At 39.6% G+C, this 117070-nt stretch overlaps 3 protein-coding genes across 3 annotated transcripts; 2 read left to right on the plus strand and 1 right to left on the minus strand.

Annotated features, from left to right (window-relative positions):
- Positions 1-75: 75 nt before the first annotated feature.
- hlcs (holocarboxylase synthetase (biotin-(proprionyl-CoA-carboxylase (ATP-hydrolysing)) ligase)) lies at positions 76-42203 on the plus strand (the record flags this gene model as incomplete). The annotated part of the gene is made up of 9 exons (XM_071530161.1): positions 76-238; positions 1179-2227; positions 2354-2533; positions 16921-17201; positions 35358-35425; positions 35719-35879; positions 37048-37162; positions 38963-39176; positions 40912-42203. Coding segments are annotated over 9 exons (2403 nt in total), but the record flags the coding sequence as incomplete, so codon positions are not given.
- Positions 42204-51717: 9514 nt separating this feature from the next.
- LOC139653187 (single-minded homolog 2-like) lies at positions 51718-83148 on the minus strand. The gene is given in 13 exon segments (XM_071530162.1): positions 51718-52457; positions 53467-53830; positions 57630-57783; positions 57875-58022; positions 59516-59622; positions 61963-62162; positions 66443-66528; positions 70609-70629; positions 70632-70691; positions 70694-70715; positions 73357-73446; positions 75337-75419; positions 82974-83148. Coding segments are annotated over 13 exon segments (2250 nt in total).
- Positions 83149-102439: 19291 nt separating this feature from the next.
- LOC139653188 (uncharacterized) lies at positions 102440-105313 on the plus strand. Its single transcript, XM_071530163.1, has 2 exons — positions 102440-102683; positions 103655-105313. Exons 1-2 carry the CDS (start codon positions 102449-102451, stop codon positions 104362-104364), a joined length of 945 nt encoding a protein of 314 aa, XP_071386264.1. The 5' UTR covers positions 102440-102448; the 3' UTR covers positions 104365-105313.
- Positions 105314-117070: the final 11757 nt, after the last annotated feature.

Consider the following 117070-nt stretch of genomic DNA (forward strand, 5'->3'; position numbering starts at 1 on the left):
CTCTCACATCTATAAACTTTACATATACTGTTTAGTACAGAGTGTGTGCTAATGAGTCGTCTCTGCTGTGTTCAGGTGCTGAAGTGGTCTGACTACTGTCTTCCTCTGGCCTGTAGCCCTGGCCAGCCCTTCAGGGCGGTGGCTCAGGCCAGTGTGGATAACTTCAGTCGCCTGGGGGTGGCCTTTATTGAAGATCGGCTTCAACTGGACAATGGACTTATGCCTTCAAAGATAGTCCGTATGGCCTCAAATTAATTCTCATCACCATATAGCCTAGGGCTGGGCGATAGGGTTGAAATCAATATCACGATAATTGTAAGGATTTTTCTCGATATCAGTATATATCACGATATGGTTCATGTATGCAAAATCACGTTAAATAATCAAAGTAATGTTCATCTCATTGAACCGAATGGTAATGTTAGGTGTGATGTCAAACAAAACAGAAATATTCAAATAATATTTCTATCATACCTCATTTTATGAGTTTTTAAGTAAAATGTGCTTGTCATCATCAATTTAGACAGCAGACATGTGATATGATTCCACTGAAAGACGATAAACGATAATATTGAATTATCGCCCAGCCCTTATATAGCCTATTTATATTCAATTGTATTTTTATATCACTAATTTATACCACTTTTACATATGTCTTCATTTCTCAATTTGCATCAGGTCTGGCGCTTAATTGCTTGTTTTCCTTATTTCCCCATTTTAATTGTCAGGAATACACATGTACAAGAGAAAATTGATTTGAGACAAATAGCAGGCACATTTTGCCTCTCATTGATGGCTTAAAATTTTCAATTTTGTAACATTAATCTAGCCAAAGTAATCAATTTATTAACACGTGGGAGGGATCATTCAAAAGTGTAAACCAATGGGATTTCAGTTAGGAAGAGAAACACAATTATATTTGATGGGATGGACAGAGGGGCGAGAAAGTAATGAGATTTTGATATAATAATACAATCTGTCATTTTTCTTTGGCATAAATTGGCAAGTAGGTATGTGGTATGATGTTTAGAATGAGCTAAAAAGTCATTTTTAGGTCACTCTATGGGTCACATTGTTTCGTCTTTTTGATGTTTGTTCCATGCACCTGCAACAACACTGAATCATCAGAGTGCAATGACGTTCTTTTACATTTTTGTGCTTTTGTGACATTCCCTTAGCTGTCCTCCTCCAAGAATCTGCCCTCAAAGAGCTGCTGGAGAAGCAACATCCAGAGACCCCAAAGAATTTGACTTCCCTCCTGCTCAGCAGCACCCAGACTGAGATCGTTCTCTCTGAGCCTTCGTCTTCGCCTTGTCACTGGCCGGCTGACCTCCAGCACATACAGTGCCGTAAAGGCAGCCTTCTCCTCGCCCCGGAGGTCAGGAGGAGGTTAGAGGAGCGAAGAGGCTCAGAGCCCCTCCGCGGCACCCAGGATCTGGGACCAGTCGGTGACTTGGAGGAGCACTCCTTGGGGAACCATCACCACATGGAGGGCCATGGCCACCACCTCCATCTGTCCAGCTGCCATGAATGTTTGGAGCTGGAGAACAGCACCATCCTCTCGGTCAAATATGCCTCAGCTGAGAACATTCCTGACCTTCCCGACGATAATTCCACTGGCCTGGATAGCGGGGATGAGACTCTAGATGAATTTGAGGATGATGCCAAAGGGTTTCTCGGTCAAAGTGGTAGAGTTGACTGCAGTGGCAAACCGCCCAATGTGCTGGTGTACACGGGCGGTTGCCAGGAGCGTTTCCAAGCAATCCGTCAGCTGCTAACAGAGTGCATCAACATGGAGAACTATATAGTTTACCCCCTGCAGCCACAGCAGGCTCTGAGCGAGCCCTGGATGGACAACACCAGGCTCCTGGTGCTAGCAGAGGAAGAAGCCCTGACCCCCCAGCTTCAGACACAGTTCCTCACCTACTTGGGCCAGGGCGGCAGGGTCCTGGGCCTGGCCTCCACACTGTGCCCCGCGGGGCTATCTCTGGAGGTCAGGGAGAGCCGATGCAGGCAGGTCAGCAGGCTGTGTTTCACCAGGGAGGACAGCACAGAGCTGGAGCTGAGCGTGTTGGCCACAGGGAAGGTCTTCGTCAGGGACACCCGAGGAGGAGGGGAGGTGGAGCTGTGGGGGGAGCTGAAGGGGGAAGTGTCCCATCGGGAGAGGGATATGGTCGTCGTCAGGGTGACCCATGGAGAGGACGAAGGGGAAGCTGTCCTGTGTCAGGTAAAGACATGGGACATGATTGAGAGATGATTCTTCTAATATGACCACATGGATTTCCTTTAGAGTCCTGCCATATAAGTCAATGTTTCAAAGTCTGTGTCTTAGACATAATTTACCTACCTGCAGGTACATCTGGAAATGGTTCCCGACTCGCAGAACGTGACATCAGACGGTTTTGATGAACTGAAAGTTAGCAATGCACGGCGTTACGAGGTCTTGACAGAGATCCTTACCTCTCTGGGCCTTAGCTGTGAACTAAACCAGGCCCCAGCCCCCAGTCCAGTCTACCTACTATCCACCTCTCAGGTAAGGCCTACAGTACTCATCTGTCAATACTCAGCTTTGTTAGGCCAGAGAAATGAGAGAAGGAGGCAATGAAGATAAGTGAAACTAGCTGACTGCGAGTTACATTCTTCTCAGCATCTTGGCAAGTCATATAATAGATGTGATTTCTATGACTGTCATGGATCCAGACAACAGCTCTAATCTTTTAGCAACACCTTTTATTTTTTATAAGGGTTTGGAGCAGAAACATGTTAGGTTATTAGTTCACCGTCTTTCAAATCTAACCATAGGATGCTACTTTTAACTTGTGACTATACCTATCTCTTGAAGAACAAGGACACCTCATCAGACTGTCGACCAAATGTGCTTACAGTCCCCTAAATCTACAAAATCCATAACGCATGCACACTCAAGTACAGCTACTAGGCATGAGTGTCAAGCCAGCAGGAATAAAAAATAGGGTCACAACCTTCAAAATACAACTCTTATTGACAAACGTATTTCAACATTTTTATGCTTTTATTTTGAAGGCAAAATCCACTCTTGTTCTAGCTATCTTGACAGAACTTCAGTAGCCAGTCCCAAGGAGTTTCTCAACATAACACTACCCATAATACAATACAAACATCAAGTATATTGATTAAAGGTGACTCTAAAATAGAATTGAATAGAATAGAATAAAATGGCATCCAGAGATTGTACAATCCATTGTTATAGTTCTTTATTACCATCTTAACACAACATGATGATGAAAGTAATTCTCTACTCAAAGAGACATACACAAAAAATATCCTTTTCTATGCAGCTTTATGGGGAACCATTTCAGTGACTGTTTCAGTGACAACCAGCACCATCTGCAGGACAGTAGATTTTGCCACCGTAGGTTCAAGCACATGAAAGATAAACTATTCAAACAGGTCCATCTGCTGGCCTATAAAGCTTACTACCACAGGCAGTTCAGACATGCAGTTCAACATGGACTTCACCAAAATCCTACAGTCACTTAGCCACCAAACCAAGACCTACATGTTTGCCACCACTGCTGCCAAGGGCTGCCAAAAGAATGACAATTAAAATGCCAAGCAATAACACAACTGCATTGGATGACAGAAACAAAATGACAACAAAACACAACAAGGAGGACAACAGAAGAACAATAAGATTGCTTACATTTAGAATAACTGATGAAAGATAATGAAAAATTGAGTGAGGGATAAATGCAATTGGTTGCACAGTAGAAACAAGACCATGGAATCATGAGCTTCACTTGCAAGAATGCATTAGTCACAATCTAATTAGAAACTTGCCGCATGACATCTCAGGACAGCTTGTTGTATAGAGCAGTGATTCTCAACCTTTTTCATATCAAGGACCCTAATTTAGTCCACATTAGAGCCATGAACCCCCATTTGATAAATGAAAGATATGATTTTGTGCAGAATTCCTTGACTATCTGTAGAGATAACAGAGAAACTATGACCAAAACAGTCATTCATCTACATTCTCTAACTGTGTTCACTTCTTGTAAATGAAATAATGCTGAAGTTTAACAATTCATCAGTTTGCTGGGGACCCCCTGGAACCCCCTCAAGGACCCCTGGTGGTCCGCGGACCCCACATTGAGAACCACTGATATAGAGTAGCGTATAAATGCATATTAAATACATCAAATGTAAATCATGTTAAGTACTGTAAATGTATTCTTTGAATCAATTTTGGCTTCAGTTGTATTTAAATATATGGATTTACATTAAGTTTTTCAACAAATTTTTTCCTTTTCACTCAACCCACAGCTTTTGATCAGTTACAGTGTCCTTGTATGGACACACACGCACATTTAAATACTTTATTTGAACCACATAACAACACAGAATTCAAACATTTTAAGGTTGTACAGTTCTGGACACTTAAGGGTACAGGTGGCACCTCCAGCCGAGATGGATTAGTATCTTGCCAACAGCTTAGCTCTTGCTCCTGGAGGACCTGCAATCCTCAAGCCTCTGACAGCCAGCTTATGGACATGTCCAAGGCTACCAAAAATGAAAACCATGAACCTACACAGGAACCCAAATCAACATACAGTATATGTAAGGCTAATGGCCGATACAAAATGTTTGGGAAAAGGCCTGATATAGGTCAAGCAGGCTGCAGGCTATTTCCAGAATCAGGACTTCTCTTAGGCCTTTGTTTAGGAAAGCAAAATCAGGGATGAACATTGGAAACTACTATCATATGGAGTATCAAACCACAGCCATCACACAGGAGCGTTTATACCTTGTTACGGTACTTAACAGAACTTCTCTGACGTGTAGCAATTAAGTCAACAATACGGTCATATACCTTTTTACACATTAGGTCATATACCTTTTTACACATTACAGCCATTCACTATACGTGCGATTTAATTGTAATTCAGATTTTGGTTGTAAAGCAAAGAATGGGTGATTGTTTTCAGAAAACCATAGGGCTGGATTGTATTTAGTGGGTAACATCTGTCTCTATTATTCTCCACTAATATGCGCCTCTTGGTAACATTAATATTCATTTTCACTGTTATGCAGATGACACACAGACATACTGTATGTCAGTGATTCTCAACCTTTTTCATATCAAGGACCCCTAATTTAGTCCACATTAGAGCCACGGACCCCCATTTGATGAGATTTTGTCAAATCTGAGAATATTTTTATTGTTAGATATGATTTTGTCCAGAATTCCATGACTATCTGTATTGTAGGTAGAGAGATTACAGTGAAACTATGATCAGAATAGTCATTCTTCTACATCCTGTGATTGTGTTCACTTGATTTATCAATTTGTTGGGGACCCCTGGAACTCCCTCAAGGACCCCTGGTGGTCCCCGGACCCCACGTTGAGAACCACTGCTATAGCGCCTCCCAGAGGGAAGCTTGTCAAACTCATTAACACGAGGATATGAGGGATCGGCCAGAATTTGCTCAACTTTATCCCTGTTTCAGACCACATATATCTCTTACTCTTACTACATCTTTTATCTCTTACTGGCCATGCTCACGATCCTTGCCAGTTTGCTCCTATTCTTAACCCCAAGGTTGCCATACTAAGTTGAGATATTATAAGTCAAAACACTTTCAATGAGACTCCTATAAACCAACTCTAGAATGTTCCTGCTTACAGCAAAACTGTTTAACTTTCTCAAAAGATACAGACGCTGCATTGCCCTTTTAAAAATGTATTCTGTGTTTGCTGTAAGCTTAGAGTGTTATCCAAGAAAATACTAAGTATTTACCGACTGGCCGTTCATTTTAACTGGTTGTCTGGGGCCAGTTGCATAAAGATAGACCTAGCCTTAGACTTAAATGTGACCTTAAGTCAGACTTGCTATAGACACTTATATTTACCCGTTCCTACAACTTCTTGATTGTTGTAGATCTCTAATGTGTTGTTTCTGTCTCATTCTCTTCTTCAGGTCTTTCCAAAAAACAGAGATTTGCCATATTTTATGAAACAGCTTCAATATTTAAACTTCCCGCTCACAGTTAGGCTGACTTGTTGCCATAACAACAAAATTCTTAACTCAAGATTAGCCAGGGGGAAGGTGGCTATCTTTCCTACCTCAAAATAAGTCAGTCGTAATATTTAAGTAACAGACAGTCTTAGCTATAGTCCAACCTGAGAATCTAAGACCAGTCTAAGGCTTAGACTAGTCTTAAACTAGCTTTATGCAACTGGCCCCTGGGGTGGAGCAGGCTTACTGTTGCAGCTGATAACCAGCTGCTTTGGTGTTATTATTATTGATGACCAGTGCACCAGCTAGGCGCTGTGGGACTGTACAGCATCTGTACTCGGAATTTGATTTAGGCGAGGAGAGCTTGTGCTTGGTATTTTTCTTTGCTCTATGCACCGCCACCCCACTCCTTGTACGATGCACTCTTCCCAAAATACTTGTCCATTTCTCATCACATGGTATTTGCCTTTTTGTTGTGGTTACAGAAAAAATCTGAATTTGGTTTTTGATGTCTTCACTTCATCTATAGCATGCTATGGAAATATGGATTACTGTTTTTTTTTTCGATAAGTAAAAAAAAGAAGTTCTCAGAGCTTTTTTGGCAGCCCTTTTGAGTCCAATACTCTCCTCAAGATAAGATTAACTTTAATGATTTCTACAGGGAAACTGGGTGTTGTTAGCCTGCTGTGTAGTAGATGCTGTCGGTTGGGCAGTACTGACCTGCTGTCAGCTCACTGTGACAGCTGATCAAAGGCCGAGTCGCTACCTTCACATGTTTGGATTGGCCCTATACACATATAAACCCTCTCCTAGTCTGCTGCATATATTACACATACATTTGCATATATTAGGGATCCAAATTGTTTCCACATGTCCAAAACTATGCAGAGTATCTGTGCTGCAGCTCACACAATAAACAGTTCTACAAAAACATTATGACGCTAGGTGGGTGCACCTGTGTGTGTGTGTGTGTGTGTGTGTGTGTGAGCACATGTATTGCATGTGATTCTTATTCATACATATTTTGTATTTGAAACCTGCAACCCATTTCTATATGGAAGTTCTAAAGCAAAGCAAAAGACAGTAATATGCCATTAGTTTACTGTGAGTGTCAGATCCCAAACAGCAGCAGCCCCTAAAACAACTATCTCACGTTTCTTTTCTAAAGCTATGTTCAAACAGGCAGCTCAAATAAGATTTTTTTTTTTGTAACATCCAGTACGAGTCAGATATTTTTTCCTAAATCTGAACAGCAAAAAAACTCCACATGGAATCAGGTTTAAACCACATTCACGGACAAATGAAGAAGTTTCATGCCTCCAATCACTATACTGCGACTAGAAAATGCTGTTGTAGAAACGGCCAGAATAAGCAATGGCCAAACTTCAATGATACTAGCTGGTTGCTAGCAGTTGTTGAACAGAAAATGTACAGTACTGTGCAAAAGTCTTAGACACCCTAGATTTTTTATATAAATTTCTTAGAAGTCTTAGATGTTTATTTGTTTTCTGCATTAGTGTGTCAGTAGACTGCTGTTTATTGTACATTTTTGATATTCAGAAACTTTTCATTTCATTCGTTTTGAAAGCATCTTCGCTTTATGGATTTCTTTGACATATGCCTAAGACATTTGCACAATACTGTATGTGCATGACTGCATTGTTACTAGGACAACCATTGTCATAGTATGACAGAAAATGATTATACTGCCTAGACAACAAATCTGATAGTCAGATTTGAAAAAGAAATGGGATTTTCCTGGTGAATTTCCTGGTGTGAATGGAGTCTAATAGCCCTAGCTCTATAGCTCTATGTGGATGTGGGGAATTTACACTGGGACACAGACATCCTTTCCACCAGTCATTAATATGCATCTCATATCCAGATTGTGTCTAGATCTGGTTTAGCTGGATTACATTTACAGGTACCTGGCGTTAGAATGCCTCTCCGGAATACACACTGAAATCACATTTCTCTTTCCCTCCCCATAACACAGAATGCCGCACATGTCACTTCCCTCTCCCAGTATTTCCATCCTTTTATAATGAACAGTGCACATCTCGTCTCTACCAGTATCCTGACGATCCACTTTGGACAAGGATTCAGTATTTGTTGTTAATGTGGATCAGAGACGCATGCATTCACACCTAGTTCTCTGACCTCTGGAGCTGGTTTGGCTGATCAGGGGAGGGGGCGTGGGTGGGTGGGTGGGTGGGTGGCGGGGGGGGGGTCGGCCTCTGAGGAGTGGAAGTGGCATGACGCTGGACCACACAGTGAGGGAGTTTGGGTGGTAGTGGGTGGGACGTCTTCGCTGTAGCATTCACGCCCGATAGTAGAATCCTAAAGTCTTCCATATGAAGTCTACTCCCAGCTCACTTGACAATATTCCCACAAAGCCGCTCATGGAGGTCTTTGACAGCATTGGCCCCCGAATTATCAATAGCTCCAATAGTTCTTAAGAACCACTTCTTAAGAAACCCACCTTGGACCCCTCCGTACTAAACAACTATAGACCCATCCCAAAGTTGTCCAAGATTTTAGAAAAAGTGGTCTCAAATCAACTGCTATCTTACTTGAACAGTAATAATATATTTGAGGTGTTCCAATCCGGCTTTAGATCCTTTCACAGCACTGAAACTGCAGTTCTAAAGGTGCCAAATGTTCTTCTGCTTAATGCTGACGTAGGAAACTGTTCGATATTTGTCCTCCTGGATCTCAGTGCAGCTTTTGACACCGTGGACCACATGCACTTAATTTACTACTTCGGTGTCTGCGAGACTGGGTGTGTATAAGTGGGTCAGCACTAGACTGGTTCAGAGCTTATCTCCCAAACAGAACCTTCTAGCTCCTCATTCATACATTGTCGTGTTCCCTAAGCTTCTGTCCTGTGGCTTTCTGAAATCGGAAAAACCTGCATAGTGGCAGTGGCAGAGAAGCTCGGAAGGATTGTGCCGCATTGCTTTTGCTCTGTCTTAAGATATCAAGGGTGGTTTGATGATGGGTGTAGCATAGACCTACCGCTAGGGGGCATCAGAGTCCCAACCTGCTGTTGAGCGGGCTGCAGGACTGGCCTGAGCTGCAGCTTGTTTCTGGTTGGCAAGAAATTCATCTTCAGCAGCATGGAAGAATCCTTTGTTGATTTACAGCAAATATGGATTGAATAAAACAAAACCTGAGTAATGTTTCCACTCAGCTCTGCTCAGGTTCCCAAATCAGACCCTTCCACTGGCAAATAAAGACATCGTAACACCCCCCCACCTCCCGACCACATCCACCCCCACCCAGCAACTGTGACCAATGAAGTTATTGGCCCTATTTGGTCCCAGGTGGTGCTAGGGCTTTCCCTAACAATTCAAGACTGTATCAAATAGTTTTTATTATTATTTTATTGTTGTTGTCATTGTATATTTAGATTAGTCTGTGACCTTTGACCCTGCTGCCCCAGCCACTTTGTCCCAACAAACAGCAGGCTGACGGGAATGGGAGGCTGCAGGATTGTTTCCAGATTGTTGTGTAGGTGGAGGGGAGGGGGAGGTAGCGGCACACCTTGACTTGACTGGAGAAATGGAGTCTTTGCCTCCGTCCAGAAATAGTCTATTCTGATTTTTTTTTTTATTGGGCTTGTATTGGTTCTTTATAGTAGCCTCATATTCACTCCTAAGGTTTTATATTGTGTGTTTGGTTTTCAACAGGCCAGGTTTAATGTTGGGTTGTTTGTTTCCATCAGTGGTGGAAGAAGTACTCAGATCTTTTACTTAAGTAAAAGTAGAAATACCACAGTATAAAAATACTGTGGTATTGCATTCAAATTGTTACTTAAGTAAAAGTACAAAAGTATTAGCATCAAAATGTTCTTAAAGCAACAAAAGTAAAAGTACTCATTATGCAGAATTTCAGAATAATACAGTATATTATTGGATTATAATTATTGATGCATTCATGTGTAAGCATCACTTTAATGTTGCAGATGGAAAAGGTGGGGCTGATCTATAATCTAATCTATAATAATACATCACAATTTATTAGTTGATTATATTTTGTATTAATAATCTGAATCTGCAAAGTAACTAGTAACGTAAGTTATCAAATAAAGGTAGTGGAGTAAAAAGTATAATATTTCCCTCTGAAATGTAGTGGAGTGGAAGTATAAAGTAGCATAAAATGGTAATACTCAAGTAAAGTACAAGTACCTCAAAATTGTACTTAAGTACAGTATTCAAGTAAATGTACTTAGTTACTTTCCACCTCTGGTTTCCATGAGTACTTGGTCAACGGTCACTGTTACTCACTGTCTTATGGTATGTAGGCAGCTCTTTACCATACTCATTTCAATATGGAATTTTCATTGCATTCATTCAATGCATTCTCATTCAAATGCAGATGTTCTCTCTGCAACATCATCAAGAATTTTTTTCTTTAAAGTGACCTGCCTGGTAAAATAAAGGTTTAAAAAAAAAAAGACTAAAAAACAGCCCTAGCAATATGCTCGGTGCTCTCGTTTGGCCAGATTCGCGAGGTGTTGGGTTTTGGAAAAATTCGGAATAGCAGCAACGAGGAGAAATAATGAAATATGTTAATTAGAAAGCAACTCACTGCAACTAGGAAACAGCGTGGATAGCTGTCTGAATTTATTTGATAATGATATATGCTCAGTAAGTCATTCCTGGGTTACTTTTAAGTCTACGTAAGGTGGAGAAGTATTTGCCTACTAAACCATTTTCAAATTCAGAACACTGAAAGGCCTATTGATCGGCAATATGGAGACAAGTCCACTGTGTGTCATTTCCCATGATCCCTTTCTCTGCCCTGTGTGACATTGGCTGGCTCCTCAGAGGTCCTCTTGGCTAATTTATTATGGGAGTGCCGAATATTTACCCCGCAGTTCCTCCTTCAGTATGCCTGCTGCTCTCCACATGTAACCGCAGAAATATATAGACGCTCTGTAAAGCCCACAGACTAGATGGAAAAGCTGCTATTTATTCACCTCCCTCCACTGCATGCTAGGGTGTAGGATTTTCAAAAAAAAAATCTGTGTATTCCCTAAAATACACACCTCTCTCTAAAGACATGACACTTGCATCAGTTGGATTTTCCCTTCTCTAAATCCTAGATGTTGTGTTTTTTTTTGTTTTCAGAGATGTCAGTTTGGTTAACACCGGGCAGGGACCTCCTTCTCTAATCTGATTGCCATAAAGCCGATAATCAGCATGCAAATAGAGCAATCTAATTGATTAACTATCACTTTATCCCTAAATATGGATTTAGGCCTGTTGGCCCTGATCCTTGCCCCCTGCCCTCTTCAAGGTGCTAATCACATGATTTACATTGCAGATAGGGGTGAATGAGGGTTTGTTATTGCCATGTTCTTGATATAATTTGGATGGCTGGATGGATTTTCAACTACATAATAATATTATTATTAATAATAATAATAATCATAATAATAATAATGATAACGTAACATTATTTTAAACACTTCGTGTATTTACATTATTATTAAAAAAAAAAAATTAAGACCTGTAAACACATAGTTGCATCTTGACAACATGGTGCTCAAAATGCTCAAAATTTAAACCTTTTTTGCACGCAATGTTGAATTACAATTTCATTTTAAATGGAACTATTGTTGCTCTACAAAAAACACTATTTCTAAAAATAATATAAGTTATAAATGTGTGTAAAAATACACTGCCCATCAAAAGTTTGGACCCACCTGATTGAATGTACTGTGTTTTTCATCATCTTAAAGCCATTTTGATCTAAAGGCTTATGCTTTAAATGCTTGAATTTTGTTTCTTAGACAAATAGAAATAGTGAAGTCGATGCCTATGTATGAATTTCTTTCCAAAGCCTTTGCCTTTCCATCAAGGCAAAGGGCGGCTACTTTAAAGCATCTAAAATATGAGATAGTTTTGATTTGTTCAACACCTTTTTGGTCACCGCATAATTCCATTTGTGTTATTTCATAGTTTTGATGTCTTTACTACTACTCTAAAAAGATGAAATTAGTAAAAATAAAGAAAAATGTGGGGTGTCCAAACTTTTGACGGGTGGTGTATACCCACCCAAATATTTCATATTTCATAGACTTCATATATATATATATGTTGCAGTTAATATTTTCCATCCAAAATTGTTCTAAAAATTAAGATAATCTCCAACAAGGCTGACATCAAAAAGGCTAAAGAAAACGAGGCAGGAAACGTCATTATCCTGCCTTTGTTAATTGTTTTTTTAATTGATATCTCACTCTTATTTACTACTTGTTAGTCCGCAAGGCAACTGATCATGGCATCGAGCCTCCCTATGGTCAGTCCGGCTAAAGGGCCCTTAGCGGGGCATGAAAACCTTCTCCACTACATAACAGACTACCTAATTTATTCAGTGTGGTTCTGATCAGTAGGGCTGACTTCCATCACTGCCAAGGGACCTGCAGAGTGGGTGTTCCTGCTCATTGCCATGAGGCGGCAAATCATCTTTTTCCTCTGTTTTTTTTGTTGTTTTTTTTAAAGAAGTGGGTCGTTGAATGGATTCAAAAGCCATAGCAGAGGACTGGGATGGATTTGCCAAAGTTCTTTTTTTTTCTCTCTGTGGAATCCATTCAGAAAAGTGCTTGTCCGACGTTAAGGTTTTACCAAAGCTTAAAAACTTTATTATTCCCCTTCAGGAAAACTTGTGAGTCGCTCAGTGAGGCTTGTTGAAGTGTCCTTGTCAATTGATAGAAGTCGTTGGTAACACTTTACAATAAGGGTACATTAATTAAGGGTTAGTTAATGCTTAACTAACCCTTAATTAACAGTTAACTAATGTGTCTGGTGATAATTTACTAATGGTGTTGATGTTAACTAAGCCAGTGGTTCTCAAACTTTCACGTCAAGGACCCCTAAACTGACACAAATTAGACCACAGAACCCCATTTGATACGATTTTGTCCCAGGGTCCTCCATCTGATGCTTATTAAGCATTAACTAACCCTTAACTTAGTGACCCTTACTGTAAAGTGTTACCGTGTTACCTAATTATTTTGATTTTTAATTTATTAGACAATAATGAGTAGGAGAGAGACAAGAATAATGACAGAGAGAGGGGATGGCTTTCAATAAAGATGAATTTTCTCCTCACTCACTCACAGTATACACCTTATAACACAGCATAAACCTTAGTACACAGCAAAAAAAAAACAGTACACAGCATAAACTTGAGTGTTCTGAGAAACCAGGGCAATTTAACCTTCTCTATTATTAGTTAATGCTTATTAAGCATTAACTAACCCTTAACTTAGTGACCCTTATTGTAAAGTGTTACCAAGTCATTCTCCTCAGAAATGGCCAACCCTTAAGTCCAACTGTGTCCTTAAAGAATGGATGAATTGTTTCACCCTCAGCCAGCCCATTGGCTTTTTATTACCATAGCAGCAAATAGTAATAGGATACAGCAGGGAGAAAATGGACAGATATATAAACATAATAATCCAATATAAATAAGAACATAGGGGTTTTGAAACATATCGGTGCTGTCCAGTGGATTTGATTTGATTTGATTTGGATCTCTTTTAGCCCATTGGCTAATCTTCCAAGAGTCCACATTAAAAACATTTAAGCATACAATAATTCATAATAATACAACACATAATTGTTGACACACACATATCATATACATACATGCATACATACACACATATAACCTACATACATTGGCACATATCCTGTATGGACCTACATACACATATTCATCTACATGTGTTCACATATAATACCAATACTCTACAAACATACTGACAGTTACGACATTTTCACATGACAACAGCTATATTCAGCCAACAATTTCAACATATATTAAGTAGAGTGTATGGATGGGAATTATGGGGAAGTGTATGGATTACAGCATTGTTAGGGTGTGCAAAGTAACAGCCATGGGACTTATTGAGTCAAAGAAGAAACAAGTGCAGAATGTTTATGAAAAATATGTGAAAAATATACCATATGAATATGTTCAATATTGTGTGTTATTATTATGTGTTTTGGAAGTTTTTACACAGATTACACAGATTTTATCTTATTTTTTCAATCAAGATATTTAGTGGATGAGGTTATTTAGTTTGGATGGCTTCACTTGGAGCTGCCTTTACATAAGTTGCATTTTTTTTTTTTCACAACTTTGTTTATTGGAATTATTAGAAAATACAAAATGTGCAGTAGGTCATACAAAAATATAAATAGTATATAAGGCAGGTATGCATAGACTTACAACATCCATACACACCCACAGGCACTTGCATGCATAGTTGCATACCTACCTGAGAATATTATATATACATGCTCAACATATGTACATATATGTACCCAAATTTTATGTTTATAGAACAAACACAACAACTGAAACACAACATATAGCCTGGACGCCTAGTCAATTAGAGAAACACAGTTTGTATACTCATGATAAATAAATAAACAATATTATATAAACATAAGTTGCATTTAACACAGTACTTCTCAGCGTATATGTAAGACTTCCAAAGATGTTTCACACTGGCACCAATACAGTAGTACATGACTCGCTCAGACAATCCTTTGACCAGTTTTGACTGATCCAGACTGAGTTTAGGAACCATCTGTGCAATGTTCATAAAGTATCATATTCTCTACATATCATATCCAGTCATGTGTGTTTGTGAGGAGGGGATGACGTTAACAGCGGCATGTTTTGTGTCTGTTATAATGCAAAGACACAGGAGAGAAAGTGTCTGGCTGTGTGACCCTTTCTGATTAATGGGAAGTGACTGGAACAGAATAGACTGGGACTGCCGCCTAATTACACCATGTCATTGATTAGCCACAGACACTGATTAACTCATCCTGGACAGTTATTTAAAAGAGAAAATCCACCCTAAAACTCAATTGACACATATTCCATTATAACTATTATCTTGGGACAGTTACATTTTGGCTTCTGAGTATGGAAAAGTTTCTCCTAAAGCTTTGAACAAGAGGACAAAGTCAAATTTGCCCAAAATATATACACAGTCAAACACATCAGCTCACTGCAGCTTCATATTGTTGGTTATTTACACTCCATGCCAGATGGGGCGCATTAAGATTAAAGGATAATTTCGGCCATGGTAATTGTTAAGACCGTTTCCAGAGTACCGTCTCTCCCTTATGAAATTCTAAATTTTGAAACCGGTCTTGACCGGTTAAAAGTGATCGTGCGTCCTAATGTCGAAGAATACAAGCTGCTCACCTTATTCTAATCCATTTCACAGGAACTACTTTCAGTCAGAAAAACTCTGAAATGAGGCAGCATGCAGCCACTGGGCGATATGGTTGAAATCAATATCACGATAATCATAAGGATTTTTCTCGATATCAATATATATCACGATATGGTTCATGTATGCGAAATCACGTTAAATAATCAAATTAATGTTCATCTCATTGAACCGAATGGTAATGTTAGGTGTGATGTCAAACAAAAAAGAAATATTCACATAATATTCCTACCATACCTCATTTTATGAGAGTTTTTAAGTAAAATTTGCTTGTCATCATCATTTTAGACAGCAGAAATGTGTGTCATGATATTAAAATATCTTCATATCATCACAATATGATTCCACTGAAAGACGATAAACGATAATATTGGATTATCGCCCAGCCCTACTTCTGAATGCACACATTCATTCCAAAACTTTGAAATGTAGTAGGATAGGAACGACTTGTCATTCACAAAAGGATGTATTTTTTTTAGTTATAGTTATAGTTTTTAGTTTTATTAGGCGAGGCCTAACAAAAAGTTAGTAGACACACAGGATTCTGTTACAACGCTTAGTTTGCCATCTTAGAAATTTGGTTTTGATATCGATGAAGTAAATGGTGTCTACAAGTAGGGTAATAAGTCACATGATCACAGTTTCTCTGATAGTAGCATGTAAAGTTGCACAGGAATTGTTAGAAGGGAGAGAGGGTACGCTGAATGGGCTTCACATTCACTGTGGCCAAAATGATCCTTTTAACCGGAAATAGTGGTGACATACGCAACATCAGTAATGGCTTCAGTGAAAGAGGGACAAAAGCGGCTAAGGGAATGCCAGCAAGCCTGAACACTGCGGAGTCCAAAGTCAATGTGGCATTTCATTTTTTCCACAAATCTGTCTATTTGTTCATATGAACCCGCCAAACATTGTTTCTGCAGCAAGTATGCAGTAGCCTTAAGATTTCCTTTCTGAAGCCATCAAGAGACAAATCCTGGAACTTCTCAACTAACAGTGAATGAGTCACATTTTACAGGGGTCATTTTTACAGGGATATGGGCATGTTTACTGATTCATGACTGTTAGTGCCAGAATTAAATAAATCTTACTTGGGTATGAATGAGTCCACAGTTCCTTTTGAGTTCATTTCTCTGTGGTTAATGTTGATTGATCTGTCTTGGTTGATCAGGGGTAGGCGTTAATTCTGGGAAAATATGTCACAAACTTTTCTGAACACAGGGATCATTTTTAATTTAGCTAAATAGAAATGTCAAAGCATGTAGCTTTTAAAATGCTTTTTGAAATGTAACTTTTTTTAACAAAAATTTCTAAAAATGTGTTTTTGCTTTGTCGTTATGGGATATTGTGTGTACGTTGATGCCAAAAAATCGATTTCAGTCTATTTTAAATTAAGTTTATAACGCAACAAATTGTGGAAAAAGTGAAGTGGTCTGAATACATTCCGAAGCCACTGTATTTCAACAATTCCTCCATGCACATAGTGCTTGAAGCAGAGTATAAATTGAGGAGGAATCTTTACTTCCTCTGTAGGATTTTATTGTACATAAATAAACACGTCTGGTCTGATCAGGTGTGGCATATATAATTTGTCAGACCCATAGAGTCTATTGATGGTGCTATTGCCTCCTTGTCTCCTCTATCTCCCCACAGGAGGGCAAGGCCAGCTTCCTGAAGTGGCTGCACACCCGGGCAGACCAAGAGGGCCTTGTCAAGTTGTCCAAGGCCTCCCTCAGACTGGTGTCCAGCGCTGAGCTCCAGGATGGGCCTCCGCTGCCTGACGGGTCCCTGGCCCTGGTTACCGACTCTCTCGAGTCCCAGAGCTGGGACCAATTCAGCATGGAGACCTACAGCAAAAACCTGAAGACCAGCCTACTGGGGCATACCCTGCTCTACGCTGAGGTCACTACCACCACCATGGACCTACTGGAAGGGTAAGTACACTAGCCTCTCAGCTTTTGGAATATTGAATTCTGGACTAAGAATGAAGCAAGTGTGTGTTGGTAGGTGGATGGATGGAGGTCTTTCTTTTTCAGCATTTATCTTTGTCACATCTTCTTGAAACTTCTAAACCCCAATCTCTGAACCCATTGTCTATCGGTCTGACGACGATTAGACTCTATATTTCTATATCTATATCTATATATTTACTCTAAATCTATATCTATATATTTCGGGGTTTCCGGTGTAGCCAGCGGACATCCGGAAGACTTCCTCTTCCGTGTGCCATTCATTTTGTTTGTGTATTGTGTGGAGAACCGTTTGACTCTCGCGTCTCAAGTTGCTAATCGGACTGTAAACAATGACCGGCACACAGAAGAGGAAGTCTTGGCCCGGATGTCCGCTGGCTACACCGGAAACCCTGAAATATTGGCCGTCGCCCCCAGAGTCTAATCGACGTCAGACCGATAGACGATGGGTTCCGAGATTGTCTAAACCCTAACCCTAACCGTTGCCTGAGTTGAAATACTGAGAGATCCCCACCCCTCCCAACCAAACAGAGCTGTCTCGATCAGTAGGTCAAGACAGGAGGAAGAGCGGCTCAAACGGCCTCCAAACGGCACTGTCCTACATTTACATTTACTCGCATCTTGAGTTTGAACGCGACCCATTCAAAACCATCGGAGGAAATCTTGACCGCGTACCAGCCGATCAAAGACGGATTGTTTTACGCAATGGCTTCCTCCTTGCGTAAAACAAGCATGTGAAAAGCATATGCTCAAAAGTTCAATTTTGTTCTTAAAAATCAACTTACTACCCTACTCCACCGCACTGTTCTCCATGACCATGTGGCCTTTAGCATGGAAAGACCAAATTTAAAAATATGTGTGATACAGGGATCAAACAAACGCCAAATTTCATGTTTCTGCGATGTACCGGCTCATGACAATTTGCGCCACGGCAGAAGAACAATAACAATAAACCAGCACAAAAACAATAGGGTTTGAACCCCTAATAAAAAAAATAAAAATAAACAGAAAAAAGCAATTAACAAGAACAGAAACAGGCATAAAAGGGTCAAACTACATGCAAGATACAGTTAAAAGAGAAACCACTGAAATATTAATACAGAATAAATAGATCATTTGAGAAAAAAGAAGGTTATTATTAGAAGTTTTCCTACAGGTTTAAGAAGGTTATATGACACACCACTACTATTAGCGGCATGTAATATAGCCTGTGCTTGTGTTGGCCTGTTTCACATTATTCATCAACATTTTTTTTTCATTTTAGCTTAATAACGCCGTTTAGATAATAGTGCAAACAAAGAGTAAATTACAAACTGATTAATTGACGGGAGATAGCGACGTCTGACGTCGTCAAGGCAACGTGTGATGTCACAAAGTACTCAGATGATGTAAACTGGACAAGCACAGGAGGACACCACAGTTTTATGCAAATGTGTTTACCCAGCAGTTTGGATCATCACAAAGAAGAGAGCGATATGTTTCCATTTAGGCTGTATTTGACAGTGAGGCATTGATTTTTATGAACTCACTTTTCTAATGTATATCAGCAGTTCTTTGACATCATGGTAACCATATGAGTTCAAAACCACGGTGGTGAAATATTGCTTTTGTGAGCGGCATATAAGGCAAACACCTGCCTGCCTTAGTGGTATTACTGTTACTATTGCGGAAGCCCATTTGTAAACGAAGGTAGCTGTGGGCCCAGTGTCTCCGGCAGTGCCCTGCAGTCCAGGTAGACAGTGTTTGGACTTCTTGGTCTGCGCTTTTCCCCCTTCATTATGTCATCTGGCTCACTAAATATAACTCAGCTCCAATACCTGAAAGAATTTCAATGCAGTTTTGACCAATATAGCCCCTCTGTTTAAAGGAGACATCTCCATAAGGTCATTACGACAATCTGAAGGAAAACAGAGATGTAGAAATTGATTCTAGAAGGAATTTTGAATGAAGACTGACACATGATGACATCGCCTATTGATTATGAGGCAATGAATCTCTTCTGTAGCCGACAGATGAAAACGAAGTTGACACCAACTTGGTGAAGGTACAATGACAGGAGATGAAAAGGAAGCAATAGGGCAAAAAAAAAATCCTGCGTTGAATTGAGCATTTGGCAATTGAAGTGTGTGTGTGTGTGTGTGTGTGCGTGTGTGTGTGTGTGCGTGTGTGTGTTCTGGGGTGGGAGGGTAGCTGGGCTGGAACTAATTTAATGGCTGAGTGACCTCACTGCAGCAAAGGCAAGTTGCACCTAATAGACGTCTTTGTCTGCATCCACACATGTGAGTGGAAGTGGCCGGTGAGCAGGCAGATCCAGCAGCAGGTGGGAGCGATTAAAACTGTCATAAAGTTTGAAAAATGGATTGTGGAGCGGTGCTGAGTTGATTGGAACAGACAGTGTTGTCATTAAGGTTGTATAGGAACCAAAGCGGGGTGAACGGCTGGGCCATGCAGAGGGAAAAAATGTTTCTCCAGTTTGATTTCACCATTAATATTTGAATTTCCAGATGTCCCCCTGTAACAAGCTTGATTAAATGGTATTAAGGAAAGCCTCTTCTTTGTTTTATTTCCTTAAGCATTGGTGTTTATTGTCAGTGTGATGCATAATGTTTTCATAGAAGAAGAAAATGTGTTGGTACAATACGTGCTATTAAGCTGCTTCAGAAGGAGGCTAGTGTGAGCTGAATGGATTGAATGTTTTATGGATTCTCTAGATGTAATTCAGTGTGGCAGGAGAATTAACCAAATACTATCAAATAAGTAGATTTCATTTCAGATAAGTAGTGTCATTTCTTAAAGTTAAAGATTCAATACTTTATTGCCATATCAACAGAGTTGATTGGAATTTGTCTTAGTGAGCTCCACTTAGTGAGAACCACTCACAAAAAAAACACGTAATACATTTAAAAAAAAAAGAAAGTATAAAACCGATAGATAACATCCAAGCCATAAAATAATCATAAAAGCATTAAACAAATGGCTAGAATAAAATAAACTCCAACACTTAAGAACACCATGGGTAAAACACCAGCACCTGTTTTGAGGATAAAACTTAAAGTTTTAGTCACAATTGTGTATTAATTCTAATTTTGTTGTAAGTTGTATTCAGTATCTATTCCCCAGCATTTGTCTGAGGTAAAACTGAATAATATTTTAGCCTTACTTTGTTAATTTTTTTAGATATTGTTTTTTATTTATTGTCATTGTAAATTATGAGAGAAGTATAATCAAAATTATGAGTTTGACTTATAAATATCCAAAGGGTAATGAGTAAATTAGGTGGTAATACCAAGATCAGAATGCTGATTAACTTTTGAGAAAAATCAAATCCACTGAACAAAAATAGCTATTGTGGAGTCAAGTACACAAGTAGTCAAGAGTCACACCAGTGGGTTGTTTATTTAATTTGTAATATTTGTATTCAATAAATGTCTCCATTCAATTCAAGCTGTGTCTCCAGTGTAGGGAAAGAGTACAGCATGTGTCCTGAGAACAGAGAACAGATTTTTCTTTCTTAATCCGGAGGAATAGGGGAAGTAAAAATAGACTGAATAATATTATGTATATACAGTAATTGAACTGGCTTACAGCAGCGGTTAACTGCACATTCCTATGCAAATGCTTTATTGCAGTGGTGAATTGGTAAAATCTGGCAACTAAACAAAGTTTCTTGCTGTGAGCAAAATATACTGACTAGATGCGTTCTCAAGTTTTAGTGGTTTCTATTGAAAAGTGTTATATTGTGTCCTTTGTATGTGTTACTTTTTTGTGATTTTTAAAAGTGTAAAATAAAATTATTAGATTTTATAATTAAATTTAGCCTTTCCTGTAACAATACTTAAATAATATTGCATATTAGATTTGTCCACACCTCACACATTTATTCTTGGTACTTCTTACTGTGATATGTTGGCTTAAAATCTTAATCAAATCAGCATATCCCTCAAATAGATTTTGATTTAAAATCAATCAGTTATTAGAGTCCTTTGAATGCACAATGACAAAGGTTTTCTTATATTTTGAGGGTAAATAGAGCACGGAGGGAGAGCTTAATAAACAGTGAGGGAATTGGTTTGAAGCCAAAGTGCCTACAGGTCAATGCTTCTCCGGGGCCGAGGAGCTGATGAAAACTCAGCTCGACCCACAATTGAGTCCAGAGGCTCGAAGCTGAGGCTCAATGGCCTGCAGGCTGTGTGTTTGCCCAGGGTATTAGTGCTTTGTTTGGCAAGGAACAGCTAATAATAGCTAGTAGACAGACAGAGGATAGTGTTCTCACAAGGTCACACCAAACTGGAATCTCAATGCTCTCTACTGGGCAACTCCACACCTAACAGCCCTTTAGACACAATGATATTCCTATCGTATAGGCCACCACAAACATCAGAATAGGGTTTCCAATTTAAATTGTTTTATATACATTGTTAAACTACTGTACTAAATTATGCAAAAGTATAAGTAAGTAATTTATTGCAGTATTGTATCAGAGTCTTGGATTTAAAAGTGGATCGCAGTAGCATTTTATTATGACTCGCTATATATTTTTGAAAGTTATTTTAGATTATTTTGTCGTCTCCATATTTATACCTAAACTAAGAATGTAACCCAGTGTAGTCAAATAGATTCAACATCTGCTTCCTTGTCAAACCGGTTTGCACTGGGCTACACAATGAATCAGAAAGAAGAAAAAAAACATTGAAAACGCAATTTTTGACTATTGTAATTTTTAAATCACAAGAGGTTGCATTTTTGGGTGTGTAAAGCAGCATAATGAAAAAAGTATCGCAGCGCTGCCAGAGGCCAGACCTAATGTTACACATGTAAGAAAATCCTTTTTTCCACTTGTTTCTCCAAAATACTATTTTTTGGCGTTGTTCAAGTTCTATTATTAGAGCTATGTCCAGATATTGCAAATGAAACACTAAGAAGATAAAATTGTTCATGTGTATTTGCTTTGTGTTAGCGTTATGCAGCAACATTTTAAAATTATAGATGGTTCAAATGGATTCCAAATTTTCATCACATCTACATAAAACTTTAAACTTTGCATCTATTCACTTTGGAAGAGCAAATCAGTATTTCCACTTTATTAGAAATTTTAAATTAATAAATAATATGTTTGCGTTTTATATCTAATTGTATGGGGCATGGAGAGCGTTCCGTACCGTAGTCGTGTGTCTGAGGCTGTCAGCTCGCAACAGACGTCTAAACAGGCTGTTGGTGTTTTGTTAAGGACAATTGGCTTGCAGGCTGGTTGTTAACAGTGTGGAAGTGTTTATTTGTGAACAAGGTGGGATAAGAGACTATGGTTTTCTTTAATGCCACTTGGCCGGCGCAGAGAGCATAATGATTCTTTTCCTGCTCTGCTGAACCCGATCCCAGCGCCTGGAGCGACGTACTTCCTATTTGTCGGCTTTCTCTCCTAAGAGCTCCAGGCTCAGACAGAAAAACCCAAGGGCCCACTTTTAATTTTGTATCTTTTTTTTTTTTTTTTTTTTTTTGCTCCCCCTGGTTTTTTTCCCCTGAAAGAACAAGTTGCATACAGGAACAGAAATGGCGATGGATGTAAAGTTTAAATGAATATATATATTTTTATTTTTTTTTATTTTTTACAACTTTTTTTATTGGGGTTTTCAGAGTTAGACATACAGTCAAAAATAGGAAAAAGAATTTTCAATGCAGGTATAGAGAAAACATGAAAAAAAAATAAATAAATAAAAATAAAGACAAAACTAAATGATGAATATTTCTAATGCAGTCCATCTAATATAGTCAGACAAATTCTGCCTGTCTGCGCTTTTTCTGCTCCTGGATGCGGAAATCATTTTTTTTCTGCCGTTTACCGTGTTTTCCCTTAGAAGCGATCCTCGACTTTCATAATTACAAAATTACGACTCGTAAGCTTAGGAGTGTTGTAATTTATTTCAATAAAAACAGTCATAATTCTGAGCAGGGCACATAAACAGAATACTGTTCAGCTAATAGCAGTGTAACACCTTCCTACTCTGGAAGTCTGAATAGGACAAACAACCTGAACAAGGGACTCTTCTAGTGAAAGCTTTTCCAGTTGTTGGGCCAAAGCCCTGGCAATCAGTGTTTGTTTTGACAGGGAATCCAATATCCAAACTGACACTGTATGGAATTAGGGTCCTGTTTCCTGTGAAAAATACAAACCATCGGACAAAAAAAAAGGGATCTGGTAGAGAGAAAATGGACGCCTCATAACTCCTGCAACAGGTTTGTGCATAAAAATCAAATTGGTCCAATTGACCTTGCATGCTCTACCTGCAATTATATAAGATTGTAAGCAGATGCCTAAAAGTCCTCATTTCTTATTCTGGGGAACATATGGTGCAGTGTTGGGAGTTTAAGTTTTTTTTTTTTTTATGTCCAGTGAAAGGCATGCTAGACTCTGGAGCCCCGGGTCAGTCTAAGTCAGGGATGGAGGGCCGAGAGTATGCAGGTTTTCATTCCTACCAAACGCTACACCAGCCCGGATACTGAACTACTACATGCTACATACTCACTATGTACTGCATACTGTATACTCTAGTGGTAATTCAGTATAGTAATACCTAGGCTTGGGCCGATATTCAATATTATCAAATATCACGAGATTTCCCACCATATCGAATACCCTCCCCCCCCCACACACACACACAAAACCTTCCCCACCTCCTCCTGGCCATGCCACCCATATGTTGCTTAGATCACGGTTATACATTTTTTTTGAACGTATAAACCTAGAATGTACTAGTGGTAGGATATAAAAAAAAAAAAATAATAATCATACTTGAAGTGAAAAATGTGTCAGGCAGAAATGGCAGCGATGAGCAAATTACACCAAATGGCCCATTGTTTCCTCCAGTGCTTGAATAGTAAGATCAAATTTCCAGGCCGTTAATAATAATTCGTATTGCTCTAGCCTAGAAATTTGATGTCATTTGGAAGAAATAAAATAAAATACCGTATTTTACCACCAGCACCAATCACATTCTCGTCCGCTGCTGAAAGCGATGCACGGCCACAGAGGTTAGGAAGCAGCAGTGCATTATGGGACATCTCCGTATTTCTAGTATCATCGGGCCGCATACTCAAATTCTCGCCAATGTACTATACATCATATGCGTGTTATGTACCCATTTTTCACGTACATAAAATCAACATACTACTCATTTATTGTCACACACAGCATGTTAAAGGAATAGTTCACCCAAAAATGAAAATCCTGTCATCATCTACTCACCCTCATGCCAAATGAAACACAGGTGAAATTTGTTAGTCCATATAACACACAGGGAGGTTGCCAGCACAACTTGGTAGCAGCCTTCTCCAAAACAACTGAAGTCAATGGGGACCTGTTCTTTAGTTAAGTTTAGTAGAAAAACACACAACCCAAAGACCTAGAATAACATGGTATTTGGAGCATAAAATGAGACGAACACTGTTGACCTCATCAGAATATAACAAATTGTCATTGAAGCGTGTAGTTTCAAAGATAACGTTTTCCTCCGACACATTATTTCTTAAAGTCTCGGGCAGAGATGAAGCTGAAGAGAGACATCAGCAAGCTCAGTCTGAGTTCTGGTGATGAGTTGTTATCCAGAACCTCTGCCAGGCCAGGCCCGGCCCTCCTGTCCCAGACGAGCAGCAAAACAAGGTCATCCTCGGTTTGTGCCTCAGCTGCCCCTTAGTAATGGACCAAGCCTCTCTCATTGATCACTTCTAATAGTGCTATTTGGAAATGATAATTTCTGCTGTTCCCAAGTAAACAGGATTAGCTCAATTAATCACATTTACAGATTAGTTTGTCCTCTCCTATTGATCATCTCTTTGATGCCGGTGAATGATCAATGCAAACACGCTTATGCACAGCAAATCCTGTTTCGAAAATGAGCATCGACGGCAGAAATAATCTTTTAATTTGAGATATTTTGATCTTGTAGATTTAATAGGGATTGAAAGTGAGAGGATTTTTTTTTTTTTTTTTTTGAAATGGCTTTGTGGATAAATGGCTTTCCGTAAAATGATCCCTTAACTTTCCACTTGAAATACAGCTTCGTAAGATAAATTAATTTTTATATTTGAAATTTTTATGATGGAAATGTTCTAATAAATTCAATCAGTATCAGACTATTCATTGTAATATCAGATCTGTCTGTAAATTTGGCTTGCCTTTATTTGCCATCAATTGCATGTGACAGGGACCGTGCTTTTGGGAAATGTCTTTATCAGGTCTGTTTGATAAGAGCTAACAGATTCAAGCTTCATTTTCAACGGTGCTTTAAGCAGAAAATCCCCCTTTGTCTTGTTGGGTGCGACTCGCCTGCCTCACCCCCCCCCCCCCAAAACAAGGTGAGCGTCTGTCTTTGCCGTAATCTAAGTGTGGGAGAAAGACGGTCACATGCCCCCGGTTTGTGATCAGAGTTCCTCCTCTAGTCCTCTTCTCCCACAGATGACTTGGCTGGTGGGCGTTTATCCTCCTGACCCGCTGGATCTGGGACGGTGACCCCGTTGGCTTAGCTACCCCCCAAAACAAAGAGCCGTGAGCAGGAGTTTGGGGAGGGGTTCCCTACCCCACCCACCACAAAGGCCTGGCTTAAAAGGCCCTTGCTCTTCCTCTTGGGGCAATGCCTCCTCTCTTTCATCCTTCAGACATGCTACTTTGTATGTCTTTGTTCCGGCCTTGTTGTAATGAGCAGATGGACAATGGACTTGGAGTGATCAGTGGAGATGAAATGGATCTCAGTAGTGGGGGAGTTTCAGAGAAGCAGAGAGAGTTTCTCCATTCACAGCTTCTCTCTTTGGCTTTGGCTCTTGATTGCCTTCTCTTTCCTTATCCCAATTCCTGTCTTTGCATTCTATACCTGCTCTCTATTCCATCTCCTACGCTCTTCTAATCAAAGGTCTTCCTCGTCTAAGGTACAGTACGAAGATGACATTTTAGAACCACTCACTGTAGCCTGAAAAACCCTTCACTGCAGCCACGTTTTTTTTTGGTATCTGGTTTGAAATTCCCGTGGAAACTCTCTGGAGAGAGTCTGGCGTTCTCCTCCCACCTGTGAACTGGATGTGGAAAGGAATCCCAGGCACATGTGGCCGCTTTCCCCAATCAGACTGAGGAAACCAACCTGGGGGGCTGGGGCGGAGGGTAATGGTGGGGGGTCTGACCCATGCCTCGCTTCCATGATAGATTATAGGAAAGTGTGCACTCGAAGTTGAGCCTGCGCATATGCCGTTTGGGGCTTATTGTGTCGGAATTTCAGCTCGTACTGTAAGGAATTCTAGTCTTCTAATAGGCCTTTGTGAGTGAGACGAACAAAGGAAATAGAGCAATAAGTCAAGAATTACAATGACATACAATCATGAGCTCTTGGTCGGTGAGGAATGTGAATTGTATTAGTCCACACAACTTGAATTGGTCTGCTCTATTCTGTGTAGAATGCTGGAAAGGAACCGTACTCATCTGAAAGAGTGCGAACTGGGATCCCAATTTTCCCATAATTTTGCCTCACCTTCACTCGCTGTGTGTTTATCTTTTTGTTTCACTTTCACGGCCTTTGTATGGGTTTAATTGCTAATTGTGGCCTCTTTGCGTCCCTCTTTATGGACATTATTGAGAATTTTTCTAATACATTTAGGCTTTTCTTCCAAGCCAGCGGTGACCTCTGTAGCACTCAGTGGATGTGCTTTCAAAATGAGATTAACTTTCTAGAGGAATGCATTCACCCCCCAAGCCTTCCAGCCCCCTGAGCCGGTTGAGCCGGCCTATATAGAGATCACTTGAGTACACATGCACACATTAAGGCACACAACCACAGCACCCTACCACCTCCTTTTATTGACAACCTCCCATTGAGTGTGTAAGAGCATTAGCGTATTTAGGCTCGAGATGTGTGTGTGATCTGCGGCTGATCTCATATTTGAGTTCTAGAAATTAATTTGAGCTCCTTTGCATGTTGAGATGGGCAGGTCGGGGTGGGGGATTTTAGTTTTCTGAATGAGGCATCTTCCAACTCTGAAAGGATTAATTTTGGTTCCCAGACCCACTGCTGCTGCGGGTCCGGATTATGACCAGGACCAAATGACCAACGAGTAGCACTCTTTACCTCTTTCTCTCTCTTTCCACACAATGACTTTGTTATAGCTCTGAATAGTTTGATGGAAGGATGGACACCGAGTATGAATCGCTGGTTCTGTATATTTTTTTTCCAGCACCTAAAACACAAGTAGGAAGTGGAGAGATGCAACAGCAGTGCCAGTAATGATGACCGTCCTTTCACTGTCTATATGGGCTGACAGGCTTTTCAGGCCAATGTTTGTCTACCAGTTGGATAGCAGGCCTGCCAGCAGCTACTGAAGCACATGTCATTGGTGTCAGATATACTGCTTCATCCCACCCCACTGTCGCAACCAGTAATTCTGTTCAAATCAATGATTCTCAACCTTTTTCATACCAGGGACCCCTAATTTAGTCCACATTAGGGCCACGGACCCCCCATTTAATGAGATTTTGTCTCCCGAACTCAACTCTGAGTATATTTTTATTGTTAGATAAGATTTTGTCCAGAATTCCATGACTATCTGTATTGTAGGTAGAGAGATAACAGTGAAACTATGATCAAAACAGTCATTCTTCTACATTCTCTACTTCTTGTAAATGAAATAATGCTGAAGTTTAACAATTCATCAGTTTGCTGGGGACCCCATGGAACCCCCTCAAGGACCCCTGGTGGTCCCCGGACCCCACATTGAGAACCACTGGTTTAAATGACTTGACTTATTAATTCATGTTTGCAGTAAGGTGTACCGAAAACAGCGCAGAATTTGACATAAAAAAAACACTAAAATCGTAATTCATAAACATAAAAAGAGCACATTTGTACACATGAAACAAGACTAAGTACAAAAAATATAACATTTTAACATAGTAAAAAAGACAAAAGAAAACTGAAACATCAGACAAACAGACAATCTCTTAAAGGAATAGTTCACCCAAAAATGAAAATTCTGTCATCATCTACTCCCCCCTCACGCCAGTTGAAACACAGGTGAAGTTTGTCCATATAAGAAGGCTGCTACCAAGTTGTGCTGGCAACCTCCCTGTGTGTTATATGGACTAACAAATTTCACCTGTGTTTCATTTGGCATGAGTAGATGATGACAGAATATTCATTTTTTCCACTCTTCCTTTAATATACTAGCACCAGCACTGAATTTCTGTACGCCATCGATTTCAGATCTTTTATTTGTTATGCTACATTAATGTCAGGAGAGAGAAAAGTATATTTTTTTTTCATTTTTCATTTTCAGATTCATTTCCACACTTAGTTTATCATCCAAGTCACACTGTCTACAATGTTTCTTTGCTCGTGATCCATCGTCACTTCACTGCATGGTCTGTGGAGTACTTGCAGCGACTATTCAAAGACTACCGGTACATTTTCAGCCCACCGCCTATTCAGTCTCAATCACATCAGCCCTTTATCTTACCCCTTTGCAATAATCAACGTAGAAATTGATAACGCTCGCACATTTCAGACAGACACACAAATTGAGCAGGGAACTCGCACATCCCCCCCCAAATGCGGTTCCGGCTTCATCCCGTGCCCCCGCTCAGTGGAGACGGTACTGGCCTGGCGGAGGAGGTCAGCGGCGGACTTACTCGCCTTGTTAGGCCCCGCTATTCTTATTTAAAACTCATTTTCTGCGGCTCGAGGACTCCGGAGAGCCAGCTGGGCCCCCGGTCCTCTTCTCCGCGGAGGTTGATTGTCAGCGGAGAGGCCCCGGTCACGGAGCTGCCTGGTGCTCCGGTGGTCCTGCCAAACAGCGGCATCTCCCAATTACGGCCCCGGCGGGGGGGCGCGCCGCGTCCGGCCGCCACCTAACTGGCGCGGGCCCCAGCGAGGTCATGCTCCAGCTAATGTGGCTCACATTGAGCTCTCACACTTCTCGGCGCTAGACCCGACCATCCTCACACCCGGTGTTGCTTGTTTATCTATTCATAGTCTTCTTTTCAAATCAAATTGAAATATTTGCCGTTATTTTTACTGATTCGTATTCCAGCATAATCAAGTCTTATCACATAGAAAAAAAAAAAACACTTTCCCCCTTTTCTCATCTCATTCTCAGTTTTTATGCGTAAGTGCTAGAGCATTAATATTCAATTTTCAACATGTTTTCCTTCCATCCAGGGCTTAAAGGCAATGAGTGTTTGACAGCAGTCGCCCAGGGTTTTTGTTTTTAAGAGTTTTTCTGCGGTGAGCACATGATGGCAGGTTCTTGGCTGCGGAACCGCTATACAAAATGTCCATTGTAATTACCACCGGTTAAGTGGACAAATTCCTGTGGCTGTAAATCAGTTTTGGCTATTTTTGGACAGTTATTTTTCTACGTTTACTACATGGCTTCAACTGCTCTCACCTGACACATGTCTGGCTGACACGTTTGTATCGATTTAAGGGATTTGCAAGCAGTAATGTTATGAAACGACTGCACTATCATGTTAGCTCTAGTTTTATAGCTTTTCATAATCAGCAATACTAGTCCATACCCGGGGATGCACGCGCCACAACGCATAAACAGCGTAAATTTGGGAAAATGGAAAAATCAGCTTCGTCAGTCCCTGCCTATGCTAGTGCTCAATGCCCATGTGCAGTTTCAGATTGATTGGCCAACCCATCGAGGAGCAAAATGGATGCAGACAGACGGACAGAGTTTTCCTCATTTTATAGTAGGATTTTGTAGTTTATACTAACCATGTTTACTTTTAAATCTGCCTATGCAAAGTTTATGAACTGAAGTGTTCCCTAGTTGCTAGTTTGCTAGTTTGGCCTTAAGTGCCAAGTTTACAGCCTGGCCCATTAGCATTCCCCGAGCGTCCCCTCAGAACCTAGATTAAGCCATCCAGCGATCCCTTTGATAAACAGTTCTTAAACAAGGCCCTTACAAAGCACTATTTGGCCAGAGTCGGGGCAGATTAACACTGGGAATGAGCCTAAGCTGATTTACCAGTGATGGTCTCTGCATCATAATAGTCAAAAGTCCCTCCTCTCTTGCTTTGCCAGCTTCACAGTCTTTGTTCACAAGCCAGCAGAAGGCAGTTCTCTTGCTTTAAGTCACTGGATCAGTTTAATTTCATTTGGAGATGATAGAATCTGCAAATATTTCTCCTTTGGTTTCTTTGGCAGCAACGTTGCGCCCAACTGTCAATACAACGTAGATGAAACGATGCCTGACAGAATCTGCTTGTGATTAGGACCTTGTGGGGCGATCACAACATTAGAACTGCAAAGATATCACAGTGCTCCAGCCAAAGAGATTCCCTCGCCTGATAATGGACAGCGCATTTACCAATAATAAAAAAGTACACGCTCCCCTGAACCGCAGTAGATCTGGATCTTTGGCAAGGTATATTGTAGGGGCTTGTATGTGTTTAGGGTGAACACAAAGTTAACACCTTGGATAGCAAAGTAGTTGGTCTTTAACTTCAACTTCAAATGCAAGGCAACCATCTAGACCAGTGGTTCTCAACGTGGGGTCCGTGGACCGCCAGGGGTCCTTGAGGGTGTTCCAGGGGGAACATAAGCAAATTGATCAATTGTCAAACTTCAGCATTATTTTGTTTACAAGAAGCTAACACAATTAGAGAATGCAGAAGAATTACTATTTTGATCATAGTTTCACTGTTATCTCTCTAGATAGTCATGGAAATCTGGACCAAATCATATCTAACAATACAAATATTATCATATTTGGGTTTGAGAGACAAAATCTCATCAATTGGGGGTCCACGGCCCTAATGTGGACTAAATAAGTGGTCCTTGATATGAAAAAGGTTGAGAATCACTGATCTAGACTGACGGCGGGAACCTTCACTGCAGCCCTGCAGCCGAGCTACTTCAGAGAATGGAGGAAATGTGAAAATGGTTTATCAACAAGACTCTTCTTACAGTCTTTCACAAAATCTGTCTCTTCTGTGTGTTGTGTTAGTAAGCACACCTGGCAGATATTTATGTTCTGAGGATATAGCATTTCTCACAAAATAGTAGCTTAAGAGGTGAGTGAGACTAAAGCACTGTCTGCCACAGTTGACCCTGCTTATGCATGTGCACTTACTGCATGCTAACTGTACAGGATACATTTTGGGGGGCTATGATTTGACAGATTCCTCCAAACTAACACCCATGCTCTCAAAACACAGCCATCTAAACTTTTTCTAATTTTGTAAAACTAATTGTACATTTTCATTGCCATCTACATCTACAGTTTTCCTAAACATGACACACAGAACTCTTCACACAAAGGCTCATGCTCTTAAAATATTTAACACAGCTATCTAAACACTTGTCATGTAAAAGCTGTAGAGCATAACAATGGAGCATACTGAATAGGGCTGGGCGATATGGACAAAATCAAATATCACAATATTTTTGACCAAATACCTCGATATCGATATTGCGACAATATTGTAGGGATGACTATTGATGCTTTCACAAAATATTTACACAATGAGATTTTTGATAAATAATCATCAGTAATGTGGATATAATGACTAATTGGGTAAAGGGAAATAATAGAACAGTTAGAACAGTCTGGTAAGTTCAGAAAATCACATCACTTTACTGTAATGCAGCCTTTAAAAAGATGATATCTAGTCTCATATCACGATATCAATATAATATCAATATATTGCCCAGCCCTAATACTGAAGAGAGGGTTACAACAAGCAGAGTAAGGATGAGAGTAGGTAGAATAAATGGTAAAGGAACAGGAGATGGGAGAGGAAGAGGGGAGGCGAGAGGAGGGACAGATAGGGAAGGAAGAGTGAGATTTAGAGAAAGAGGCGGAGGGCAAAGAAGAAGGGTCTCAAATGACTTGAGAGCAACTCTAATTGCCCATGTCATCAATCATGGTCTTACCCTGAGAGAGACTGGAGCGAGTTCAGCTGAGTGTGAGCAGGTCTACAGTGGCTTCAATAACATTCAAGAGTGAAAACAGGCAACTGGGCATTGCACTTGTGAATCATCTGAGTGTATTGTAAATGACTGCATGTTGTGTACAATGCACAATGGTCATGTAAGCTTGCTGTACATCAGTTCACACTTTAGATTGTATTGAGGATTTAGGGTGCACATTGTTACTATTAAATTAATCGCTACTATTTTGATAATCGATTAATCGGTTTGAGTAATTTTTTTAAGAAAAATAAGTCAAAATTCTCTGATTCCAGCTTCTTAAATGTGAATATTTTCTGGTTTCTTTCCTCCTCTATGACAGTAAACTGAATATCTTTGGGTTGTGGACAAAACAAGACATTTGAGGACGTCATCTTGGGCTTTGGGAAACACTGATCCACATTTTTCACCATTTTCTGACATTTTATAGACCGAACAACTAATCGATTAATCGAGAAAATAATCGACAGATTAATCGACAATGAAAATAATCGTTAGTTGCAGCCCTAACTAAGAATTTACAGAAATAGGTAGTTTTCCGTCCAATTGTGCTGGGATTTCTTGTGTATTTTTCCCCTCTTCATTCTTAAGAGTGGAACACAGAGCACCTACAGGTGGATGGGCATTCTTCTCCCAGCAAGAAAAGGCTGCATTATAAAAGGCTGTGGACACACAGAACAGCACCATCCACCTCAAAGAAATACAACAAAGAATATCCCAGGACAGTCAAGTCTTCCATTACTGTATGTTCATGGCTGCAGTTTGGATGGGGCGCTGAAGAGTTCCTCTCGAAGAAGTTCTCAAAGAAGTTAATTACTTTATTTACTGTAATGGTATTAAAGTTCCATAATTACTAACCATGATGTTTGTTTTCATTAGAAAATTGTGGAGTTGGATGGCAGATGGCAATTATGAATACATCTATGTTGATGAAGCTGGCATCAATCTAGCCTGAAAGGGAGGAGAGGAAGGAATGTAATTGGTCAGTGTGCCATTGTCAGTAGTGGCGTTTCCATAAAGTCAGTTTATGCAAAAAGTTTTGAATGGGAGTAAGCTGAATGGAAACACCAAATTTTGAAAAAAAATCCCCAAATATCGCAAAAAAGTTTTTACGTTCACTCGAGGTGGATTTGTTTGTCTGTCTATAAAGAGGTTATTTGGAAAACAGCATTGGAAACGTATTTTGCGAATTAATAATGACTTAGAGTTACGTATTTCCGCTGTCACCCCGGATGTTGTGTGAATGGAGGAGCAATGGCGGACAATACGCGCTTTGTTTGGACTGATGAGGAAACATCCGTGAATGAAACGTGAAGGCAATTTTAGATAGTAAACAACAACGGAACGGCACCATTTACCAAGAATTACAAGATGAAATGGTTACTAAGGGGCTTGACAAACCTACTTATTCACGTAAAAGCCGTTAACGGAAACGCACGTGATTCGCATTTCAAGATTGCCGACTTCTTTGCCCTGATGAAGGTCTTGTGACCGAAAGCTTGGCACTTGATTTATTAAAGAAACTTGCATGGATCTAAGTGTGCAGAACCTTCTTCCTTAATACTGTTCTTCGGTCTTCTGGCACCTTAGCGCATTCAATAGTCGCGAGTGCGGTGATCTTCTCAAAGAAGATTACCGACTTCAAAAGTTCGATTAGAATTTGCGCGAAACGTTTGTCCCGTTCAACGCAAGGCAACATTACCATCTGTGCTGCCATCTCAAGGAATGGGTTTCTGGCCCACAATGTTGTTTTGGGTCCCTTCAACACAGCGTGACTCCTCAGTTTTCTGGATTCCCTCAATGACAACCTCATTCCCCAGGGGGAACAAGGCCTAGAGGGACCAGAACTGATGGAGTTTGTGATTGTTTGGAACGATGTCCGTTTCTACCTAACTGGTACACGAGCGGTTTGACACCCATCCACTCTTTATGATGGTGTTCCTTCCACCATACTCCCCGTTTCTAAATTCTTTTCCTCCTGGAGATGAAAGGCCTATGACCACAACCCATATGACAGAGTAACACTCTTCCAGTGGAGACAGAGGCAGACCTATACCAGGGATGAATACAGCACTCACGCAGTTTTTTCCCCCTCGGTGCATGGCTAGAGAAAGCATACAGTGTGATGTTGAAGTACTCTGGCCTGACAGAAATGAAAGTGTTGATGATGAATAAAGTCATTGGTTAAAACAGTGAACTGCCAACTGTATCGCGCATAGACAAATATGTAAATATGTCAGATATGACAATACCAAATTTGACAAACTTACCATGTGAAACGGAAATACTATTTCCAACGTTTTGAGGAACAGGAGTTACTTTAAAGGAAAACATTATCAACAAATTATGGATGCAGTTCCATACAATTCCAAAAAATACTGTGGAAAGGGATTGTAGAACTTTCTAATACATTCTTTTTTACCATTAGCTTTCCTGTATGGGTATAACTGACAGTATTATCTTATGAATAGATGATGTGTGTAGTTTTGATGTCAATATTTGCTTTCAACAAAGATCTTAGCTGAAAAGAAAGCAGCAAGTCTGTTTCGATGGCTATGTAAATTGTTTTGACAGCATGAACTTTAGTGTGTAGAAATGTGTCAAATTGGTTTACAATCTTTTTTTTTTGTAACCAAATTTTATTCAACAATCTGCACATATGATGAAACAGTATTACAGATTCATACTTTTCTTTTTAGACAGTAATATCCCCCCATTATCTCCCCTTAGCCCCCCAGCATTCACCTCCCTGCTCATAGAAACAAAATAATAATAAGTAAATATACAATAATACAATAATAACAACAATAATTATAATAATATAGTTGAATAATTTAAATAAATACAGATGACAAAATTATTGTTGGTTTACAATCTTAAAAAATATTTAAAAGGAGCAACACCAGGGAGGGGGAGATAAGGGGGGCAAGTAGCAACATCCTCTTTGCAACCGGAAGCAACAGGGTTTATGGGAAATGTGGTTTTAATTTTGAGAATTTGTTGTTGTTTTTGTTGTTATTATTAATGTTAACTACAGGTGTAATAAACAAGATCCCCTAACCAGGTGACCCTATAAAGTAATTGTAACTAGGTCTTAACATTTAGATGTCAGTCCTCTCCTTCTCCTTCTCCTTCATCGTTCTCTCTTTCTGCTTTCTTTTCTCCTCAGGCTGACACTGCACTTACCGAAGGAAATGGGGTTAATAGCTGTAGCTGCTCGACAAAGCAAGGGCAGAGGTCAGTGGTTCTTCAACACACTGTAGCACACACACACACTATTCATACACACCTCAAACGTATGAAGCAGTATTTGCAAAAGGAAAGGGCAAAATGAAAGTACTTGAAAGGTTGACAGTAATGCCAAAGTTTCAGGTAAAGTAGGTGTTTATTTGTCTTATTTGTCAGGAGTGGCTTCTGATTTCATAGCAATACCAGTATTTAATCTGGTTACTCCAGTCAAAACTCCAGATACTGGTTTGCATCCTGTTCCCCTTCCCTCTTCCTATACTTTGTGTTTGCTGATGCTCCAGGCCGTGGAGGGAATGCATGGCTGAGTCCTCTGGGCTGTGCCATGTTCACTCTGAGTGTCCAGGTGGGGCTAAACTCCAGGCTTGGCCAGAAGATTCCCTTCCTGCAGCACTTAGCTGCCCTGGCTGTAGTGGAGGCTGTTCGCACCCTGCCTGGATACCAGGTAACAACCTACATACTCTGAACTATACTGGCATTTTCAGCACTATGTTAAATACCATACTGTAGTACACATGTTCTGTGATTTGGTCCAGCAAATACACCCTAAAATGTTAAAATAGTTCGCTAGAGCAGCACTATATAAAAGTTGTTGATTCCATTCCCATTAGTAGCCTAAAATAAGCATTAAACTGATGAATTTATATTTCAGGTTGAATTCTGTCAAGCATACAGTACGTTTCAAGGGTTTAATGGGCAGTGTGAATCATTTATGTATATGGATCCAATGTCATTCTTTCCTTTTATAGGAGTTGATGCATGAGAGCATTGTTTGGCATGTTTTTTCATTACTGAGATTTCCATTGTACAGCTATAGGTTTCTAGCGTATTGCAAAATGTTACTTACACACTTGGAAAAGCCACAAGAAATCACCACATTTGGAGAAAAGGCCATGCTAACCTTTGAGAAATTGTGCTCTGTAAAGTAAAATTATCGAGTTACTTTTAAATGGATATGCCTCATATAAAAGCAGCCTCGCTTGTTGATTTCCTGGAAATAGCAGGCTCTTGGCCAGATTTATATTAACCAGATATTACCCCAAATGCCAAAATAATACTTAATGCCTTATGGATAGAAATATCTTGATCGGACAGGTATATTATGAGATTGTTTGCATACAGTGAAAGCTTGTGGATCTGCCCCCCCCCGCCCCCCCCCCCAACAATGGCAGTCAAAGATGTGGTTTGCCTGAAGGGGGAAAGTGCCAAAGGTTCGATGGATACATCAAACAATATTGGGGACAGGGGGCAACCCTGCCTTATTCCTATTATAATTATTTATACGATCAAATGCCTTGTGGGCATCTAAACAGATCAGGAACTCTGCTGTTGGTGACAGTTGGGAAAATAAAGAATATGAAATAAGCAAGATTTCCAAATAGCTGTCTCTGTGATGAAACTGGACTGGTCCAGGTGTATCTTTAGCATAACTGAGTCAAGTCTGATGGCCTTTGTTAAAGTCTTATAGTCGTTGCAGAGCAAACTGTTGTCTATCTTCACATTTTAACAGGTCCTTGCCCTGGAGTGTTACATAAATGAAGAGTAGTGTATGTTCTTTATAGCTTTGCTGTGCACTTACACATGATATTTTAATGTATTCCAATCTTTTTTAGGACATAGACCTGAGGTTGAAGTGGCCCAATGATATCTACTACAGTAACCTAATAAAGCTCGGAGGAGTACTAGTGACTTCCACAGTCATGGGACCAACCTTCCATCTCCTCATTGGTAAGGATCTCCACTTTATCCGAGGAAATTATCCAAGTGCGTAATACTACAGCATTCATTAATACTCAGGATCTGATGAAACTATCCTTTGTGCTTTTAAACTAAGGTGGGAATCTACATATACAACTGGTTTGGATGTTAAAGGAAAGGAGTTTTTCTAGGGTAAAACAGGTCTTTGGAATACCCCACTGTAATAGGGACCAATGCCCATGGTCAGTATTCGTCATTGCCAACTCAAACCTTCTCAACTCTCTAATCTCTTTGTAAAGAGAGCAAGGAGTGTCCACCGTCTTTCTGTAATTAAGCTGTAATATCAATAGAAAAGTTCTGCATAGTCAAGCAGCTGCAATATGAATAGATAATAAATACAGATTAATTAGCAGACTGTAAGCAAATGTATAGGCTATTGATTCAGTCTAGTCAGTTATTAACTGGATTTCCCTTTCATTGTTTTAAGTAAGGATATCTTTTGATTGAGTTGATGAAATTGAGTTGAGCTTGTTGCGGTCAAAAAACTTTTAAAAAATTGGCTTATGATGCGTTCATTAATCCAAGCTGAGTGATGGGCTGTCATGTCACAGGACAGAAATGAAAAAATTTTACGTCAGGGGCTCCCCACCAAAAAGCAACAAGGCATCCTCCCACAGATGATGCATTCCCATTCTCTGGACCATTCGTTAGCAAATATGAAATCTTGTTTTGACCTTTGATTGTAGCGCCCCCTTGGGCTAGCAGGTGTAATTTTGAATGGTGTCTGACAAATCGTGCATGACACATGGGCGAACAAATGATAGGAGACACATAGTCCTAGACCAATCAAGCATGACGAGGCCTTCATAACACGTGATAAAACAGAAGAAAATGTTAAAAATTGTAACATACTCTACTGTTGTCAGTCAGACTCGGTATAGTAGACCAAGATATATCCAGAGTGGCACCAGTGTAAACTAGCGAAAGTCATATTTACACTGTTGGTCAGTGTTTCTAGTTTTAGACTTGGGGCTATCTGGCTCTCGGCTGAAAGGTCAGTCGGTTAAAGCTGCAATAAATATGATTTTTCTGCCGTACATTTTTATTATTTTCATTTGTATTTCATGTGATTGGGTGGCTATTGAACTCGATATATATTTTACATTTTTATTATTATTTTTTTTACAATATTTTTATTATGCTTTTAAACACAAACACAGACAAATTCAACAATACACAGTGGCCACAAGAACTAAACATCTGACTTAGACCCCTGATACATGACACATATAGCGCGTGCATATATACTCGAAGAAATAATTCCACACAATCACATAAATATGTTGTGAAAAATGTCATAGCATCTATGTATGTATAAGTATAAGGAAACGCTCAGTCCATTACAATCGACAGTGATGCAACAACTAAATATTTGGAGAGAAAAAAGGAAAAAAAAAGAACAAATTATAATTAAAGTAAATAAATTAAAAGATTTAGAATGTTAAGAAAACTCAGAAAATATGCACAGAAATGAATAAATAAAAATCAATCAACAAATAAATAAATATACCACCTTATGACCCAAAAATGTCACTTTGCCAATTTTCAGTACTGCAATCTATCATTCCCTTTAATACAGTATTCATCAAGTCTTTTACCAGCATATTTAAAGAAGGATGTCCAAGTCTTAAAAAAATCGCCCATTTTACATTTAAATCTGTATGTTAGATATTCCATTGGTAATAGCTCACATATCATATTTTTCATTTTAAAAGGGACAGCTGGCTTGAGCCTGCTCAGAATAAGAGAAAATGACTTTGTGCCCCACAGGCTGTGGCTTCAACGTGAACAACAGCAACCCCACCATCTGCATCAATGACCTGGTGCTGCGGTACAACAGGCAGCACGGTGCCAGTCTGCAGCCGCTCAGCTCCGCCCAGCTCATTGGCAGAACGGTCACTTCCCTGGAGGGCCTCATCACTGCCTTCCAACAAGGCGGAGCAGACGCTGTCCTGCCCATCTATTACAAAAGATGGCTCCACGGGTAGGCACTGGAATCCATCCCTGCTAGAGTCTGTGATGCAAGCTTTGTGATCAATTCAATATATAATACTATTTTGATCAATGGCATGAAATGGAGTTTCTTCTGGTAACGCGTTATTTTCCGGGTCCGCAATTTCCTAATAATTTCCTAGAAAGGAATTGTTAATTTCTTAGGAAGTTTCCTGGAAAGAACCATGAAATGATGTACTAATTATAGGGAAAATAGAGAAAGGGTTCAATGGTAGTTGGTAGTTGGTAAGTTCCTCCAATTTCTTCTTTTGTTTCCAAGACAGAACCATGAAATTATGTAGTAGTTTTATGTAGTAAAATTAGAAATTATAACTACATGATATAATTAAATGTATAATGAGTTGGTTTACCTCTGCCTATTATTTTTCCGGTAACACTTTACAATAAGGGTACATTAATTAACAGTTATGTGTCTGGTAATCATTTACTAATGGTATTCATGTTAACTAAGGTATTAATTTATATATTTAATAGTCATCTTTATAAACTATTAAGTATTAACTATTAACTATTAACCTTAGTTAACATGAACGCCAATAGTAAATTACACATTAGTTAACTGTTAATTAAGGGTTAGTTAATGCTTATTAAGCATTAACTAACCCTTAATTAATGTACCGTTATTGTAAAGTGTTTTTTCCAGTAAATAGTTTATAGTTTTGCAGTTCTTTCCAGGAAACTCTTTTAGAAATTGACAGTATCTTATTGACTCCACCAGGCCGCTGACAGTTTCTATAGAACTACTGCATCATTTCATGGTTCTTTCTAGGAAACTTCCCAAGAAAGTAACAGCTCCTTTCTAGGAAACTGCTAGGAAATTGTGGACCCAGAAAATAAAGTGTTACCTTTCTTCTCATCATATGCCACAGACAAAGGATTTGATTTGATTAGATTTTTAACCAGCTTTGGTAGGACAGTGTTTAATTTGCAGGGGGGTAGACAGTTCCACAAACTGATACCAGAGAAGTAAAGAAAATCCTTTGAGCTTTTCACAGCAACCCAAACCCCCCTCGCATTCCTTTTTTTTTTTTCCCCAATACAATTATTGAATTTTAATACAATTACATTGACAGTTGAATCCCCATCGCCCTTTCCCCCACTCCCTCCCTCCCCTTCAAGCATATAGAACATCACCCCCCACCAACCCCAAACAATCCTTGGGTCTATATTGAAAATAATGTTAATAATGATATTAATAAACCAAACTAAATTCAAGTAGCTTACAGAGCATACATAGGACCAAATAGCCATTGGTAAAATGGACTAGTATTAATATAACAATTACAGAATGATAGATAAGAGATGTGAAATTAAAGAGATTAGTCAAAGCTCATACACAGGCTACTTATTAAGTTGCATACATGTAGGACACATCAACATTTAGCACATATACATATGCCAATATGGGAACAACAAACTAGCGGTAAGTAAACAAAATGACAAGGACTAAAAGGGACAAAACAAAAAATAAATGAATTAACAAATAAAATAAAATAGTACTAAAATAAATAAGTAAATAAAATAAATAAACAATAATAATAATTAAAAAAAATAAATTGCTTGGGATGAAAAGTAGTCCTTAGGATATTATACTAGTAAGAGAAGTAAGATAAGTAAGATAGCTATGGCTCCCCCTCGCATCCTTATTATGCCCGATGCTGTAAACACATTGTAGAAAACGTGACGGTCTGCTTCTCGACCCACAGCGGGACCCGGGTGCGTCTCTGGAGCGAGGACGGACCCGAGGCCGAGGTGGTGGGCCTGGACCCCAACGGCTTCCTGGAGGTCCACTGCAAGGAGCACGGCGTGGTCTCGGTGGAGCCGGACGGGAACTCCTTCGACATGCTGAAGAACCTGGTGGTCACCAAGCAGCGCTAGGACCGGGCCCTCCTCGAGGACCTGGATCCAGAATCATCAGCGTCTTCATCGCTTCGGAACTGAACATTTTAGGCGACCAATCTGACAACAAAATGTATTTGAATATATCCTTGTTTTCTAATTCATTAATATATCGGTCATAATTCTTGCTCTTGAATACCCCATTTTGACGAAGCACATCGGTTTAAAGTGGGACCTATGGCATCTGTCAGCTTTTGTAGATGTTAAACTTATGTAAGTATATTTTAATGAAGAGATAGTATTGGATAACTTGGTTTAAAGGCAGCTACATAACATCTGCATGAGTGATGGGTGACTTGCACATCCAGCCCCACATCCCTTCATTCCAGCCTCCACATCAGTTTTCTTAACATGTGCAGTAAAAAGGGACCATCGATTTAAACCATGATCTTGGCAAGCTTTAATATTTTAATACGCATATATTTAGGAATTTTGCAGAGAGGAACTTCTCATCCTTCATCTGAGCTTGATCTCATCCCTGTCATACGAGCAGGTCTTGCACTTAAATCTCTCTCAGCATCATCTTTATGAAAATAAAGGCTGCCACTGCATTTGTTGCATTTGCTGTTCACTTCTTTTAAAAGAGCCAGCTTCTGTTCGCTAGCTAATGGAAATGCCACAGAAATTAAAAAAAAAAAAAAAAAAAAAAAGGCAAAGTCCGAAAACACACCAGCAGGCCAGATTGGGAGTGTCTTGAAATTCCAATGGGTGGGGAGTTTTTGTTCCATAACAGTACAGGCTGGAAAGTGAGTTTGGAAAGCCAGAAATCTCAGCAGCTGGCCGTGTAATGGTTGAGTCATTGGTATTGATCAACAAGCCTGTCAACCCCCGAAGATATATTATGGTCATTTTGTGCTATGGGACAGTAAGAACCGTACTTAATAGCACTTTTAAGGTGTAGCTTCCGTGAGTTACTTCATGGAAACCCTAGTGGAGCTAAAACACTGTGGCAATGAAAGATACAATGGCTGAAAACATGCAGCAGCTTAATCTTAAAAAAAAAAGTGAATGTGAAATAATTCTGTTGAAAATATGTCAGCTCTATATTTACCTTCTGTGTTAGCTCTGAGAATATGAATTTCACTGCCATTTCAAAGGTCAACGGTAACACTTTACAATAAGGGTACATTAATTAAGGGTTAGTTAATGCTTAATAAGCATTAACAAGCATTAACTAACCCTTAATTAACAGTTAACTAATGTGTCTGGTAATCATTTACTAATGGTGTTCATGTTAACTAAGGTATTAATTTATACATTATATAATAGTCATCTTTATAAACTATTAAATAATGTATAAATTAATACCTTAGTAAACATGAACACCATTAGTAAATGATTACCAGACACATTAATTAAGGGTTAGTTAATTCTTATTAAGCATTAACTAACCCTTATTGTAAAGTGTTACCAGGTCAACTTATATACTCACTAGCTCACCAAAACCCATTTGAGGCCAGCCACGTCAAGCCATTTACATTTTATGAACTCCCTGAAATAATAAGCATTAAAAAAATGAATATTTACCTCTGCCAACAGGGTTGGACGAGGGTTATGTTTTTGCCCTGTTCTCTCTGTCTGTCTGCTAACAGGATAACTCCAAAAGTTATAAACATATTTGCATGAATCTTTGTGGAAATGTTGGTCATGGGACAAGGAAGAACTGATTAAATTTTGACACCGATTGGCCAAAGGAGGGCGTGGCAGTGGGTGTGGCTTCTCATAAAAAGGCATATAACTTCCGAACAGATTCACGTAACACCATCAAACTTTGTGGCCAATCAGCAGACAGAAGAAGAGGCAAACCCTCCACTATTGGCCCAATCAAACAACATGAGACATGTGACACTGGAGAGCTCCATTTCCAGCTTGGACATATCCACTCTGCCAAATTTTCCAAAACTTGATCCAGTGGTAGAAGGGCAGCTGTAATGGAAGCTGAACAGATATAGTGTTGATTGGTCATGTGGTGTTGTGATAATCGGCTGAAATGCTTAGAAGTGGCGAGAATTTGAACAGGCAGATCTCATGTCCCATATCAGGTCCAGTCATGAAAATGTGAAACAAGTTGCTAATGTGGCATGGCAGAAAAAAATAACTTTTGGTGAAAATCCGATATGGAATTGGCATATATTGACAATTGCATAGTGTTGGAAGAGGTATGAGCTGCTGTCTACTTTTAAATTTGTGACAGGTTTGGTTGGAGCATGATGTTAACATGTCAAAACAACCCCCTATAATAATGCACCTAATGTTCACAATATTAATTTTCTGAATAAGACTTAAATCAAAGTAACATAATTTGAGTTATTTATATGGCCCATGTCTTAAATGTGGTGCAATAGCGTTAATTGGCTGAAACATAAAGCTGTTGAACACATGCAAGGTCAAACTTTGATGCAGTTACACAGTGCACAGGACAGCTGAGACTCACTGATGTTTGCACATCACCGTGTTATGTTGTGGCATGAGATGATAGAAAAATATTTTCCTTAACCCTTAAAGGAATAGTTCACCCAAAAATGAAAATCCTGTCATCATCTCCTCACCCTCATGCCAGTTGAAACACAGGTGAAGTTTGTCCATATAACACACAGGGAGGCTGCCAGCACAACTCCATAGCAGCCTTCTCCAAAACAACTGAAGTCAGTGGGGACCAGTTCTTCAGAGTTCCAAAAAGACCTACAGTATATTTACACCATCATTTAGTGCAAATCTGAACTACAGCTGATTGATTTGCAACAAATAATGGTGTATAGGTCTTTCTATTCACAGTGTGATTGTTTGGCTGTTTTTGTTTTGGAACTCTAAAGAACAGGTCCCCATTGACATCAGTTGTTTTGGAGAAGGCTGCTACCAAGTTGTGCTGGCAACCTCCCTGTGTGTTATATGGACTAACAAATTTCACCTGTGTTTCATTTGGCAAGAGGGTGAGTAGATGATGACAGAACTTTCATTTTTGGGTGAACTATTCCTTTAATATTCCAATTGAAGAGGATGAATGGAAATGTATTGCATTTGAATCTTCATTATGTATGCTAGAGTTGTTTATTTTTAATCCTGCAGTGTTACTGAAGAGAGGCTGAATATGTGAAGGAATCTGAACATTCAAAAGATAAGAGTTTATATGTATTTTTTTCCACAATGTACACATTTAACTCTTGGATTGCATTGATGCAACACAGATTGTTTACGTGCGATGCTTACAGATTGTGCTTGAACTGAATTTTACGATGTAAAAACCGCTTTGTTTTCAGCGTCACTTCATTCATTTGTCATTCCAAGAACGGCTATTGTCATGTGGTGAACTTCCAAATAAGTGTGTTTGATTGATACGCAATTGCTAGCCAGTTTTATCAATGGCCGTTAGATGGTAGAAAAAAAAAGAGTCACGCCAAGTAAGCAGTTGCACTGTTGAAATGTAGCTGCCTTGCATCCAGAGAGAGCAGAGGGGAATGATAGACTTCATACACTCAGTAGGGGGGGGGGGGGTGATTAGGTGAATGAAAGCCCCGGCTGCAGGTTCACGCAATGTTTTCTGTGTGTGTGTGTGTGTGTGTGTGTGTGGGGTGGGGGGTTGGGGGGGGGGCGGGCGGAGGGGCATCTCTCTGGGGTCCATCCCGGGGCTGCCGGATGACACTTCATTTGTCTTAAGCACCTCAGCCTCCTGGCTCATCCTCCCTAGATGAGGTGAAAATATGAAAGGAAACACACGGGCCTTCTGAAATTGGATGCAGCCCCACTCGCCTCATTACGAGCTCATTCCTCCTCCGCCGCCTCCTCCCTCCCTCCCTCCCTCCCTCCCTCCGTATCTCGGGTTCGACTCGCCAATGTGGAAGCGATCACGGTGGCGCGGTGCGGGAAGTTCGTTCATGAGGTGAACGACAATCGCTGAGCGAGTACAGTATGGGCATGAATACGTCTGCAGGCAGAGGGGGCAGAAGTACACAGATTCCCTACTCAAGTGAAAGTGCAAATACTCATTTGAAAATATACTCCGGTAGAAGTTTAAGTACCGTTTCGAATCCTTTACTCAAGTCAAAGTATAAAAGTACCTGGACTTAAATTTACTTAATGTATAAAAGTAAAAGTCGTTCTCTAAAAAAGTCATTTCTAATGTTCTAAACTGGTTTTCTGTTGAGCGTTCCTCTGAATCCCAGATGAGAAAGAGTCTGCAGCTCAGATCACTAACCTGAACCCTAGCAGCTGAATTCACGATAATTATCTCTCTCTTGTTGCTTCTCTCTTCTTCGTGTTGCTTCTCTCTCTCTCCCTTTCCCTACTTTTTGGTGTCGCTTTGCCGAACGAGCTTGATCAGCTGCTTCCGGGATGGAAGCCGTCTGATGGTGAAAATACTTTTTTTTTTTTAGAAAATCAGTCGATGATTTCCCGAGAGTAACGAGTCTGTTTTGAACATGTAGTGAGTGGAAAGGACAGATTGTTCTTTTGGAATGTAGTGAGTAAAAGTAAAAAGTCTTCAGTGAAAGAAAAACTTGAGTAAAGTACAGATACTTGAATATGGAAGCCCATTTCCGCCAGTGTGATTAAAAAAAAAAAAGATCCTCATAGTCATTATAATGAGAAACCTTCTCAAAATAATTATTCATTATTTCAAATGACTAATAAATAATTTGTCATTATTTTGAGAAAGTTTCTCATTCTAATGACTTACAGGGTCGTTTTTTTCATCACACTGGCAGAAATGGGCTTCCATACTTGAAAATCCTGCTTAAGTACAGTAATGAAGTATTTTTACTTGGTTACATCCCTCCTCTGTCCAGTGCTCACAACCAAGAAGACGCTTCCTAAAAACGGCTGCCAAAGCCAAAAGCAGTGTTGCAGTTATTAAGCAAATGGCCGCCGCCGGATCCATAAGTGGCGTCCTCTCAACATCCTATTAGACAATTTGAGTGGGCAGGTCACCGGGGTCAAAAGGGATCTATCCCTTTTCATATTAGCCTCTTAATAGCACATCTCTAGCCTTCTCATAGACAGCAGAGCTCTTTGGCTCACCTTCAAATAGGATCTGCTCTAAGAGGAAACCAAGACTCTATTTTAAAGAGTTGGCAATACATAAATGTTATGTATTTACTATATCTGCTCTGACAGACGCTGTGATTAAAGGTCCATGCTGTGATAGGTTAGGCTTCTTGTGGGCGGATTTCAAATGGAAGGAAAAGAAAGGAAGAATTCCACCCAGCTGCAGCTGCTTGGTAATACAACAGGGTATTTCTACTCCTCCGTCCGATGAAGAATTTTGAAAAAAGAGAAGCTGACAGTGTCGAGGGGAAAAAAACAAATGCAGTCTATACTTCTGTTGCTTTCAGTGTGATTTTAAAATAGTAAAACGTAGGGGAGACCGGGGATGGTTGTAACATGGGGTTAGTTGTAACAGCACCATTTCCACCTAACAGGGATAAGCTAGAGTCACATGATCACTACTGTACACACCCACTTCCTTCCTGATTTTACATGTGCAGTTTCATGGCTGCAAAAATGCAGATTTTACAGCCAAAAAAATGATTTTGAGGTAAGAAAGTTTATATTTTGATTAGCACTGATATCGTTGAAGTTAAAAATTCTTCTTCTTCTTTACTTCTTTACTGTTGTTGTTGTTACGACTTACCCCAGCTAGTGTCACAACTCACCCTGGTATTGGGGTAGGTTGTAACAATGGCACTTCTTGTATTTGACATCAATTCATGAAGTCTGTGATATTATAATATATAATTTTGAGAGATCTAACACCAAAACACTCAGAGTTATAGGGACTGAGAAAAATGTGTTACAATCATCCCCGGTCTCCCCTACTTATGATAATCCCTGACAATCCACAAAATACTTACCTAGCCTCTAACCAGATCACACAGGCATTTTCTGCGGATGCGGTTCATGGCTGCCATCATAATATGTAATCATTCATTCAGGCTCACTAAATATGCTGTTATTCATATCATTATGATTCATCATGTGGTTCTTATTTATAGGGTGCATCTTGATTTAAATAGTGAACTTTTGGAACCAGAATTTTCTTGTTAAAATAGTTGCAGTTCCCGTTCATGAGTCGAGTAGAACAGTGGTTCTCAACGTGGGGTCCGGGGACCACCAGGGGTCCTTGAGGGGGTTCCAGGGGGTCCCCAGCAAACTGATGAATTGTTAAACTTCACCATTATTTCATTTACAAGAAGTTAACACAATTAGAGAATGTAGAAGAATGACTATTTTGATCATAGTTTATCTGTTATCTCTCTACCTACAATACAGATAGTCATGGAATTCTGGACAAAATCATATCTGACAATAAAAATATTCTCAGATTTGGATCTGAGAGACAAAATCTCATTAAATGGAGGTCCTTGATATGAAAAAGGTGGAGAATCACTGGAGTAGAAGTAATGCATTTTACACACTGTTCTAGGTCTAATATTATGGACAAGTACATGGCAGGTGGGCTTGTAAAAAAAAAAGCAGCATAGACTATGTGAAAAAAAATAGCTTTTCTCTTGTTATTAACACCGCTTCTCAGCTATATTAGAAATAACAAATATTACATGGGCTACTTTTAAAAGCTGGAATACTGAATACTGAAAGTGCCACGTAGAACTGCCTTTTCTGGAACTGCTGCTCAGACCTGATGAGATTTACAATGCGTCAACGATTTATACAACGATTTATTTATTCCCTATGAAGCTACTTGAATTCCGCTTGGTCATTCCGTTATATTCAACAGAACACAGCCGTTGCCAGGGAATCGGATACCGGCTCAGTGGTTAAGTCCAGACTCAAGACCCGTTTATTTAGGACAGCTTGCAATGTCCCGCAACTCCAACTCCACCAGCCGTATTTTTCCTTCCTTTCCTTCCCTGCTTAAAGGGCCTTTTAGCTCCTCTTGCCGGTAATTGACTCTATATATTCCTTCAGGATGAGATGGTGTTGCCCAGTGCTCTTATGCACACTCACTAATGCATTATGTGTTAGTTCTCTCCCTCGTTTTCATCCGTACATATGCCCTGATGTTGTGTAAAACACTTTGTGACAGACCCGATGGTTTATGAATACATTTGACTTGAGTGTGGCTGCCATTCCAGGCCAGTGTGTTATCATCCTCAGTCTGGGTTTCAGAATTTGCTATGGCAAAATTTGGTTTCTTAAGTGCACAAAAACTGAGAAAAGGCTGTATTATGGAAGCCTGTTTCCGCCACTTTTAAAAAAAAATCTGGCACATTTTTTTTTTTTTTCCATCAAGTGACATTTTTTTCTCAATAGTATGACTGCATCTCATAATTATGAGATGCTACGTCATATTTATGAGATCTTTATCTCATAATTATGAGATCCTAAGTCATAATTATGAGATGCTAAGTCATAATTATGAGATACGGAAGTCATAATTATGAGATATTAAGTCATAATTATGAGATACGGAAGTCATAATTATGAGAAACCATCTCGATTTTTTTTCTTCGGTGAATGCAATGGGCTTCCGAAGGATGAGATACTAAGTCATAATATTGAGAAATAATCTCACTTGATGATGGAAAAAAAAAGTTTTGTGCCGGATTTCTTTTTACAGGTGGCAGAAACGGGCTTCCATACTGTACTGACTAGTGAACTCTGAGGTAACTATGGCTGCAACTCTAATTCGACTGTAGAACACCTTGCTGCATACATTTACATATTAATGAGGAAAACCAGATTTTCTTGACACTACTATAACTCCTTTACGGTGGAAGCAGCAGCTACTTCTCAGTCCCGAAATGGGCTTTTTCTTTCGTTTTTGTTGTCATGAGTTGAGTAGAACAGTGGTTCTCAACGTGGGGTCCGGGGACCACCAGGGGTCCTTGAGGGAGTTCCAGGGGGTCCCCAGCAAATTGATGAATTGTTAAACTTCAGCATTATTTCATTTACAAGAAGTTAACACAGTTATAGAATGTAGAAGAATGACTATTTTGATCATAGTTTCTCTGTTATCTCTACACCTACAACACAGATAGTCATGGAATTCTGGACAAAATCTGATCTAACAATAAAAATATTCTCAGAGTTGACTTCGGGAGTCAAAATCTCATCAAATGGGGGTCCGGGGCCCAAATGTGGACTAAATTAGGGGTCCTTGATATGAAAAGGTTGAGAACCACTGCTTTAAGGCACTGAGCTCTCTTCCTTTCATCCTCCCTTTCCCTTCCCCAGAAGGCCATGCATGAATAGGACAAGGTTACTCTGCAGGTGAGAGCAACCGTTAAATTTGCTTTGCCAACCTTGTTTTGCTCAAATTTCTCTTACTAAAATAGTGGTCGCCTTTCCTGAGCCTTACAGTTGCTGAGGATTAGAGCAACCATTAAGTGTCCACTCATAGAATTGCAATGTCTTTAGTGCTGTTTAGGCCAATCCCAGTTGAGAAGGATTGTATAGCTTAGCCAGGCTGCCTCATATTTATTTTAGGTTGTAAGTAGAAAGTGGGATCAGGGCTCCGCTGGCACCAAGCCCTGATAAGCCAGCTAGGTAAGATGCTTCAGAGAATGAAGGTCACATATGTAACCAACAGTTTTATTCAGTTCATCACCAGCAACATAATTTGACATGTTGTGACACACTGCATGACTGATGGCAGTGGCAGAAGTTACCCATCTTTTCAAAATATTCAACCTATATTGTCAAAAAATCATTTTGACTTCAGTTACTATACAGTTGGTAAGTGACAACATTGGCTTTATAATATTGCCAATTGCTCTCCATTTATACTAAAATATGATATGAGCACGTTTTGCAGTTTTGATCCCAAATTCCATTATTCGCTGATAGTTTGCAATATCTGAGGTTCTGGTGAACTGAAGCCTCTAGAATGCTGACATGATGTGTATGAAACATCTTCATAGAGAAATGTGAAATATGTGTAATATTCCTAAATTCCTAAAAAATCATACTGCCTGACCAACTGAGCCAAATTTCAGGCATGATGATGTGATCATTTTGTAATAACTATAGTTGAAAATATAGAAATGTTAACAACTGTTGGAAATAATTAAAACCAACATCTTTCAAATTATGCAATACAAATGTATGCTTAAATAATAAATAGAGTGGGCTTGAAAATAACATTTGATAACACGTTTGGCAGGGAAAAGCTTATAAATCATTTATTGAAATTGAAAACAATCTATCCTGCTTGATATTCCATTTAATTTCCCCCAATGTTGTTGACTTTTTCCTCTAGTTTTTCATCATAAATAAGCAAGCTACAAGGTTTTGCACCAGAATAAATATATACATTCCAGCTCTGATCATTATTTATGGACTTTATACAGTCTACCTGGTGAAATCTTGCTGACTTGATGTCAGTTTGTCCATTGCAACCGTTTGTTTTTGCCTCTGACCTTTGGAGGAGGGCAAGTGAAAAGAAAACGTCCCTATGGAGATCAGTACAAACATACCAATATTTAACCTGTTTCACCTATTAAAATGTGGTCATAAGCAATATGTTTATATATATAGATGGATAGCTTTATTGTCTCACAAGGATCTACCTACGGTTACTGTCAATGTGATGTTTTGGACTCTGACATGAGTGAAGGAGAACACTGGGAACATCATATTTTGTAATGAATTGCACTCGTACTGCTTAAAATCATACTTTATCCAATATTAGTAAGTATATATCAAGTATGTCAAGGACTTTCATCATCACTGTTGCCATACATAGTAGGTCATTGACCCCAAAGCATCAGTTCTATGCCTTTAAATATTACAACATATTCCTTATGACCACAGATCTCCCTAAAGACAAGAAAAAGATACTTAATTGTTGAAATTTGACAGCATTCTCATTATGAATTCTGTTTCCCTGTTTAAATGTACAGGTTTGATTATGGCATGCTTACTACTTTCTCTGTACTCTTTTTGATTTAAACATAGGAGCATTGAAACATAATTATTTTTTAAGCTATTGTAGTGCACGTTAATAATTTTTACTCATGTTACATTCCGTGAAAGATGCGATTTCCAAAATTAGCCTCATGTTTTTTTGTCTCAGATATTCGCAGTAACATCACACACTCACATTTCCAATTTGCCAGTACTGAATATAAACGCTTCAGAAATTTTTTCCAAGTTTTTCCATACGAAAATGTTTTATCAGGGAAATATCACTTTAAATGTATAGCAAAATTATTTGGCATGAGTACAAAATGAGGCTCAAATTATAGGATATGAGGTCTGAGCCCGAAGTTTGGATTGGGTTGAATAATACAGCTTTTTTTTTTTTTTCTAAAAATGTACTGAATACTGCATATGCACAATTTCTGCAAAAGCCATATTACATAAATATAGCATTAGGATTTACATTGTATGGGTGAAAGATGTTTGACATCTTAGGAGAAGAAATAGCTGTCAACTGTAATGTCCCATTTAGTCATACTATATTGACTAAAGGAATAGATTGCGAAAATATAATATATTCAGAACTGAAATTATTGGCCTCTCTTTTGAGGAGTTTGGCATTCATTTTTATACAAACCAACAAATGTGAAGGTGAAAGTGTTCCACATGAAGCCGCTGTGTGTCTGGATTTGAGTCGGAGCTAAACAGTCTCTGAGGTTTCTAGCTCGAACCCTGGGTCACCTCTCGTTGGTGATGATGACAGATGTGCCGATGTAATGCGGGATCTCCCTGTGGCTTTCGGGGGAGGGGCTGGAGGCGGGGCTTTGGCTGTTACAGCTGTACGAGGCCATCTCGTTACCGTGGTAACCGTAGCTGTCCGTTAAATGGCTCAGCGCGGCGTACGGGGGGGCTTTGAGGGAACCGTGTTTGCCCAGGACTTGGTGAAAGTTCAGCGACACGTACGGGGCTTGGGCCGGCAGCCCCACCCCGACCCCCACCCCGACCCCCATGCCTATCCACATTTTCCTGTCCTCCTCCTCCGACTCGGGCTGTGGATATCCGGGGGCCGCGTGGCCGTAAGGAGCCTCCGTCATGCACAGCCTCCTCCTCTGCTCCAGCACCACCTGCATGGGGAGAGGCTGGTGCAGGGAGCCGGCCTGTTCGCCCTTACCCAGCACGAGGCCGCTGAGCAGGGGGCAGGCCGGGGCCTTGTCGCCCCGAGGCCCCTCGCCGCCTCTGACGGCCTTGTAGCGGACGTCCTGGCCGAACGGCAGCTTGCTGTCCTTGGCGGCCTGGGGGTGGGGGTGGGGGCGGGGGTGGGAGCGGGGGCAAGCGTCCGACGCCTTGCCGTGGACGAGCGTGTAATGTTCGTAGGGTTCCTCCTTGAACCTGCTGTTGGGGCACGGGGCGGCGCTGCTGGAGAAAACGTCGTGGTGGGGCTCATCGGGGGGCCGCCGGTTAGCTGCCAGCGCCGGGCCTGACGGAGAAAACAAACCTCACAGTGAGAATCTATAACACTACGTCAGAGCTAAGGCTAAAAACACCTGAGGTATAATCACATGAGTAGGGTTAAGATCAATATTTCTGATCGAACGCCAGTGAGGGAAAAGTACTGTCACAGCACTCACTAACCCTGTTCAACATGATGAGAATTTCGGAACATTGCTTTCTGAAATTACAATACAGCAGCCTACATGCACTTGATCTAAATATATTTATATATAACTGAAAATGGTTCTTCGGAGTGATGCCATAGAAGAAGCATTTCTGGTTCCACAAAGAACCTTTCAAGATCCATTTCTGCGCTCCTGCATTGTGTTTTTGTTTATCTGCCCTTGTATAGCCTCATTGGCAACACTTTACAATAAGGGTGCATTAATTAGCGTTAGTTAATGCTTAATAATAATGCTTAATGCTTAATAAGCATTAACTAACCCTTAATTAACAGTTAACTAATGTGTCTGGTAATCATTTACTAATGGTGTTCATGTTAACTAAGGTATTAATTTATACATTATTTAATAGTCATTTTTATAAACTTAAATAATGTATAAATACCTTAGTTAACATGAAAACCATTAGTAAATTACACATTAGTTAACTGTTAATTAAGGGTTAGTTAACTAACCCTTATTAAGCATTAACTAACCCATAACTTAGTGACCCTTATTGTAAAGTGTTACCGCCTCATTTGCAGCTGCACAATATTATGGAGGGGTTTGGTTATTTTCTACATTTATGCCATCACCTACCACAATAAATATGGTTATTTGGGGTATTAAAAGGTTCTTGAAAGGTTCTTTGTGAAACCAGTAATGGTTCTTCTATGGCATCACTCCGAAGAACCATTTTCGGTTCCAGTTCACACCTTTATTTTTCTGTGTATCTATACAAACTATCAACAAGCTACTATTCCAAGAGATTGGTAAGAGTGTTGTTTGATATTTAGCTGAAGCTAATCTATCTAGTAGCACCTTAAGTTAAACTCCTCCAGGGAAAGAGGCTACCTGTGTATGTGTCGGGTGCTGGGGGGCTGAGGGTGTCCTGGGTCTTGGGGCTGCTGATGCTCCAGCCAACAGGTCCTCTTCCCTGCAGGGAGCTGATGAGCTGCTGAGCCAGCTGAGAGGAGGCGGCCGAGCCGGGGAGCCTGGTCTGAGCTTCTAGATGCAGATGGCTGTAGGTGTAGGGGAAGGTCAGGCTGTAGGGGGCGCCGCAGGACACCTGGCCTGCCTCGGGGGTGGAGCTGGAGCTCTGCTCCCTGCAAGGGGTGACCGGATAGGGGGGGCTCTCCTTCCACAACCCCCTCTGTGGAGAGCAACTGGGCTTGTCTGGCTGGAATGAGCTGCTGGACTGCTGGTGTCCAAAAACAAAACAACAGTGATAATGATGGTTAAATGTGATGGTTAAATGATGGAAAAATATGAAGTGTAAATTAGGTGTGCTGAGGCCTCGTTAGGAAGCAACCAACACTGATACACAGTATCACACCTGAGTCTGTATCGCAAGCCTGCTTTGAGTTTAGAATTTCTTAAATTATGAAACTTTTAACAGATATTCCCACTGAGATGAAAAATCTGTTTCAAGAGAGACCTAGCCAAGAAAGCATTATCAATATTGTTTTTTTTTTTATTGTTTTATTCAGGATCCCCATTAGATATTACCGCAGTAGCAACTATTCTGGGGTCCACACAAAAGAACAAACTCTCACATTCATAATGTCACCTCAAGAGTAAATGGTTAAAGTAAATAATAGAATAAGTAAACGAGGTATATATCAGTATAACTGCCCAGTACTACTCATGCACAGTGAAGCATTACCTAAGTTAGCGCCACAAATATAGTCAACCCTTACATACAAAATATCATATGTAGACCCACGGCAGAGAAGATGGAGAGCGACTTCATGAAGCTTTTCAAAGCACATTAGACGTGCAACATATACTGGCTGGTTTCTCTAGCCAGCCTGTGCCTCAACCGGGTGCTGGGGGCTTGAGGAGAGTCACACATACGCAGATGGGCCTAATCTGGGCCCAAAATCACACTGTTTGATTATTATTTTTTGGATATATTAGTATTTCGTATGTCCATGGAGGAAGGCATCTTCTCACAATTGCACTTTGAACAGCTGCTCTTTGCCGCAGAGCATTGTTTCATGTTTTGTGATATAACTGCGAAGCCTCTATTATTGTTAGCTTGCTGATTGATAACATTTGTTTCAAGTTTGGATAGCCTGGATGTGCATGTGTGTGTATGTGTGCATGTGTGTGTGGGAGAGAGAGAGAGAGAGAGAGAGAGAGAGAGAGGGGCAGGGATAGTAGGGGAAAGCTGAGTTTGTTGTTGTCTTTGTTGTTTCCTGTAGTTTGTTCTCGCTTGAGTTAGTGAGCTAGTCTTGAGTCTAGACTGAGGACAGTCAGAATCAATCACCTTTAGTCTTGAGTCTAGACTGAGAAAAGTCAGAATCAATCACCTTTAGTCTTGAGTCTAGACTGAGAAAAGTCAGAATCAATCACCTTTAGTCTTGAGTCTAGACTGAAGACAGTAAGAATCAATCACCTTTAGTCTTGAGTCTAGACTAATGGACAGTCAGAATCAATCACCTTTAGTCTTGAGTCTAGACTGAAGACAGTCAGAATCAATCACCTTTAGTCTTGAGTCTAGACTAATGGACAGTCAGAATCAATCACCTTTAGTCTTAAGTCTAGACTAATGGACAGTCAGAATCAATCACCTTTAGTCTTGAGTCTAGACTGAGAAAAGTCAGAATCAATCACCTTTAGTCTTGAGTCTAGACTAATGGACAGTCAGAATCAATCACCTTTAGTCTTGAGTCTAGACTGAAGACAGTCAGAATCAATCACCTTTAGTCTTGAGTCTAGACTGAGAAAAGTCAGAATCAATCACCTTTAGTCTTGAGTCTAGACTGAAGACAGTAAGAATCAATCACCTTTAGTCTTGAGTCTAGACTGAAGACAGTCAGAATCAATCACATTTAGTCTTGAGTCTAGACTGAGAAAAGTCAGAATCAATCACCTTTAGTCTTGAGTCTAGACTGAAGACAGTAAGAATCAATCACATTTATTCTTGAGTCCAAAATACATTAAGGATGACCTTTTCTAGATCTGTGAAGAATAATGGGACAAATACACGGTCCGCACTTTCACAAGTGTGCTATTCATATTCAATGAGGAGGGCAGTGAGCGGAATTTCGCCAGCTTTGTCTAGGCGGAGTGAAGCTCGATCTCGTGGAACTGCAGGCCAGCGGGGAGTTTCACCAGAGTTGATCACCTCAACTTTTGAGTGTTCGCCGTGTTGTTGTCGCATGTGGTCCAGCTAATCCATGTGTGTAGTTATGACAGCATGACACCTGGTGACAGGTATCATGGTAAGTATCTAGTATCTAGGTAACCACCACTGATTGAAAGCAAACTTCGCTTCTCTCCTTTTGGAGAAGCAGAGAAATGTATTCCCCTGCACACAGGAGGCAAAGCGATTCTCAGATATTGGCCGCTTAATTGTATTTGTACCGTGTACGGAGCCCCCGAGGTGAAATTATGTTTTTTATTTTTTATTTTAACTCATGGCCACAGCTCACTAACTCGTGGGAAGGAGATCCTTATGATGTAGGAACGACTTAGTAAGGCGTGGGAATGAGATGATTATGTTTGGGACTGAGAAGCACCTACAAGTCAACGCTTCGCTATATATATTGTGAGCACATGAGCAGGTCTAATTTATGATCCGATATCTGCGTTATTATTTCCACATTACTGTACCATTTGGTGACATTATGTAAACCTGTTTACTCGCGCTAGAATAAAAATCTTGGGGAAAATGCTGGGAGAAAAAAGGATAAGGAGGAAGATGAGCTTGTTGGAGCTTTCGTAGCAGGAATAGGAAGGTGAAGTTATTCCAGACAGGACGTTCGATTAGTAAAATGGTCTTTGAACATACTGTCTATATAAATGAAGTTTACTAGTATTATTATTGAATTAAACAGCGCCCCCTCTTGCCCCCCATTTCTGTGTCTCACTCTTCAGGCCTTGTTCTCCAGACTTGTTTTCCGGTGGCTACTTCTCAGTCCCAAACATAATGATCTCGTTCCCACACGCTATGAAGCGCGCTAAGTTATTCCTACAACTTAAGGGTCTTGTTCCCGCAAGATAGTAAGTTGTGGCCATGAGATAGATCTCATTCCCACGGGTTAAAAAAAATAAACACCATTTCACCTAGTAAGAACTCCTTTTTCTAAAACTTTAGATAAAAATGGCAGTGTAGAGATGCCAGTACCTACTGTGTCAAAGACATGTTTGAGTAACTTTGTGGGAACAACACCAAGAAGACAGAGCACCTTTTGGGAGACAGTTTCCTTAAAGCAATAGGAAAATGGTTCAAAATACCTTTAAACGGAAGAATTTTTCAACATCATCTGGTCGAGTTTATTTTCTAACTTTTTGAGTACCAAGAACGCACACTTCTCTATAGAGGCTTCAATTGTGTAGCTGGGTTAATTATTAACAGCAGAGTCAATCACCTTGAATAGTACCTTTGAGTTCTGACAATTTTTAGGTATCAGATTGGAGAAGTATGTCACTCTTGCATCCTTAATCGCTTTCTGATATCTGAACATTTGGTCTTTCATAATATCATAAAAGTTTCGCAACTTGTTTTTCTTGTAAATGTGGACATCTTTCTATGCGTTTATGGTACGTTTATGCTGTAAAATGTCAACTTTAAAAGAAACATTGAAAACAGTACACTTATTACCAGAAATAAAGATATCCTGAATGCATAGAACATTTACGAGCATTTACATTGAATCTTAAAGACTTAATCAAGTGTTTGAATCAGACACATATTGGATGAACTTAGCCTTTATCTCTTTATGGGATTTCATAACAAGTCAGTTCTTAGTTTAAAACACTGATTGTACTCTGTCCTATGTTCCAGTTTTCTGTCGAAAAATTCTTAAAATCTGAATTGGATGTTTCAAATGTTCAAATGTTGCCAGGACTGTAAAATTGCATTTTCTGCAAAATTCTTAAGATATTCAAGAAATATCCTCTTTGGCGCATTTTCTGTCATTATTATGTGAAAACGTTCCCTATTGTTTACCTGGAAATACTATTTGCATACCAAATTAAAGTCCTACCTGAGGATAAGGAGCTGTTTTGAGTTTGGTCTTGATCTTCACTGCTTTGGTTTTAAGTTGTTTCCGGTGGTCCTGAGAGGAAGCCAGGCTGAGGCCAGGCTTTGTGGCTCGACTCTGCTCTTCAGACAGCTGCAACTCCTTGCACTCTATGTCACTGTACACACACACACACACAGAGTCTATCATTTAGCGATCCACACCTTTGGTTTTAATCAGCAGTGTCTGACAGGAGGGCGCTGACTCACGTGAGGACGTAGTTCACACTGACAATACAGTGAGGCCTGGAGGAGCGGCTGTTGTGGACGATGGTGGCGTAGCTCTGCACCCACACCCAACCTCCATGCTTCGATAACATGCGGTAGTACTTAGTGGTGACCTGCCCCTTCACTAGCACTACAGGGAATAGAAAGAACATGGTGAAAGAGGAAGAGAATGGGAAATATAAGAGTAGAAAGACAGGATGAAAGAAACAAGAAAAATCCACCCTAAAACACATGAACACTGTTAAAAGCAACTGCAATGTAATGCAGTGTACCTTGCATTTCTGGGCCCATTTTGTTGTTTGGTGGTGTCATTTTCTTATTCCCGTGGTATTTATTTCTGCGTAGATATGACATCTCATTGAAATATTTTCTTATTTTTAGATTATATTTTAATTGGAAATTTAATTTAAGTTCTTTTCTCTGTTTGTACAATTGCCCATTGTTTAAGATTGTTATGTCTGTCTAAAAACCAAATAAAGTGTTGATCATAAAAAAAGACTGAGAAATCTAGATGAAATATAATTTAATAAAAAGTTTAATAAAGTGTACAGGTGAGGTTGAAACCCAGTTTATTATACTGTAGGGCTTCATCAAAACAATGAAAGATAGGTGTACTTTCTGTAGCTCTTTATAGCCTTTCTCACATTTTCACAAACTACTTCTTGATAGTTTTCATATCATATAACTCATGTAATTGATTTAACATGTGCATTACTGTTATGGCTTTCTGAGTTCATCACTAGAATACAGTTTTAGAGGGGTTCTTTTGCATCGGAATGTTCTTACCCTAACGCTCACAAGGGATTAAGGCTTTGATGCTACAAACTGGCTCTCCCAATGTTGGTTTAGTCATTATTGAACTCTTCTATTTTGGGTTCAGAGGACCAAAAACAAAACATTAAAAACATTTGATATGATTCAGACCCTCCGGCGACATTTGAAAGTACTGTTTAAAACAGCTTCTGAGTGTAGGGCATACTTGGTGAGCGTTACCACACACGATATGCATGAGTTATATTCACAGAACTTGAAAGGATAGAACGGTCTTTCCCATTCAAATCAGCATTCCTGGATGGTCGGAGCGGCGGCCACTTTTATGTGTACCGTTGGGCTAGCTTCCGTATAAACCAGTGATTCTCAACCTTTTTCATATCAAGGACCCCTAATTTAGTCCACATCAGGGCCACGGACCTCCATTTGATGAGATTTTTTTGTCTTGGATCCAAATCTGAGGATATTTTTTGTGTTAGATATGATTTTGTCCAGAATTCCTTGACTATCTGTTTTGTAGGTAGAGAGATAACAGTGAAACTAGGATCAAAACAGTGATTCTTCTACATTCTCTAATTGCGTTAACTTCTTGTAAATGAAATTATGGTGAAGTTTAACAATTCATCAGTTTCCTGGGGACCCCCTGGAACCCCCTCAAGGACCCCTGGTGGTCCCTGGACCGCATGTTGAGAACCACTGGCATAAACCGTACCCGATTTACTGTCGCTGAGGTGAGAGGTTTTGCAGCAAGGACCAAAGCAGTGGAAAAACTGGCATTGCAGCTGAATTATACAGTTATACTCTTTGTTATACAGTTTGCTCTTTGTAACTGTGGTGTGGAGGGGGACTCACGTAAATGGTGAGCGTAGCGTAGATGGAACACATCACAGCCGTGGACGTGGTGGTACAGAGTCTTCTCTATCAGGTCCTGAGGCTCGTAGCCCGTCAGCTCCGCCACCCTGTCTCCCACACGGCGGCAAGAGGTGACAAGACTGACGTCAACAATTGGTTTTGACATCGGTGTGGTAAATTGCATCATAACACCCAGGATATTCAAGTCTGCTACTCACCTAATCCCACACACCCATCCATCCATCCATGATACGTTTCATAATGGTTCGGTAACACTTTACAATAAGGGTACATTAATTAAGGTAATGCTTAATAAGCATTAACTAACCCTTAATTAACAGTTAAATAATGTGTCTGGTAATAATTTACTAATGGTGTTCATGTTAACTAAGGTATTAATTTATACATTAATAGTTAATTTATACATTATTTAATAGTTTATAAAGATGACTATTAAATGTATGTACCCTATGTACCCTTATTGTAAAGTGTTACCAATGGTTCCACTATTTCATACTGTACATACAGTATATTGCATATTTTATAACATAACATAACATGTTTATACATGCTTATATTTATGGCACACATTTCATGTTTAGTAATCCATATTTAAGTAAGCATTCAAAACTGTAACCTGTCCCACCCTGCTGGTCCCACCGGTGGATCCATCATCATTATCATCATCATCATCATTACAACATCATGCACAATTGTTGTGCGGCCAAGCTTTGTTCAAATCCACAGGACTTCCCAATCCACAGAAGATCCCAATGATTCCAAATATGTACTGCTGAATTACAGGGAACTGTGTGTAAAATGATGCACAACACAGATTTCCTATTTGTTGTAATTGTGCAGCCATAAAAAAATGGCATCTTGGGTTTGAATATTTCATTCAATATATACATATATATAGCAGCTATAGCTTCAACGAAGCGTTAGAACAAGCAGATACAGAATATGTATGTGACATTGTCATACAGTATAGACATTTCTTTTTTCTAACTTTGAAGCTACTTAAGGGGAAATGTAAGGGGTTCAGAGGGTTAAATCCATACATGTCAGTAATCCATACTCTTTCCCCATACTCCCCATACTTCCCCATACCCCACACATACGGTCTACTCAGCGTGTTGGAATCGTCAGCCGCACGTGTTTATATAACTGCAAATTGTATATATTTTATTTTATCATTTTTCTTTTGTTTTTATTATTTTATTTACTATTTTTGGCTTATCTTCTATTTTTCTTTTTTCTCTGTTGAATTCTATTACTATTTTACTGCTGCAATGACCCAATTTCTAAAGTGGCAGGGACAGGCAATCTGCACTTCATAAATGAAATGCTCGCAACAAATAAAAAGCGCACTGCAACAAAGGAATACTATGCGCAACAAAAACAATGCACTGGAACAATGGAACACACTACATTAACCAAACGCGCAACAAAAACCCACAACGGAAATTACTTAAATTGCGATTTAATTTTTTTCCAATTCACCCGCATTTCATGCTTTCATGCTGACAGCAATATTACACTAAGGTTCCAAATTAGTGTTTGTTTCACTGCAATAAAGATGTAAGAACATAAAACACTATAGTTTAGCCTATTAAAACAGCCTTAAAGTTAGATTTGAATTTAATTTATTCAGGTTTTACTTCTAGATCAGAATGTTTTGCCCATTTTGCGGCAGACAGTTAGTGGAAGGTCAGTCTTACTGTCACAGCTGTGGTGGAGACTTAATGTTTGTAAAAAAAAAAACATGTCAAATAATGAGAAACTTTCTCAAAATAATGACTTAGTATCTCAAAATAATTAGAAACTTTCTCAAAATAATGACTTATTATCTCAAAATAATGATTTAGTATCTCAAAATAATGACTTAGCATCTCAAAATAATGAGAAACCTTCTCAAAATAATGACTTAGTATCTCAAAATAATGACTTAGTATCTCAAAATAATGACTTAATATCTCAAAATAATGAGAAACTTTCTCAAAATAATGACTTAATATCTCAAAATAATGAGAAACTTTCTCAAAATAATGACTTGGTATCTCAAAATAATGAGAAACTTTCTCAAAATAATGAGAAACTTTCTCAAAATGATGACTTGGTATCTCAAAATAATGAGAAACTTTCTCAAAATAATGACCTAGTATCTCAAAACAATGAAAAACTTTCTCAAGATAGAGTTAGTATCTTTGAGATACTAAGTCATTATTTTGAGATACTAAGTCATTATTTTGAGAAAGTCTCTCATTATAATGACTTACAGGACCGTTTTTTTCATCACACTGGCGGAAATGGGCTTCCATAATGTAGTGCCGATTGCTTGTCTCGGCCACCGTAAATTTCCCCACGGGGATCGTTAAGGTTTCATGCTATCTTATCCACCCAACCTTCTTCATCTGTCCACCCACCCACTCGTTAAGCCATCTCACCTGGAGTCCAAGAAGATGAGTTTGAAGTCGAGGCTGGCGCGGAACATGAACATGTTGCTGTGGAGCTTGATCTCGGTGATGCCACTGGGAGGCAGGGAGTGGCCGACCGCCACCAGACCCACGATCTGGTAGCACGAGTCGTACAGCGCCATGTCCATCATGTACTGACGGATCTTCAGGTAGCCGCTGCAGTGGATGACCTGGGGGAAACAACAGCACAGCAGGATTCTCAGCAAAACATTCACACATTCAAAGGAATTCAGAGGAAGTCTTGCACTTGATATTAATGCCCAGACCAAATGGTATCCGACCACATCTGACTGGACCTGAAGGTGTTGGGCTGAATAACTGGCTAAATTACTTACATTTTGGGTTCTGGTCAAGGTAGGCTACATCATGACATCAGACCTGAACATCAGACCTTTCATTTAGTCTAGACCAGTGGTTTTCAAGCATGGTCCACGGCAGAGGTGGGGACTCAAGTCAGACTCGACTCACAATTTTAACTGCTTGAGACTTGACTTGATGCATGAAGAGAAGACTTGAGACTTGACTTGACTTGGGTTCTGGTGACTTAGGACTTGACTTGTACTTTGATGACTTGAAAAGGTTTCTAAAGTCTTGACTTGAGATCTTGTGTTTGTGTAAATGACTTAGATTGAAAGTGATGAGATTTGTTCCAGCAGACAACTGAATTTAAATTCTGTTTTCTGAATTTGTATGGAATGATTGAATTTATTGAAGTTGAAACTGATTATAGAAATCAAACTCATGATGCTCTTACCAAGTTTTTATCCTATTAAAACCATATTGCATTGAAAAGTGCTAGATATTTAGTTTTCTTTAAGATATTAAATTGATACTGGACTCTTGATTTGTCCTGACTTGACTTGGTAATCTACATTTAGACTTGGGACTTGACTTGAGAGATTTGGGACTCAAGCAAAGTTGACTTGGTCACACCTCTGCTGCCAAATCATAGGGGTGCCTTGTGACTCCCTCCCTAACCAGGGGAGTCATTGGGCCGGAATGTACCTGAACACATTCCATGACTGACTGGTGCTTAAACAACTCGCTCGGTTCATTTTTACAAAGTTACAAAGTTACCAAAGTTTTGCCGGATGAGTGGTGTTTGTACCTTTGCGCCAATCACAGTACTTAAAAATGGAGAACTCCACCCAACTGGGAAGCCAGGCAACATTACAAAATACAAGAAGAACTAGACATTCTGTCTTATTTTCAACCCAATATGAATGATAAAACAATGTGTTCAAGTGAATTGAACTTTGTTGACAGATAGACATGTCATTGTCATTTTCACATGATCCATCTTTGTAACTCAAATTACTATAGTGTAAAGTCTGCTACCTAGCAAGGAGAGTGAAGGAATATGTAGTTATTTTTGTTTGATTAACTGTAAGCTTAATATGTTGCAGTACAATCTTTGAGTTAATCTGAATTAGTCATTTAAAAAGTTGCCTATAGACAGTCATCAGTCTTGTAACTTCTGAATACATGCACTACTCTATTAAACAGAGCCAGATGGAGGCAGGAGGATCAGCCTCAGATGAGTGGAGACAGGCTGCAGAGTTGAGGTGACTAGATGATATAGAAAGTTAATAAAGCTAAAATAAGTGTAGTCCTGTCTTTTCTAAAGATGTTGTTGATGCCATCATGTAAAAGTGATGCCCATCTCCTAACTGGTGTCCTTGTACACAATAATATTCAGTTTGTAAGCAAGACTCAACGTGGCGCATTAATTTAAAACAGCAAAAATGACTATTATGTCAGAGCCATGTGGTTATCTGAATGAATCAACACCCCTCCAGCCAAATATCCTCTCATTTCCTGATGCTTTGCAGACTCTTGGATCTTCATGGACCATGGTGGAGAACCACTGATCTAGATTTAGATTCAGAATATTTGCACATTCCCTTTCAGATACACTGTCTTTCACTTTGTCTTTGAGAGTCCTTTCCTGTCTCTCTCTACTGTGACTGTCCAATAAAGCAGAAATGCCCAAAAAACAAACAAATGTATCTTTAAAAACAAAACAAAACAAAAACATTATCACTTTCCAGTTTGATCCTATCGATCCATTCCTGGTCTTTCTTACTAACCTGCTTGTGTGTGGCTGCTTTTTGATGTTGTCATCATTAATGTCATGCCTGTAAATCAACCGTCACTCCTTCACAATACCAGTCGCTTCATGCCACCTCTCATTCATGACCATTTTAATTTTGCAGTATAGCCTAGAGCAGTGGTTCCCAACGTGGGGTCCGGGGACCACCAGGGGTCCTTGTGGGGGTTCCAGGAGGTCCCCAGCAAATTGATGAATTGTTAAACTTCTCCATTATTTCATTTACAAGAAGTTAAGACAGTTAGAGAATGTAGAAGAATGACTGTTTTGATCATAGTTCCACTGTTATCTCGACAGATAGTCATGGAATTCTAGACAAAATCATATCCAACAATAAAAATATTCTCAGATTTGGGTACGAGAGACAAAATCTCAATGGTAGACTGTCTGAAGGGGGGTCCGTGGCTCTAATGTGGACTAAATTAGGGGTCCTCGATATGAAAAAGGTTGAGAACCACTGGCCTAGAGGTTACAGAAGTGGCTTGTGACCTGAAAAGTTGCCACTTCAAATCCCCAGACTGGCTGGGAAAATGTGGGTGGTGAAAGTGAATGGGTAAGGCTCTCTCCTCCCTCAGTAACTACTGACAAGGCTCCCTTGAGCAAGGCACTGAACCCCCAACTGCTGCAGTGGAGCTTCTCAGTGGCCACCAGTAGAAGACTGTGGTCGTACTGCACAGCTCCCAGTAGCTGACAGCAGAAATCCAGCCCTGCTTCCCTTCCATTTCAGTCCTCCATGTGCCTCTATGATAATGACACTATTTATCTTCCTCATTTCCTGTATTGGTTTGGATGGCATGTGCCTTGCTGCTTTACAGCACTAATTTATTCTCTTCTATACATAACCCGTTAGCTTCTTGCCAAGTTACAACCCACCTTCATTTGGAAATGTAATGGGTGATTTATATCAGATGCGGAGAGACAGCAATATGAATGAAAAGGGGAGGGAGAAGGAGGAGAGGAAACCAGAGAACCAGAGAGGAGGCATATGGAGGCCTTGTTGAAGCACTGGTTTGAATTTAGTGACGTGGGTTAGCTAGCTAGCTGAGACTTTCAAAGATACACAGCTGTTTAAAGAAGACCTGTTAGTATGTCTCAGAGGATTAAACCTGCAATAAGCCATATCAGACCTTATAACCAATCCTGAATCGAACATGTGCTATTTGGAGATTTCATTGAGAAATAATGATGATGAGACATAATGATAACCAATGTCCAATGTCACAGCGGGCCAGCTGTGTTCCAGCTTTCACCTTTTTTCTAAAGCTTGTTGTCAAATTCTGCTCCTAAACAAAGCTCCTCCCGGTCCATTCAGTAGCTTTTCATTTTTTTTTAAAACGCTCTCCCCCTCCCATACTCGAATACTGTACTTAAGTACAATTTTGAGTTACTTCAGTATTACCATTTTACTTCTACACCACTACATTTCAGAGGGAAATATTGTACTTTTTACTCCACTACATTTATTTGATAACTTAAGTTACTAGTTACTTTGCAGATTCAGATTATTAATACAAAATATAATCAACTAATAAATTGTGATGTATTATTACAGATTACTGTAAGCTACCCAGCAGTATATAAAGTAGTGGAAATCAGCCCCACCTTTTCCAGCTGCAACATTAAAGCGATGCTTACACATTAATGCATCAATAATTATAATTCAATAATATAATATATACTGTATTATTCTGAAATGGGCCATTCTGCATAATGAGTACTTATGCTTTTGTTGCTTTAAGTACATTTTGATGCTAATACTTTTGTACTTTTACTTAAGTAACATTTGAATGCAGGACTTTTACTTGTAACAGACTATTTTTATACTGTGGTATTTCTACTTTTACTTAAGTAAAAGATCTGAGTACTTCTTCCACCACTGCTTACAATGGCAGAATTGATGAAGCAAGCGAGTAAACTTGTTCAACTGGTAAACTTGTTACCTAACCTTCAACTGGAGAAAAAATCTGTCAAAACAAGACTGGTAACTGGGGACACTTCTCAGTAGGTACGTTTAGTTTAGCTATTAGCCTTTATTCACGGTCCTTCGCTAGGTTTGTCTTTAGGGGCCTCTGTAGTCCAGCACCTTTGTTGTGCTTTATTTACAAATGTGTTGCAGTTTTTGTCACCCTCTAGTGGTCGGAAAATCGCTTATTGCAGCTTTAAAGAAGCTATCGCTGTGAATATAATGTTTACAGGCAAATCTGCTCATCTGATGATCCATAATGAGTTGCTTATGCGTCAGCCAACGAAAGGAAATCAGGTCTAGACCCCTGAATGAAGTGATAATGTGGCTAATGATAACAAAAGTGTGATAAATGATAATCCAGTGGCTGTACCCACCTTATATCCTCCACATGTCAGTCCTGCATTGCGTTTAGCCAGGACACACTTCATCCTCAGGAAGAAGGAGCGCTCCATTTCATACTCTGTCACACAAACACACATATTACATAGGCATTATTTCCATGTTGTATAATTATTAAAACAAAAAAATACTTGACTGCATATCATAAGGCAGTCCAGTAAAAACAATTATATTACAGCTAAATTGTGATAAAACATCACAGGATTGTTTGGAACAACAAATGTAAAAGCTTTCATGAACTGGATGCATGAATCACTATTGTATAATATCAATCAGAAATAGAGAGTGGCAAACCAAACATTTATTTATATGAAAAGTTGCAGATTATTACTTTAAATACTTTTTTTGCGACTTTATGGGGCAATCTACTGTATGTAACCCAGATAATCCAGTTCAGTTCAATTCAACCTTATTGTCATAACACCTTACACACATAAGTGAAATAAAATAAAAAGAAATGAAAGCTTGATGTGAATGAGTTTTCTCCTTACTAATTTTCCTAATGAACTCTAAAATTAGTGGGAAGATAAAAATGCTCAAGTCATTCATGCCAGTCTAGGAGCTCTGCACTAGGAGAAAGATGATTCAAAGCTGCTTTGATAACTTTGAACTAGTCGTGTGTGTGTGTGTGTGTGTGTGTGTGTGTGTGTGTGTGTGTGTGTGTGTGTGTGTACTGTATGTATCACTGTTAGTCTCCCTTAAATGGTTTTCACTTTCTGCCCAAGCCACAAACTCTGATATTGCAAAATCTTCAAAAATAAATAATGACAGAAATCCAGCTCTATTAATGGTTAGGGTTAGGCATAATTGAGCATAAACTCTGCAGTAACATAAAATTAAGGTTATATTAGTTTTATAATAAACTTTTTAGGTGACATTTCTGATTCGGTCTGGCTTTGCATCTTGGCCAGAAAGTAACATCCCGGCAGCAAAGAGGAAATTAAAGAAATCAGAGGAAATGAGTGACATAAATATAGTCTCAATATATAGAGACTAATATAATTTTACATTTTTTCTTGAAGTAATGTTTAATGATAATTGTAGATGAGGATAATGACACTGTATTGAATATAGTCTGTAAATTGAAATAAATGGTTTGACTGCTTATTCTGGTGGTTATGGAGGCAAAGAAATTCAAAAGTTGATCAAATTACATTAATGAAAGTTGTGATTCTAAACTCATTAAAGTTAATTTTGATAAAGTGTAGATGTAGTAATCATTTTGATTTTTAATTTATTCGACAATAATGAGTAGGAGAGACAGGAATTATGACAGAGAGAGGGGATGGCTTTCAATAAAGATGAATTTTCTCCTCACTGACTCACAGTATACACCTTATAACAGTGATTCTCAACGTGGGGTCCGTGGACCACCAGGGGTCCTTGAGGGGGTTCCAGGGGTCCCCAGTCAAATTGATGAATTGTTAAACTTCAGCATTATTTCATTTACAAGAAGTTAACACAGTTGGAGAATGTAGAAGAATGGCTGTTTTGATCATAGTTTCTGTTATCTCTCTACCTACAATACAGATAGTCATGGAATTCTGGACAAAATCATATCTAACATTAAAAATATTCACAGATTTGGGTCCAAGAGACAAAATCTCATCAAATGGGGGTCCGTGGCCCCGATGTGGACTAAATTACGGGGTCCTCGATATGAAAAAGGTTGAGAATCACCTGCCTTATAACACAGTATAAACCTCAGTACACAGCATAAACCTGAGTGTGCTGAGAAACCAGGGCAATCTGATCCTCTCCATCATCTCTCATGCATCCATTAGCAACCATGTTAATATAATATATTGCCGCCAGTTTGATGATTTCATTCCATTTCCATCCCATCAAACTGATTCTGGGGTATTCTGGTGGGTCAGCAAGATAAGACGCAAAACCATGTACTAGTGATGTTGTCAGTTTAAATCCAGCACATGGCCATTGTGGCATTTGTGTCTCTTTCCCATCTTTTTCTGTCACTCTCTACTGTCTGATCAAGCAGAAGTACCTGTAACTGATATAGAAAAAATGATTTCTACATGCTTCCATGAAAGCCATCTGAAAGAGATATCTAAAATGTCTAAATATATAAAAATCTTTTTCACTGAGTCAGTATGCATACCAAAGGCTCAGGATATATGAGATTATAATAATGCAGGTAAAATGAAAAATAAAGTGATTCAACTATTCCACCTGTGGGATGAATAAAACTCATGACAAGGTCCAAGCACTGCCTTATGAACCTTATGGCGTAAAATCAACTATTTTTTCCTCAGATTCCTTGGCTCCAGACAGATTTTTGTTGGATTTTTGTTTGGCCGTGACACGCAAACAAAGTTGATGGTGAAGACACGCAAACAGGAAGTGAGGCATAATGAAATAAACATGCTAGAGCATTCTTCATGTTTCATAGCGTCACCATCAGGCCGACCTTGCAATAGGACATATTTCTCCTACAAAGTTGATTCAAATTTTTTCACACAGCATATTTGAACTACCCACATCATGCCTATTTCACAGAATTTTGATATTTTGATATTTTGATACTAAGTTTTTGTCTATGATGTGCAAACAGGAAGGGAAGCATCATTACCTCCGCCAAAGAGGTTATGTTTTTGGTGCTGTTTGTTTGTTTGTCTGTTTGTCTGTTTGTTAGCAGGATTACGGAAAGACTGCTGGTCTGATTTTCATGAAACTCCATGGAAGGGTGTAGCATGGGCCAAGGAAGAACCCATAAAATTTTGGAGCGGATCCGGATCCGACTCACGAACAAGCAATAATAGCACGAACCTTGGCGGAGGTCTGTGCTCTCTGAGTGCAATTCTAGTTTCTAAATGTTTCATGCTAGAGCAATCAAATTTGGTGGAAAGGTTACATATATACCCAGGCAAAAAACATAACATACTCGTCAAAAATGCCAAACCTAAATCACTAACAATTTAACGTGACTTACCTTATCGGGAAACCAGGGAACTTGAAATGAACCTTCAACTAGCTAGCCAGATGCTTCCATAAGCAGTGTGAATTCTAGAGATCAATCTGTCATTGCAACTGCAGTGAAAACTAGCAGCAGCAAGAGCAGTAACTCCCAGTCCATCAACTGGCCTATAAAGGTTGAGATACTTGTACTTTACTTGAGTATTTCCATTTGATGCTACTTTATACTTCCACTCCACTACATTTCAGAGGGAAATATTGTACTTTCTACTCCACTACATTTATTTGACAGCTTTAGTTACTTTTCAGATGGAGATTTGACACAATGGATAATATAACAAGCTTTTAAAATACAACACATTGTTAAAGACTAAACCAGTGGTTTCCAACCTTTTTGGCTTTTGACGTCTTACAAAAAGCAGTGTGTAGTCGGGTCACATTTCAGATGTCTATGAGTTGTTAACAGCTCCACCAAATAGTGATTTTTCCCTCTAAACCTCACATGCTTTCATTTCAATAAATGTTCAAATGATCCAATATTTCAGCAAAAATCAAAGATTAGAGAAAAAGTCCAAAAACTGAAAACAGATTTGTGTATCAGAACTTTGTTTTTTCTTCTTTCCTCTCCCATTAATCATCTCACGACCCCTCAGATTTATCCGGTGACCCTTTGGAGGGGCCCGACCCCTAGGTTGGGAACCACCGGACTAAACTAGCTAACTGTATATAAAGTAGTTCAAACTAGCTCCACCTCCAGCAGCTACAACAGTAACATGCTGCTAACACACTGATGCTTCAGTATTAATAATCTAATGATGTCATATATAATAAAATATCAGTCAGAGGACCAAACCACTACTTTTACTTTAATACTTTAACTACATTTTTGCTGCCAATACTTACGTACTTTTACTTAAGTAGGATTTTTCATGCAGGACTTTTACTTGTAATGGAGTGTTTTTACATTGCTGTATTGGTACTTTTACTTAAGTAAAGGATCAGAGTACTTCTTCCACCACTGGTTACTACCACAGGCATTTCAGAAATGGCAGCTCAGCAAGGACCTAATGAAAATACAACAGTCTCTTAGACACATCAACACTCATGGAGATGCTGGCCCTTCTGGCAGGCAGAAAAAGAGGGATTAATATAAATATGCCATCGCAGGGGCATGGAGGGAGCCTGGTGAATGAGAGTGTTGAAGTACCTTGGGAGAAGTGATGGTGGGGGGCTGGTGGGTACTCAGCACCGCTGTCATCTCGTCGTGGTCGGACGGGTGGATGTACTCAATATGCTGTTCCCTGTCAGCTCCACCTGGAACACACACACACACACATTTCCAACAAGCCCTGTGACACACGCTCAGGCGCTATAGGCAAAACATAGTCACATGGAAGAAGTGACACATGCTCAGTCCACGCAGAACAGAACAGCCTTCCATCCAATCACTGACATGCTGGTATTTGGAGGTGTGTGTGTGAGGGAGAGAGAGAGAGAGAGCTAATAATCCCTTAAAATAACCTTGAATTAAGGGAGTTATTAATGGAGAAGATCCCATCAAAACCTCCTTAAACACCCCTTAATCTTGTCTCATGACAAGGCATGAGAAGTCCTTATTGTCTCTGTGAATCAAACCATGAATAAATCCCACCAACCTGTTATTTTTAATGGATAATTAATGTTTATGTAATGGAGAAATGAAGGACATTTCAGGGATAAAATGAAGGGGTTTGGTTTCGTAGTGGAGAGAGAGAGAGAAAGAGAGAGAGAGAGAGAGAAAGGAAGGAAGGAAGAAAGAAAGAACTAAAGAAAGAGTGTTAAAGAAACCATATCTATCAATCAAAAGGTTTCTATCAACAGGTTGTAGTGTCCAATGTAAGTTTTCGATTAAAAAGTCATAATGTTTTGAGCAAAAAACTATAATATTACGAGAATAAAATCTTAATTTAGAGAAATAAGTCATAATATTATAAGAACAAAGTCATAATTTCAAGAAAAAAGTCGTAATATTTTGACTTTTTTGTGAAAAAGATTTCTACCACAGTAGCCAGGAAGTAGCCTAATAATCTCCCTTGTTAACTGTTAATAATGAGGGTAGAGGACAGGTGTTGCTAATATATTATCAAAATATTACGACTTTTTCCTCGAAATATTATGACTTTATTCTTGTAATATTATGACTTTTTTCTCTAAATTACGTCTTTATTCTTGTAATATTATGACTTTTTTTCCTCAAAATTACGACTCTATTCTCGCAATATTATGACTTTATTCTTGTAATATTTTGACTTTTTTCTCGAAATTACGACTTTATTCTCATAATATTATGACTTTTTTCCCAAAATTACAACTTTATTCTTGTAATATGACATTTTTTTCTCTGAATTACAACTTTATTCTCGTAATGTAATTACTTTTTTCTCTAAATCTTACGTTTATATTTTTACAGTGTAAAAGGCCGTCGTACTGATCAACTCAAGGAGGTGTAGCTGCTCATCTTCTTCAGTGTCTTGTTCAATGTGATCATATGTGATTTATGAGGACATTTTTTAAGAGCCGGCTCCGTTGAGGCTGTATTCCATGTTCAGTGTTGTCATCTGTCTCTTCTGTTTGGCTCAGGTGAACTGGCAAAGGGAGCAGCATTTCTTTTGGCTTGCAAGCCCCCCCCCCCCCCTTCCCTCTCTCTCTCTATCCCTCTCTCTCCATGAGTGAATAATGGTCTTTCTGTTGTCTCCCATCCAGATGTCAGACTGATGGATATGAGCCAGTGATAACATTAAAAACAGAAAAAGAGAGTGGCTCAAAGGGAGTATTGTGTATTAAACAAATATGGATAGTGGGATTCCGCTCCTACAGCTGACATGTCTTTGTCTGTGGCTGTGAAACTCTACTTTATACTTACTACCTCCATCATACTCATAACGGCTAGCTGTTGATTATTCAGTTTTTCATGTGAATGTGAACCTTGGATACACCTCGGTACACTGATATATCGCTCCAATGCTTTTGAAAAATGAAATTGAAGAAATTACAGTCTGATACTTAAAGTGTGCGGCAAAACTGCCCTTCTTCAAAAATGACATTGATTTATCTACCTACTTGTAGAAGCAAAATAACAAAACCCAAGTGAAAAAAAAGATCTGTTCTGGTCATATTAATTCTGAATATACTAAGATTTTGCATGATCACTTACAAATGATAAAAAAGACTTTCTTGACTCAAAGTAGCTGAAACTCTAGTGCTGTTTGTGCACATAAACAAACCCTTAGAGCTTCAATATACAAACACAAAATGTCTTCTATCTTGTATTTTGGTTTGTGGTGGCAGAATATCCTTGATCATAGACATATGTCACTAGAGCTATGGAAAACTGCCTTTAGCTAATATGCAGCTTACAAATGGAAGTTGAAACTTCTGGAAACTATCCAGTTAGATGCATTCAGTCCTAATTTGGGTTGATGGATCATGCAAATCTTCTGCATAAATAACTGTGTTTTTGTGCATTGTTGCTGCACTCTGTACTCTGTATGACAATATTATTGGTTCTCTTAAAATTGGAATTTCATTGTATTTCTTTACCCAATATTGAATTAGCCATTACACCAATTAACCATTATGATGATGTGATATTTATATATTTTTTCCTTAGCACTGTTATTCCTTGGCTATCTAAATCCTGTCATGGTCACTTCAGCAGATATGGAGGAACATCCATATGATGGTGATGGGGGGAAGAAAATGTTCAGTGCATCAAGCTGTACATACAACGGTGCTTTTGCATAAATGTGAATCACTTGGCATGTACTGGACTATAATATTTGTATTTTGCACAAAGTCAGCTTTTGTTTTAGGATGTGTAATGGCTTTTTATGAGTGTCACAGCAGTGTTTGAGCAGGCAGGAGCATCCTCATTAACTTTGGTTGTACTGTATTCTGCTGTACTGTGTTCTCTTACCTGGGACAGGCCGAGATGGACTGATGCCGTCTCCGAGATGTACATGATTTTACCATCGGAGGCAACGACAAAGACGAAGCCATCCAAAGTCTGAGGGGGGAGGGGGGCAATTAAGTTATTGTTAAATATAAATTAGATGTTAGTGATTTTTTTAATTGAACAGTGTGTTGTCCTATACCCATACACATGCCCATAATATACAAATGGATGGTGCCTTTACTCTGTGGATATTTCAAAACAAGTTAAAATGTAAGTAAGTAATTAAGTAAAGCTTTATTTATATAGCACTATTTAAAACACACTGTTACAAAATCTACTGTACTAAGGCCTTATTGAAGGCAGGCATTGATGTGGAATAAATCACTGTGAAACTGTATGAGTTCACATATTATGTTATTACATGACACAACTGTCACACATCTACTCAAATGCAGCATTTCATTTAATCTAAATACCCTCCTCCTTGTCAATACTCATGTGAACCTCATTAGGCCTTCACTTGATGTTAAAGTTATGCAGAGATCACATTTTACTACAAGCAGTGTTTCAATTACCATTGCATGAAGGAGATATCTATGCTTTTCCTACTTTCATATTAGTGCTGCTCTTTGTTTATAGGATTCATTTCTTTATTTAAATGATTACATGTTGTATGCTACAAAGATCCATAGATGTGATCTCAAAATTAAAAAAAATATCAGCTAAAAGCAGAGGATAAGAACTTAATGTGAAAACTTTCAGTGAAGAATGAATCTGGGTTGTGGATCTCTATGGTAAAAGGGAGGCATGCCTTAAAAATATTTGGCAAATACTGCCAGAAACTTAATAATGAGATTCATTATTCATTCATTCATTATTATCATGGGATAAAAAAAAAGAAAAAAGATAGATATCAATAGCACTGCACAATTTCTGTATATTAGTTGTAGTAATATATCTTTTTGATTATATTTTCAACTAGTCATAGATAGATAAATAAACTGATCAGTAAAGTCAATCAATCAATAACCTTGCAATTACCTTGCCAAACTATGTTTAGTGTTGAGTGCCATGAATGACAAATGGTCCACAGTTCTAACCTCCATCTCTAATGCTCATGTCAGCAGTCAAAGCCATATTTTCCTCCATGCTGAATGTTACTGAATCACTAATATATATATAATATATATAATATATAATATATAACAAAGCACCCTGCCATCAAGGCAGGATGAACTCTTTAAGTAGAAAAACATCCTGTCTCTCGAAGGACTCCAGGACAGCTCCTATCTGAGTTAGGCAACTCGTCTTAGTCTTAGTCCTACTTCTAACTTTTCATTTAGTAAGCATCATAATTCATATTTAGTCCTATTTCTATTTAGTCTATTCTATTTCTATATTTGCATACATTCAGACTTCTCTTGAACCTAAGGGTATGCTATAGTATAGCGTAGCATAGTGTATCGTAGCATAACATAGCATAGCATAACATAGCATAGCATAACATAGCATAGCATAACATAGTCTAGTGCAGTGATTCTCAACCTTTTTCATATCAAGTTTATCAAATTTAGTCCACATTAGGGCCAGGGACCCCGATCAGATGAGATTTTGTTTCTCAAACCCAAATCTGAGAATATTTTTTACTGTTAGACATGATTTTGTCCAGAATTCCATGACTATCTGTACTGTAGGTAGAGAGATAACAGAGAAACTGTGATCGAAACAGTCATTCTTCTACATTCAATTCTGTTAATTCTGTGTAACAATTCATCAATTTGCTGGGGACCCCCTGGAACCCCCTCAAGGACCCCTGGTGGTCCCCAGACCCCACGTTGAGAACCACTGGTCTAGTGTAGCATAGTTTAGCATAGTATTATAGCATAGCATAGCATAGGCTAGTGTAGCGCAACATAGCATAGCATAATATAGCACAGTATACCATAGTAGAGAATAGAATAGCATAGTGCTAGAACATAGTATGTTGTTTCCTGTACTGACTTGTAAAAGGTGGGAGCCCAGTTCTTTAGCCATGCTGTCCAGAGGACTGAACCTGGATGACTGACCCCATCCATCACCTAGACCTACAGAGAGACAAACAGTCAGAGAGACAGACAGACACCCTGTCCATCACAAAGACCTGCAGAGCAACAGTCAAACACAGAAGTGGGGAAGATTCACGTGAGCGTGCGAGGTCAGGGTGCAAGCACAAATGTGTCAAGGACAACGGCTGTAGTGAGGATTTGTGTTAAATAATGGTGTAAATATCGGTCATTTCCACTCACGGTGCGATTGTTTGGCTTAATTATGACTTAATTATGCTGCACAAGCTGTATCGAGTGATTTTATGGTCATTTTTTTTTGCCTTTTTTGGAAATTACAAGACCTGATCAGGAATGACTTCAGTTGCTTTGGAGAGGCCTGCTATATGGAGTTATGCCAGCAACCTCCCTGTGTGTTATATGGACAAAGAACCTTCACCTGTGTTTCAACTGGTAAGAGGGTGAGTAGATAATGTCAGAATTCTCATTGGGTGAACCTTTAAGCATATAGAAAAGCTCTGGCGGGTTGATACCATTCCATTCCCGTGTGAAAAGGTGGTGACTCATTCCAGGACCAGGACCAGGACCATTATGGAACCCCTAACAAACTTCACCTGTGGTTCAGCTAGCATGAGGACGAGTAGATAATAACTGCATTTTCATTTTTGGGTGAACTGTTCCTTTAAGGGAATGTTTTACCGGGTCCACAGCCTCCCCGAGGACTGTCCCCTTCTATGCTTTGAATCGAGAAGACCCCCCAGCAGTGCACAAATGGCAGGTGCTCCCATTATTAGGTTCCAGAAGAGATGTGGACTCGAGTCATTGTGACTTGGACTCGAGTCGACTCGAGTCACTGTTTTGATGACTTGCAACTTGACTTGACAGAAAATAAATGACTTGAGACTCGACTTGGACTTGGAAGTTAAAGACTCGTGACTTAAATTGACTTGAGACATGATGACTCGAATGACTTGTTTGTGTTCATTTTATGTTTTCAGTTTAAATATTAAATATTAAATATTAAAATGTTCAACATTGAGAAGCACACGTTCGTCGTTACACCCTCCCGCTCTAGACTATTTCATATTTCTGGTGGTTACACACACACAGTATTGTGTGTGTACAGTATTGTTTGATTACATTGTAGCTGTCAGTATTTCACTGTTTAAAAGTGATGAGGAGGGAATATTTGTTTGAGAAGAAATTAAGAAATAAATAAGCTTTTATAAAGTTATTTGTTTGATTACATTTATTTCACTGAATATCAATAATTCTAATACAAATTCAAGTCATTGTCACAGGTTAGATAAATTGGCCAATAATATCATTATTAGACAGGTACTAATACCTTGTCTTTTCTCTTTGTAAAGACCAGATACTGCAGGTAAGACTGCAGTATCTTGGGGAAAAAAAAAAAAGTGACTTGACTTTGGACTTGACTTGCCTTAACTAAGGACTCGACTCGACTTGACTTGAAATAACCTGTGACTTGACTTGACTTGCCCAAGAAAAAATGACTTGGGACTTGCTTGAGACTTGGACCAAATGACTTAGGACTTGCTTGAGACTTGGACCAAATGACTTGAATCACATGTCTAGGTTCCAGAGGTACTTTTATGTAGATAACGCCTGCAGAATCTACCCCAGACGAAGCAAAGAGGCCAGTCGATTCTTCATTCTGTTCTTTATCTGTGGTACGTTCTGTGTTTTAGTGGCGATTTCCTGTTAACCTCATCAGAACTCGCCCTAGCCTATACCCTTCTTACGCCATTTCACGGGAATGCACAGAGGTTGCAATTGCGACCCATACCAGCTGGGAAAGTCCAACACTTTCGGATTTCATTCTTAAGTTTGGATTCACCACGTCGGCACGGCGGTTCAGTGGTTCGAACATCTCGGCCCTGGTCCTGTCTGTGTGGAGTTTTGCATGTTTGCATGAGTTTCCTTCGGGTGCTTCAGTTTCCTCCCACAGTCCAAAGACATGCTGTTCAGGTGGATTGGAGACTCTAAATTGCCCATAGGTGTGTTTGATGTATACGTAAAAAATTATATAGTAGCCTATATCAGTGATTCTCAACCTTTTTCATATCAAGGACCCCTAATTTAGTCCACATTAGGGCCACAAACCCCAATTTGATGAGATTTTGTCTTTCAAACCCAAATCTGAGAATATTTTTATTGTTAGATATGATTTTGTCCAGAATTCCATGACTATCTGTATTGTAGGTAGAGAGATAACAGTGAAACTATGATCAAAATAGTCATTCTTCTACATTCTTTAATAGTGTTAACTTCTTGTAAATGAAGTTTAACAATTCATCAATTTGCTGGGGACCCCCTGGAACATCCACAAGGACCCCTGGTGGTCCCTGGACCCCACGTTGAGAACCACTGGCCTGTATGATGCATATCTAGTATGTATAAGTAGGTATGTGGTACATAGTATATAGTGATGTAGTACGGTATATGACATGTATATGATATGGCATGTAAAGCACTTTGAGACATGCTTGTGATAAAGGGCTATATTCATAAACGTGACCACTTCCTATGGAATCTCAGTTTGGTGGGATGGGATGGGACGCTCTGTGTTGCAGCCCCACTGTGTGATTTAGGCTGACAAATCTGGCCTGGTGCAGCTTTAAATGTGAAATTGACAATGAGAAAATGTGTGTTTGAGGATGGGATATGTTGCTCCGGGGGGAATTTTACTCAATGTCAGTAGAGACAGGAATGAAAAGTTAGTGCTGGACACTCTTTTTTTCACCGTCCAAGCTAAAATGCTTCATTCAGAGGCCTGGCCTGTCTGTCTGCCCCGCAGGCCTGGTCACATGTCTGGCAACACAGCTAGACAAGGACTTCAGTGACAAATGAAATGAAGCTGTGAGGTTCCAGCCATGCGATACATAATTATTTCAACAAGCAAAACTTCTGAAGATACAGTATGTACACAATGCTGGTATGTTTGACTTCTCACCATCAGTAGCATGATGGTCTGTAGCAGTGAGGTCTGTAACTGGAAGGTTTCAAAGTGCCCTTGAGCAAGTCAAGTGCTTGCTGGTGCAGTAATAATAATGATAATAATAATAATAATAATAAACTTTATTTGTATAGTACCTTTCATACAAGAAATGCAGCTCAAAGCGCTTTACAACAAAGAAATTACATGCACCAAGTGCTTCACATAAAACTTGATAATAATGCCTCGGTTGGAATGGAATGTGTCCCTCTCATAGAGGGATTTGCTAACACACAAGTTCCTAATTACACTGTGTATAATATGGTAATTATATAGTGCTTCAAAATGAATACATGTTAATACTTCTGTATATGGTTCAGATAATGTGTTAGATAATTACATATTATCAGCTAATTCTGGACAATGGGAACAGAAAATTTGCATCATTTCAGTTTTCATATATAAATGCATAATAAATCAATTATTGTAACATTTTGACAAGTGTTATATTTTTAAGATTTACCTCAAAGCCTGAATAACCTATGCAAATTGTAAAATGTCTAATAAATGAATGTTTCAGCTGTCTCCCATGCTTAAATAGTGTGCAGCAGATCTGTAGTGTTTGATCAAAATACTTACGTTACACTTGTGTTAGGAGCAGTTGATACTTTGATATTGCCTAGTCAATATCAAGATAAAAAGATGAACATATATTGAAATGTAACTTAAATGTTCTGTTCAGGTATTTATTAGAATAGAGAATACTGTTTCCCTCCCTTTCTACTGATGCAAAATTATTATGCATATTTCCCCTGGCCCTTCAGCAGTGGAATGAGAGGGGGGCTGCGGCTGCCTTTTCAGAAAATGATCAACATTTTTTTGGAAGCCCATCATTTCCAGCAGAAACCGGTGCTGACAGACATGCAGGACAGTATTTCTGCCTGTGTGGGATCAATTCTGCTTTTACGGGGATTCACATCATACCAGAGCCGCTGGAGCCGTGGGTGGCGTGGAAAAAGACTATCGGGAAAATCTACCAAATGAAAGTTTCATCTAAAATAGCCTTATTATGTTGATATTGCTCCAGAAGAGAACCTGCAGTCACGAAAGACAGGAAGCCAGCGAAGCCAAATTTCGTTCTATTGAAGTGACATTATAATACATGTGTATGCAGAATTACATGACAGCCTAATACTAGCCTATGTATGCAGAATTACATTATAATACATGTGTATGCAGAATTACATTATAATACACCTATATACAGAATTACATGACAATATAATACGTGTGTATGCAGAATGGCGTTACATTGTAATACGTGTACGCCGAATAACATTATAAAAACACAGACTTGAGCAGTTTATCAGATTATACCATCCTCGCTGTTAACGATTTAAAGAAAATTGAACCATCCATAGGACGAACAATAACATGTAGCTCACTTCTATTTCATTGCAATTGAGTTTAGTTTGCAAAATTGTATTTAGATTGCGCATCATTTTTTTTAAACTGTGTTCGCTTTGCCATCTGGTTGGGAAATGTCGCTGACGGTATTAGGCCGTGTTTACTGTAGGGTCGGTGAAGACTTTTAAGACAGATAAAGCCATAACCCCGCTATAATGTAACAATATGCAGCATTACCCAGAATGATTTGCTGGATACCTATAGATAACTATGAACTGGTAGGCTATGAGATGACAATAGGACTCTTCTCTCCCGTCCTAATAACTCCAAATACCAAAACACTTAACTTTACCAAATAACAATACTAATAGACCAAATATACCAAAACAAAACAAAATAAAAAAAAATTAAAAAAACTAATAGCCTATACCAAAAAATCATGTCATCAACACGTTGTTAACCTTGTTTAAACTATCTTGGATTGAAACTGTAATATTAGGCAGGTCATATTATTGCAGTGTGTAGGCCTTCACTACACATTTTAGGCTGCTGAAAATGTGAATTCTACTAAAAGCTGTGTTGTCAGAGTCAAGTCAGCATTCGTCTATTCTGCTAAAACCAGGGATTGAAACGAGCATTAATTGCGGGAACAATGAAACTTTCAGACAAAGGAAAATTGTTCAAATCAGTAATCTGTCTTTCATATGCAGATAAATCCCAGTCCCAGACAACATCTCCTTTTGGGAAACCAATGCAACCACTTGCAAAAAAAAAAAAAAAAAAAAAAAAAAAAAAGAACAGGAGAGAAATGCGGCATTTAGGCCCAAGTACAAATTGCAGCACTGTGTATTACTATCTATGCCAGTTTACATGGATGGAACCACCACCTGCTTATTTCATATTTTCAAATAGCCTAAAAGCTGTATAAGATCGCCTACCTTTATAAAAATTTTGTAAATTTTTATGAGACTTCCATTTGTCACAATTTATGTGTTTGCGTATGCGAATTTGACTTGACTTTAATTTTAATTAGGCAATGAAATGCCTTCAATTTTGATGACATGCCACCCCATCCCATACAACCTGGAGGAATAATTGTTATTCTTATGATCGCGTTTAAGTGCCTGCAGCCTGTAATCTAATCCGTTAACAAGAGTCCTGAAAGATCAACGGGACTATCTGGCTCCTATCTAAATCTTATTTTCTTGTCAATAGGCCTAATTTACAAAAACACAATAATCTAAATATTGACCTTATTTCGAGTCATTTTGTTGTTAACAAGAGGAAGGTTCTGTTAATATAGCTGTTTCCTTGATAAAAACATGTCATAATATTGAGTCATTTCTGCTTCACACTCTTCCACGACACTCCAAGCTACCACACAGTCAAGGCAAGTTGACAAAACTTCCTACATGCATTCAAATGAATATTAATATGAATCTCAGTTTAAAACAGGACCGGGATTAGTTGGAAATCTTCTAAACTGAGCTTGTCAGACTGATTTAGGCTTGAGTTAGACTCATTCAAAATAACGGAAATCCATTCGATCTGGTTAAAGATCCCACAGCTTTCTGCCTGCAAACTCTGCATTAACAAGCCGTTATGTAAAAGGTTGGCGGCAAAATAATCCGAGCAATAACATAGGTAATGGGTCTATATGTTGGATACTTCAAAACTATTGTAGGCTCATATTTTCGGCATAAGAATTCAGAGACAGGTAAGTGAATAAAGCGTTGCAAAGACCTGTTGTTGTCGAGGTGTGAATCTACACATAGAGGTTTTATTGATGGGCGAGCTGGACTCTAACGGGTGGCCTGGCCATAAAAGGCCGTGTGTTACCTCTGACTTTATGAGTGATGACAGAGAGGAAAGGGTCTGTTTTCCTGCCCTTTAACCTGCCCCAATGTTGCTTTATACACCCTAATTAAATAATTCATCTTGATGAATGAGCGAGTCATTTGAAAAGGACGTCGGCGTTTAATCATGCTGCGAAAACAACTTTAAAAACTTACATGATAATTATCAAAATTTAGTTGAACAGCCCAATCTTATGATTAAATGACTGACTGTTGCCTACTTCGAAGTTACATTTATTTAATTTTCACACCGGCTACTGCGAGGAACCTCATAGGCCTATCTCTAATTATAACTCGGCCAGACCTAGGGATTAATCGAGGTCAAATTAAATATTAAAGCTATTATTATTATTATCATTATTTTATTGATACTATTATTGTTATTGTTGTTATTTGCCGTTTCATAGCTAGTCTTTAGTTTGCCCGGGAGGCCTTCATGGGGCCAGCAATACTTCACTCATATTGTGTTAATGTTTCTTTTCTTTTACTTTGTAACTTTGTCAAGTGCTTTACATATTCTATTCTATTCTATTCTATTCTATATGGTATTTAGCTGTCATTCCTGCTTGTATTACACTATTTTATCTAGCATTGTGAAGCACGGCTAAGGCATCGAAAATGACAAAGCAAAGGGTGACACTTTTTTTTTTTTTTATATCATAGCCTATCTGAAATATTATGGCAAATTTACTGCTAAATAGCCAGTAGAAGAAAAACACACAATAGGCTACTATGGAACTAGACTATATTTATCCTAGCTGATTATGTTAAATTAATATGGATGTGTTCGCTTTTACCGTGGAAAGTATGGTATTTCCTTTCTTTGTTTTCTTCTTTTCTTTTGCTAGTAGCCTATTTGAGTCCGGTCTCGAGACCACTGCTCTGACATCTTGTCTGTCTCGTGCATAGCCTATATCTTTCTCGACATTTTCCCGCCTATCTTAAAATGAAAAGATAGGCTACGGTTTTTTTTTCTCTCCATCTAGTCTACCTTCGTTTATTTTCACCACAGCACTACAAACTATTTAATTTAAAATATGACACCTGCATATGCTAGCCCGTGTAGCCTACTGGTCCTCAAACTTCTATGCTAGTTGGAATAGTTGGAACTATCTGAGCTCGTGCAGGTAGGCTGCGTCTCTGTTCATCTTCCAGAAACTTCTTACGCATTGTTTTTTTGTTTTTTTTTTACATTTGGAAAGACTTTTAAGCTAGGCTACTGTGTTTATTGCCTATTTTGGTCTTGAAACAGCACTCGATTTGCTCTGCTCTCGGTCTTGACTCGGTCTCGACCCCCTTTTGGACCTGGTCTTCGAATTATCTTGGACTCGACTGAAATTGTTTATATATTAGTTGATACTGGAGACTGCCTACCTTCGGGGAAGACTGCCCTCATCTTCAGGTAGCTGCTGGTCAGCCTGATGATGGAGGCCTTGTCCAGCTGGGAAGTGATGGCCGCCGGCAGAGGCAGCAGCTTGGCCAGCTCGTAAAACTCCCCGTTCTCTTTCTCTCGTCGCGTCTTCGCCGCATTCTTGGATTTTTCCTTCATTTCTGGTAGTTTAATAGAAATTATTCTCGCATAACAGTACGCCCCCACTGGATGTTTTCCCATAGACTAATCGCCGAGTCTTGACAAATGCAGTTAAGTGACTGGAAATGACTGAACAGATGAAAAAAGCCCTCTTCTCGCATCCCTTCGGACCAAGTTCCTACACGATAAAAAGCCTTGACGTGAGGAGCAGACGGCAACCTGGGCAGAAAGACAAGGAAACAGCAAGGAGACTTTTTTTTGCTCTTCTATTCCTTCTCAATCAAAAACAGGACGGGCTATCCATCTTCCATTTACTAGTGGGACTGGGAATTCAGCGGTTTCCAGATTGTCCGTCTAGCCGCTCAGTACAGCCCCAAAACCAGGAAAACCTCGAGCAGTATCCCTCATCATGTGCGAACCGTCTCGTTGTTAAAAGGTGTATCCAACTTTTCGGTGTATCCTCCAATCCGCCAAGTCTACATGATGGGGCTTTCCAGTGTCACCTGTTAAACACCGGAGAGCCTAGAAAGTTGCGGCGCCGCTCCGGAGCTGATCGCCACGTCCACTTGTCGGTATTTTCATGGTGCTGTCAGTTTCTCCTCTATCCATCCATCCATCATCCTCCCATCAGCCATCCATCCACATCATTGCTTCATACCCCGCTGCTCCGAGCGAGGACTGCCGGGGTCTAGTCTGCAGCCTGGAACAAGACCAGCCTGATGTAAAAGAAAAAAAAAAAATGGAACACTGAAATCACATAGAAGACATCGGACGTCTTGTAAGTAAATGGACAATGTAATGCCCAATGTAATGTCAGTGTAATGTACAGTGTGGTGCTGCAGAAGGCAGTGTGAAACCGGACTGGTCTGAAAACCTCTACAGAGCCTCTACTAGACCCGTTCTGCTCTCTCTCTCTCTCTCTCTCTCTCTCTCTCTCTCTCCCTCTCTCTGCGTCTCTCTCTCTCTCTCTCTCTCTCTCTCTGTATCGCCATCGCCACCCCCCCTCCACAACCCCCCCCCCCCCCCACACACACACACACACACCATCTCGGATACTCAAGAATATATATGTAAATATTATATATGCTCCATACAATATTTAAAAAAATCTCCTTTAACTAAACAAAATAAATCCAAAACATCCAAAATCCCCCCCCAAAAAATAAAAACAAATTTCAAGCGCCATTCTGTTTGACGACTTTGCTTAGAATCTTAAATCTGCAGCGATATAAACTGTCTGTCTCTCCTCAGTCTACAACAATTTTCATTTTTTCTTTATCTGTTAGGCTGATACTGTCAGTAAACTTCGGGAAATGCACACCTGTCTCACTGTGCTTCTTTGAAATAAAAACAACAACAACAACTTATGTAAAACCATTAGTTTAAGAACAGAATAAAGGCACAGCTTTCAGAGGAATACTTATGCATGTAGCCTATACAGCTGCATTTAAAAAGACAAGTTGCTTAGAGAAGCTTGTTGTTTTCAGAGTAAACAATTTTACATAATAAAAATAAATAAATACATAAAATAAAATTATAATCCGCACCTGTTCCCTGCAAAGATGGAGCTTGCCTCTCACTCATAGGTGCAAAAAAGTGAAAAGTATTCACTTCACTTTTTGCACATTTCATTGCTACATAGCCTGCTTTCTTTCTCGGGCCACAATTCAATTCCAAAAACATTTATTTTGAATTTTTGTCTGAAATCAAAAAGTGTAAGTGTTCACAGGCCAGGTTATGCTCGAGGCTAGAGAGGAGGCACTCAACGCAGCTAGAACATGATATACATTTTTATTTTTATTTTTTTTCCTTATTTATTTTGCAAAGTACTGTTAGGAAATATCCTGCATGTATAGTGGGATTTAGAGAAAGACCCATGGGGATGAGGTAGGTCAGGGTTAAGGAGTGATCAAAGGTGCAGGTGTATGCTTTCTGTTACTTTTCTGTATCTTTTATTGTCTTAGTCATAATGCCGTGGCTTTATTGCGACTACCTATATGTTATGTTATTGACAGAGGTTACTTGTTGATGTACACCTGCGAACCTTGTGGAAAAAAAAAAAAAAAAAAAAATGTGTTCTCATCTATCAAAGTGGAATGGAAATGAAAGACACACTGTACCAGAAAGTTATGTGAAAGCACTTTTCAGTAATTTTTCTGTCTAATTCCTTCATTGATTTTGATAATAAAATTAGAGGAGAGAAAGTAGGCCTTCAAAGTGCACCCTCTCTTTTTCACATATAGGCTAGTCATGGCTACAGAAAATGGAATTACTCCGTCCACCCTAAAATCCCATTAAGATGTAATGAAGGGACCTGGTATAAGACGTGCAGAAAGAAGGGTGAAATTAGAGCAATTTTTAAAGAAAATACAAACAATAACTTAAAGATGAAGCATGAATAATATGAAATGAACATTTTTGCCAGCAAGACAAAGGGCATGGAGACTTTTACAAATGCATTTTATACTTTTCTGTTACTGGAATTCTGTACAATGTTTTAAATTTCCATTTCACTTTGACAGTAAAGAGTAAATGGACCATGGATCTGCATGGATTTTTAGACCACAACAACCCAAAATAAATCTATTTTTTAATGAATTTTGATGCACAAGAATATTTGCTACAAAAGTCAAGGGAGGTTAATATATTTATAGCCACTGAATATCAGGCCTATCAATGCTGGAAGTAGACTTTGCACCAACCTCACCCATGAAGACTACAGTAACTGAACACAGTAGTGTAAGGTAGTCCTTTTTGACATTGCCTTCACTGGGCAACTTCATTTTCAAATTTTCTGTCCTGATATGGGTAACCAACCCCTCAGCCACCATATAAAAGCACAAAGGGAGAGAGGCAAACTCCAACGCCTTCTACCATTTTATGCATGGCAAGATAAATTGGTGGAAAATATGTGATTGTTTTCCATGCAAACATTATAAGTCATTATTGTTTACTTAATCACCTGGATGGAGAACTACCCCCCTTCAATAGGATGGGCGCTGAGCTGTTCCTATTCAAACTGGACTATTATGTTGAGCTGTATTCAGAGTGGAATATTATATTGGCGCTATTCTATTCAGAATGCAATATTATGTTGAAGCCATTCCTCTATTGTGTTGGAGCTGTTCCTATTCAGAGTGGAATATTATGTTAAGCTGTTCCTATTCAGACTGGACTATTATGTTGGAGTTGCTCCTACTCAGAGTGGAATATTATGTTGAGCTGTTTCTATTCAGACAGAATTATTATGTTGAGCTGTTCCTATTCAGACAGAATTATTATGTTGAGCTGTTTCTATTCAGACAGAATTATTATGTTGAGCTGTTCCTATTCAGACAGAATTATCATGTTGAGCTGTTCCTATTCAGACAGAATTATTATGTTGAGCTGTTCCTATTCAGACTGGAATATTATATTGGAGCTATTTTATTCTGGCTGGACTATTATATTAGAGCTGTTCCTGTCTGGACTATTATGTTGAGCTGTTCCTAATCAGACTGAACTATTATGTTGAGCTGTTCCTAATCAGACTGAACTATTATGATGAGCTGTTCCTAATCAGACTGAACTATTATGTTGAGCTGTTCCTAATCAGACTGAACTATTATGTTGAGCTGTTCCTAATCAGACTGAACTATTATGTTGAGCTGTTCCTAATCAGACTGAACTATTATGATGAGCTGTTCCTAATCAGACTGAACTATTATGATGAGCTGTTCCTAATCAGACTGAACTATTATGTTGAGCTGTTCCTATTCAGACTGGACTATTATGATGAGCTGTTCCTAATCAGACTGAACTATTATGTTGGAGCTTTTCCTATTCAGACAGAATTATAATGTTGAGCTGTTCCTATTCAGACTGGACTATTATGATGAGCTGTTCCTATTCAGACTGGACTATTATGATGAGCTGTTCCTATTCAGACTGGACTATTATGATGAGCTGTTCCTATTCAGACTGGACTATTATGATGAGCTGTTCCTATTCAGACTGGACTATTATGATGAGCTGTTCCTATTCAGACTGGACTATTATGATGAGCTGTTCCTATTCAGACAGAACTATTATGTTGGAGCTGTTCCTACTCAGACTGAACTATTGTGTTTTCTTTTTAATCTCTCCTTAGTCTCAAACGGAATTCCTCTTATCTGGAAATCTGCTCTTGTTCTTCCCCTGTTAAAAGGAGGAGACCCCATACTGTTAAATATTTACAGGCCCATCTCCAAACTGTCGGTCCTAGGCAAGAGTCTGGAATCCCTTGTGAGTGAGCAACTAAAAGATTTTTTATTTACAAACAACATTTTATCTGTTTATCAATCATATTTTGGAAAAAAAACACTGCACAACCACAGCGGCCTTAAAAGTAGTTAATGATTTTATCAAATCGTTGGATAACAGGCACCACTGTGCAGCCCTCTTCATTGACTTATCCAAGCTTTTGATATTGTGGACCATGTAATAATGAAGCACAGACATGTCAATATAGGAGTGTCAGATCAAACTATCTGTTGGTTTGAATATGATTTATCAGGCAGGTCACAGTGTGTGCAAGCTGAGGGCATCACCTCTAGCTCCCTCAACGTATCCAAGGGTGTGCCCCAGGGTTCGGTCCCAGGACCACTCTTATTTACTATCTATATAAACGATCTCTGTCATAATGTACCCAATTCAAACTTTCACTTTTATGCCAACGATACTGTTATTTACTGCTCTGCTCCTACACAGAATCAGGCTCTTTGTCAGCTTCAACTTGCCTTTAATACTGTTTAGCACAACCTTCATGATCTGAAACTTGTTTTGAATACTGACAAAAGAAAATTCATGTTTTCAAATTCAAAGAATTTCTATTATTACGCTTCAGAGCAATAAGATTGAGTCTGTATCTGTATACAAATATCTAGGTATCTTGATTGATGATCCCCTCTCTTTTATACCTCACATCCAGCATTTTGTGAAAAAACTGAAGCTGAAATTGGGTATATACTTTAGAAATAAGTGTTACTCTTTTGAGGCAAAAAAAAAGTCTGGATGCTGCTACTTTTATGTCTGTGCTTGACATTGGAGATGTTATGTACATGCATGCATCTTCTCAATGCCTTCATGCATTAGATACTGTTTACCATGGAGCATTGCGGTTCATTACTAATTCTAAAGCTCTTACTCACCATTGCTCCCCGTATGCTCGGGTTGGTTGGCCTGCATTGTCCATTGGTTCATCCTTGTCTATAAGGCAATTCTTGATTTGCTTCCATCTTACTTATGCACTTATATCCTTATATGTCTTCATTCCCAGGACTTATTTTTGCTGTCTGTCCCCAAAGCCCGTACTGAACTGGGGAAAAGGGCTTTTATGTACGCTGCTCCCTTGGCTTGGACTGTGTTGCAAAATCATTTAAAGCTCGGGGAGCTGGTTTCACTAAGTGCATTTAAGGCTGTGTTGAAGCAACTGGAGGCAGGAACATCAGGTTGTCGATGTTTTAATTAGCTAGTCTATTTCCCCCTGTGTGCTCTTGGACTCAGTGTTGACTTGCCTATCCTTAGCTATTGTTATTGTCTCAGAGTGTGATTTCTTATATTCATTCATGCGATTTGTGACTTTTATTGTCTGTCATCTATTACGTGTTGTCTGTCTGTAATATGTTGTACTGCTGCCTGTCTTGGCCAGGACACTGATAAAGAGATTTTTAATCTCAATGAGGCTTTTTTCTGGTTAAATAAAGGTTAAATAAAAAATAAAATGTTGGATTCCTATTTAGATTAGACTAATTGATGTTCACAATTTTGGGTGTGCCTTTACGTTTATTCAAAACCTTTAATCATTTTATGTCAAATACATCAAGGACACACATACATAGTATGCACAGTGTCCACATTCATAAAACCCAAATACATGTGTAGCTAGCCAGTTAGCTTGGCTGTTCTGGGTCAAATATAAAATGCTCATGAAGCTTGTAGAACATTAAATCCCTCCACTATCTTTGCATCCATGCAAGTATCACATTGACCAACAGAGTGTGTGTGTGTGTGTGTGCGTGTGTGTGTGTGTGTGTGTGTGTGTGTGTGTGTGCGCACGTATTTAAGCACAGTACAGACTGGAGTGTGCTGTGTTCTTGTTTTTACTTGTTTTAATTTATGAGTTTGATGTTTACTTTTAATTCATTGCTGAAGCACTCTATAAACTTATTTATGGGTTATAAACTAACCCATAATAATAATGATAACAATAACAATAACAATAACAATAATAATAGGCACCAATTGTGACTGGACAACTAAGTGGAAGATTTTGTTTGATGGCTGCTCTAAACACAACAACTCAAGGCCACCAAGTCCTTAAATCGGTCATCATCTGTCCTAACCTAACATTTAGCTAACATGTTAACACTTTATCATCACGCATATGGCTCACACAATATATGAGCTGGATAATTGGTAGCTGATGGAAAAAAAAAATGCTAAAGTCCTTGCACTCCTAAAGGCAGCTTTCATAAGAGACTGTAATCAGTCCATTTATTTGCATTGGCTGTAATACTTGGGCTATCACTTTCTGCAAGGCTGTCAGTGTTGATGGATGAACATTGCTCTGGCCCTAATAGGGAAAATCTTACTACAGGACTGACTGTGGTCTTTTTCCTCCTTCCCAAAATCATCCACCATTCCTTTTTACTTATCCAAGACATCAGTTTATCCTCCTCTGTAGGTCAAAGTGGATCCTTATGAATAATTGATTCTTTGTACAGTGTGTTTTATGATCTGAAGAGGTAAAGGTAAGCCAGTTTGAGGGATGTCATTGCTGTACATAGCTGCAATACAAAAGAGAACACTGAAAAGTGGACGAGTGGCTTACATATTGTTCCTTTTTTTTATTAACATTATCAGTATAATTGCAGTGGGTAGATATGTCAATGAAAGAAACAGCAGACCTACTAAAGCTAATGACTGAATGTTTGGAATTACACACACAGGAAGACTACTAACAGTGGTAATACCAGGTATACGTTCTTACTCTCTCTGTCTGTCTGTGAGAAAGTGAATGAAATGCAACGAGTCAGCAAATAATTTCATTAAACCATTATCTACTTCTGTTTGGGGATTTACACATTAACTGAACTACAATTTCCAACAAACTATTAGCTTTACACTTTCCAGCAGGTGCAGTGTTCCTGCCCAGGTACTTCAAACCCATACTGTCCGGATCCATTAAGTCAAAATAGTCAAGCGGATCTGAACTGTAATAGCAAGGGGAAAACGAAGAAGCGTAGGCCTATAAAGATGATCGCAGGGATCAAGTTGCCTTTTTTCTCAACCTTTTTTTTCCCCCATTCCTATCAGCTTTTGTTCCTTGGACCAAGCATCCCTTTAGCAGTCCTTTTGAGAAATGTTTTACTATATGGTTGTGCCAACACCTCACTACAAGATTTGTACTGTATTTGTGGAAATTCCCAGAAATCTCATTATTCAGCGACAAGATAAACTATTCCAAATCATGATGCAGCAGATTCCTGGCTGTAGATTCAACATCGTCCTACGGACTAACTTAAAGTTGCTACTTGTATCATTTTACCATCAACACATTCATTTTGAGACATTAGTTTAATTACTGTAAACAAACAAAACCATCGCCAAGAAGATTGGCAGCCTCTACCCTGCATTTTACATTGTGTGCCACCGGGTCGGATTTGGTGGGAATCAAAACATGAGCGCAAACGAAATGATGGAAAAATCCTCCAACATGTTCATCCTCCATAGTAAAGCCAAAGACACCAGGGAGGAGGAAGGGGACAGGAGGCAACTGGATTTATGAGAAATATGGTCTTGATTTGGAGAAATACTAGCACTAACAATACCAGAGATAATGTAGATGGTTAAAAAAGCACCTACCTACCTACCTAGCACCAAATCTTGAAACTAAACTTAGCCTGTTCTGGATTACATAAATTGCGTTGCATAAAGCAGCCTGGCGCTAACTTCAGGTTAATGTTAATGTTATTGCAGATAGTGTAGATAGCCTTTTGTTTGTTTGCTTTAATAGGAATTTGTTTGCTTTAAAAGGGTCTAGTTAGTGTGGGTTTTGCTTTATTCAGTTCTTTGATTTCTGGCACACCTGTGGTCCTTTTTATGAATTAATATGAACCCTAAACTTATTACTTATAACTTAACTTAACTAACTTAACTTATAACTTGTAACATAACTTATTACTTAAACTTAATACTTATTTTCATAATCATATTAAAAGTTAGGTTAAGTTTTGAATTCACAATTCACAGACAGTTCAAATTTTGGTATAGAATAATTTGAGTGATTGAATGATTTTTGTATTTTAATGTCTTATATTATTTTGATATGCTGTCTAACATTTTCTGTAGGCTAATTGGTTAGTTTAATTTCACTTTCGTTCCATGGAACTCCTTCTCCATTCTTGTTTTTGTTAATTATTTTGTTAATTATTATCTTTGTTACTAAGCGGTTGATGCTGTGGTGTTTTGCACTGCAAATTTCCTGTTGGTGAAGCTTCAGTTTCTGTAGGTGGCGCTCTTTTCTTTGTCTGTCCAGCCATGGTGGCTATCGCTGCTCATGCTAACCACCCAGTTCTTCTTCTGTTTATTCCCAACAAACCGGAACTAAAACGCATCACTTCCTGTGTGCCAGAGGATTTTTCCCGGGAAAGACCTGCCAGAAAACAGGTGTTTAGAACAGCAAATGAAAAAGCTTAAATGAACTGGCTATAGGTTCAATCACTATTGTGTTATATCAATCGGCAATAGAGAGCAGCAAAACAGACATTTATTTATTTATGTCACTTATTATTACTTTAAGTCCATTTCAGGCTTTTTTGGGGAACTTTTCACCTCTGATTAGCCCTTAATTATATTAGTGGACATAGTTCAGAGATAACAAAGTGTGAAATAAATGTAGAAGTAAACATATTATTATTACTTCAGACTTAATTTATACCTGATCTTAATTTATATGCTTTAAATGCTTGATTTAATTGCGGCAGAGCAGGAGGAAGTGCCTTGCTCAAGGACAGTTTGACAGAAATGGACACATTGCCTATAGTGGGATCAAACCTGTTAACTGTCTGTTTATAGGACGCTCTGTCAAACCATCAGGCCACCTGACAAAATAACTGCCTGTCGACATATACTTTGGTAGATTTCTTTGACTTTCCAATGAGGGTCCTACCAAATCACCACAAACTACCACACAGAGCTACAAAGTACCACAAAGATCCACAAAATACCGCTCAGAGCCACAAAGTACCGCAATCGTGGTTCTTTGAGGTAATTTGTAGTTGCTTTGTGGCACTTTGTGGTTCTTTGTGGTTCTCTGTGGTAGTTTATGATACTTTGTGGTACTTTGTTCACGGTACTTTGCGGTACGCTTTGTGGTACTTTGTGGTATGCTTTGTGGTACTTTGTGGCTCTGTCTGGTGGTTTGTGGTACATATTGTGGTACTTTGTGGGTCTGTGTGGTACTTTGTGGCAATTAGTAGGATACCGTAAGGAACAGTACCATGTGAGTAATCAGTCATTTCTTCCTTATTTGTGGGATGTGATCTAAAAAAAATACCTGACCCAAGGTAAAAGTCACTGATTACAATTACTGTTACTATAACTACTACTATTACTGTTACCATAACTATTACTATTACTGTTACTATAACTATTACTATTACTGTTACTATAACTATTACTATTACTGTTACTATAACTATTACTGTTACTATAACTATTACTATTACTGTTACTGTTACTATAACTATTACTATTACTGTTACTGTTACTATAACTATTACTATTACTGTTACTGTTACTATAACTATTACTGTTACTATAACTATTACTATTACTGTTACTGTTACTATAACTATTACTATTACTGTTACTGTTACTATAACTATTACTATTACTGTTACCATAACTATTACTATTACTGTTACTATAACTATTACTATTACTGTTACTATAACTATTACTATTACTGTTACTATAACTATTACTGTTACTATAACTATTACTATTACTGTTACTGTTACTATAACTATTACTGTTACTATAACTATTACTATTACTGTTACTGTTACTATAACTATTACTATTACTGTTACTGTTACTATAACTATTACTATTACTGTTAGTATAACTATTACTATTACTGTTACTATAACTATTACTATTACTGTTACTGTTACTATAACTATTACTATTACTGTTAGTATAACTATTACTATTACTACAATGATTACTGTTACTGTTACTATAACTATTACTGTTACTATTATTATTACTATTCTCTCATGAGAAATTATTACAGTCTAATTAGACTGTATGTGTGGTATTAATATCATTCATTATTTCTAACAAGAAAGATGTGTGCCCCATGTTTTACAGATCTGGCCCTTGGTCACTGCTGTAATATAGTCACACACACACACACACACACACACACACACACACACACACACACATACACTATCCACCTCTTAATTGCTATGCTTCTCTCTGAGCTGTCAGCTCTGTTTTCTGTTCCCATCTGTTCTTCTGCTGGGTAAGTTCAACCTGCATGATGACCCAACCGGTTGTAAAACTGACACCAAATTGCTGAATATACTCAACTGTTTCAGGATCAGCCAGCATAGTGATTTCCCCTCACACAGCCACAGCCATATCCTGATTAAGCTGCTCTGTCCCACTGAAACCACTGTTAGCCCACCACCCAGCATTCACTTTATTGTTTCTGATCAGATGGCCATCATCAGCCCCGACATTAAAGGTGCAGTGCAAAGTACGATTTTTACTGCTCATATCACAAAATGACCATAATATATTTTGCATACTTGGCCAGATGCTGAGTTTTTCTGGCTTTTAAAACTCACTCTCTAGCCTGTACTCAGTTTTGGAAAAAAAAATTCCTCGCCCATTGGAATTTCAAGACACTCCCAATCCCCCACCACACACACACACACACACACACACACACACACACACACACACACACACACACACATCAACATCTACTGGCATTTTAAACTGCTCAGTGACGAGGACAGTACTACAAGTGAGCAACTGGAGTCGCAGCACATTTCAGCTATGAAAGCTAAAATGCTTTGTTCAAATGACCAAACAAATGACCAAGCAGTATTATTATTCCAGTATTATGGTTGGTGACATTTTACCTCTTCACTAGACATTTCTGTTGGATATCTGCTCTAATTACATAGCTTTCTCATCTCTATTGCTCTATTATCTCTATTTATTATTTCTGTCAATTGCAGGCCAATGTCCTACGCTCCCTCCAGTGGCTGTTCGCACCTGCACCCCCATACTTCCAGATCATGGCTCAGTCCTACACCCCCATACCTCCAGACCATGGTCCAGCGCTATATCCCCAATTCCAGACCACGGTCTGGTCCTCAGCCCTGTTTCATTAGGCTGTATTGGGATCCACATTACCATGTTGTCTTCCCTTGTCGTCCCTTCATTGCGCCCCCTAGTGACAAAATGTCTGACATACAACAAGTAAACCCTTCTGGTTCTCAGCAAGGGAAGAAAGGCGAGGGATGAACACAAGTCAGGCTGTCGGCTGTTCCATAATAACTCAAGTGACCTTTCTGGGATGACCCTTCGAGGGCCGATGGAGTGAACAACTATGTAGACTTGAGGAGCCTTGCCCAGAATGCATTGTGATCATTTGTAATTTCCTGTGCACAAACCAACATAGCACAATAAGCATCACAGATGGGCAAAAATACAGTAAAATGTATCAAGATACAAAATACAAATACATAAATTACAAGTTATTGGTGTGAGCAAATTTAATTTAATTAAAATACATGTAATTTGTATTTTCAAATACAAAAATACATACATTAAAACATGAATATTTGATCCATACATTGTAATTGGAATTTGCCTTTAGGTGTCCATTTGACAACAATAAGTAATAAACAGGTGCCTAAAAGAAAAAGGAGAAATAAAAAAATAAACCCTTTTTTGCCTCTTAATGAACATGTTTAATGAACATATTTTTAGTCACTATTTACTGTTCTTGTTTTTCTGTTTCTTTTTAGTTGATTTTAAGCACGTTGTACAACTACTTTTCCTTAGATTTAAACAGTTAGCAAATCACTGTTAACTCTCTTTGTGTTTCTTTTTGGTTGCTTTTGAATACAAGTAATTTTGACTCATGTAGTCACTCCCAGCTGGCACATGCATCAAGCAAGTCATGTGACACATGATGTCCAAAGGAACAGACAAAACACGGCTGCATTTCAAAACTTATGGAAATGTAAATATTGGAATTCCCATATTTCATTTAGTCTTACATATTCTAAAAAAAAGTAATTAAATTATTTTCAATACAAAAATTATACGCCCAAAAGTCTCTTGATACAAAGTACATTAAGTTTTTTTCACTCAGATCATCATCCATATTTCAAATACAAAATGTAACAATATTAGAGTCTTTAAACTTATTTATGAAATGAACTCATCTGCGATATTTCATTACTCATTGCTCTGTGTAATTTTTTTTTATTATTATTACCCCAATGGTGGAATGAAACACATCTGCCTCCCCCTCGTCTTCTTCTGTACTTGTGTTGTTACTTGCAAAAAAAAACCCAACTATCATACACAATCATTCTTGTGACAGGAATATTTGTCATATCTTTTGTCTGGGTACTGTGTCTTTGAGCCTTGCACTCCTTAATAGTAGGTGCGTGGTTGGCAGTCTATGAGGTCATTCAACACTCATTAAAAATCACACTAGATAAAAACATCAGCTAAATGCAATGAATGCATGAATTGAACAATATTTTGTTAAAAAAACAACAACTCAAAGGCTTCCAAACAATCACAGACATAAGTATAACATAGACATAGTATACACATTGAAGTGATTATGTCTGACATATACACCCTTTACACACACACACACACACACACACATACGCACACACACACACACATACAGACGGATAGATAGATAGATAGATAGATAGATAGATAGATAGATAGATAGATAGATAGTATATGAATAATCAATACATTTATTTCAGTAATCAGGATCTAGAAAATAATAATTACATTCATTTCAGTAATTGGATCTAGAAGTCTGATGGGGATGTCTATGTTCTACATATGGGATTGAAAACTGGAGTTGTGTTTGATTTCCAGTCCCAGCTGTACTTAAAAAGACTTTACAGAATGGAAAAACGATATATATCACTTGTTCACTTGACTGTGCATTTCTACATGTTTGTGATCTACGCAATTAGTTTCAGGTTCAATTAAGTTTCAAGAGTCAGAGAGTCCTTGATTGTTTTGTCATTACGCTGTCCAACATGTTATTTCTGTTGCACGCAAATAGCTTGGCAACCGGTGTAAAATAAGCTTAACATGACCGAGCAAAGTGGCTGATCACAAACTCCATTAGCTGCACATTTAAGCCATCTATTAATCCTAACAGCTTTCTAATGGGCTGTGTCATTTCTTGCAGTGCCTCGGCTGTAAAATGCTGCTTCCACTGTTTTTGGAGCTACACAAATTGGCCTCGGGTTTGTTTTTGCACCGTTTAAACCGGTCGTTTAGGGCCATTTTATGAATCCTAAGCGATTTGGGCCGCGGCGAAGAAACGCTCGTGATCCAACCGCTCGGAAGCCTTGGCCAGTTCTTCCGATGGTGCGACGTGTTTTCTCCGCGGAGAGCATCATTAATCCCTTCCCTGCTTTTTCAGAGGAGGAAGGGAAGGTGTGCGAACGTACGGCCGGTCGGGCTCGCCACCTGTCTTACATTATTGGATCTGTTGTGTATACGTCGGCTTCTACGGGGAGCAGTAACCAGCTGGCTTGTGCTGGCGTGCATAGGCGGTACCTCTTCTTTAAAGCATAGGTAGGAAATACGTGTCCATCCCTTTCTCCTTAATCACTCGCATAGACACTTTTCAGCTCTCACCGCCTCTTTGAAAGGTGCCACCGAAGGGTCTACATAACCCGAAACGACTCTCGCAGAGTGTGCCACCCCCGTCATCATTTCAGCCTGGGCCATATGGAAACCATTTGGGGGGCTAAGAGCGTGGAAATCCAACACAAATCCAAACTCCAGGGCTCTGCCTTTGCCTCTAACCCGTCTCCAGCGCAAAGCCCTTCTAATTAGCCTTACTTAACCTTGACAGACATGGACCACAGTCTAATCGCGAATACACTTGTACAGAGGGGCACACATTTGCACACACACACACACACACTTTTAAATGAATAAATACCTGCAAATGCCCCCCCCCCCCCCCTCTCTGCCTCTCTATGTGTTTCCCTCTATGTCTCTATACACTCCCTGGGCCAGTGGCCAAAGGGCTCAGTTGTATGCAGACAGCAGACGAGGGGAATTAGAGGTGAACAAATGGTTGCTCTCCACGAATTAGAGGAGCAAAATAGAAAAGGGAAAATCCACATCCCTGAAGAGAACAAATGTTTTCATTAGTGTGCTTAGCTACACGTGCATGTGAACACACACACACACACACCTGAAAAAAAAAAAACTGCTCAAGAAAAACAATAAGTAATTGTCGCTGTTATAACATTCAACAAGCAGTCTATTCTCTGCAGAGAGGGGAAAGTACTTTGTGATGAAATCCAGACGCTTGACTTGAGAGTCTTGGGGATGGAGTGCAAGTTCTGGAAGATGTTGTCCTGCCTCTGTCTTCTATCCTGGGAGCCTGGGGACTAATAGTTCTCAATCAATTTGGTGGCCTTCTCCCTCCCTTTCCTATGGCAGACAGATGGCTTTCACCTATGGATGCTTTTGTTGAACAGATGCCAAGCAAATACGCTTCTTCTCCAAACTAAACACATACAGTTACGTAACAATACTGTTAAAAACTTCACAGTAATGGAGAGTCCTTTTCCACTTTGTCAAAAACTCTTTGTCACCATGGCAACCAGCAGTCTGTCCCCTATTTTCATTCTGAACTGTTTGGATGCTGCTTTTCTGCTCTGAGCTGTTGAGGGTTCTATACACTTTAGTGTTTTAATAGATTTAAGTGTGTTGTGTTGTGGCACAGTGTTAAATACATTTTAAATAAATTTGATTAGATTGTTTTTGCTTGTTTTATTTGATGTTGTTGTCAATGGCAAAGTTTTTCGGTAACACTTTACAATAAGGGTACACTAAGGTAAGGGTTAGTTAATGCTTAATAAGCATTAACTAACCCTTAATTAACAGTTAACTAATGTGTATTTTACTAATGGTGTTCATCTTAACTAAGGTATTAATTTATATATTATTTAATAGTTTATAAAGATGACTATTAAATAATGTATAAATGAATACCTTAGTTAACATGAACACCATTAGTAAATGATTACCAGACAGACAATGACAATAAATGACAATGACAGACAATGATTACCAGACAGATTAGTTAACTGTTAATTAAGCATTAACTAACCCTTAATTAATGTACCCTTATTGTAAAGTGTTACCAGTTTTTCCACTAACAAAAATGATATTTGAAGAACGATTATGGTCATAACTAGTTCACACACTGAAGAAGACTTTTGGCTGGAACATTTGTGTTGTTTTTTGCTACCCTGAGCTACAATTTCTGATAATAAATATAACTAGTATATCAAGTATATTTTTGAGTGTGATTTGCCCTTTTGTTTTCTGATCTATGTTCATGCATCTAGCACCAAGTTAAATTGATTGAGCGCAAGGTTTTTCATTCTTTACATACATGGTTTAGTAAAATTATCATTTCAATAGCATGGACCCTACTCAGCAGTTAAAGTTACCACTAATGTTAGCATTATCAGTGCAAACCAGTGTAGCCTTTATTGTGAGCATGACCACTTTGCAGGGAATCCCAGAGTTCATCACAGTAGTCTGGACATCAGGGAACTGAACAGCCGGACTTAGTGAGGAACCCTTTGAAAAGGGTCTTAGCTAGTGTGAACTTTAGATCACACAACACTGGTGAGCTTAGGATCTGTGGTTCAAGCAAAGTTTTTGAGGGTGCACAAACTCACACAAATGTATTTACCATGTTATCAATAGAGCATTGATAATAACTGGAGGTATGGGGGTGTAGTGCTGCGTGGCCAATGCTCTGGAGGTATGGGTTGGAGGGCTGGACCATGGCCTGGAGGTAAAGGGGTGTAGGGCTGGCCAATGCTCTGGAGGTATGGGGTGGAGGGCTGGACCGTGGTCTGGAGGTATGGGGTGCAGATCCCTCTATAGCCTAATGCATCCAGGGATTTGAATTTAATAGAAGTGTTCTGGAAGAGCTGGAGGAAATGTTTCAGGAGGCCAACTAAGAGGGAGTTGCAGTTGTCCAGACAGGAGGTGACTAAATCTTGAGCAAGGAGCTGGGCAGAGTCCCTGATGAGGAAAGGTCTGATGTGATGGCTGTTGTAGAGTGTAAACCTGCAGGATCAGGTTATGACTGCAATGTGGGCCTCCATGATGGTCACTTGTCACACCAAGATTCTTGGTGGTCTGGGCAGGAGTCACTGTGGTCTTGTATAATAATAATGGATAGGGCAAGCTTTTCCAGGGAAAAAGAGCAGCTCAGCCTTGAGATTGAGTTGGAGGGGAGTCATTCCTATGTTCCCAGGGTCCTATGTTCCCCAGATTTATATGGCACATAAAGGGTACATGACAAAGGGTCCTATGTTCCCAGGGTCCTATGTTCCCCAGCTCTATATAGCACATAATGGGAACCTGAAAAAGCTCTGTATTTGCTTAATATGGTTAGTTAGGGTTAGGGTTGGGGTTAGGGTTAGGGTTAAACATAGGACCCTGGGAACATAGGACCCTGGGAACATAGGACCCTGGGAGAGCACATATGTAGAACTGGGGAACATAGGACTCTGGGAACATAGGACCCTTTGTCATGTTCTCATTATGTGCCATATAAATCTGGGGAACATAGGACCCTGGGAACATAGATACGCTCCCATTGGAGGTGGTGGGCAGAGATCCAGCTGGAGACGTCAGCGGGGCAAGATGAGATGCGCACCTCAACCCGAGTGCCAGATGACGGAACCAAAATGTGTGACGGCATCACATGGTTAGAGAAGTTGTGGGACGTGAGTAGCCTAGTGTTGAGAGAGAGGAGGAGGGGGCCCTGGACTGAGCCTTGGGGAACCCCAGTGGAGAGGGTGCACTGTGAAGACAGCAATCCTCTCCACTATGCCTGATGAGCAGAAGTAAAGTTTGATCCAATCTGATCTAAAGCGTGGGCCGAGTGTAGAGGAGCATTCAAGGGGTACTCAAGAGTTTTGGAGAGATTGGAAAGAAGTGATACTAGAATAGATGGGTTGAGGGAAGGTTTCTTGAGAAGAGGAGTGACTTGAAGGTGGTTGGTATGCAGCCAGTCGGGGGAGGAGTTGATGCTGGAAGTCAGGAAGGGGAGCAAACCAGCATACAAGATCTAGCAATGGTCTCCAATTATGTGCCATTGAGAGCCATGTGTATACAGGTTTCAACCTGATCACGACTTGTTAACAAATTATGTGTTGGTTCCACATGAAGGGTTTCAAATTCTGTCCCCAGCAAGAAACAGTTAGATGAAGGAGGCATGACTATAAACAGAAAGTAGTCTCACATTGAAGTAGTGCAGTGAAAAGTAAGGGTGTTGATTGGTCGGGGTAGTGGATGGGCCAAAGAAGGACAAAGAAGATTTCAATTGTGAGTTTTATTTTTTAGCTAAAGTTAAATCCTAACCCTATCCCTCTTATTTAGCCATGACCAAGGCCTTTCCCTAACCTTAACCAAGTTGTTTTAGTCGCCTAACCATAACTAACCATATGTTTTTGCAGCCGTGAAAACGACAGTGGCTACCCATACTGGCCACTAGATAACAAATACTAAAACTAACTAATGCTTAATCAAACTACTATCTAAAACACACAAACCTGAACTATGAAACCTGAACTATGAAAACCAGCTAAAACTAACACTACCTACATCCCGGGGTATTTGAAAATAGCAACGGTGTCCGTTTCATTACCGTCAGAAAAAAAATTCTGCTGCGCAATGTGCGCATATATATAGTAAACACCTTAAGAGTGTTTATCCAGCACCACTGTCTGTGTGGTTGAAGATGCTATGAAAGTGATGACAGAACTTTTTGTAAACAATGTAATTTGTCAAATAAATAATGACAGAACTTTTTGTAAACAAAAAATCTAACAACCTAACAATGGTCTAAAATCGCTAACTAACCTACTAAATACTGTAAACACACAAAAAACAATAAAATTTACACTAAAACAATCTATGCTAACTGTTCGAACTACTCTGCAATACTCAATCCACTCAATCTGGTCTTGACTAACACTCCTCTCCACAGTCTGCTCAGTTTTTTTTCTCCAGACGTTGATTTTATAGGGGGGGGGGGGGTTTGCTTGGTGCCGAAAGCTGGCACCCTACGTCACCTGGCACCACTATCAGCCAATAGCAAAATTCAATTGTAATAACCGGGTTTCAACCAGTAGAGGGCAGTCACTATGCATATTTATAACATATAGAATCTAAATACTTTGCACTAAAATGTCAGGATTTGGACCTGAATCCATCAACAACACTACTAAATACCCAGATACAGCAGTTTTCAACTGAAAAAAAAGTGGTTTTGGGGTTTAGTTACTCTTTAATCCTAACCTTAACCAAAGTGGTTTTAGTCAGCTAAACGTAACCTTAACCTTACCCTTAACCAAAGTTGTTTTACTTGCCTAAACATAACTGTTATTGCTTAAACGTAACCGATTATTGTCACACAATCCAATTCGTGTTATTGTCACAGAATCCAATTTGTGGTGGAGTGTCCATGGCAACGTAAATCTGATTTTCAGCGTTTATGCTCATTGGCCTCCTGTCCAGCTGAAAGTGTGCTAATGATTGAAATCAGCTGTTGTAGTGTTTGGTTGGAATGAAAACCTGCATACACATGGATCTTGATGGCACGTGGTTGGAGACTGCTCTAGAGAATGGGGGCATGGGGTATGGAGGTCGGTTTGCTATTGGAGAGGAGTTTGAGGCATCTGGGAGGAGAGGGGAGAGAGGAGACACATCCACACAATAATACGTTTTCGTTTTAAAACGGCGTTTTAAAACGAAAACGATCACGATCTCCGTCCACACGAGCGTTTCAGAAATAATCTCCATCCTACTAACGCGCCTGAAAACGCATATCACATGACCATTCACGTACACTGGGCATGCGCGTGCCGGTGTAAACAGGAAGCACATTGTCTACTCTGCGGTTGGTTGCTTTAGTTGCAGAAAATACTACGGAGGAAGAACAGCAATGGCGAAAAGTATGACCAGAGAATTCTTTGCTTGGACCGACGACGAGGTGGAACTGTTACTGAATGTAACACATCAGTATAAGGCGATCAAGGCGGCGGAATACATGGATTGGGAGTCGACGCAAAGCAAATACAGCGACATATTCGATCGGTACCGGGAGCGTTATCCATCGCCGGAGGAAGCCGTGGCAATGGGAAAGGGGTACCCACACACGAAGGATGAAGTCACAAAAGGTATGTAGGCCTATATATAATGTTTTGGTTAACATCAGGGCATCCAATTCCAGACAGTATATGACCAAAAATATCACAGTCATATACCAATATATTTCATCCTGTACTGTTTTCGCTGAAGTTTCTCATAAATTAACAATCTTCCATCTGTCTTTTTTAAAGTTAAGTATCGCTTTTACCTTGACTTTTACCTTGGTTTTCTTCCAGTCCCTGCAAATGGATGATAGCGCACCTATTTTTGAGATTCAAAATTCGTATCCAATTCCGGACACTTTCGTCCGTGTCGGTGTATTCGATACTCAATACTCATTCATATACTGAATATTAGCCCTTTATTAACCCTTCCTGTACCTTCACAATGTTAATACTTGTAAGAAGTGCAGGCTATGTACTCAAAGCTCTTATTTTTCCATTTATCGGCCAATACCGATTCTCTACATGAAGTAGTTAGCTAACTGTCGCCCAAAGTGGGATTTAAGGCTTCCCGCTTCTTGTTCGTGACTAAGTTCGTAACTTAGTGTTTTATATGCTTAAATGTGTATAGATATTTATGAAATTTGAGACCTAGCTTCTGAAATGTGTATGAATTTACATCACTTAGCTTTCGGTTGGGAACTCCGTATAAAAATGCCGCCCTGCGTTCAGCCCCACAAAACGTAGCAAAGCGTTTATTTAAACGGAAACGGTGGTGCGTTGAACACCCCGTTGTGTTAGCAAGCGTTGCAACTATGGCAGCTGAGAAGGACATTCTTAGAATTTTCGGAGCCTGAAGGATAATCCACTTCTTACCTTCAAGACTGTGTTCTGCTGTTCTACTGTTCGACTGCTGGTAAACACTGGAAATTACGCGAGTGACCAAGTGGCCGGAATTGGATACAGTGTCCAATTCCGTTGCAACGCTGGCTAATAGCCCAATAGTTTTAAACGGGTCGTGTTTTTAACCTTCCTAAAATTTTGTTTTGTGTTCACAGGTCAATTGACTTCCAAACTCAAGGCCATACGGATCAAATACAGGCAAGCAGTCCATTCGGGTAGAAAAAGTGGCCATGGGCGAGTAGTTTTGCTCTTTTTTGAGCTCTGTGAGTCCATTTGGGGAGGATCTCCTGCTACTCCTGCGATAACCCAGGGTATCGAGACCGGCGACGTGGCGGTGGAGGCCGCGGAATCGATCGCCAGCCTGCCTGACACCGGGTCGTCCTCCGTGCCGGGTGGGGACGGAGTTGCAGAGGATGCCGCGTCTGCAGAGACGGTGGCGAATCGACACCGGAGACCGAGCGGCTACAGGAGAGAGAAACTCAAGAGAAAACTGTCCATGCGTTCCGTTGTACAGGAGGATCTGGACATTAAGAGGCGGCTCCTTCAACGATTAGAGGCGACCGACGGCGAGTTCGCGCAGACAATGAGCCGGTGGTCATCTACGATGGACCGTCTGAACTCTAATATCGAGCTGCTGGTGCAGCATTTTGTGGGTTCAGGTACCACTCATTATATGACTCCACGCTCACCGCACACCACTCACCAGACCACCGATTCATACGGGCACACGCCCACAGGAAGGCCGCCTGCACATGGCGAACACAGCAGTCCACCTGCACTGAACAGTGATTACAGAGATGATCAATCAGCATCAGAGAGGTTAACAGACGAGGCAGGGAATGCCTTTGTGATAGTGACAGTATAGGCTTACTATCCATTTGGGTAACATTGCTCTGAATAGTGACAGATTCAAACATTAGCTAGAAGCATCTGTAGTAGAGCTGCAACGATTAATCGATTAGTTGTCAACTATTAAATTAATCGCCAACTATTTTGATAATCGATTAATCGGTTTGAGTAATTTTTTAAGAAAAATAAGTCAAAATTCTCTGATTCCAGCTTCTCAAATATGAATATTTTCTGGTTTCTTTACTCCTCTATGACAGTAAACTGAATATCTTTGGGTTGTGGACAAAACAAGACATTTGAGGACGTCATCTTGGGCTTTGGGAAACACTGATCCACATTTTTCACCATTTTCGGACATTTTATAGACCAAACAACTAATCGATTAATTGAGAAAATAATCAATAGATTAATCGACAATGAAAACAATCGTTAGTTGCAGCCATAATCTGTAGTGGGGCTGCTGGCCAACGTTGCAAAATCAACAATCAACAGTTGACAACAGATATAACAAAGTGTCAGGAGTGGTAGCTCAGCTGATAATGTTAACTGGAAATGGAGTATGGTATGGAATGATAAGAAATCTCTGACTGGGTCACTGCGACTGTCATTGCGCCTCTGCTTTAAGATGGATTCAGTTGAGTTGTTGAATGTAGCACCAACATTCAATGGCAGGTAGTGGTCAGAAATAATTATTGACATAATTTCACACAATGATGTTTCAGTATAAAGATTGATCTGGCAATGTAAAGTTTAATTTTGCAGTCTACAGCACTCGTCATTTGTTTGCCTCAAAAAAGAGGTGGGGCGTGAGTTCGAGATACCTAGAATTAACATTTTGGCTAATCATGAATATTTGTTAGATATGGAAATAACATTTTGACTGGTTATGATAAAATTATAGATATCAAGATTTTACTTTTTAACTAGTCAAGATTATGGGTATGTATATATCTAGATATCCCAAATTCAGTCAGAAATTAATAGTTTGTGTCAAGATCACATTTCACTAGTCACAATCTATTTTGTAATTTTTAATTAAATGTTAAAACGGCTTGCCATAATCTGTGCTTGTGTTCTTTATTTTTTAACAATGAAGATATGTTTTGAATCATGACCTGGAGATGGAATGGAATTTTTGAAGGAATACTACTTTTTGAGTACTTTCAAAATTGTATTTCTACTGGAGTCATTTTCAAATAGTCTCACATTGAAGTAGTGCAGTGAAAAGTAAGGGTGTTGATTGGTCGGGGTGGTGGATGAGCCTACGTGCCTTCAATGCCAGCGACCAGGGTTCAATTCCAGCTTATACAAAGAAGATTTCAATTGTGAGTTTTATTTTTTTTTAGCGAAAGTTAAACCCTAACCCTAGCTGCGGTCGAATAGTCAAAAAAATACGTCCTATGTCTTTTCCTAACCACTTTTCCTGGACCTCGATGGAAAACGTCATGAGGTCAAGGAAAGATGCGAAGGAGAATTCATAAGGGCTTAGGAAAAGACAACCGCGGTGCTGACAGAATCCGACTGCACTTGCACTAGGCTACGTAATTATGCGATGGCGGATGTTAATGACGTGGGTCTGCCGTGGTGAAACTACAATGTTCCAAAGATGGACTACTAAAAGCGCATCTTGGATACTTCGCCCCAGTTTAACCCTTGCCTTTATTAAGGCAAGGGTTTCAGCATCTGTGACGTAAGTAAAATTAATTAATGATAGCCTATTCCTAAAGGCTGGCAATACAACAATGCTCAGAATGAAGAAATAACTAATGCAAACTGAGCATAGGTTACACTACAATGTTAACTTCACTTTAATCAGCGTAACGTTCATAGTTCACCTATGGGTTTAACATATTGTTGAAAGTTCAAAACATATAAGCATATTAGCAAGTTATGGCTTAAGATGGAAACTGCTTAATAAGCGGTAACTTACATGATGATCTGCATCCCTTGTCGGTCATGATCGTTTGTTTTTGTGAACGGCCGAACGGTGCGTCGCTTTAAAGGTTGCTGCCGCAAGGAATTGTGGGACGGAATTATCTCCTTTCCTTTTGTAAAGGATGGTCCAGTGTATCCTATGCTAAAGGAGCTAAGTTAGGAAGCATTGAAGCACCTTTCCTTAGCATTTAGAGAATTCAACCAGCTCTTATCATGGCTGCCACTTAGATACTTCCGGGTCATTTCACTCAGTTAGGAACCTTCCTAAGCAAAAAAGACTATTTGACCGCAGCCCCTATCCCTCTTATTTAGCCATGACCAAGGCCTTTCCCTAACCTTAACCAAGTTGTTTTAGTCGCCTAACCCTAACCTTAACCAAAGTGGTTTTAGTCACCTAAACGTAACCCTAACCTTAACCTTACCCTTAACCAAAGTTGTTTTACTTGCCTAAACTTAACCGTTATTGCTTAAACGTAACCGATTATTGTCACAGAATCCAATTCGTGTTATTGTCACAGAATCCAATTCGTGTTATTGTCACAGAATCCAATTTGTGGTGGAGTAACGTTATTTTCACATAATTTTTATCCATGGCAACGTAAATCTGATTTTCAGAGTTTACGCTCATTTCACAGCTTTTCATCACTTGGCCTACTGTCTGGCTGAAAGTGAAATCAGCTGTTGTAGTGTTTGGTTGGAATGAAAACCTGCATACACATGGTTCTCAACGTGGGGTCCGGGGACCACCAGGGGTCCTTGAGGGAGTTCCAGGGGGTCCCCAGCAAACTGATGAATCGTTAAACTTCAGCATCATTTCATTTACAAGAAGTTAACAGAATTAGAGAATGTAGAAGAATGACTGTTTTGATCATAGACCTGAAAGTGAAGATCCGGGAGGCTAAAGAGAAGTACAGGAGGAAGCTGGAGCGGAAACTCCAGCAGAACAACATGAGAGAGGTCTGGAGTGGCATGAAGACCATCACTGGTTTCAGGCCGACTGGCGGCAGAGGGGCAGAAGGCGGCTTGGACAGAGCCAACAAACTTCATCTGTTCTTCAATAGATTTGACACGGTGACCCCTGCCCAGCCCCCCCTTGACTCATCTGTTGTCTGCCTCCAACCACCATCTACCCCCCCCCTTCCTACAGCCCCCCATCCTCCAATGAGGGTCCCCCCCCCACCCCCCACCTCCCACCCCCTACCCCCTCTGGCTCCCAGACCGACTGCCCTCTCCAACCTGACGACTCCACCCCCCCACCCCCCCCACCCCACCTGTAACCTCTACAGTGTGCTTCACAGCTGACCATGTAAGAAGACAGCTTGATGAGACTCCACTCAAGCAAGGCTGCAGGCCCTGATGGTGTCAGCCCCAGGGTGCTCAAAGCCTGTGCCCCCCCAGCTATGTGGAGTACTTCACCATGTCTTCAACATGAGCCTGAGTCTTCAAAGGGTCCCCGTGCTGTGGAAGACGTCCTGCCTCGTTCCTGTGCCAAAGACGCCGCGTCCCGCTGGCTCCAAGGACTACAGACCGGTGGCATTGACCTCCCACATCATGAAGACCCTGGAGAGACTTGTCCTGGAACAGCTCCGACCCATGGTCAAGCCACTCTTGGACCCCCTCCAGTTCGCCTACCAGCCCCGACTTGGAGTTGAGGACGCCATCATTTACCTTCTCCAGTGCTTTCGACACCATCCGGCCGGCTCTACTGGGTGAGAAGCTGACAGCGATGCAGGTGGACGCCCCCCTCGTGTCCTGGATTGTCAACTACCTGACTGGCAGACCACAGTATGTGCGCTTGCAACACTGTGTGTCAGACAGAGTGGTCAGCAACACTGGGGACAGTCCTGTCTCCCTTCCTCTTCACCCTCTACACCACAGACTTCAACTACCACACAGAGTCCTGCCATCTTCAGAAGTTCTCTGATGACTCTGCTATAGTTGGATGTATCAGTAAGGGTGAGGAGGCTGAGTATAGGGCTGTGGTGGGAAACTATGTCACATGGTGTGAGCAGAACCATCTGCAGCTCAACGTGGCAAAGACAAAGGAGCTGGTTGTGGATCTGAGGAGGGCCAAGACACCGGTGACCCCTGTTTCCATCGAGGGGGTCAGTGTGGACACTGTGGAGGACTACAAGTACCTGGGAGTGTACATTGATAATAAACTGAACTGGGCTAAGAACACTGAAGCTCTCTACAAGAAGGGCCAGAGCCGTCTCTACTTTTTGAGGAGGCTGAGGTCCTTCAACATCTGCCGGACAATGCTGAGGATGTTTTATGAGTCTGTGGTGGCCAGTGCTCTCCTGTTTGCTGTGGTGTGCTGGGGCAGCAGGTCGAGGGCAGTGGACGCCAACAGACTCAACAAACTGATCCGCAAGGCCAGTGACGCTGTGGGGGTGGAGCTGGACTCTCTGGTGGCAGTGTCACAGAGGAGGATGCTGTCCAAGTTACATGGCATCTTGGACAATGTCTCCCACCCGCTCCATGACATGCTGGTCAAGCACAGGAGCACATTCAGTGCAAGACTCATTCCACCGAGATGCACCACAGAGCGTCACAGGAAGTCATTCCTGCCTGTGGCCATCAAACTTTTCAACTCAGAGTGTCAGACACTCATTGTTATATATTGTAGTATAATGCACATATTTTATATAGCCTATTTCTTACTTTCTTATTTCTATTTTTCTTATAATTTCTTATAATTTCTCTATGCTTATATATATTCTCTTCTACAATGTGAGCAACTGCAATGTAACCCAATTTCCCCTCGGGGATCAATAAAGTATTTCTGATTCTGATTCTGATAGTTTCACTGTTATCTCTCTACCTGCAATACAGATAGTCATGGAATTCTATCTAACAATATAAAATATTCTCAGATTTGGTTCCAAGAGAGAAAATCTCATCAGATGGGGGTCTGTGGCTCTAATGTGGACTGAATTAGGGTCCTTGATATGAAAAAGGTTGAGAATCACCAGTTCTAGAGAACCGGGGCATGGGGTATGGAGGTCGGTTTGCTATTGGAGAGGAGTTTCAGGCATCTTGGAGGAGAGGGGAAAGAGGAGAAAGAGGCCACATCCACACTAATAACGAAAACGATCTCCGTCCACAAGAGCATTTCAGAAATAATCTCGTCCATACTAACACGCCTGAAAACGCATGTCACATGACCATTCACGTACACTGGGCATGCGCGTGCCGGTGTAAACAGGAAGCAGATTGCCCACTCTGCGGTTCGTTGCTTAGTTGCAGAAAATACTATGGAGGAAGAACAGCAATGGCGAAAAGTACGACCAGGGATTTCTTTGCTTGGACCGACCACGAGGCGGAACTGTTACTGAAAGTAACACATGAGTATAAGTCGATCAAGGCGGCGGAAAACATAGATTGGGAGTCGTCGCTAAGCAAATACGGCGACATATTCGAGCGGTACCGGGAGCGTTATCCATCGCCGGAGGAAGCCATGGCAATGGGAAAGGGGTACACACACACGAGGGATGAACTCACAAAAGGTATGTAGGCCTATATATAATGTTTTGGTTAACATCAGGGCATCCAATTCCAGACAGTATATGACCAAAAAAATCACAATCATATACCAATATATTTCATCCTGTACTGTTTTCGCTGAAGTTTCTCATAAATTAACAATACCCCATCTGCCTTTTTAAAAGTTTAATATCGCTTTTACCTTGACTTGTAATTGATTTTCTTCCAGTCCCTGCAAATGGATGATAGCGCACCTATTTTTGAGATTCAAAATTCGTATCCAATTCCGGACACTTTCGTCCGTGTCGGTGTATTCGATACTCAATACTCATTCATATACTCAATATTAACCCTTCCTGTACCTTCACAATGTTAATACTTGTAAGAAGTGCAGGCTATGTACACAAAGCTCTTATTTTTCCATTTATCAGCCAATACCGATTCTCTACATGAAGTAGTTAGCTAACTGTCGCCCAAAGTGGGATTTAAGGCTTCCCGCTTCTTGTTCGTGACTAAGTTCGTAACTTAGTGTTTTATATGCTTAAATGTGTACAGATATTTATGAAATTTGATACCTAGCTTCTGAAATGTATATGAATTTACATCACTTAGCTTTCGGTTGGGAACTCCGTACAAAAATGCCGCCCTGCGTTCAGCCCCGACAAAACGTAGCAAAGCGTTTATTTAAACCGAAACGGTGGTGCGTTGAACACCCCGTTGTGTTAGCAAGCGTTGCAGCTATGGCAGCTGAGAAGGCCATTCTTTGCGTTCTTTTGGAAGAATTTTCGGAGCTTGATAAAATCGGATTAAATCCATATTTAATACTACAAAATACGCTTGATGTTACCAGGGGCGGACTGGGGCAAAAAAATGGCCCGGGAATTTGTCCCTGGTCAGCCCACCCTCCGGACAAAGCATTTGTCTGGATCTTTAGAGACCTTTATTCCTGCATTCTTCAGAATTTTATGCAAGTACATCACGAAACGAGCGATTAAAATACATTTTCAACACTATCTAGCTCTCCTCAAGTAAAGTAATCACCTACCCTGAGCCCTTGAGTACAACAAATAAATTATAGTGTACATGTAACATACAAGCCTAGTGGCTTGTAGACAGTACAGCAGCTTGAGAAATACAGGGCCCACATTTATCATTTTAGTAGTTTTTGTTTCATTAAACCCGGAAAAAAGATCTGATTTGTGGTTAGTCTAAGCTAATCAAACAAAAAACAGTAAGTCATCATATTAGAATGTCTCATTGATATCTGTGTAGCTACCTCATTTGCGACTGATATGGCTAAAAAGCAAGCTAGCCAAATAAGCCTTATCATCATCAACCTTACCATGTCACTGGTGCTTTGCCTGGGCTCTGGGGGCTGTGCTGGCTCTGACTCTGCTGTTTTGCCCTCATCTCTGCTGTCTGTCTCATTGCTGGGCTCACTATGTTCACCCATGGACGTATTGTGTTGTTCACCGCTAGTACTGGGGCCATCCTCACTGCCGTCTCCACCAAACATATAGTGAGTAATTTTGAGGCACTTTGCTGCATCTGCCTCGAGTGACTTCTTTTTTTCCCCCCTCAGCTTTTCAGCACCACCCTACCATTTGGTAGCATGTTTTTTTTATCCATTTTAACGCACCGATACACGGGCTAGGGGTTAGGTACACGTTGTGATGTGCAGTGTCTGATTGACAACAGCGATGGGAAAGGGGTGGCTACGAGGTAGTTAACTGGCTACGAGGTAGGGATATGTTAAACTATTTGGTAGACCATAGCCTATCATATTAAAACGGCCGCGCCCCACCCCTGTGTGGGCCAGTAGCCACAACACTATGGGCCAGTCGATCTAGGCACATACCAATCGATTTTCAACTGCATGTTTTTTGTCTCTATTTTAATACTATGTGGTTTATCGGCCCAATTGTCCAGCGGCCCACTGGGAAAACTCCCGGTACTCCCGATGGCCAGTCCGCCCCTGGATGTTACAGTCACTGCCCTTGCCGTCCAGAATAGCAGAGAACATCCCAATCGAGTGAAGGGGTAGCCTATGTGGAAACTGTGGTTCCTAATTATAGTGATCCAACATTTGCCTCGCATTTCAGGATGACAAGGCAAACATTTCAGGTGACGGATAATCCACTTCTTACCTTCGAGACTGTGTTCTGCTGTTCTACTGTTCTACTGTGATCTATATGAGCTAATTATTTTATTATAAGTATTAGGCCTATCATTATTGCTGATCACTGTTGTTGTGATATGACATTGTAATATTTACCATTATATATTTAGAGGAGTAGAGTGGAGTAGAAAAGTTTATGAAAGTGTCACTCCACAATGGTACATACAATAGCAAAAGATACAAACATGTCTTATGTATCAAATATGTCTGTGCGCACTACCTTTTTAATACGGCAGGGTTTATATACACGTCGCTGCTGATTGGGTAACACCTCTGACACACCCACCAAACGAGAGACAACGTACCTCCAAGCCCATTGCACACCGTTTCACACTGTTTTGAGGAAACATGACGTTAAACCTGGAAACCGTAGCAAAACGGTGCACACTGTTTTCAGATTGAACGTGCCCCCGGTAAACACCGGAAATTACGCGAGTGACGGAGTGGCCAGAATTGGATACAGTGGCCGATTCTGTTTTTTTACAAAAAAAAAAGCATCTGCTACGCTGGCTAATAGCCCAAAAGTTTTAAACCGGATCGTGTTTTTAACCTTCCTAATGTTTTGTTTTGTGTTCACAGGTCAATTGACTAACAAACTCAAGGCCATACGGATCAAATACAGGCAAGCAGTCCATTCGGGTAGAAAAAGTGGCCATGGGCGAGTAGTCATGCTCTATTTTGAACTCTGTGAGTCCATTTGGGGAAGATCTCCTGGTACTCCTGCGATAACCCAGGGTATCGAGACCGGCGACATGGCGGTGGAGGCCGCGGAATCGATCGCCAGCCTGCCGGACACCGGGTCGTCCTCCGTGCCGGGTGGGGACGGAGTTGCAGAGGATGCCGCGTCTGCAGAGACGGTGGCGAATCGACACCGGAGACCGAGCGGCTACAGGAGAGAGAAACTCAAGAGAAAACTCTCCATGCGTTCCGTTGTACAGGAGGATCTGGACATTAAGAGGCGGCTCCTTCAACGATTAGAGGCGACCGACGGCGAGTTCGCGCAGACAATGAGCCGGTGGTCATCTACGATGGACCGTCTGAACTCTAATATCGAGCTGCTGGTGCAGCATTTTGTGGGTTCAGGTACCACTCATTATATGACTCCACGCTCACCGCACACCACTCACCAGACCACCGATTCATACGGGCACACGCCCACAAGAAGGCCCCTCCTGGAGTACAGTTCGCCTGCGCATGGCGAACACAGCAGGCCACCTGCACTGAACAGTGATTACAGAGATGATCAATCAGCATCAGAGAGGTTAACAGATGAGGCAGGGAATGCCTTTGTGATAGTGACAGTATAGGCTTACCATCCATTTGGGTAACATTGCTCTGATTCTTTAGCTAGAAGCATCTGTAGTAGGAATGCTGGCCAACAGTTGACAACAGATATAACAAAGTGTCAGGAGTGGTAGCCCAGGGGCCAGTTGCATAAAGATAGACCTAGTCTTAGACTTAAATGTGACTTTAAGTCAAACTTGCTATAGACACTTATATTTACCTGTTCCTACTACTTCTTGGTTGTTGTAGATCTCTAATGGGTTGTTTCTGTCTCTAAAGACTCTCTCTCATCTTCAGACTCTTCCCAAAAACCAAAGATTTGCCATTCTTTATGAAATAGCTTCAGTATTTAAACGTCCCACTCTGACAGTTAGGCAGACTCGTTGCCATAACAACAAAATTCTTACCTCAAGATTAGCCAGGGGAAAGGTGGCTAACATTCCTACCTCAAAATAAGTCAGTTGTAATATTTAAGTAACAGACAGTCTTAATTAGACTATTCCAACCTGAGAATCTAAGACCAGTCTAAGGCTTAGACTTGTCTTAAACTAGCTTTATGCAACTGGCCCCAGCTGATAATGTTAACTGGAAATGGAGTATTTTTTTAATTTTTAAAAAAATAATTTTTCCTTTTGTTTTACAGACTGGGCATTCAACACATACATACATACACAATGCAAACACAAATGACATACAAAAAATGCAAAACAACATATGGGCACAAAAGCAAACAAAGGAATATGAGGAAAGAGGGGGGGCATCAATAAATACTTAATGTAGCTGTTTTTTTGTTTTGTTTTTTAACAAAAGATGCTTGAAAATCTTCTTGTTGCAGCTCATCATGTTGTACACCATTACACATAATCCGGTAAGGAGTTCAAATATGACCTTATTGTATCCCACAATCCCTCTAGGCCCAGATCAAGGTGCCTTAGTGTGGCGGCAGCTCTTTCCATCCCTATTAAGTCTATAAACTCTTCCAACCAACTTTATAAACTCTTCCAACCAACTAATCATGTTTCAGTATAAAGATTGATCTGGCAATGTAAAGTTTAATTTTGCAGTCTACAGCACTTGTCATTTGTTTGCCTCAAAAAAGAGGTGGGGCGTGAGTTCGAGATATCTAGAATTAACATTTTGACTAATCATGAATATTTGTTAGATATGGAAATAACATTTTGACTGGTTATTATAAAATTATAGATATCAAGATTTTACATTTTCACTAGTCAAGATTGTGGGTATGTAGATATCTAGATATCCCAAATTCACATTTTTACAAGTCAGAAATGAATAGTTTGTGTGAAGAATCACCATTTCACTAGTCACAATGTCATCTATTTTGTAATTTTTTATTTCCTTGAGTAATTCAATGTTAAAACGGCTTGCCATAATCTGTGCTTGTGTTCTTTATTTTTTTAAGAATCAAAATATGTTTTGAATCATGACCTGGAGATGGAATGGAATTTTTGAAGAAATACTACTTTTTGAGTACTTTCAAAATGTTATTTCTACTGGAGTCATTTTGAGCATTCTGGACATCAAAAATACGCTTTAAATATAGCTTTATAGATAGGATTAAAAAGGGACCACCCCTAATCAAAATATCTGCTAGCGACAAAATGAGTAATCAGCTATTTTCAGGGTACTATTTTAGAAAATGCAGAAAATAGTTGATGAATACGTTTTAATGAGTTGCTCTCAATTTTACTTCAGTACATTTTGCACTTTGAGTAAATTTACCTGAAGCAGCAGTACTTTATAGCAGTGATTCTCAACCCTTTTCATATCAAGCACCCCTAATTTAGTACAAATTAAGGCCACGGACCCCCATTTGTTGAAATTTTATCTCTCTGACCCAAATCTTAGAATATTTTTATGGTCAGATATGATTTTGTCCAGAATTCCATGACTATCTGTATTGTAGGTAGAGAGATAACAGTGAAACTATGATCAAAACAGTCATTCTTCTACATTCTCTAATTGTATTAACTTCTTGTAAATGAAATAATGGTGAAGTTTAACAATTCATCAATTTGCTGGGGACCCCCTGGAACCCCCTCAAGGACCCCTGGTGGTCCCCGGACCCCACGTTGAGAACCACTGCTTTATAGTAACTTAGTAAAATATGTCACTAGTCTACTCATGGAAAGAACTAAGGGAGGTGTACCAACGTATGATATATGCTACAATTAGAATTGTACTCATTTTGAAGTCATCATGACTTTTACACATAAAACGTAATAACAGATATGTTTATTTTAGACATAACAGAATTCAGACATCACAATCCGAGGGGACACGGGTCCATCGGGCACAAAGAACACATGCTAGTCCAAACAAAGACGGAGCCCATAACAAGATAAGAAAAATAGTGTAGTGGCAACTCTCTGCAACCACCTCACACCCTCACTTCAAGTCCACTTAGAATAAATACACACATCTACTCTGCAAGACCGCACAGCCAGTGAACAAGTCTCCCCAAAAAGATTTATTAATGTTGAAATAATCAGATCATAAAATTACACAAGATATTTCCTACAGCTGGAAGTGCGGAGCTACGCCTGTCAGGCTCATTTTCTGGTTCCTATTAATAAACATGGGTCCAATTACGCGGCAGGTCATTCCAAAACCTACATTCTGCCATTTTTCAAATAGTCTCAATGCCCATGCTTTATTTCAGAAAAAGGTCTGAAAGAAATTACTATGATTATACGTGCTGAGTCTGCACAGTGTCTCCACTCATGTTATTGGTAATTACTTGACCTCTTATCAGCAGTGTGCACCTCAAAACCTTTTACCTTTTTACCTAGGGAACATACATTTGTTTTTGCTAAAGATACATTTAACATAAATCTAACTTTTCACATTCAGTGACTGGGAATTTTGACTGGTAAGCATTTATTTTCCCATTTGTTAAATATGGTCCGCAGCACTAACACAAGCAAGTTTGTTAAAATGGATTGAGTCATCACAAGTGCATACATTTCTATGAGGTATAGGCCTAGTCTTAAAAATAGCAACACTATCCAAGAATGCAATCATAAGCATTTATATTTTTTGCAGACTCTGTTACAGACATCTTCATTTATTTCTGTTGAATAACATACTTAAAAAAAATATATTTTGTTTGAGTGCGGCATGCCTGTATCGGCATCATCTGCCATCTCCGCACCCATCAAACCCCTACTGTGAAGGAGAGCGCAAATATTATATATAACTATATAACTATATAAGCAACAGCAGCAGAGAGCAAGAGCAAGTGATAGGAGATAATTATGTCCCATTATCAAAACATAGTGCTGAAGGCTAAGCCCAGAAATGAAGTGTGAGTGAGTGATGTTTAGGCTGAGAGAGATTAAAACATCTCCCAACACAGCAACACTTGAGATACTGTATGTTAAAATCTTTCCTTTCAGAAGCAGATTTCACACCTGAAATATGCTAAAATCCTAAGACATATAAACCGGAATACATTCATTTTATGCACTGTGTATGCCTACAAGCCATTCTTGACCTGTGCTCTTAAACCAATCATGTTTTTTAATTATAAAATTCATTCATTCAACCTTTATTTAAATCTCAGGAGCCACATTTACCATTTACAATGGTGCTGAGAATGGTGCCCGAGAATTACAATGAGCAATCAAAAACAACATTATCTAAATAGAATGTAACATATATATATACAGTACTGTGCAAAAGTCTTAGGCACATGTAAAAGAAAAAAAGTAAAGCGAAGATGCTTTCAAAAATAAATAAATGAAAAGTTTCTAAATATCAAAAAATGTACTATAAAGAGCAGTCTACTGACACACTAATACAGAAAAAAAATGAA

Source organism: Centroberyx affinis, unplaced genomic scaffold (genome assembly GCF_046629955.1).
Source record: "Centroberyx affinis isolate AG114_WGS23_722 - 3 ecotype Tasmania unplaced genomic scaffold, CSIRO-AGI_Caff_v1 ptg001889l_1, whole genome shotgun sequence".
NCBI lineage: Eukaryota > Metazoa > Chordata > Actinopteri > Beryciformes > Berycidae > Centroberyx > Centroberyx affinis.

Excerpts from the sequence above, each read along its gene's own strand:
- LOC139653188 (XM_071530163.1), top strand. The coding sequence starts at position 102,449 with ATGGCGAAAAGTATGACCAGAGAATTCTTTGCTTGGACCGACGACGAG. Across the intron at positions 102,684-103,654 it reads GAAGGATGAAGTCACAAAAG|GTCAATTGACTTCCAAACTC; the intron begins GTATGTAGGCCT and ends TTGTGTTCACAG.